General features: G+C 42.0%; 1 protein-coding gene across 1 annotated transcript; it reads right to left on the bottom strand.

The window, feature by feature from the left end:
* Positions 1-10,999: 10,999 nt before the first annotated feature.
* Positions 11,000-109,880, bottom strand: LOC126284359 (CUE domain-containing protein 2). Its single transcript, XM_049983226.1, has 8 exons — positions 109,564-109,880; positions 109,357-109,485; positions 107,083-107,288; positions 101,002-101,198; positions 81,393-81,572; positions 47,225-47,350; positions 33,127-33,307; positions 11,000-21,328 (listed from the first exon to the last, which is right to left on the bottom strand). The coding sequence occupies exons 2-7, from the start codon at positions 109,446-109,448 to the stop codon at positions 33,161-33,163; spliced, it is 948 nt and encodes a 315-aa protein (XP_049839183.1). The 5' UTR covers positions 109,449-109,485; positions 109,564-109,880; the 3' UTR covers positions 11,000-21,328; positions 33,127-33,160.
* Between the last annotated feature and the right edge of the window lie 34,299 nt (positions 109,881-144,179).

Below are 144,179 nucleotides of genomic sequence, written 5' to 3' on the forward strand. Positions count from 1 at the left end.
ATGGTAAGACAGAGATTTAGGAACCAGGTTCTAAATTGTAAGACATTTCCAGGGGCAGATGTGGACTCTGACCACAATTTATTGCTTATGAACTGTAGATTAAAACTGAAGAAACTGCAAAAAGGTGGGAATTTGAGGAGATGGGACCAGGATAAACTGAAAGAACCAGAGGTTGTACAGAGTTTCAGGGAGAGCGTAAGGGAACAAATGGCAGGAATGGGGGAAGGAAATACAGTAGAAGAAGAATGCGTAACTTTGAGAGATGAAATAGCAAAGGCAGCAGAAGATCAAGTAGGTAAAAAGATGAGGGCTAGTAGAAATCCTTGGGTAACAGAAGAAATATTGAATTTAATTGATGAAAGGAGAAAATATAAAAATGCACTACATGAAGCAGGCAAAAAGGAATACAAATGTCTCAAAAATGAGATCGACAGGAAGTACAAAACGGCTAAGCAGGGTTGGCTAGAGGACAAATGTAAGGATGTAGAGGCTTATCTCACTAGGGGTACAGGAAAATTAAAGAGACCTTTGGAGAAAAGAGAACCACTTGTATGAATATCAAGAGCTCAGATGGAAACCCAGTTCTAAGCAAAGAAGGGAACGCAGAAAGGTGGAAGGAGTATATAGAGGGTCTACACAAGAGCAATGTACTTGAGGGCAATATTGTGGAAATGGAAGAAGATGTAGATGAAGATGAATTGGGAGATATGATACTATGTGAAGAGTTTGACAGAGCACTGAAAGACCCAACTTGAAACAAGGCCCCAGGAGTAGACAACATTCCATTAGAATTACTGATAGCTTGGGAGAGCCAGTCCTGACAAAACTCTACCATCTGGTGAGCAAGATGTATGACACAGGTGAAATACCCTCAGACTAGAAAGAAGAATATAATAATTGCAATCCCAAAGAATGATAGGAGTGAAAATTACCAAAATATCAGTTTAATAAGTCACGGCTGCAAAATACTAAATTCTTTACAGACGAATGGAAAAACTGGTAGAAGCTGACCTTGGGGAGGATCAGTTTGGATTCCATAGAAATGCTGGAATACGTAAGACAATACTGACGCTATGAATTATCTTAGAAGATAGATTAAGGAAAGGCAAAATACATTTCTAGCATGTGTAGACTTAGACAAAGCTTTTGACAATGTTATGCTCTCTTTCAAATTTGGAAGGTGGAAGGGTTAAAATACAAGGAGTGAAAGGCTAATTACAATGTTTACAGAAATCAGATGGCAGTTATAAGAGTCAAGGGGCATGAAAGAGCAGTAGTGGTTGTGAAGGGAGTGAAACAGGGTTGTAGCCTCTCCTCAGTGTTATTCAACCTGTAAACTGAACAAACAGTAAAGGAAACAAAAGAAAAATTTGGAGTAGGTATTAAAATCCATGAAGAAAAAATAAAAACTTTAAGATTGGCCAATGACACTGTAATTCTGTTGGAGACAGGAAAGGACCTGAAAGAGTAGTTGAAAGGAATGGACGGTGTCTTGAAAGGAGGATATAAGACGCACATTAACAAAAGCAAAATGAGGATAATGGACTTTATTCAAATTAAATCGGGTGATGCTGAGGGAATTAGATTAGTAAATGAGTTTTGCTGTTTGGGAAGCATAGCAACTGATGATGGTCAAAGTAGAGACAATATAAAATGTAGACTGGCAATGGTAGGAAAAGTGTGTGTGAGGAGAAGAGAAATTTGCTAACATCGAGTATAGATTTAAGAGTTGGAAAGACTTCTGAAAGTATTTGTATAAATTGTAGCCGTGTATGGAAGTGAAACATGGGTGATAACTAGTTTAGGCAAGAAGAGAATAGAAGCTTTTGAAATGTGGTGCTACAGAAGAATCTGAAGATTAGATGGGTAGATCATGTAACTAATGAGGAGGTACTGAACAGAATTGGAGAGAAGAGGAATTTGTATCACAACTTGACTAGAAGAAGGTATCGGTTGGTAAGGCATGTTCTGAGGCATCTGGGGATCACAAATTTAGTATTGGAGGGCAGCGTGGAGGGTAAAAATCGTAGAGGGAGACCAAGAGATGAATACACTAAGCAAACTCAGAAGGATGTAGGTTGCAGTAGTTACTTGGAGACGAAGAAGTTTGCACAGGACAGAGTAGCATGGAGAGCTGTACATCAAACCAGTCTCTGGACCGAAGACCACAACAACATTAATTTTGCGAAATTTTCGTGTCCCTACTTATATTGCACACAAAATAAATAATAATGACATCTTCAATAACACAAAGAATAGAGGTATATGTTTCCAAACTGTGAAATTACTTTGGAGAGTAATCACTGTAATGACTACAACTCACAGAAAAAAGCCTTGTTAGTTGCTCGTGTATCTAATGTGTCCACACCTCACAGTCTAACGTTTGCATCACTGCCTCTAGATTCTTGTGTCCCACATTTGATTCCCAGTTGGGTCTCAGATTTTCTTCATTTGGGGACTGGGTGTTTGTGTTGTCCAAATCATTTCTTCTCATTTTCTTTGACAAGCAAGTTGCTAATGTGGCATCAAATAGAAAGACTTGCACCGGATGGCCAAACAACCCCAGGTGGGATTTCCTGGCTCATTATGCCATGTGATCATTTTTTGTATGTAGTATTTTCTAACACCAGCCATTTAGTGTCTTTTTAATGTGTCCTATTAGTTGAGTTTGTTTTACAGCCAAATAATAAATAAAAACTGATACTTATACTTTCAAAAAGATGCATTTCAATGGTTTTTGTAAGGTCCTGTTTGTGGTCAACCAGAAGGCACATTGGTAAGTACTGACAAGCTTCATAGCAGACTATGGTCAACCAGAAGGCACATTGGTAAGTACTGACAAGCTTCATAGCAGACTAAAGTACCACAATAGTAACTGTTCAGTCACAAACATCCCAGAGATAAGCAAGTTATTCCTACAACTGGCATCTACTGGATTGTGAATGGAGTTAATGATCAAATTCTTTCACGGGATAAGGTAAACACGGAAAGTGCCAAGAGGCTACTGTTACATATACATAAAATAGGTTTGAGTTATTGTCTGTCAGTGAGTCACGAGTGAATGAGAGGGTATTCTGTTCATCAGCAAGCAGTGTATCCCTTTTCAAATACTGGGTGGCCGCAGGGGAAAAAGAATGGGCTGCTAGCTGAAGAAGTTCGATACATAATGAAACAATGCAGGTTGGAATATCACCAATATTAGGAAAATGGGATATTGCTTCTCACCATAAAAATGATTTGCTAAGTTGCAGACAGGCACAGCAGAAAGACTGTTGCACATTTAGCTATTGGCCGAAGCCTTCTTCAGAAAAGAAAAGTGTGCGCTCGCTCTCTCTCTCTCTCTCTCTCTCACTCACTCACTCACTCACTCTCTCTCTCTCTCTCTCTCTCTCTCTCTCTCTCTCTCACACACACACACACACACACACACACACACACACACACCTCACATGCGTGCCATGCCCACCTTTTCCAGCTTGCTTGTGTAGATATCCTTTTTCTTTTCTAAAGAAGGCTTTATGTTTCTCACATTGGAACCCAGAGTGTTTTTTACCAAGGATGTGAGACTATCACTGATACCCTCCTTTACTTGTGGAAACAAATAGCTCCAACTCATGGGATACTTGCATAGGTGCAATATTCATTCTTAGTTGTTGGTTGGTTGGTTGGTTGGTTGGTTTGGAGAGAAAGGGACCAGCATCCCTAGTTGTCTCAAAACAGAAATTTCACTAGTTCTGTGCATGTCTCGTGCACTCTAGAGCTGAAATGTGTAGAGTAGGGTCATCGTGAGGTAACCAGATGCTTACATTTCCCAGAAGGGAGTATGACATCAGATCCCAAACAGATAATGGAGAACAAGAATTAAAATTCTAGAGGTTGACTGCTAAAGGATCAAAGTGAAGTAAGGGAATTCACTTTCACAAGGGAAACAGTCATACTAATGTGGTGGATGAAATACAATGTAGAGATTAATGAAGTCATCAAAAAGACACAGAGCATTCAGAAAAAAATAAGGTAAGTTTTCAAGGAGAAGGAATTTTTATTGCTAAAATACGTCAAATAAGAAGTCAAGCAAACACAGCAAAATTAGTTTCTTTGCTATAGTCTTCTTACATAATCAAATAGCTAAGTGCAAACAGTCCTGGAGGATTGTTTGAACTCATAGAACACCACATGTGGTTTATCATGTGTATGAATATTTTCTGCTGAATCAACTTTGGCTCATCAGTTAAATTTTAGTGATGTAATTGGCATATTTACCAACAAATTAGACTGACTGGTATCCAGTAGTAAACACTGGAGCCTGACACTTGTTGCATTTTATGAGTCTGTTGATCTATTAGGTATGTATATAGCTCTTCTACATTCATTTATAACTCTGAACTGTAGTATGCCATGGTGTACAATATATGAGAAACTGTAAATCACAAAAGCATGCTATGGAATGTAATGGAGGTCCTACATCTCACATGCATTTCCAATGCGCGAGTTGTATACTACGTACATATAGTCATATTGATATTTTGTGTAATAAAAATGAGCTGCTTTTACCAAAATCATTGGTTTGTAGCACTGTGAGGGAAGGCTGAAGGACTTTATAGGTGTACTACAAATGACTTTATCACATGCTCGAGAAATATGCAATGTCAATTTCCAGAAGGGAGGAATGTTGATACGCATCTCATGTAAGCAGTTGAGTAAGTTAATTGCACAGTACCAGTATGTAATACATAAGAGATGTGATTACAAGGTAAGAGATGTTAGTGCAAATTTGGGAACTTAAACAGCAATATTTGCTTCACTAATTGAATAAGAAATAATGACATGCTATGTCATTTACTATACCCTGCACATTCCTTTGCAGAGTGGTATAAAAGGTAAGTTTGAACTTTCCAAGATTCATCAGGATTGTTTGCCAAGTATTTGTTCATCCCCCCCCCCCCCCCCCCCCACTCCCTTCCCTCCTCCTCCTCCCCAGTTATCTTTGTGATTGTACTGCACTGAGAAGTACACACACTAGTGCAGATGCTTGCAACTAGGAAAGGGTGCCATTTGTCAATAACAATGTTCCTATGTATTTGTTGTACTTGCTGCTGACAACATGTTAAATACTTTCTTGTCTGCCCTCTGACTTCAATTGATTATTGCTCAGCCCAGCTCAAGCTTTGTGTCTGGCAGAGTTAGTTATATCGAAGCAGTGATATATTATTGCTTGGTTAACCTATGTAGATTTAGTCACTGTGCACATAATGTATTGAGTGATACAGCAAAACATCACACACACACACACACACACACACACACACACACACGTGCGCGTTGAGTTTACCAATAATAATGCCCAATGAATGAGCTTTACATACTTCCCACTGAAGTGAGTGGAGTTGCCAACAAAATGTCCCTTCACATTCATCAAAGTATATTATTACAAGATATGCCATTGACGATTAATCTGCTTAGCACTTGCGTACATTCATTTCACATCTAGGTGGCTGTGGCATTTTGTTCTCGGAAGCTGATAGCAAATGCGCTGGGTGGATTTCTCCTGTTCCAGATGACTGTATTCTCCCATGAGGTGGAATACAACGTCTGTTCAAAAATTTTTGCAAGATTTGTACTTTTGTGCCAATGGTGTGCTGGAGCAAAATGCGGTTGGAATCCCTGCACATGCCTCTGTTTAATGTGTAACAGCTGGAAGTTCCATTGTTGTTATGTCCACTGCAGCACTGAGTAGAATGTGTTGCACAGTTTGTGAATTTCGAGATGGCAGTCAGAGGAGCAACACATCTGTGTTAAATTTTGTTTAAAACTCAAGAAAGCCTTTACAGAGATACAACAAATGATGCAGGAAGCCTATGGTGATAAGTGCTTAAGCGATACTCGATGTTGTGAATGGTTCACACGATTTAAAAACAGCTGGACGGAAGTTAAAGACTATCCTCATTAAGAACACTCTTCGATGTCTACTGAAGACGCTCGTGCCACGAATGGCAACGAAATTGTGTGTGCCAATTGAACACTGACTGTCCAAGAGACTGCAGGAGAACATAACATTTCAGTTGGAAATCCTGACACAGCCTCTTGGAATACATTGTGTTGCCACCAAGTTCGTCCCACAGCTCATGAGTTAAGACCATTAAGACTTTTGCCTCACAATCTCTGAAGAGCTTTTGGATTGTGCAGATGAGAACAAGATGTTCCTTGAGAGAATTATAATTGGTGATGAGATGTGGGCCTATGATTATGATGTTGAGACCAAGGTTCAATCTTCGCAACGGCTCAGGTAAGGTTTTCCAAGACAAAAAAAAAGGTCGTTGCAGGTCACGTCAAATGTCAAAGACATGCTGATAGTTTTCTTTGACTTTGAGCGATTAGTTCATCATGAATTCATGCCACAGGGATAAACTGTTAATCGCTGGTACTACCAGGACGTGTTGTGACGCCTATGAGAAAATGTGACAAGGAAGCAGCCTTAAATGTGGTGACACAATTCATGTTTGGATCAGAAGAGATTCTCTCTGATTTTGAGTGGTAAAGGCTGCCGGTCCTGCTTGCAAGATGAAAGCAGAGCTGACCATTTGCAGCATATTTGATAGGACTGACTGCGGACCTCTGGTACAGAGCCGAGTGGAGGGTCTGAATCAGAGGCTCAGATGGTTGTGCGACCATGTAGACTGCAGATTACTCAACTTGTGCCAAAGGGTGGTTGGGTTTCAGGTTCTGCTGAATAGGTCAGGTGTCCACTATATGCAGGAGGCAGCTACACGAGTAGCAGGGACTGTGTGGCGTGGACTGGGCTTTTTAGGTTAGAGGGTCTCAGGAAAACAAGAAGGGAAAGCTGGATATAAGCTCAGCCGAAATTTTTGCGAAGAACCTAACGGTGTTCCGAAAAAATAGGCTAAATTCGGTTGGCGGTGGTGTGTTTGTTGCCGTCAGAAGTAGTTTAACTTGTCGCAAAATTGATTTAGATACTTCCTGTGAGTTAGCATGGGTTGAGGTCATTGTTGGGAACAGGAACAAAATAGTAATTGGGTCCTTTTACTCACCTCCCAATTCAGATGATAAATTGCTGAAAGGCTCAAAGAAAACTTGATTTTGATTTCAAACATGTACCCGATTCATACGATAATAGTTGGCGAAAATACATGTTTAATTCCAGAGGTACGCATAAAATATCATCCAAAATTGTGTTAAACGCGTTCTCTGCAAATTATTCTGAGCAGTTAGTTCATGAGCCCACGCGAGTAGTAAATGGTTGTGAAAACACACTTGACCTTTTAGCAACTGATAATCCTGAGTTAATAACGAGCATCAAAACCGATTCAGGGATTCGTGAACACAGGGTTGTCGTAGAGAGATTGAATATTGTAATCACCAAATCCTCGAAAAATAAGCAAAAAATACCCCTATTAAAAAAGCAGATAAAAATTCACTTGACGCCGTCCTGAGAGATCTCCACTCATTCCAAATTAATAATGTAAGTGTAGACCAGATGTGGCTTAAATTCAAAGAAATAATATCGGCAGCAATTGAGAGATTTATACCAAATAAATTAACAAACGACTCAGCTAATCCTCCTTGGTACACAAAACATCTTAGAACACTGTTGCAGAAACAACGAAACAAAAATGCCAAATTTAAACAGATGCAAAATCCCCAAGATTGGTGATCCTTTACAGAAGCTCGAAATGTAGCGTGGAGTTCAATGCGAGACACCTATAACAGTTTCCACGACGCAACTTTGTCTCGAAACCTGGCAGGAAATCCAAAGAGACTCTGGTCATCAGTGAAGGATGTTAGCGGCAAGAAACAATCAATGCCTTCTCTGCGTGATAACAATGGAGATACTATTGAAGACAGTGTTGCCAAAGCAGAGATACTAAACACAGCCTTCCGAAATGCCTTCACAAAAGAAGATGAAGTAAATATTCCATAATTCGAATCGAGAACAGCTGCTAACATGTGTAATGTAGAAGTAAATATCCTCGGAGTAATGAAGCAGCTCAAATCATTTAATAAAAGCAAGTCTTTTCGTCCAGACTGTATACGAATTAGGTTCCTTTCCGAGTATGATGATGCATTAGCTCCATACTTAACAATCATATACAGCTGTTCTCTCGACAAAAGATCCGTACCCAAAGACTGGAAAGTTGCATAGGTCACACCAATGTTCAAGAAAGGTAGTAGGAGTAATCCACTAAATTACAGGCTCATATCGCTAACATCGATATGCAGCAGGATTTTAGAACATATATTGTGCTCGAACATTATGAATTACCTTGAAGGAAACGGTCTTTTGTCACACAGTCAACATGGGTTTAGAAAACATCGCTCCTGTGAAACGCTACTAGCTCTTTATTCACATTAAGTACTGAGTGCTGTTGACAAGGGATTTCAGACCTATTCCATATTTCTGGGAGGCTTTTGACACTGTACCACACAAGCGGCTAATAATGAAATGGTGTGCTTATGGAATATCGGCTCAGCTATGTGGCTGGATGAGCGATTTTCTATCGGAGAGGTCACAGTTCATAGTAATTGATAGAAGTAATTTCAGGCCCCCTATATAAACGGTTTGGAAGACAATCTGAGCAGCCGTCGTGACGCTGTTGTTTATCGACTAATAAAGTCATCAGAAGATCAAAACTGCAAAACGATTTAGGAAAATCTGAATGGTGCGAAAAGTGGCAGTTGACCCTACATAACAAAAAGTGTGAGGTCATCCACATGAGTGCTAAAAGGAACTCATTAAACTTCAGTTACACGATAAATCAGTCTACTGTAAAAGCCGTAAATTCAACTAAATACCTAGGTACTACAATTACGAACAACTTAAATTGGAAAGAACTTATGGAAAATGTTGTGGGGAATGCTAACCGAAGGCTGTGTTTTATTGGCAGGACACTTAGAAAATGTAGCGGACCTACTAAGGAAATTGCCTACACTACAGTTGTTTGTCCTCTTTTAGAATACTGATGTGCGGTGTGGGATCATTACCAGACAGGACTGATGGAGTACCTCTAAAAGTTCAAAGAAAGGCACCATGTTTTGTACTATCGCGAAATATGGAAGAGAGTGTCACAGAAATGATACATGATTTGGGCTGGAAATCATTAAAAGAAAGGCGTTTGTCGTTGCGACGGAATCTTCTCACAAAATTCCAATCACCGACTTTCTCCTCCGAATGCGAAAATATTTTGTTGACGCCGACCTACATAGGGAGGAATGATCACCATGATAAAATAAGGGAAATCAGAGCTCGTACGGAAAGATCTAGGTGTTCATTCTTTCCATGCGCTACTCGAGATTGGAATAATAGAGAAGTGTGGTGGTGGTTCGATGAACCTCTTGATATTAGATTCATAAAACAGGTCCATTCTGTCCAACATTTTTGCCCATAACACCTAGAATAGCTTTTTATCACACTCCCTATCTCTGCAATGTCCTTGTCAGACCCTATGCTCCTTCTGCACCCATTTCTCTACCCTATGGCTCCTACTCCTGTGACTGTTCCCACCATAAGACTTGCCCTATCCACCTTCCTACCACCACTTATACAAGCCCTGTAACTGGCAAAATGTACACTATCCAAGGGAGGGCCACCTGTGAAACCAAACATGTTGCATACTAGCTGTTATGTAAACACTGTTTATTGGTCTTTTACATTGGCATGACTACCACGAAATTATCCATTAGAATGAATGGGCATGGCCAGAACGTGTATACTGGCAACACACACTGTCCTGTTGATGAGTGTGCTCTACAATGTGACAGTCATGGCTTCAGTGCCTGTTTTACCACATGTGCCATCATTTCTGACCTCTGCTGGTAGGAACTTGTGTTACGTGGTGTCTTTGGTTCTCGACATCCATCTGGTCTTAATTTACGGTTAATTTCTTCAGTTTCTGCATTTCTTCACATTAACTATTCCTGTCTTCACTCCCTTTTACGTTTTTATCTCTCATTTCCCGATCTGTCTGTTCCCCTCATGCCACGACTCTATCACATACAATGCACTTAGCTTTCCAGTCTTATCATCTCGTGCACAATGTTTTGGCACTAATCTCTGTCCTACGTGTTACCCTATCTGTCTTACGTATTACCCTATCTTCTTCTTCCAAGCTATCATGTTTTCAAATCTTGTCTGGTGCAGTCCCCTACGATCAGTCTTTCCTTCTCATCCTGTCCTGTGAGTCTTCCCTGACCTGGGGTTCTGAGCAACTTTTCAATTCTCTTCGTTTCATAAACTTTGTCAGTCCTTTTCCTTTGCCCCTCTTCTTTCCCCTTCAACCCTTCTGCCAGGGGGAAAAGCCACTGCCTCCGAAAGCTTGCGAATTTTAATACTTTTATATGTGTGCTCTACTGCCGCTGGTTGGTGTGTACATTTTTTTTATCTATCTTGTTACATTATATTTTCAAAAACTGATTATTTTCGTAGATGTAATTTAACAACTTAGGAGCAAAGAAAATTTAAACATGTTAGTTTCTCTGTACTGTTTGGGACTCCAGTGAAATAAAGCTAGTACACCTGCAAGGAAGAGAGTGACAATACAGAGTGGTTACTGTATTTTTTGTTTTTGTTAGCATGACAAGTGTTAAGAGAACTGAAAATGAATGCAAGGCTCCTATGGTGAGTGCCTGCAACTGGTAAGATGCCATAGATTAATTCTGAAACAACTGCCTCTCAACTTATGGCAGTTATTGGTAATAGTAGTGATGAAGCATGTGCAAACTAAGTATGTGTCTGTGCCAGTAAGTGAACATGCCTCCTATGTCATGTTACTAAGTAATGGCAGGAATTAGATACAGTGTTCTCCAAAAAACAAATATGATTTTTAACTGATTTGTTTTTTCTCTGAGTAACTATTAAAAGGTTCTGTAAAGTGAACTGGTTGTGTTGTAAAACAGAAATGCACATTTTGAAATGAGCCAGCATTTTGCTTCAATTACTGGAAGTAGCAAACAATCATGCATCACAAAAATGTTTACTAAACATAAATAGGTTTTTTTCTGTTTTATTAATTCGACATCTTGATGATACAAATGTACAACATATTACGTAGATTTTCTACTGTCATTCTGTATTTTATTTCTGGGTAACTTCACACTGACACTTAAAAACAACAGTTAAACAGTCAAAACACACATATAACATTACTACTTCTCAGACAGAGATTATCATATGAATTGCTTCCATAGTGACAAATTTCCACATTAATAGCAAATTACTGGCAACAGCTTTTAATGACACTATGACTTCCCAACACTTGTTGATTGTTAGTATGTCAAACAACATATATCTGAGCAATTCTTATAATAATTATCAATGATTTACTATTTTATGAAAGTCATTACATTCTTACAGTTTAAGAACACTCTGGTAACTTCTATACAATCATAAAACACATCTCACTCAAAGTAGCACTCATCTCATAGCAGCTATGAAAAAATCTGAATCTCCCTATGCATTTGGGCACAAAACCTTACTTTCAATTGGCTTCAAAGTTATGACTTAATCATCTGGTGTGCATGTTACATTACCAAATGTTCTGCAAAATACACATATTTGTCTGCAATGCTATCAGAAACATATTTAAGAAAAATAGCTTTCAAAGGCAAACACCATCTCCAGCATCTGTTCGCATAAATATTATGATTCCAGACATTGAATATACTGTAGAGTATGTGTATAAAGAAAAGTATCCAAAAATTAAACAACAATAAAATAACATTTTAAACAACTTCTACAGATCAGGCTGAAGCTGGCAGACACATGCAGTAATGAAACATGGCAAAATAACCCATATAGTACCATCATGCAATTATAATAATAGTAATAATAAAGCCATCCACATACTGAACTTGCATTCTGTCCTGCCAGGCTATTACTTCTTGAAAATCAGAAGAAAGATAGAGTATATATTAATATTCACTAGCAATATATGTAACTAGAGCTATTTGCTGTGGGAGCTCAATACTATTTCATTATTCACTGAGAAGCCAACATGAATTAGTATTACCTGACTGTCGCTTAGTACACCCAGTTGAGCAGCAGAAGACTGGTTTTGTTTTAAGTGATAGAGAGGAGGAGATAAGTTTGGGTTAAGGTGGAATAGGAGGTGACATCAGATAAAGATGGGCACCAAAATAAAGAAAGGGAGATACGAAGTAATTTGTGAAGAGAAAATTAGAAGAAAGAAATCAAAACAACAGATGTCACAAAGCATCAGGGACAGCGAAAGGGGAGAAAACAGATAGATGAATGTAGGTCTTTTATGGTGGGCAACTGCAACTGACAAAAATGACTTGACTTAATTCTGGAACAGCCTGTAGACGAAGTTTCTTTCCATGTATATTTGAGTTCTGACATGTAAAGTATGATATCACATTGCACCCATAGTAAGATTGGTGCTAGTGAGCATATTTCAGTTTTTGAACATGCATCCTCACCAAGAGCCTTAACTGTTGCTGTGCCAACATAAAAAGCTGAACAAAGGTCACAAAAAGGCTAGTACAATTGCTTCACCTCAAGGATAGTATTGAATTTTGCAGCAGAGTTAGTTAAAAGAATATGAACGATATGCACAGAAATGGGTACAGGGGGGATTTAGTGTCTGACTAGGATGATGACACAGGCAACCATGTTTAATGCAGGGTGGGCTCTCATCTTGTACTGTTACAACTCCACTAACTGGGGGTTCTAGGTCATTTTCCTACTTTATCCTTGAAGAGTTCAATTTCCTGCAATCTTTTCCTCCATTTAGTAAATAATTTTCTGTGCATAAAAACCAAATGTTTTACAAAACGTGCATATTTGTCCAAAATGCAATCAGTAATATTGACAATAACACAAAAGTTCAAACAGGACAACCATAAACAATAACTTCTTTTATGAAATACCTCAACTGCACAAGTTACTACTTCATCAATAGTTTAATTATAACTTTTACACCACTTCTATACCAGGAGAAGCAAACATATTAGAATTAGAAAGTGTAAGACATACAGATACCGGAGGAAGTGAAAAGTTTTTCAACAACCAGGATTACGTAATGAAAGAAATTGTGTAGAGAAGTCACAACAGAGACAAAAAAAGCAAGAAGACACTAATAATGATAGAATCTATGATTTAGAGATGGATAAAGCAGAACTTGTTTCATAATTAACAAGCCACTATGGAATTCAACACAGGCATGATACCTATATGCTCTATACTTTCTAACCACCAAGCAGTCAACTATTTTATCTGCAGTACTTCATTATCAGTTAACAATCTCTTTTGCATTTCCCTGAACTTACATTTCTCTCCTGCAGCTTTTATATCTCTTTAGATCAGTATATTTATGTACAGTTGCTGTTAACAATTCTCATAACAAATCTCAAACGGTACTGAACTGTAAAGTTTTAAAACCAAACTTTTCCATGTTATAATAATAAATGGTATACCATCTAACTTCTGTAAATCATTATTTGTGTTTTACACAGAGTTGCAGCATTCATATTTTGTCTTTTTTTTATCCTTCAGGATCCCAGTGTAAAAAATTGAGAAGCAAAGCACTCACTTTATTTTAAATATTTAACTTTTCTCTTCCGCTTGTCTGCAAGTTCCACATTTTTAACACACAGTCAATTTTTTTCATCGTACTGCACATTATTTGCCCTTCTTCCAACGGGTGATCTACATTACAACCTGGCTCTTCAGAGGTCACAAAATGACACACCAGTTGTTGTTAATAATTAAATACTCAAGCACTTATCAGAAGTACCATAATTAATGTTTATCTCCAACACCAGGCAATAAAGTCAAAAAATATGCTACGGGCTGTAAAAGCTGTTGCAAAATAACCACTTATACGAAAACTGTAGAAGTCAGTAACAGCAAAAAGTTTTTGAAATTTCATTGCTTTTGGACTTATCTCTTAGCACCAGATTTGGTAATGGCCGAATGAGAAGCAATGAGACAAGATAACATCTCTATTAACTCTGAATTCTGTAATTTTACACATTCTGTTAAATATTTTATATTCTCTACTTCCCATAGTGCCAAGATATTCAGACAAAGGATAAGTCAAAATGCTTTAAATTTCTTGCATATTCCCGGTGCTACTGATAACTTTACTTCTGCATTTCTCTGGAAAGTTCAAATTTCTCAACTATCTTTATAGGTTCAATCTGTGTTAGCTAGCAATGGGCATTTTTTCAACCTTTCTGCCTCTCATGGCTATATCAATAATGTTTTTAAAATGTTTTAAAATCCCTTCACAGATTTTGAGGACAAGTTCCTTACAGCAAGCCAAGAAAAAAAGGTCTGGTAAACATGGGCTTTGAAAAGCATACCTTAAGAGCTATAAGCACTTGACCATCTTCAGTACTGTGACACACATCTTGTCTATGCTTTCCAAATTTTGAGATGAGGTAGTAAGGATCAAAACAAAGGAAAAAGGTGTCCATTAAACACAGGTTCTAAAATGTATACCTTAATAGCAATGAGCATGTAGTCAATAGAAGAAATGTGTTTCACAGTAGAGGAAAAGAACAAGTGCTCACAATTCTTAAGGTAGAGTCCATGTTTACACAACTTTATTTCTTGTTTTGGTGTAAGGAACCTGTCCCTAAAGTTTGTAAACAGGTATTAGTTAGACCCCGTATTTATGGCCAACTGGATATGAAATTTTCACTGCATTTAATGGAAGAATCTCTATGTTTTGGTTAAGGCCAAAATGAAAAAAAAGAACAAATTCCTTTTAATGAATGTACCAAAACCTGACAGAATGATTTGCAGCAGCAATTGTTACAAAATATTTTGTAAAATTACCCAACAATGGTTCAGTTTTTGTACTAAAAAGTATCAATACCACATAATATAAAGTACTTAAACAAGCTGGCTTGATACTTTCAGGAATCTGAAGATGACAATATGCATGCAACATGTTACAACTATACTCATATGCACATTTACCTTGTTCATAAGTTCTGCATATCAGCTTATTCACTACAAAATCTGATTTATCAAGTGGTTAAGTATGATAAAAATGTACAATGAATCACCACAATTCAGTCTGCTATGTGCAACAACATCAATTAAACATATTGTAACTAACTTCAATAGGCCTATAATGAACTTGAGCACACTACCTTCTACAATAAATAAAAATGAAAAGAGTTTGTTTCCAATTTCTGTGTAATTGGTTTACTTCTGGTCATTTTCAGTAGAATTTATGAATATTTAGATAAGAAACACTTGTACAAAGTCTTCATTATCCTCCTTGAAAATATGCCATAAAATACAAGTGTTGGGATATACAAATTTGCACGAGGTATGAATTACTGATCATTGAAAATCTGCTATTCTACTGCATGTAACAGAGTACAATACAGTTTTCACCAAAGATGAATTTTTCTTGTAACAGATGAGTGACAGAAAAGAAACTATTTTTGAACCTATAGGTCAGAGTCATTTTACTTAATATAAAATATTTACATGCACAATAAATTTTAGAAATAATATTTACAACAACATGCCTGACGTACTCTACAAATTAAATATCAGACACATATATACACTTTCTGGTATCTTATCATCTACATTTCTACCAAATATTAGATTCTTTAAGTTGTTGCTGGGGGGAAAAGTGCACATTTGTGGAACGAATTTCACTGTGAAATTCTAACTCTAGATTTTCTACACAAAATTGAATGGTGATTTGCATAACACTATTTGTAAAGCCTCTAGACAGAAAAATGTAAATGTTTCACACAAAGATATTAAGTCCACATAAAGGATCAATGATTCACACAAGTTTGACTTTGCCAAGACATCAATAACATAGTATCAAACAGCCAGAGTAAATCTGAACACATTTCCTCTAGCAGCATAACAAGTGCCATTATGGCAAATGAACAGACAATTACATTAAATATAGCTCAACACCATATACATTACTGTAACTCTTTAGTAAAAAGTCATTCAGCAATGAATTTTTATTCAGTGAAAATTAGTCCAGATATTATTTACATTCTAAATTGTATAAACTTTTCACAAGAGAGAAGCACTACATAAAATATAATTATGTAGCCACATAATATTCAGTGATTCTCTCCATTATCATCTACCATAACAGGTGAAGGATTTTTTGCTATTTAACATGTAGCATCAGAACAATTTAATGCCACATAAAAAAGCATTTTTAGAGTAATAAACAGCATAATAACTGCAAGTCAGTGTTATGAAAGTATGAGTGGAAAACTTCTATGAAACGTAAATGTCTTTTCTTTCTTAAAATTGCTCTATTCAGTTTTCCCCCATCACCACTGGGGAAATAATCTCTGTGATTCAAACAATCATACTTTCTACCAGCACCACTGTTACAGTGAATTAAGCCAACTACTTGCCACATTAAACATCTTCACACATTCCTATCAAGCAATGTCAAAAGGGCCCAGTGTAAATTTAAAATGAATGACAGTCTCATTTCCAATTAATGTGATGTCAATAAGCAATTTTTTACATTTCAGCCTTAACGACTGTGATAAATATAGTTCATAATATTTAAATTAAAAGAAGTTTCTGACAATTGGAGTTTATACTGTCATTCACTTCATCAGCAGTGACAATGTCTGGCAGAAATATATCAAACGTATTTTCATTTATGTGAGTGAAAAATTTTTTCAGAAATACTGTGGTTAATATGAAATAAAATTTCTTGATGCATACATTGACAACTATTTTAAACCAGCAGTGGATCAGGGATACAGATCTTCAGTAACAAATCAATAGAAAAATTATGAAGTTAATTTGTATGCAGTTAAGACAAACTATTCCAAGTTATGAAAGAAGTATGTGAAGACTGTTACTGGGAGAAAATGTGATGTGAGGGGTAGAAAGAGGCTAAACTCTATTTTGTTGCAGTTCTGTTGCACATGACCATGTGGAATTTATCTCAGCTCTTCATGTTCTTCACTTCAATTGGTGAATGACAGTGGCGGTAACTTTCAGTCAGCTACCTGAGTGTACACTGGACTGCCAAGATCAAACAACAACAGAAGTTATCAAGGTTCACTTTAATGACAATTACATTGCTAGGACATAAAATCAAGAAATTATATTATACTGTATGATTCTCTTTGTCAGTCCAAATTATTGCACCTGGACAGATGGTACCAAAATGCATATGCATTTAGCTAACCAACAGTGATACTGCATGAATGTTGTTAGATGCAAATTATACACACCTGTCCTAGACTCAAACTGTTTTACAGTTTTTGGGGAAAAGAATTAATCTTCTAACAAGAGATTTCCAAATTTTCCTCCGGCCTCACATTAGCTATTTTGCTGTAATTCCCTGCCCACTCATTCCATATCCAGCCTGTGTGTCTATCCCCTATTCCACACCTCACAACCTTTCAGTCATCTACCTATGTCACTTTTTCATCACTCCTATTGCCTTAAGAGGTGCCCCCCCCCCCCCCCCCAAAAAAAAAAAAAAAAAAAAACCTCACACCAGAAACTACTTCTGATAATTACAGTTGATTTCTTCTTTTTTATTACCTGTTTTCAGTTTGTTATGCACCTTATTGTCTAATAATACAAAAGTGAAGAGACATGTTCTTTATCTTATCATTGTGAACAATAAGTTGGTAAACACTTTGCCAATTAGGTTACGGCTGTTTATCTTTGTAACCATTAGCATTAAACTGTTTTTTAAATTCCAAGCAACACCAGTTTCATTATTTTGAAAAGCATGTTTGATCCTGCTGAACCAGACACTAGGCACAATACAAACATGGCAATGTACAACTTTAAATTAAAGAGTACAGAAAAGGCAGTGGATTTACTTGAGGCCAAAACGTCACAGGACATATTATATTGAAGCAATGTGCAAAACGACTGTTCTGATATTTTCAAAGAAAGACTAAGTTTTTCTGCACATTGTTTTCAAATTATTGTACTACTAGCATACAAAATGAAGAAAGATTAGGTTGTAACTTCACACCAACCATGAGGTCATTAGAGACAGGCAGAAACATACAGTATTGCATGTGTTAAATAAAATAGAACTGAAACGAAAAATGACAAACATAATGTAATAAAACAGAAGAACACAAAATTAATGTTAATGGAATTATGTGGAATCAATAATAACTATTCTACAATTAAATTTTAGCAAAAAACAGAATCTGTCACACAGGTACAAGAACGAATGTGTATACTGAACAAACACAACCTCAAAATAGTATTTGTATTGAAGAGTGTCCCTCTGTACAATGGTAGTGCTACAGAATTTCACCAGAAAAGACACAACAGTCGTAGAATGAGTGATGTCAACATTGTAATTTTTCCTCCAAGTCATTTTATATTTTATACTGAACACAATTATACCAAGAGTTCTGTTGAGAAAAAAACAAATAGTGTGGAAACAAACTTACTGGCCTTTGCACTGCTCTCATGTATACAGAACAAAACTGATAACACAAAATTACTCCAATATTTTACTGCTGGTGTGAAATAAAGGATGCAGCACTAAACTTGAGATGGTAGGAAATTGGGGATCACCAATGAGACTGTAATTTCCTCCTTTGTTGCCACCTTTAATTAATAACTGTCATCAAGAAAGAATGTACAACAGAAATAAGATACAGCAATGAAACCAAGGAATCTTTAAGAAGTAATGAACCATGATGATTTGAAATAAACCATTATAAAAAGCTTTGTGAAATCCTGATGCTATAAGATCCTTGCACAGTAGTAGTAGTTTAATGGAACTTTTGAGTGTAGTAGTACAGCCATCCATATATCTGTAGCTGCAGTTACTTATGTTTGTGATTTAAAAGCAAATACTACAAAACAATTAAAATATCAGATTAATATGCCAAACAGATTACTTATGATGAAGATCACAAAGGGAAACAATACTACATTGCTGATCATATATATTGCATTGCTTTATGGGCATCCAACACACACAAACCACTGAAACCACCTGATCCACTCAAATAGAGCTATAAATAAAATGAGGTTGATAATTAAATGATTTGAATGGATTCAGTCATACACCCATCTGTAGATATAACATAATCCTTACAAAACTTCTGAAATGACATTTCACTGTTCTTATTTTTTCATGTAAAAACACTGAAGCATCTCTAGCCACTGAGGAAGACACTGCGAAAAAATATCACACTTGCAGCAGTACATACAAAACTAGCACTAAAATTAAATCACTTGGCACACATAGCACAGATTTACTGGCCTTCTAACGCTACATCTGTAGAAGAATTTACCTGAAGGCAGATTTGTAAGTCACAAATCATAAGCAGTAGAACTGTAAAAGGAAATGTTATCTCAATGCTGTGAAAGAGGGACCTGTAGAAACACTTCTTTGTGTTTACCTCTTACATGCACAAGCAAATAAACTTGTCGCATTGATTATAAATTTGGTCAAATTTAATATTGCACAGTTACCAAATGTGAAAGACAGCTGGCATCATAAAGATTCAGATTATTCTGCATATTTTTTTCTAAGATAATTTTCAAGACACAGTTATTCTTTAAACACAACTAAGGAAATAAGAAAGTATCACAGTACTATTTTAACACCAGTGATTATCCAGTTAGTGCAAGAACTGAAAATACCATAGCATCTTTACAGAATATGAAAAACACACGGAGAAGTGCGGTTATCAAATGAGAAAATGAAAACATTGTTCTTTACATGAGTTTTTACTGTTGACTTCTTGTGTTTCAGAGTAACACTAAAATAAATTTTATCATTCTTGATTTGTGATAACACCAATGAAGCAGAACAATGCACTGAATGAAGTACTTCAACTTCTTAAAACATTTTTAAACGTCAAAACCATTTAAGCATATTCACATATTCTACAATTCTGTAGCTTTCCTTTTTTAAATTAGTAGCTGCTTTATATTCTCAGTCATGAATACTGAGTTTTACAATTGGATAATAGCTATGACACTCACATATGCATAAACTGTAACAAAAAAAATCAAATAAAAAAATTACAAAAAATAATTAGATAAATAAAGTACTTCTATGATCAATAATGGCAAGCTATGACATAAGAAACTTGTAACTGTGACACTAACAAACAAATGATTCTTTCACTCAGTCAAATAAACAATATTAGCACTCAGTCTCTCTCTCTCTCTCTCTCTCTCTCTCTCTCTCTCTCTCTCTCTCTCTCTCTCTCTCTGTCACACACACACACACACACACACACACACACACACACACACACACACACACACACGTAACGAGTGAAAAATGCTCCAGTACAAAGAGTACTCCCATCAATGAAAAAATACAGTCTACCAGAGCATAGGTTAATGTGCCTTAAAAATGAGAAAATATCTGAGTAATTCACAAGACAAATACAAAGAATACTCTGATAATATCATGTTCCATTTTATATGGAACGTCTCTTACTAAACAATTTATGACGTCTTTTTTGTGACATACAATAAAACAATTATAAGAAACACACAACACTTTTTACATGTAACAAAATTCGTATAAATAATTATGCACACAATTATACAAAATGTCTGCACTGCAATGTCAGCAATTACTGCTGTGTCATATGAAAGTTCATGTAACAGAGCAATTCAATACTGGATGACTGGCTGAAAAAAGGTAAATTTCTTGATGCCAGAATACCCTGCAGTGTCCATTATTATTCCTCCAACTATGCGCATGTAGTCTAAATAACTGTATATACAAATAAAATAAGCATAGTGAGGAAACTATCTTCTAAGGAACATTAAATAGGTCTCTAATGCTTGGCATTAGTGGTACAGACTGCAGCAAGAATACTGTTAGACTCTATTACTATTCAGAAATATTAATGAACACTTCAGTGATGGCATCCGACAAAAGCAATGTTCAGTTGCATTCTCACTAAGAAGTAATAATTATAAATACATTCTTGGCAGAGACAGTGCTGTGTCAAAACTTGTACAAGTTATAAAGTGTGGGGAAAATTGTCCAGTCTTTCCAAAATGTCACATTTCAGATCTGTATATTAAAAAGAATATTACAAAATTTCAGAAGAGAAAACAGTTAAAGCTCAAGAATAGTAATGGCACATGAAGTCCATGTGCAAAGTATAACTGCCTTCAAACAGAAAGGAATGCATAAATATTTTCTGTAATATTTTCACTATGTTCAATTTGTAAAACTTCATTCTTCAGATTAGCTGCAAAGATAAATTCTCTTCTTTGAAACAATACCTTTCATTCAAAATCACATCTCTTTGTGCGGCCTCTCTTTTATTTCCCATTCCTCTAGCCAGAAAGATGATGCTAAAATACCTGTAACATTTTAATATTATAAACACATAATAAAAGTGAGCTACCATTATATAGTAAATTGATTACAAGAGTGAAACATCATTATATAATGAACAGATCAGGAAAGTGAATCACCATCATGGAACAAAAATGTAACTGGCATATAATGACTTTAAAAACACATACAAATCAATAAATATGAATGTGACATCCAGAGATACTGAAGTTCAAAATGCAAGATAGGACATGAACTCTAACAAACAAATAGTGCAGAACGCCACATGCAGTCTTATAATTTTTGAAGTCAAATATTAATGACAATCGAAGCATATGTATGACTGTGAAATGCCACTGAAATGACAGGCAGTACAGAAAGAAAGAAAGAAAGATAATAACTCCACAGCCATGGAGAGTGAGTGCTAAATGTCTTCATTCTTTTAAATGTTGCCTGCAATGCATAGAACAGTACACACTTAGTCATAAACTTAGGAACAAGAAGAAATGTAATTGTGGAAAGATGAAAATACCTGGCAAAAAATCAAGTCAATATCTAGTCTCATTATAAAATGACAAATACAGCCTGAAGACTATTAATACATCAGCTGCAATACTTCTTCTCATTATGTACCTTTATGAATTAAATCTTGCAGGCCACATGTGTGAAGTTAATGTGCAGCTGTATCATGTATCTGTGGAGTGGCCAGACTAACCCACGCCTCCTGAGACGGACAGTAGTTTTTCAGTAATTGCTTGGACAACAATCTGAATGATTGACTGATCTGGTATTGTAAAATTAACCAACATCTCAGTAGCCTTCCTGTGCTGGTACTGTGAATGGCTGAAAGCAAGGCAAAACTACAACCCCCCCCCCCCCCCCCCCACCTCCCTCTCCTCTTCCCAAGGCATGCAGCTCTGTACGGGGGTTAATGATGATGGCGTCCTCTTGGCTCTTGGGTAAAGTATTCAGGACGTGAAATACGTCCCCATTCAGATCGCTGGGTGGAGACTACTCAGGAGGATATCCTCAAGAAAAGCAAAACTGACATTATGTGGGTTGGAGAATGGAATGTTAGATTCATTAATCAGGTAAATAGGTTAGAGAATCTGAAAAGGAAAATGGACAGACCGAAGTTCGATATGGTGGGATGAATTGATTGTGAATGGATTATTGTAATCAAGGTAGTCAAGAAACCATCAACCACCACTATAATACAACTTTATATGCTAATAAGGATCTGGGAAGAATGCACGATGAGATAAAAGAACTTATTCAGATAATTAAAGGATATGAAAATTTAACTGTGGCAGGTGACTGAAATTCAGCACTAGAGAAGAAAGAGAACGAAAACCAGTAGGGGAACATGGACTGGGGGAAAGGAATGAAAGAGGGAGGTGTCTTGTAGAATTTTGCAAGCACAGAGCATAATTTAATAATCACTAACACTTGGTGTAATCATCGTGAAAGTAGGTTGTATATGAGGGAAAGTTTTGTGAACCTTTCAGGGTTTCAGATTGATTATATAATAGTAAGACAGAGTCTTCAAAACCTAATTTTAAACTGTAAGCAATTTCCTGGGACAGATGTGGACTCTGAACATAATTTATTAGTTATGAAAGCAGACTAAAACTGAAGACGTAACAAAAAAGTAGGGATCTCAGAACCAGAAATTGTTGAGAGTTTTGGAGGGAGCATTAAGCAACTCTGGACTGAAACAGGGGGAAGGAACGCAACAGGAAACAAACGGGTAGCTCTGAGGGATGAAAATGGTGGCAGCAGAGGATTAGACACGTAAAAAGAGAAGGCCCAGTACAAATCACCGAATAAATCATAAGAAACTGAATCTAGAAAATATAAAAATGCAGGAAATAAAACAGGTGAAATGGAATAAGATTGTCATAATGTGCCAAATGGCTAAGCAGGAATGACTAGAAGACAAATGCAAGGATGTAGAAATAATCATAACTATGGGAAAGATAGATTGCTGCCTATAGGACATTACACAGACCTTTGGAGGAAAGAGAAGCAACTGTATGGATTCCAAAAGCTCAGATGGCAAGCCAATGCTAAGCAAAGAAGGTAAAGCTGAAAGGTGGAAAGAGTATGTCGAGGGTCTACACGAGGAGAACGTACTTAAAAACCACATTATAGGAACAGAAGGTGAAGGTAACAAAGGTGGTATGACAATGTGAAAAGAATTTGGCACAACACTGGAAGACCTAAGTGAAAGCAAGGCCCCTGGAGTAGACAAAATTCTCTCAGAATTACTGAAATCCCTGGGAAAGCCAGTCACAGCAAAAATTATTCCACCTGAGGTGCAATATATATGAGACAGACAAAACACCTTTCAACTTCAAGAATAATGTAATAATTCCAATTCCAAAGAAGGCAGGTGTTGGTAGGTGTGAATACTACCAAACCAGTCATGGTTGCAAAACATTGACACGAATAATGTAGAGGAGAATGGATACACTGGTAGAGGCTGACCTTAGTGAAGATCAGTTTTACTGTTTCCTACATGCAATCTGCCACCGATACAGATTGCTGCCACAGGTTGCTGAATTACAGGCCTGTCGATGCCACATAATTGAGGAAGAAACAGAACAGTCCAGACCGACACCAGCAGCAGGCTGTTGTCACAAGAAACTACGGCAGCCTACACAGCAACCTGCAGTGCCCCTGTCAATGACAAGCGTCTTGTTTACTGCCAATAGGGGGTATGAGAATCACAGCACTACTCGCACTTGCCATGTCACATGCCCACAAAAAGGCTGCACCGTATTCCTCTGCTGCCACAGCATTTATGCTGCTGCACTCACACAGTGAGCCAGTCCAGTTCGAGCCACCGAACCAGAACTAATACAAATGCTGACTCAGGATCGAGCTGTAACTGCCAATCCAGGACCACTGCACCTGCTTCATCCTCCCGAGCAATCAGCTGGCCGACAACAAGCCTTCACCTTGAATGGGATTTTCACTCTGCAGTGGAGTGTGGGCTGATATGAAACTTCCTGGCAGATTAAAACTGTGTGCCCGACCGAGACTCGAACGCGGGACCTTTGCCTTTCGCGGGCAAGTGCTCTACCATCTGAGCTACCGAAGCACGACTCACGCCCGGTACTCACAGCTTTACTTCTGTCAGTATCTCGTCTCCTACCTTCCAAACTTTACAGAAGCTCTCCTGTGAACCTTGCAGAACTGTGCAAAGCTGTGAGTACCGGGCGTGAGTCGTGCTTCGGTTGCTCAGATGGTAGAGCACTTGCCAGGGAAAGGCAAAGGTGCCGAGTTCAAGTCTCGGTCGGGCACACAGTTTTAATCTGCCAGGAAGTTTCATATCAGTGCACACTCCGCTGCAGAGTGAAAATCACATTCTGGGAACCTCCCCCAGGCTGTGGCTAAGCCATGTCTCCGCAATATCCTTTCTCTCAGGAGTACTAGTTCTGCAAGGTTCGCCAGAGAGCTTCTGTAAAGTTTGGAAGGTAGGAGACGGATACTGGCAGAAGTAAAGCTGTGAGTACCGGGTGTGAGTCGTGCTTCGGTAGCTCAGTTGGTAGAGCACTTTCCCGCGAAAGGCAAAGGTCCCGAGTTTGAGTCTCGGTCGGGCACACAGTTTTAATCTGCCAGGAAGTTTCAAGCCTTTACCTTGTCGACTATCGTCTCTGAGGACTCCCAGCTTCTGACTTGGTGCAGAACTACCACATAGACTTTATCAGATGTGTATGCCAGACAGTAGTCCAGCCTGTGGCCTGTCTGCAGACAGCCACACTATCATTCACAGTGATTGTGTTTCCATCAAGACACCTAACTGTCACCAAATAACTACCTGAGAGTAGCTGTGTTACTAAATACCAAAATTCCTGTTGTGCTTTTCAGTATCTAATTCGACAGCAGCCCAGTTAACTATTGCAGTGTGTGTATTTATGCTGTGCCTAATAGAGCCCATAGTGTTACTTGTCTATTTGGATGCTCATTCTTTCTACATGCACCATGGTCTGATCACTTCAAATTTGGGTTTCAAAGTTGTTGATGATGATGATGATGATGATGATGATTGGTTTGTCAGATGCTCAGCTGCATGGTCATCAGTGCCCCTACACATTCCCAATCTGAGCACAATCCAATCTCGCAACTTTTCATGAAAGATGATGGAATAATGAGGACAAAACAAACACCCATTCCCTGGGAAGGGGGGGTGGTTTCAAACAACTATAGGAATAGGCGAGATAATACTTCCCCTATGGCTGACCTTACAAGACAGGCAGAAGAAAGGCAAAGCCTACATTCACTATATATGTAGATTTAGAAAAAGTTTTTGGCAGTGTGGAATGGATTACAGTCTTTGAAATTTTGAATGTAGCAAAGATAAAATACAGGGAGCATATGGTTATTTACAGCTTGTACAGAAACAGACTGCAGTTATGTCAGTTGAAGGACATGAAAGGAAACCAGTGGTTGATGAGGGCTGCAGCCTACACTCGATGTTATTCAATCTGTACACTGAGAAAGTAGTAAAGAAAACTGAGGACAAATTTGGAAATTAAAGTTCAGAAAGAAGAAATAAAAACATAGCAATTTGCCAATGACACTTTAATTTCATATCAAGTACACCAACCACCAACAGTACCTCCACTTCACACACTCCATGTTAAAAAGTCTCCTCCTTATAGTCTAACCACCTCTACATGCCGCACCTGCAGAGGAATGCAGCTATCATCGAAATACGCTGAAAACTTTACCAGAGGCTTTATTAACAGACAATATCCTAATCAACTCATCCATTAACATCTATATCGTGCCATCTCCTCTTCTGACACCAGTAAACCTGTTAACTAGTTGCCAAACAGTACTCCTTTGATCATCCAGTATCAACTTGATCTTGAAAAGCTCAACCACATCCTTCAACACAGCTTCAACAACCTCTCGTTGTGGACTGTGATAAGGGATAGCCTACCCAAAATGCTATCCATATCACCAAAGTTCAGCTGCCCACCCAACCTACACAATATTCATATCCATCCCAATATTGTACCCCACAGGTCATTCCTTTGATGAGCCAGGTGTAAGACCTGTCTCATATACCCATCCACCACTTCCCACCCCAGTGCAATCCCACTCCCAATACCTTAACTCATGTGTCATTTCCTTGTGAACAACTCAGGTGCAACACCTGTCCCCCACCCACTGCCACCTACCACAGTCTAGTCGAAGGCATTTGCTACATATTAAAAGGCAGGCCACTTGTGAAACTACCATGTTATGTAACAGCTGTGCTGCAATTATTGTGGAGCATTCTATGTGGGCATGACATGTAGCTAGCTGTCTACTTGCATGAATGCCAAATGCCAAACTTTGGCAAACAGCAAACTTGGACCTCTAGTTGCCAAGCATGCTGCACACTACAACACATATGCAAACATTCTAAATGCCAAATCTGACATTTGTCAGGGGAATGAAAAAAAACTATGTATCTCTGTTTGTACATAAATGATTTGTATTTAAAAAATTGAGAAGGTTTTTATGATACAATTAAATTACGGTGTTCACTGCATCACCACAAAAAATGAGACAAATTATATATTAAATACTTCATTAGGAACATTCTAAATACCATAACTGACTAGGTCTCAATGAGAATAAGAAAGTTTCTGCAAGTTGATTCATGCAAAGAAGAAAACAGCACTATTTATGTTACAAACTGACAGGTTCATATTCAGATGGCTGTTTACAGTTATATTACATTTGTTGTTGTTTACATTGGTGTTGACTGTGTTTTTTGGAACACCTAATGTAAACAACAACAAATGTAATATAAATATGAACAGCCATCTGAAGATAAACCTGCCAGGATGGAAAAGGTATTGGTGCTACTTGTGTAAATAAAAAGCATTATTAACAGTGGCTGATTGCTGTTTTCTTCTTTGCAAGCATCAACTTTTGTTTTGTACACAATCAAGGTCTCAAAAATGGCAGTTTTTGACAGAAAAGCAGGAAGAAAGTCTTTGTTCCAAGTGCCATTAGTAATGAGGAACTGCGGTTTATTTGTGGTGCTGCACGAACAGAAATATAGCATCAGATTTTTAACTATTAGAACTATAGTCAACAAAAACCATTTCTCATATTTCTTAAATTTCAGAACTCCACAGAGAAGCATATTTGGCACACAGACCATGTACCTTCTACTAAAACATGTTTAAAAGACATTCTCTATGATTTGGCACCTGGAGACTTCCTCTGTGATTTGACACCTGGATTATATGCAACAGAATATTGAGAACACAATGGCATGAAAAATATGTTTTATGGAAAAATGCCAATGTTTTACATTTTCACTTTTCAAATGACATTAACAGCTGCATCATTATGTGGTTGGGAATTGTCTTTCCAGCATATCCTGCACTCTCACAGTATCTCCGACCTAAATTCTGCTAACCTATTTTTCACTGCCTCGTCTTCCCTCACATTCCATAGCATTCCTTGTCTGTCCAGACTGTGTACTGCCTTCTCCCACCACTCTTCCTCCTCCCCCATGTAGGTATATGCTCCCTCCTTCTCCCTCTCCCTCTGTCTTTTCCGCTCCTGCCTTGCACCATCCTGTTACCCCCTCCTTGGCTCATGCATTCTTCCCTAACCCAATAGTGTCTGTTTGGGTACCTGTGCATGAAAAGTGAGGGTTGGAAGCTGGTTAATATTGCATTTTTATAGTAGGAAAGTTCTGCTAGAATGTAAATAATTTAGAAATACAGTAGGCCACTCCTCAAATAACAGAAACATTGAGTCACTGACAGGGAGACAAAAAAGAGAAAGAAAACTTTTGGCTTTTGGAATAAATACTTTCTTGAGGTAGAGTACTAACAAACAGAAGCAAGCAAGTGGACGCGCGATATGCACATGCGAGTACCCCCATACAGTGCTGACTGTATGCGACACAGAGCGGACCCACCAAGTTTTCCTTCTCTTTTGTTTGTGCCTGTCAGTGACTCAACACTTCTGTACAAAAAGTTCAGTGATTGAAAGAGATTCAGTGTTGATTCTACAGTGGTCCATATATCACACAAGAAATCCCGTTAATGCAAAATACGTGCAAAATTTACAGCGTAAAGCCAGTCACTTACATGACGTGTACTGAAGAAAACAACTGCACATGCGACATTCAGTCCTGTAGAAGAAAGCATTGACTGACCAAACATGTGAATTAGTTCAAACACAGTCACAGGGTGTCCACTTTGACAAGTCATGATTCTTTTATTGCATTCTGATTTGAAGAGAATTATGGATAGGATACCAATTTCTCTGAAAACATCTACTGTGGAAGTTTATGTGGTTACAGATGTCAGTATCCTCACAGAATCAACGAAGGCTGGTGTACTATTGTATATGAGCACAAGGCACTCAAGTATGTGACCATAACACATTTATCATTTAACTACTTAAATCACACAAGAACAAAGAAGTTAAGCGCATCAAGCTGGTAAAGTATGTTCACACAGAGGACACAGATCAGACAGTATTCAAAGAAAAGAATATATGCTGTCTAACAAAGCACCCAGATGGCACCGTTAGATGTCAGTGTAACTCTGTACACGTACATACGATCAGTGGGGATGCAAACTATCAGAACTGCAATTCCTTGTGACAAGTAGAGTGGCCACCAGAGTGTGTTAGTGTTATTGTTATTGTTTAGTGATATAATCAGCGCTGGTACGGTATATGAGGGGCACGAACAGTATCAGGTGTCGAGTCACCACTGTGATGATCACGAAGATACCGTGTTACTCGTGTGAGGCGGCACTGTCGGCCAGAGCGGCGAAGGAGCCTCACTGTGGGTCTCCACTTGGCCAGCTATTGTGCAATATCCAGATTTGCAGGGCATTCAGATGTGACAGTGGACTGTACGGGAACACAAGTTAGGCACATTTGTCGTCATGTTTCTAGTCGATCACGTCTGACCGACACAAGTGCTAATTGCTGTGTAATTTATTGAGTACACTGAAACCTCCCATATTTGCACTTGCTGTCTAAGAATAAGTAATGCTTTGTAGTTCCACACACTGGCCAGTGACTAAAGTGCACGTCATTTATGACGGTGCCCGAGTTTAGGTTCATTCTGTGCATCTGACGTCACAGAACACACTCAGCCAATGAACAGAGAAATACGCTTGGACGAGTGTCTTCAGTTTTAGAAACGTTCAATCATAAATGAAGTAATTGAACAATATCGATAGCAGACTTACTTTTACAGAAAGTTTGGAAAAAGCATTTTTTATACCAATTGTTTCATATTCTATTAATTAATTAAACCAAACAAGCAATAAGCCTCCTAATTCAAGCGATAGCAAGGGAAGGTGTTTGTACCATTCTCACTAACAGCTTTTTCGCAATAAAGAACAGCGGTAATTGTTTATTTCCTATTGTACTTCGACGAAATGTGAGTAATTCGTAGTCGTACCAACAGTGTTGGTCAGTATTTTGCGTGATATGTTAAAGTCCTCCGGGAGACATATTGAATGTTGAGCTGCGTTAGCGTAATGGTTAAAGTGTATGGCCGCAAAGTGAAAGGTTCTGAGTTCAAACCTTATACGGTGCTTAATATTTTCTTTATTTAAAAACAATGTCGAAGTGTCTCAATTCATGAATTTTATTTGTTTGAATGTTTTTTTTTTTTTTTAATTTCTAATGGTAACTATACACTATGGACTTTTACCTCTGCAAACTCTTCAAAATTTCGTGCAATGGTTTACTACATCTAATGCTGCACAATAACTGCGTTGAAGTTCGAAACAAAATTAAGTCATTTATGGGGAGAAGGTATCAGTCAAGAAGATGTGTAAAAATCAAATTTTTGGGCCAAATAGTATTTGTGAAATCGAATGATAAATTGTGTCAAAGCAGTCAAAACACCATGTGTCTGCACAGGTGAGCAGTGCAATGATGACAAAATCGCGCACATCGCGGAATGCGGGGTGTATGTCTCTGTAGCAGCAAAAGGGTTAATGCAGCCATGGTGGCTTTACTTCATAAACAGCGCGCTCCCCCCCCCCCCCCCTCCCCCAAACGTAAGTTTGCAAACTACACTATGGTGCTGCTTCTCTTGGCGCGTACAACTGGCAACGCACCAATCTCCCGCTTCTGCGCACGCATGCGCGAACCGCCAAGATAAAAGAATTGAACGATAGTAGTAGCTGAACTAGGGAATTATCCTTATATGTGTAGGCTTTCATTAATACAACATAAACAGATGCATTTGGACTGGTGCCATGATCTGGAAATCTGGACTGCAGATGAAGTGAGTTGCAATGTATTCGGAAATTTTCAATGAACAGCAGTTTCCCACTACCTCAGACAAGTATCGTCAGCAGGTATAGTGACGACCTGGGTAGAGATCCCATTCTTCCACAGTTTTGCAGAAATACAGTGGTATTACACCTGGCATCACGGTCTGGGAATCATCGGGTACAACTTCAGGTCATGGCTGGTGGTGATTGAGGAAACTCTGATGACATAATGGTACACTGGGTCATCCTCTGCCCTCACATTTTGCCTCTGATGTGAGAGTATAGTAGTGCTATTTTTTGACAGGACGATGCTCGTCCAAATATAGCACGTCTCTATGAAGTTGAGGTACCCCTATGGCCGGCAAACTACCTACACCTGTCCCCGATAGAAAATGTGTGGGGCCAGGCCCAGTGCCAGTATCCAGGATATCGAGACCAGTTATGGTCGCTGTGTGCCAAAGTGCCTCAAGAGGCTACTACAGCTATGACACCCGTCACAACTGTATCATTGTGCGCATGCAGGCCAGAGGAAGCACAACATCCTACTGGTAAGTGAGCTTGTAATGCAAAGTTCTTTGTAAATTTGACTCCATTTTGTAATCACTGAATTAATATCATAAACCATCTCTACCCAAAAGTTTCATTTCATTTACTCCTCCTTTTCTGAGCACTTCAAATTTTTTGTCAGGCAATGAACATGAAACAGGGATGTCTGTAACATCTGAATACATTAAATAAACTGTGTACATATAGTAGGCTCCTGTTTTCCACCTGAATGGCCTTCCTGCACACCATTAATCCTGAAAGATTTACCGTGTGGTATTACAGGACAATCAACATAATAATACAGATGCTTTACATGTAGCATATTAACAAAATCCGACATTATTATCCTTTGTAATTGGTGTTTGAAGCCATCATCTTTCTTATTAATGCTAGATAAACTTTCATTCATTTTTACACCACATACTTTTGAAGGACGGCTTCCAAAATGTAGTGTTCTCTGAAAAAGACTTTTAGTCCATTTCACTGTTTCCAGTATAGTGAAAACTATATTTATCCTGTTCAAAGTAATTTATAGACACCAAAATTTTTCATGATTTAAGTTATAACTTGATTCTTTAATTTTTGAAGTGCAATACAATGTCCAGACTGGAGTACTTTTGAAAGTAAGGACATATCAGGATGAAAATTTTACTAGTGGAGGCTTTAAAGTTAACATAATGTAAGAAGAACATACACTAGATTTGTATCTGCAGAGACATGTCATTGCTGTTGAACAACGCTGTCAGCATAAGATACAGAATGGGTCGACGGTGGCTTGACAACAAGTGAGGAACTGAACCCTGCGAGTGGAAATCAAAACTTACTGTGTCATTCAGTCTATGTGTAGGGATGTACACAGGATTAAACAGAACAGACATCTGGTGCAAGTGGCTGATGACCGAGCACACAGAAAAGGCATACGGCTCGAGATGCCACGAGGGGTCTGTGGTTGTTGAACATAGCATTATATCTGCCCCACCTGGCTTACTATCGCCTGCATGTTAACACTTCTATCAGCAGATCAGCCCATGCCACAAGTCATATTTGCCTCCCACGGCAGCTGTCCACACAATTCTGCCACAATAATTACACTAGCTTATCTGCCTGCATCGCGATGTGTGCTGATACTAAATCCCTCTCCCCCGAAAAGTTCACATAACACTGAAAATGGCCTGGCTTTGGCCACCACCTCCTCTGTAGAACCTGGAAGAGTGGCAGAGACCCAGACAGTGGACCAGCCACCAATGCAGACAATGCTGATGCCACCAGAGCGGTAGAAGGGCAAGGAGGTGGAGGCAACAGTCGACCTAGTGGTAATGGCGGATGGGAGGGCAAATCCGATGGCTAGGGGAGAGAGGAGGCACAAGAGGATGGCATGTCGAAGTCCATGGACTCTACATTGTGAGGCACAGGAGCAAGCCAGCCTTACTGGGGCCCTACACCTCAGGTGAAAAGAGGGGGGGGGGGGGATGGGAGAGGAGGGGCGGTGAAGGGTCCAGGGGACAGCAATAGGAAAGCACACTGCTGCAATTGTGAAGCAACATGACATGGGTTGTGAGTAACTAAATCCACTTTCCCTTCTTCCCTTTCTTTCCCCTCTCTCCCCCTGATGAAGGAACATTTGTTCCGAAAGCTAGGAACGTATATTTTTGGTTCTGTTTTTTGTGTATCTATCGGCTGTACTGAGCTGAGGTAAGTACTGGCCAGCCCCTCTATCTCTTTGTTAGTATTTGCAATTGATTACAAAGTCAGTGTGAAGAGAGAGAGAGAGAGAGAGAGAGAGAGAGAGAGAGAGAGAGAGAGAGAGAGAGAGAATGTCTGGAATGCAATGTTCTTCCTAAGCTGTATGGTGAACTGAAAAAAAAAAAAAAACAGCAAGATTATCATAGTCATAACTGTAAAGCTTCTATTGAGGAAATTTTTAACTTTCCACAGTAAATTATTTTACATTCACTTATCCTCAGTTGGATGTTTACCACCCACAACTTAAACATGAATCATACCTTTCTGTGGAGCAAATAAGCTCTAGGAGGAATATCAGTGGAAACGATACTGCCTTGCTGGCTTGATGCTCACATATGTTTTTTTCACATCTTCTTCATCATCTTTTTTAACTTCAGTGAAACGTTCTCCTTTAAGACTGACAATCTTGTTGTCACGATACCTCACCAGCTTCTTAGGCTCCTGTAATCAATGAGAAATACCAACTCCATTAAAACTTTGAACAGAAACATTACACAAATTGATTAACATCTCATGGTTCATGTAGACAGTCATGCAAAATTTTTGAAAAGACGTCATACTCATCACTGACTGTAAAAAATTATTTATTTGCAATATTGCAATTTTGACATTTGGGTCATTATCAAGTGGTATACTGAAGAAGACTGTGCTTTAGCATACTTCAAATCCAAAAGTAATCTGACATGTACACATGTCATCGTTGTATTTGTATATTGAGTCTTTTAACTACAAGAACATGTCAACATACATACGTTGTAGAAATAGCATAGATAACCTATATGGTTACCAAACTTAACAACTTTAATATAGATCACTATTCTTGTACACTCTTTACATGAGAACTAACTCATTGTCATGTAAAGTACAGTCTTTTACTATACACCACTTGGTAATTAGCATAAGGCTGGAAGAAAAGCTGTTATAGTCAATGATGACTATGATGTCTTATAAAAAATTAAGTGGATTGTTCATTAGATTTGGTGTTACTGATTTCTTTATAGGTTCCCCCAGGAGACGTATCATGATTAGACAGAAAGGAGTGAGATGTAGCAAAATGAAATTTTGCATTACAGTAAACAAAGGGGTAAACATACACATCACACACAAAATTCTAGGATTTAGTAAAATGTGAATTTTTTAAAATCTGGTGTGTTTTGAGGAGAGATGAGAGAATAACATCAGAAATAGTGTGCACTAAGACAGTATACAGGAAACTGTCTCTTTTCACTGCAACACCAGAACCAATTTCTGTGAGAGTGATATCCTGAAAACTACACACTCTTCAACGTAAAGTTATACTGTTGAGTCACAGGGTCCCTGACACTTGTACCAATCAAAAATCATTTATAACAGAGACAGCACAATCTATTTGTCATCTTTCTGAAGCCATATGTGAGGAGAGTAGCAACACATGTGGAAAACTGATGTTTCAAGTTTCATAGTATCTTGCACAAACTTAAGAGGAGAAGGCGCGCAAGTTTGATGGCCGTAACTATTGATTTCAACAATTACTCCCTGTTGTCTTCACACTGTTGAAGAAATTGGGGGGCATAGTTGACATTCTACTAATTGTCGTCTTTGTGAGACCCACTGAGGGCACACCTTGTGGCACACCAATTTCTCGGCCAAAATTCTCACATTGAGCTAGCACAAATCTGAAGAACCCAAGCAGACAGTTCACGGTTGGTAAGCCTTTGATCTCAAGGAGTAGTCTCTCGAACTTGTTGACAGCCCCGTTTGTGACTGACGGTCAGGTTGAATTACCCAATACTTTTGCCATAAAGTTCACACAACTAACAGTGGATGTCTATATGTGGAACCCCCTTTTGTTTTAAAGAACGAGATAACTGAATGAATTTCACATTTGGCAGTAGTGGCGATTGGGACTTCCATCATGGGTGGTTGCTATGCAAACAGTGAATGGTGAAAAGAAGCAGGGAAGGTTGGGATCAACAGTAGGGAGCCACCATGCATGGCAGTGTTGCTAGATTTTGTCAGACACCTCGGCTTGTGGATCTACCACTTCACGAACCTTACTATGGATCAACACTCATATTTTACAAGACTGGCATACCTTGTTGTTAAGTTATGATTCATCAGTCTCATTGCAGAGACTGGGGCCCATTTTTAAAGGCCCAGTAGCCAGCATAATCCTTCATGGTGCAGTATGCCACACATTTTTAAATAGGAGAGTCTTGCAGACTCATATACCATGCACCAACAATGAAGTCAAGGTGCAGGAATGCTTTGTAAAACTGATGCATACAGATTCTGTCTGCTTCCCATGTGCTATGGCTACAACATTTTAAAATGTTTTGTTTTTAGGCATTGTGCTTTCAGGTTCATAAGATTTTACACCAATTGCGTTTTCACAGAGGAAATTGAGGACCAGTCTAACCATCCGTGAATCATCTGCTAATATTAAATTTAAGGTATCGATAAGACTATATTTAGCAAAAGGGCAGAACGAAGGGGGCGTTCCACCAATATTTGGGACCCGTCAGTCTGGTCTGGCTCCACAACCACATTGTGGGAGTGGGTTGGCGCACGAGGAAACAATGGGTGAGCCTGGTATGACCAATGCATAGACGGCATAAAACGGTGGACTCCTCTGAGGAGAAGTGGAAGGAAGAGTGCCAAACTGCAGTAGACTCTTTCGTTGTGCAGAGTTTATTACTACGAGCAGTAACACACCAGATATCATTCCATTTTTGGGGAAAGAGAGATTTGATATGGATCCGCATATTCACAGCTGGAATCATGAAAGGCAATGGGAGACAAGTATCTGCTTCTCTAGCCAAATGGTCAGCCAGTTCATTCCCTGGGATGCCCAGATGGCTTTGGACCCAGAGAAAGACAACTGAACAGGCAGCATGCCCAAGGGAAGAGAGAAAGCCTTGGATAGCAGAGACCAAAGGGTGAAGAGAGTAGTATCGGTCAATAGCCTGCAGGCTGCTCATTCACTCTGAACAAATTAAATCACTGTGGAGGGAGGCTTGAGAAACAAAAAGGTGGGCTCTGCAAATGGCTGGAAGTCGTCCTCAGAGCACACTACATGACCCCGGCAATAAATGGTACTCTAAACCAGTAGGAGATATGGAAGCGTATTCCACCTTATCGATTGTCTTAGAGCCATCAGTGTAGAAGATGGCGGCACCCTGGAACTCTGCAAGCATGGCACAAACAAGACACCGGAAAGCCCTAGAAGTCACAGAGATATTAGGACCCTGCAATAGATCAGTCCTAATCCATGGTCTAGGCACCATTCAAGGGGGTTTATGGGAGGAAAGACATGGGAGTGCATTCCAGTGAGTGGAGACGGAGATCCTGACAGGGGGAAATGGGATGCATGCCAATCGGCAATCCCACCCATGGGCAGGTGTTAGGAGGGAGAAATCCCTCGCTGGCAAAGAGCACAGGGTACTCAGGACGGTAACGGAATTGGCGAATGGCAGAATGGCGACTATGTAAGAAACGAGGAGCTGGCTCAGTCATGTGTGTAAAGGGGGAATCCCCGCTCCTGTGAGGAGACCATCAGTATAACATGTGCAAAAGGCACCAAGAGCCAGACGCGCCCCCAATGAAGCAGTTTCAGAGTAGAAGGAGCTGCTGAGTCATAAACCTGGCAACCATAATCTAGTCTGGACAAGCCCAGACCACACTAAAGAGCGGAACAGTCTGCACATCAAGGTGTAAGGGCCAGGAGGCAGAGAGTGTTAAGCTTCTGTATACACATAGTCTTTAGGTGGCAAATGTAGGGCAACCATGTCAGCTTGCTATCAAAAATAAGGCCCAAGAAATGGGACACGTAATACGATGAACCCTTATCTCTGTTGTACACTTCACAAATCTGAAATGTCCGATAAGTGATGACATCACGTAAACTGAAATTATATAGCCCTTTAACTTTATCGACTTTTGGTCCACGTACAAGAGCAACAGTGACCCAGTCGTTACCGTGTTCATTCGTATTCTAGTTAGTGAGAGTGAAATTCAAAACACCAATGGACCATGCGAGATGACTTGAGCACCTACAAAATCCTTGGTAGTAATATAAATGTTGTCTATTGCTTTAAAAAGCAAGCATTTCTATTACTACCAAGGAGTTGGTCACATAATGAAGTTCTGGACTGGGGTGTACTATGGGTCGATGACAAAAATGCATAACCTGTGTTTTGGAGGGAGAAAACTGGAAGCCATGGGAGGTGGCCCATGCAGAGGCCCATTGGATGGCGCCACGGAGCCAGTGGTCAGCTGTTGCTACCAAGTGGGAGCTGCACCAGATGCAAAAATCGTCGATGTAGAACAATGGGGTAACCAGAGGTCCAACAGAGGTCAGAAGCCCATTGATGGCAATGAAAAGGAGTGTGACACTTAGCACAGAACCCTGTAGGATACCGTTCTCCTGAATTCAAGGGTCACTGAGGGAAGTGCCAACTCGAACCTGGAAGAGTCAATGAGATAAAAACTTGTGGATAAAACTCAGAAGTGGACTATGGAAGCCCAGTCATGGAGGGTAACTAAAATGTGATGGCGCCGAGCCATGTCATATCCCTTATGTAGGTGAAAAAAGACTACGACAAGGTGCCGGTGGTGAGTAAAAGCCTGTCGGATGGCTGTTTCCTTTCTGAATAAATGGTCAGTTGGGAATTGTCCTGCTTGGGAGCCACACTGATATGGTAAGAAAAGGCCCACAGACTTGAGTACCCAACATAATATGAAGCTGACCATCCTCTTGAGCAGTTTACAAAGTAAATTCGTCAAGCTAATTGGGTGGTAGCTGTCGAGAGACTCCCCAGGCTCAAGGATGGGGATAACTACACTTTCTCATCATTGTAACAGAAAAGCATCCATGAGCCAAATGTGGCTGAAGACGCTGAGGAGATGTTGCCTTGGGGGAATGTCCAAGTGTTGGACCATCTGGTTGTGGATGAAAAGGGAAGAGCCTGCAAGAATTCCCATTAAGTGATGGGCTCATTATAGGCCTCAGCATGGTGCGGGATGAAACAGATGGGGTCTGTTCAACTCTGCATTTCTGCCAGAGAAAGGTGGTAGGATAGGAAGAGCATGCCGATGCTATCGCAAAATGTGTCATGAGGTGTTCTGTGAGGACCAATGGATCAGTGTACAGAGCACCTTGGAGGTTAAGACCCTAGACAGTTGACTGTTGCTCGCAGCCCAGAAGGCTACTTGCACCAAACTTGAAGAGGAATATGTCCCCAGGAAGGAAACATAGCTCTCCCAGCATTACTTTTTACTCTTCTTAATAAGGTAACACACCTTAGCACAGAGATGCTTAAAAGTGAGGAGTTTGGTCTGTGAAGAGTGTTGCTTAAATCACTGCAGCACCTGTCAGTGGTCCTGCTCAGTGACTGCAACATCCTTTGTCCACCACGGTACCGGTTGACAACGAGGGAGACCTGTGGAAAGGGGGGACAGCAGTGCCAGCAACATGAAGAATAGTGTAACAGTCACCTTGCACAGAAGGTGTTGAAGAGCACAGCAGACATATATAAAGGCCAATTGGACCTGCAAAATGCCCTATGTGGAGGCCCATCTGCCTGGCGGCTGCAGGGCAATACTAGAATCACCGGAAAGTGGTCACTCACAAAGGTTTTCATGGGATGACCAATGTAGGGAAGCCATGAGCGCAGCGGAGGATATCGTGAGACCAATAGCAGAAAACGTGCCATAAGCAGCACTAAAGTGGGTAGGGGAACCATTGTTGAGGAGACAAAAATTGAGGTCCAAGATAAGTTGGTGAATTAGGAGATCTCTACCTGTTGAAGTGACACTCCCACACAGTGGTAGTGGCACTGAAGTCCCCAAGGAGGAGAAACAGGGGCAGGAGTTGCTGAATTAAGGTAGACAGTGCAATTTAAGGAAGAGGCCTACCTGAAAGGAGGTAGGCACTGCACATGGTGATTGCCAGAGTCATTTGGACTTGAATCACTATTGCTTCCAGGATGGTACGTAGTGGGATCCAGTCACTAATGACATCGGAGCGAACCAAAGTGCAGACCCCACCAGATGCTGCCCCGGGCCTGCACTGTTCCGACAGAACACCTGATAACCACAAAATCCTGGAGAGTGGTCATTACAGAAATGTATTTCAAGACAGAATGCAGAGTAGGAGGAGACAAGGCATTGCATTTCCGGTAGGTGATGACAGTATCCATTGCAATTCCACTGGATGATTGTGTGGCGAGAGTCCAGGTTAGACATAAAGAAGCCAAGTGAAGGTCATATCACTCGGTCAGTAGCTGTCACTAATAAGGACGAGGCGACATCCATAAATAAGATGTCAGACTCAGGTTGCGAGGGGGGAGATGGCACATCCAGAGGCACTGGGGAGGGGACCTTGTTTTGGGATTTAGGTTGTTTCTTCTTCTTCTTCTTCTCCTTCTTCTTCTTCTCTGTCAGAGGTGGAGGAGGGTAGGGCACAGAGGAAGTACATGCGCCTGTAAGATTGGGAACTGAAAGAGAGTGGCTATCTTGGGGTGCACAGATGGTTCATCTCTTGGACGAGTGGTGGTAGGAGTCTTCCAGCCTGAGAGGTGCCGGGAAGAGAGGCCCTGAGAAAGAGCCTGATCACTGTCAGGTGTTAAAGAAGGGGGGCACTTCTTCAGCTGGGGAGGGGGAGAGGTTCCCTGATGGGAGGTCGTGGGAACTGCAGAGGAGGGAGAGGGGAGAGAGGGACGGAGCTCGGGCAAGGATGAGTGAAGAGGAGGAGATGAAGTAACAGAGGCAAACGTTGAAGATAGTGATGCTGGTTGGAGTCTCCCATACTTTTGGAGAGCCTCAGCATAAGACAGGCAATCCAGGGACTTGTTATTCTAGGACCTGATGGTCTATCTTGTAAGCCAGGCAGTCTGGTGAGTGAGAGGAGTGACAGTTAGCACAAATGACATACACAGGTGGGGGATCACAGGAGCTTCCCTCATGGAGAGGGTGCCCACAGTCACCACACAGAGCGTCTGCCATACAGCAGGAAGACACGTCTGACATACAGCAGGAAGACATATGCCCAAAAAGCAAGCATAGGTGGAGGGATGTATGGCTCCACATCACATCTGTAGAACACAACCTTGACCTTCTCTGAGAGGGTTGCCCCTCAAAAGCCAGACTGAAGATGCCAGAATTGGTGCAATTGTCTTTGTGACCCTTCTGCACATGTAGAATAAAATGAAAGCCATGCCACTCCAAATTAGCCCGGAGTTCCTCATCAGTTTGGAGGATGAGGTCGCTACGAAAAATCACTCCCTGGACAATATTCAGAGAATTGTGCAAAGTAATAGACACTGGAATGTTTCCAAGACAATCACAAGCATGAAGAGCTGCAGATTGGTCAGCAGAGGAGACTTTGACCCACAGGGAGCCCGACCACATCTTACTAAGAGATTCCACTTCACCAAACTTGTCCTCAATAGTTTTCACAAAAAAATGGTTTTGTGGTGCTGAACGTGTCTCCATCTGTCCTGGTACAGATGAGGTAGTGGGGAAAGTGTTTCATCCCAAGACAGCGAGCCTGGCCCTCCTCCAATGGTGTGGCCAGGGAAGGGAAGGTTTCTGGGTCATATGGAGCAGGATTCAATGATCCTTCACCATTCAAAGAAACGGCCACTTGAGAATGGCCAGATTTTTGCCGCTTGATACCCTTCATGTACCAAGCATCTGCACTGATACCATCCACTCTGACCAGGGGATCTCCTCACGGCACCACCGGCACCACCCAGCCACAGCACGGGGCGTCTGGCACAGTGGCTGTTGCCAGGAGTTCTGATGCTCTGAGAAGATAAGCCACCGCTCCTTGGCATACATGGGGAGTGAACAACTCAGGTATCAGTAGTGTGATCCCTGTGTCGTCATGGAGCTCAGCCATATGGGTACATAACAGACCCACCTCACGGACTGGCTAAACGTGCTGGTGACCTAACAGGGTGGAAGGGGGCTATAGTGAGTAAGGGAGAAGAAAAGGAAGGAGGGGAGAGGTATTCACACCGTAGATGCTAGGGAGGGAGTTCTTCCCCAAATGACTCAGACTAAAAACAGGAAATTTTGAAGTGGAAGTTAAACCTCAGGCGGAGACCTAAACACCAAAATGAGTGAAAGAACAGGCAAAAAGAACAAAATTGCAACCAATATAAGAAATCATGTGGATAGCCCAGCTCGATATAAATCAGAACACTGAGAGAGGGGTAGGAGGGGGCAATGGAGGAGGAGCGACGATAGGGAGGGAGGGCAGGGTGAAGGAAATGCCGCCAGGGAAGGAAAAATTTGTTGCATTAGCTAGCGGGCCCCGTGTGCGCCATGCATGAATTCATGAAAGAACCGTGAGCCCCCTGGGGGAGGGGGCTATTAACAGCTACGGCAAGAATTTAAAACCCACCTCCGAGGGACCAATTCTTCTGTTAAAAGTGATCAGATAGGGGGTCACTGATTTTTTGAAATTCATTGCAAAAAGAAGAAGGTGTCAGAGGATGTTAGGCTGCCAAATGGTATTCCAGATCCTCTCAATGTCAAAAAGTACAAATATTACATGATGCCTGTGTAAGGAAACCTGCTGTATAGCCACTTGTAGGAGGTATACATACCCAAAGGTCAAGTGATACCTCCTGAACCCATAGTGAAAGCAACTAAGAAGCTGTTTCATTCTAAGATACAGAGAAGATAGCAGTTGACTACCTGCTGCAAGACTTTTCTTACACATCTGATGTTGGGAACACTATGATACCTACTCAGGTATATACAGTCTTTTCCAGGTTTTAATAGTGGAATTGTAATAAAATCTGTCCACAAGACAGGAAATGAAGTTAAAAAGTACAAGCAAGATTACTTCATCCTGTGATGTGCCACAACATAAAGTAATGGGACATATTGTGTCCAAGTGATGTGTGACAAGCCACAGAAAATATCAAATCCAGCTCCCACATGGAGAAGGGGTAGTTGTATTGGTGAATGTGAAGTCCTAATTGCCCCTCTGTAGTGTTGAAGAACTGAATCCTGACCTGCAGTAGTAGTCACTCTGACAAAATGCTCCACTTCTGCCTGGACAATGTCTTGAGTTTTCTTTGAGAATTCCATTCTGCATTACAATAGCCACTGGGAACCTCTCACCTCTACTGGAAAGCCTCCTAGTGGTCTCCTATAGAACTGCACTTATAGTGAAATGATTGACGATACTCAGCCATAATCTCTTCTTGCTTCCTCTAATAATCTGATGACATTTTGCCGTTGCTAATGACAAAACTGCAAGTTTCTTTGCAGTCTGTCAACACCTGAAAGTATGCACAGATACTCACCGGACTCTATAGAGTGGCGTTCATATTCACTGCTTCATCAGGATTTAGGCTCCCTTTGTAGCTGGCCTGAAGTCTTTGGAGGGGATGCTTCAGTGGCATTGGTGATTTGTGCTGGTAATATGATCCACCATTCCTGAAGAGTATCACAGTATTCAAACACAACAAAGTGGCTGTAGTGTCCAGTTTGCATTACTGAGCATTCGCTGTGGTCGCTTTCTTTCATCAGGCAGGTGAAGTATGCTGAGAGATCAACAGCAGTGAACGACAGGGTGTTGAAGTGTGTGTCTGACCCTTGTTTCACAGACGTTTATATGGTGACATTACGAGGCTCTTGTGCACTTTACAAACCCCACAAAGGAGGAAGGGATGGGGTAGTTGCATAAGTAGTTTGGTGAGAGCCTCCTATTTAGGCTTCGTGCTGGAGCAGGTAGAGGGAAAGTATTGTTAACCTATCATGTACATGCACTGATATAGCGACTCCTCGTAGGCTGGTAGTGTGGCAGAGCCACTACTCCTTCCATCAATCTAGTATTTTTCACTATGTTGTATCAGTGCAGTGTACCGCTACTATACATATCAAGAACAAAAGGTCCAGTACACACATAAAATGTGAGGTACAAAAACATATCAAACTGTGCTGTTTCCCTCATGATCAACCTATTGTTGCATACCTTTAAAAATGGGTAACAACTAGTTAATCTTTAACTTATTTTTCCAATGCAAACTGTAAAATGTGGACCAGTGACACAGGAACTATGGTAACAAAAGGCATGAAGCAGAGAGAGAATCACAGAGGATGGCCAGCAGGAAAAAAAAAAAAACAACCACGCAACACCAAGGAGGAGTTGTGTGACATAAATGAAAGTTTGTAGATGTATGTCTATATATGAAAGATGATGTCTATTCAAATTTCGTGCCAGTGACATAATAGTGGTAATAATAGCACCACTGTGAAGATGGAAATCAGATTTGCATCAAATACACACTGCAACAGTCATGACAATCAGTTAGCGTTGAGACTGCATGTGCTGAGTTGATGTTCGCCAAGAACGCCTTTAAAATGACAAAGCTACCATTATCAACAACTTACTGAGTTTGAACAAGGTTGTGCAATTGGGGTACGAGAAGCTGGATGTTCCTTTTGCAAATCTGCAGAAAGACTTGGCAGGACTGTAGCTGAGAATGTATAGTCAAAAGAAAACCAGGCTCGTGATGGCCACATGGTGCTACTCAGAGGGAAGCCCATCATGTTCGATGTATGGCTCTGCTACAATGTGCTGCATCTGCAGCAGCAATGTGAGCAGCCACTGGCACCACAGCGACACAACAAACTGTTACAAATTGGTTATTTCTTGGACAGCTACAAGCTATGTGCCCTATAGCATGCTTTCCACTAAACCCAGACCACCACCTATGTGTCTTTAGTGTTGCCAAGCGGAGCTCATTAGAGAGCTCTGATGAAAACTGTTTCTTCCTCAGTGCCAGTGGTGGTCGTGTATTGGTTAGGAGGAGGCCAACTGAGGACCTGCAACCAACATGGCTGCGTGCTAGACATACTGGACCTACACCAGGAGTTATGGTCTGGAGTGCAATTTTGTATGACAGCACGAGCACTCTTGCAGTTATCACATGTGCCCTGATTGCAAAACTATGTGTCAGTCTGGTGATTTGACCTGTTGTGCTGCCATTCACAAATAGCATTCCAAGGCATGTTTTCAACAGGATAAAGCTCACCCACATACAACTGTTGCAACCCAGCAAGTTCTACAGGATGTGAACATGTTCCCTTGGCCTGCTCAACCACCAGACCCATCTCCAATTGATAACATATGCGACATCAAGGGACGACAACTCCACTGTCATCCACAAACAGCATTAAATGTTCCAATATAGACTAATCAAGTACAACAGGCATGAAACTCCATCCCAGAAACTGACATCCGATACCTGCACAACACTATGCATGTAAATTTGCATGTTTGCAGTCACCATTCTGGCAGTTACACCAGTTATTAACGTAATATCATTTCAAATTTGCTATGGTTTATCTCTCACTTATATTAACCAGTGATCTTGCCCTGTTAACCACTTAAATATGTTACCTAGACAAATGTTTCCCTGAAATTTCATTACTCTACTTTTTATTTTTGAGGTTGGGATTTTTTTTCCCCATCAGTGTATGTGCAACTGCTTTCATATAATGCAAGGTTTTTTTTTAAAGTTATAAAAATATCAGAGCTCGAATATCACATCAAAACCAGTACTGAAAGCAAAATCAAAACAATATGAAGTACAATTGGAAGGGAAATGTGAAAGTCTATTAGGGAACAAGATGACCTAGTAATTAAAGATGTCTAAATGTTCCATGACACAAAGCATATAGCAATGTGAAGAATCAGTTCAAAGTACAAAACATTGCAGTACATGTGAACATATTAACCAATTCAAGATAGCCTCAACTTCTTCCAGTGAAATCAGGAAAATAATTCTCTCTCTTAAAAGTAAAAATTCACCTGGGGCTGAAAACATTTCTTCAAAATATTAAAAGAATACTCTTTTGATATAACTACTGTACTCAGCCATATATTTAACCATCATTTTCACAAACTATCTTTCCAGACAGACTAAGGTTGCCTCTGTAAGAACCATCTTCAACAAATGTAGTAGGACAGATATTCATTAAAACTGACTTTTTTCACAATTAACTTCCTCCTCAAATAATTGGAAGAGTTAATATATTTAAGAACATCTGAACATAACTGAAAATATACGATTCTGGGTAGTCAGAATTTTGATTCCAGAAGGGCCTCTGCAGTGAACATACCATTTACCATTTCACTAACAGTGTATTAAAAATTTTGTGATGAAAGCATTAGAAAATTATACTTCCATTCATTTATGTCATATGAAATAATTTCCTGGGGCAATTTCAAACATATAAATAAAATATTAGTTAAACAGAAACAAGCTATAAGGATAATATCAGGAGTCCATACTCAAACTTCATGCAGGCAATTGTTTGAAAAACTGTGTTTACTAACAAAAGCTTTATTTGAAAATAACAACAGCGTGCATAAATACTGTATAACACTACGAACAAAAGTAGTCTCCATTATCTACACCATAACATTACTTTGCACAGAAAGGAGCAAGGTATGCAGTCATAAACATATCTGAGCTCCTCCCCTGTAAATTACACTGAGGTGACAAAGATCATAGGATAGCGATACAAACTTATACAGATGGCAGTAGTATCACATATACAAGGTATACAAGGGTAGTGCATTGGCGTCACAGTCGTTTGTGCTCAGGTGATTCATGTGAAAACATTTTCAATGTGATTATAGTTGCATGATGGAAATTATGAGACTTTGAATCCAGAGTGGCAGTTGGAGTTAGATGCATGGGACATTAATTCAAATTTGGAAATCATTAAGGAATTTAATGTACCGGGATCCACAGTGTGAATAGTGTGCCAAGAATTTAAAATTTCAGTGATTACCTGTCATCACAAACATCACAGTGGCTGACATCCTTCACTTAACAAGCAAGAGCAACAGCATTTGCATAGTTGTCAGTGTTAACAGACAAGCAACACTGTGTCAAATAACCACAGAAATGAGTGTGGTATGTACAGCGAACATATGTTAGCACAGTGCAACAAAATTTGGCATTAAATGGGATACGGTAGCAGATGACCGACATGAGTGACTATGTTAAAAACATGAATCACCTGCAGCCCCTCTCCCAGTGGTTGGACCATAGACAACTGGAAAACCATGGCATAGTCAGATGAGTCCTGATTCCAGATGGTAAGAGCTGATGGTAGGGTTCAAGCATGGTGCAGACCTCATGAAGCCACAGACCTAAGCTGCAAAAAGGGACTGTGCAAGCTGGTGGTTCCATAATGGCATTGGCTGTGTTTACTTGGAATGGAGTGGGTCCTTTGGTCCAACTGAACAGATCACAGGCTGGAAATGGTTATGTTAGCTACTTGGAGACCATTTGCAGCCACTCGAGGACTTCATGTTCTCAAACAATGATGGAATTTTTGTGGACGACAATGCATCATGTCACCAGGCAACAATTGTTTATGACTGGTTTGTACAACATTCTGGACAATTTGAATGAATAATTTGACCACCCAGATCATCTGACATGAACTACATCAAACAGTTATGGGACTTTATCGAGTGATCAGTCCGTGCAATCCTGCACTAGCAGCTCTTTTGTAGTTATGAATGGCTATACAGGCTTTGTGGCTCAGCACTCTGAAGCGGACTTGCTGAGTCCATGTCACGTCGAGTTGCTGCACTACGCCAGGCAAAAAGAGGTCTGTCACGATATTAGCAGATATCTTATTACGTTTGTCACCTCAGTGTAAAGGCGATGCAAATAATGAAAGTTTCAAAAGGAACTGAAATCATTTCTACCTGACAACTGCTCTCACTTCACAGACAAATTTTGAGTAGATAAGTATTTATGAGGTTGAGTTACATTTATAAAAGGTGCTGTAAATTAAGGTTAAAACAAAAAGTTCATTTATGTAAATCGACAGTATCTAACTATGTTTTCACAGTGGAAATGGATCTTATTTGTAAACTTGTGAGCCTATTAACACATTCCTCATCATGACAAGTTAATGTGAATATGATCTACGGGCTTGAGATGAAAATAAAAATACTTGTGAAGAGCAAAAGATAACAAATACTATTATTGTGTTCAAAATTTGATATTAAATTAAAAGTGCACACTGCTCTATCTTCTAGAAAACATGTTAGGATATGAGCATTAAAAAAAGAGCCACTGGCACTATTATAATTTTTTCATTATTTTTTAAAATTTAGTGTCATTAGTTTTTCAGCAAAAATAATGTTCTGTGTAGTAAGATTAATCTTTCAATTACGCAGTTACACAGGCCCTCATAAACCACATTAAAAAAGAAAGCTGAGTTCGTTTATCACAATGGGGACAATGCATGCAAAATCAATTGTCTGCACTCCAGCTGCAGTTATTGTTTTGTGTGTAATTTTGCTTGTGAAAAGCTAATACGTACTGCTTTTGGTCCCACTGGCCTGTGCTCACGAACATCATCATCCTTGTCCACATAGCTATACCTCGCTATTATGCGTGATTTCAGTTCCTGATCATCTACAACAGCTTTCTGGCGCTGAGCTAATGCCTGCAACCAAGTAAGAAAATTTAATTAGAGTTTTAGATGTATCAAAACAAGTCATGATACTGTTAGGTAAACTGCTCATTATATAATGATGGTTGAAATAAGAAAGTTAAGATCAGCTCTCAGATGAAAAAGGATGGATCAGGAATTGACTAAAACCTATTTGAAAGCATTATGTGAGAATTAATCTCAAGTTATTTCAGGATACTGGGTGATGACTTCTTCCAAAGTATAAAGTCTACATCTTAATTACAATCGTAGCCTCACCATTTAGTTATACACTGCATTGTGGGTAAACTCAGAAGTATACTGAATTTTAATTATGCTTTAGCACAATTAAATGAATAGTTTTGTCACCCTATTATGTGTGTTGCACTCAGATGGATGAATTAGAGTACCACACTTTATTAAAATCCTTTACTTTGGGCTGCCGAAGGTTTATTAAGGAGTCTGTTTTCATTAATTTTCAACAGCTGAGATGTGTGTGGATAAAGTGAATATGATACACAGAATGGTGTTCCGAAACTGCAACTGAGTGAATATGATACATAGAATGGTGTACCGAAACTGCAACTGAAGAAGATAACACAAAAAATTTTTAAATATTGTATACCATAGTTTGCAAACAAACGTTTATGAAATTTATGATGCTTTGGTGATTTCAAGAAAAAGAGCCCAATATATTTAAAATGCAGAATTTACTAACAGAAAGCCCTATACAACATGGGTCGCACACCTGTTGAATGCTGATCAAAAGCAATTCAAGAATGGCATTTACTTACTGAAAACTAACGAACAAAATGTATTGACCTGTCATGGGACAAAAAAAGTCCACCTTTCCCTCATAAAGTGATAATCACTGAGTTAACATTAATAGACAGTATGTTGTTGTTATTCATGGCATGTCCAATCAAATCAACCACAATGATAGACAGTTTCCATAATGACTATGCAGCACAGTTTACCACAGAGCATAAGTAATAATATGCTGATGTCTCCTCTATTTACTTGGCCACTAGAACAACAACTGTAAGGAATTTATCAGTTGAATACACAGAAGATGAAATGTAATTTCATTACTTAGGGCACAAATTTGAACACCGAAGATTAAAGCTGAAACACCTGAGACTGCAAATGAAGAAGACATTCAAGACTGAACTTTGGGCAGAAGAATTGAAGTTCAAAATTTGTTTGGGACACATAAGGATCTTTACTGGAAGACTGTTTTCAAAAGGTGTATAAGATCAACAGTGCAAGACATATTCATTTGCTTCTCGACTATTGCTGGCCTGTAATCTCACCAAGTGCTCGAACCTGTGGTCATGACATATTGTGACATCACTTTATGTTTCCCCACACAGTGCTGGCCAGCACACTGACACCATCAACCATATGTGTTTCAAGTTGATGCACTCCTGAATTTGCTTTCTTCTGACTGTCACATCTTTAAACTATTCTAATATACTTTATGAGGTCATAAATTTTTGTTATGAAATAATACTGTACATTTGCAAACATGAGAACAAAGACTCAGCATATTATCTGGCTTGTCAAAATCTTACCTGCTACTAGGTATGTCAATCAGATTTTCAGTGCACATGTGCACTTGACAAAAAAACTGCTGATGTTCTGTAGGATGTATGAAACAATCACAGTTACATAATGTACTGGTCTAGTAAATGGTAGTTTTTGCAATTAGTAACAGCCTTGGCAGAAAATTGTGTTTTCCTTCAATAACTACATGATGGAGCAGGGAAAAACATTTTCATGATTGAATAACTGAAACCTAGTTTTTGTCAACCATACACACACACACACACACACACACACACACACACACAACTCGCACCCACGTCTGCAGTGTCAGGCAACTGAAACCATACTGCATAGTTGCGTTTGCATGAGTGTTTGAAAAAGGCCTTAATGGCTGAAAGTTATTGTGTGAATCTTTTGGTTGTGCCTATCATGACTCAGCACCTCCGCTATATGACAAGTAGCGCCTTTCCATCTCTAATATTGTCACATTCCATCCTGGATTTTCCATTGTTTGAAACCTGGTTTTATTTTTTTGAAATATCTTGCATGCAGTAATAGTATTTCTGAAATCTACATACTTTAACAAGGTTCAGAAAATAATGTCACAGAGGTGAATCTTTCTTTATGGACACAAATTTGGATCCTCTTCTGAAAGTTACATAAGCCTCTCAACAACATTTTATTCAGCACAGCTTCAATTTTATGATGAATGGAAATCTTAAGGTCATCAACTGTGTGAAGCTCGTTCATGAGGTCATCGACTGTGTGGGGCTTGTTCATGTACACTCTTGAACCCAAGGAGCTCCACAGAAAGAAGTCCCAGATTGATAGATGGGGTGAGCATGAGGGATGAGGAACATGACATATCATGAAATGACATGTCCTCAGAATATCTGTTGAACCACTTTCATGGCTGCTCTTGATGTATGAGCTGTGGCACTATGCAGTTGGAACTACTTTTCTCTCAGTTCACTTGATGCCTTTCAAGTACTGTTACGCTACAATTTGAATGTAATGCGCTGATTCACAGTGTCTGCAGTTCCTCCCTCTTCAAAAAAGTAACATCCACCAATCCCTATCTCAGAGAAACTGCAGCACACTGTTATTTTTTAACTGTGGAGAGGTTTTTCATGTAGTTCTTGCGGGTTCCCTGACAGCAAGTATTTACAAATACTGGAAACTCTGCATCTTCTGTAAGATTAGCATCCATTACACCACAAAATTCTCTGCACTGCACAAAATCCACTCCACTTAGCTGCTGCACAACCAATATTTTGTACAGGTGAAATTTGAGATCACCATGTAAAATGCAATGAATCAAATGAAGTGACATACCCAGGGATGCAGCCTGTTGCCACGTGGATCATTTTGAACTGGCAAGAACTGCCGCCCTCACTCTGTCTATGTTTACCAGAGTTTGGGAAGGCCAGGTGGTTTCTTTTTCTCTACAGATCCAGCACTTCTAAATGCCACAACTCACCCAAGTATAGTGGTTTGATCTGGGACCGCATGGAAACATCTTTTAATGTTAAAAGGTGTTGAACCGCGACCACAGAATCATTGTTTTTAAAGAATTTCTCAACTCCAAACACATGATGCTCTACGCTCCAATGCCTCGAAGCAACTGATATTGCATTGTATGAACTTCCCCCCTCCCCCACCAATGATCACTACACATCAAAACATCCACTAGTTGTCGAGTGCTAGTGGTTTACAAACATGTGTTTCCTCCGTTCCTCCCTGTTATTGACAGACAGCTGAAGGAAGAGTTATCTTTATTTTGTCAATGCAGAGGAGATCAAGAGAAAGTTGCAGCATCAGCCTCAAGCACGCTACAGCAACAATTCAAGGGGTATGTGGGCCCACCACTGACATAATTCTGCAGCTAGGAGCTACAACAATACTGGTACAGGACTCTGCAATGCAGTGTTCTACAGTCAGCGGTGGACAAGATTGTCACATGCTGTAGCACAACACATTTCCACAGCCTACTACATGATGGGAATCTACCTCCTACCGTAAGACCCCCAGCCAGAGTGACTGTATATGATACCAGCTCAGTTGTAGCAGTATTCTGTTGGTACCATACATTTATAGAGCCGACGACTTGAATCGGCAAGGGTGCCATTGACACCAACTGCTGCCTCTGTATACTCATAGTGTGATAGCTATAGGCATTTCAGCTGCACCCATCAACCTTCTCTATGGAAGCACTAAATAACAAATAATACTGTTGTTGAGTAAGCATTTTTGAGTCTGCACTAATTGTGGTACTGAAGGTTCCATCTCACAGCATTCCACAAAAGCCACTTTGGAGTAAGTAGTAGCCGTACTGCAAGTCATGTCACACAGCTGCAGCAGTGGTATCCGAAGAGCCAGTACCTACAAGTGACATCTTGGACCAACTATCTGCGACAACCCTTCAGTGTGTTGAGTGAAAATGAAGTGTTTTGCATTTGACAGGGTTACATAAACATTGTATGAATAGGTGGAGCCTGGACATATGCCAGGGAATAACTGTGGCTAGTATTCGAACTACGAGTTGGGAATATGTTGGGAAGATACCACTGCAGAGATGATTCAGACAGTGCAAAGGCAGGCACACAATATGGAGCTGTCCACAAGGTTGGCTGCATTGAGAGACAATAGTCTCAGTACGTCAGTAACCAACCAAAATGCAAGTACCACTAACCTAGTCTCTCCTTTTTCAGATAAGGCAGAAGAGGTCTTGTTAGCATCCATGGAAAATTTGTTGGAGCTGTAATGCTGGGACACTGGGCACAGCAACTGCTTCTACAAAGGAATGTACCAACATCTGAAATTCTGAAGGCGCGCTTATTGCAGTGGTGAAGAACAAAAAACAGCTGCAGGTATTACTATGAATATGTCACAAAAACAGGGAGAGACCACTGAAAACTTTGTGAAGAAGTTTAGGAAGCTAAATTTCAACACATATGAGCTAACAGAAAGACAAGCAGAGGGCAAGATATATTTTTGCAGGAATTGCCATCCAAAGCATCAAGAAAGGTACAGACAGAGTTCTCTAAAAACTTAACTGAAGCCACAAACCATTAGAGGAAATAGGCACAGTGACCCAAATTCACTACTGATGTAGAATTTTCAGGTATGGGTGAACAGGCCACTTATGATGTGAACACTATGAAACATGAAGTAAGAAGGTATGCACCTGATGTTGGGGAAGCCACCTAAACTGTGAGTATGGTCCATTAGATCAAATTACAAGACAAAATACTGCAAGATACATGGAAACAATTGTGGGTGATTATACGAACAAATTTACCAGTAAACATTTTGTGTACAGTGGAGCTGAAAAAGGTATATAAGAAATCAGATAAAGCACAGTGTGTAATACTCGAGTGTGTTCTATGAGTATGGAATTTAGAGAGTGAGCAGGAAGTGTCCATCAGCATAGATACGTTCAGGACCACAAATGTGGAGTTACCCAAGGGATTGATGGTCACCAATTTGAAGATTTAGTTGGGAGACAATTTACGTAAATTAAATTCTGAACATAAGCTTAAGTAAGCCAGCATTGTAGCTTCATTGCAGGAGAAGGTAGTGCACTTAGAAAAAGCAGAGAATATAGCAATGGAATAGTTATTTTTAGAATATGATGATTTGATTAATACCCATGGGTCATTGCCAGCAGCCCTAGAGACACAGCATAAATCCCAACAGAGAATGATTGCCTGTGTAACATAAACTGTACTATATACCAGTGACGGATGAATTTATTTAACAGTAGCTACAAGACTAGGTGATACTGAGGCATCCAGGACTGGGGTAACTGAATTACATTCTCTGTCAGTGTTCCAACTACCTGCCATCATGTCCAAAAATGCGAAATATCCTGTCCACTATCCTCCCCAACTCCCACACTGTGGAATTCCACCACCCACCGAACCTACGCAGTATCCTTGACTGTCCCTACCCCACCCCTTACTGTAGTGCTTGTATCCCTGCAAGAGACTGAGATGTGGGACCTGTCCCATACATTCACTCACTACTACCAACTCCTGTGCTGTAACACACATCAGCTACCCCTAAAGGGAAAGGCCACTGTGAAAGCAGCCATGTGACCTACCAACTAAGCTGCAACAACTTTGCTGCTTTCTACATGGGCATGACAACTAACAAGCTATCCATGAACAAGAGTGCCCCCTGTCAAACTGTGAGCAAGAGACAGCTGGACCATCCAGTTGCTGAACATGTCACCCAACATGATGTACCTCACTTTAATGACTGCTTCATAGCCCACGCCACCTAGATTCTTTCTACTAACACCAGCCTTTCTGAATTGCACAGTTGGGAACTCTCCCTACAATGTATCCTTCATTCCTGTAACCATTGTTGTCTAAACATTGACTAGTCTCTGTCACCCACTTATCTATCCCCTTCCCTGCCCCCACTCTAATACTACACATCATCTATCCTGCCAAAACACCTATAAGTAATTTATCCTCCTCCACTTCTCTCCTCTCACCTACCTCCCAACAGCCTTCAAACTGCTGCAAATTACCAGCCTTATCCTGTCCCCACCGAGTCCTTGCATTTTATACCAGGCAGCACTAGCATTCTTACCCACCCATACCTGCTGTCCTTCCCCGTCTGAAACCCGTGGCTCCTGTTTACTTCCTCCACCCATCCCTGATTGCTGCTCCATCAAGATGAAATTTTGCGTTTTTTTATTGCAGAAGGAGGGCTTTGTGTGAAACCTTAAATATTTTAGCAGTCTTTTTCACTGTGCCTGTTTACAACTCAACACTTCTACATGGTGAGTAGCAATATGGTTTCACTGTACCCCAGACCATGTATCGGCCAAAGAGCAGCAGCAGTATTCTGTTCAAGCACACATCATCAGCACAGTCTGACAGTTCTATGCCACAATTTACAAATGGGAAAACAGTCACATAGTATACTATTTTCATAGTTTTATTAGGTTCTATTTTGGACAGCTGGCTAAGTCAATATAAAGCACTGCTCATTTTCCAATTTGCAAAATTTGTGGTTTTTTTAAATTGTTATTGAAGTGCTGGCAAAAAATGTACAGAATTATGAAATCTGTTACAACTGTTCCATTGCTTATAACTTAAATTAATATCAGTATCTGTGAGAAATAAAAAGTTATAAAAGAAAAAGAGAGGATCATTCATTCATTGTTGGGTCGTTCATGCCCCAAGAGGCACTTGAAGGAATATAGGAGCTGAACTTATACAGTATCTATTTTATTGGATGAAGTACTAAAAAAGAGTGCAATGGTTGTTCCACATTCCAAATTATCAAGCAATAAATATATGCATGCTAAAGCTCCAGCACCTTCTGCAATCCAATCCTACACCTTTCCTTCTTACTTATTGCCTTCACATTTTTCTGATAATGCAAAGGTATCCAACAAACTGCAATGCACAGTTACATTTCTGTCACACAAGCCATTTCACTGCTTATAGTTAGACTGTATTTACTATCTCATTTGTTTTTGGATTATTTTCACCAGTCAAGCACAGGGGTAGTAGCACTGTTAAAGGCCAAAGACAAATTCAGGACAACGGGTTTGAATTCATAGCTGGCCATTCAAATTCATTTTTAGGGTTCTATACCTCACTTGGTAAAAACAGAACACTTATACGATCACCTTGTTGTCTTTCTGTAATACCCCTTCTTTCTTGAAAATGGGTATAGATATCCAGTTGAAATTTAGACCAGGTACAAAGGTCTATCGTCCCTCGGTGGTGGAAAAATTAAAGCTTCTGAGTCAATGCATTAAAAGATATGATCGTTTATGTCACATTTTTTGTTACCGGCAAACTGACTTATCAAAAACTATAGAGTACTTCCTCTTCGTATAGAGTCATGAAGTTTTACAAGATGCAAGTTTTTATCGTACAAGTAGAGGAAAAAAATCCAAAAATTGTTAATTTGTAATTATAGTGCATAATTTTTTTTAATAATTTATTGTCCATATGTCTGTCTGTCTGTACAGATGTTAAAACCTCCTTTCACAGGAATGGGTATAAAAGGTATCGAGTTGAAATTTATGTAATGTACTAGGCTTACTGTCCCTTGGTGATGCCAAACATTTAAGCTTCTGAATCAATGTAGTCAAAAGATACGGTCATATATGCCACACATTTTGACACTTGCAAACTCTCTCATCAAAATCTATAGATGCAACTACATATACGCATTGAGGGCATGTCAAAATCTATAGATGCAACTACATATATGCGTTGAGGGCACGATGGTCAAGTTGGAAGGCATGAGCCTGGAAACAGAGGTTGCGAGATCTATCTTGGTCGGACCACAGATTTTTCAGTCCTTGTTTCAACCTAGGCTTTACATGATGTGAGAAGTCACCAGAAACAGCATGTGGTACAGATTCCACATTGAACTGTACGTCCCTTTTTTCCCCTTGGGTAATGGGCGTTAAGTTAGGTACATACAAGTTGTTGAAGTGGCATTGCGTAGAAAGACTAGCATTGAGTCACAAAAAATCATCACTGTCATAATCATCATCATCCATATACATACATAGGTATGCACGGAACCCTTGGAATGCGAGTCCTGCTCACACTGTACGGATTTTTCCTTCTGTTTGCCTAAACTGTGTAAGGAAGATGTCTACACAATATATTCAATGGAAGATCATTACCAATGACTTTCGTCACTTTTCTCCAGCTGAGGAGCTATTCTGTCTCTAAATGATTCTGAAAACAGTATGTTGACTGCACACAAAAGAGGGACTGTGTTGCCACTTCCTATGTCACTAACTGAACCTCTGATGAATCCTGATTATTTCTTTTCGGTAAATGAGTTACAAACAACAAATTTTGCACGTGATCTGTTTTCTACCACAGCCAACATGGTTTCAGCCAGTGCAAGCAAGATATACCATGAAATGGCATTTTCTTAAATTAAATTCTTATTTTGTATTGCTAACATCGTACAATATTCTTCATTGTGTATGTAAGTCATTTTCCAGCATCATTATCAAGACTTACTTCCAACACTCTCACAATTTCTACCCAATTACTATAGCAAAAATATCCTTACAATGCTCTCTGCACTAGCTTGCATTTTGATCACTTTTCATTGGCACAGATTATTCTTAATTGCATAATGTCCTCATCAAAACAGTCATAGAGCCTCAAATCACTGAAATGTACTGGAGTTAGTACAGCAGAAAGGTTAGTGCTGTTTGCTTAATTTAATGCTAAGGCTCTTGACTTATCTTATGCGAGTCTTATTCCATTTCCGATGATGCTGTTCTCATCTTTTTCATATTTTTAAAGCTTTTCCCTACATTCTAGAATAGTAATAATTAAATGCGGACAGCAATTAAGTTTCAGTTATACTTCTGAAGATTTATCACATAGTTTATTGAAACTGAAACAGTTTAAATCCTGTTCATAATCAATGCAAATGAAATGCAACAGGTCATTTAATGTTGAAGACGTACAGGATAATTAATAATACTTGAATATTATCTTCCAATGATCATGTCAAGATTCTATGAGTAATCCACAAAGATACTAAAACTTTCTAGAGTTTACATCTGAATGACTGACATCAAGGCTTTCTCCACTACATACTACAGCTGACATTATTGTTATTCCTTATAGGATATTGTGGGGTGCACTCAGCCCTTCTGAGGAAAACTGAGGAGCTACTCGATTCAGAAGTAGTGGCTCTGGTCTCGTAAAGTGACATATGGCCTGGAGAGTGGTGTGCTGACCACATGCCCCTCCACATCCGCATCCAGTAACACCTGTGGGCTGAGGATGACATGACAGCTGGTCAGTGTCGTTGGGCCTCCATGTTCTTTTGGGGCAGAGTTTAGTTAAATAGAACAATGAGCACATCCATTAAACACAATAATATGTGGGCAATTTCCACATCATAGATGAGATGGTGTATTCAGTATAAATCATAAGTCAGTTCCAGTAGCAGAATGATAAAATTAATGGTAGCCTTGAAAACTGGGGCCGTAAAAGCTGCTGTTCAACGAGCAATACAGGGTGGCTATGACAAGCGACCCCTTACTTCAACGAGCACTGGAAGAACAATTAACAATGATATGAGAAGCCATAACTTCGTTTCTTTGTTGGTGTTTGATGATAAAAATTGTAATTATTATAGCATACATCATTTTAAAGACCATCATTTGAAGCATTTGAATTTGCAATGACTGTCCATCAACAGTGAAAAAAATCATATATTACAGTCTTACATCTCGTTTCCAGCTGTAAGATAGGGTCTGTGTTGTACTCAACTTAGGTGCACAACCTAAACCCTAACTGCTTATTTGAAGCCAAAAATGTACCTCCATGTCAGAATATTCCATGTAACATAGAAATAAAGAATTATAGGGGACAGCCAGAAAGTTCTGTACTGCTAATAACATTAGCTATGCCACCCTTCACAGTTGACTACACATTTAATTTGGTTGCAGATCCTTGCAGGGAAAAGACAGAGCATGTGTTAGCATGCTATTGTTGGAATTTTTGTTCTCATAATAGAGGAGAGAGAGAGGCATGCTTAATTTGCTTATAACATCATCTCAAACAAAGTGGAATATCGGTCTGAAGTGGTTTCTTAGGGTGCTGCGATGTGTCACATTGCAGAGCCTAAAACATATAATCTCTCTTACAAGTTGATTGTGTGTTTTATATAGATTATTATTTTATTATTATTATTATTATTAACTTTATTGGTCACATTGGACCACTTGAGTCATTCCACATTCAGATTTTCTTTGAAACTTGTATTGTTTGGTTTTCGTAATCTGCCCAATACCATTTCATTCTTTCCAATCATAATTTTATCAGGTCTATTAAAACCTCTTTAGGCATTCTATGTGTAACTCCTGCTGAAATTTTGTGATTCTTGAGAAGAGTAATCATTTTATCTTAGTTCTCTGCAGTTGTTATCTGGAGTCCAACTGCTATAAGATCTTGCTGAATTTCTTGGATCCTTTGACCTTTTGACTTCTTTCTAAGATTTTTTATCACAACTTGTTGAAAAATGCTGTTTCCTTGCATCCACAACAAAATATGAAAGAAGTAAGAGTTTTTTTTTCCCTAGCTATGCCGATGATGGGGTCAATGCCCTGATAAACAGTATGAGTGGAGAAGTTTTTCTGGACTCCTTTTGCATGGTATTTTTTATTTAGGCAAGTTCTGATGATTCTTCTTTCAGTTTTGTGGAGCTGATCAATTCTTCTTTAATTTTTATTTTTGAACAGGGCTTTGAAAGTATAATTGACTTCCGGGAGAGTTACAGTTTTATAGTGCTACATTTTAGTGTCCATTCACAAGCAGTTTTCATTATGTGTTGACCAGCTTAGAACTTTTTTCATTTTGTTGGTTTTATATTATGCTTAAAGATTTCTCCAAATTATTTAAATAGTAAAACTTCCTTAATTTTTCAATTGTTTATAAAGTTTTTGCCTACACACAGGTGTTTCATGGCTATACTCTCAGTTTTCTCGAAGGATGCTTGTAACCCTATTTTCAAGGAGATTGTTTTGGAGACTAGTGATCTGGGCACAAATTTCTTCCACGCCATGATCTGAGAGAGCTAAATTAATCATCCACAAACCCCATACATTTATTGTTTGATCCTTGTTGCTTTAGGGAACAAAACAGCTGAGGTCAAAAGAGCCTATGTAGTAATTTAAAATGGCCAATTACAGAATGAAGTTCAAGTCAACAACTACTAAGAGCCTAATCGACTGGAGTATAGGGGTAGCTAAAAACAATCACTTCCCTTTGGAGGAGGATGCTCAAATGACTGAAAATTAAATTTCCTTCACTGCATTACTAAGATGAATAAAAAGTAAATGCGATCTACAGCTAGTGTTGTCTCAGCTAAAATGTATGACAATTCAGATGACAAACATACATTAAAATGTATGCTCTACAGCATTGAATCAGAAAATAGCATAATGTCAATGGCTGATTGCAGTAAGCACAGAGTCGTGCAGGGTCTCCACTTAACACTGAAACGAAAGTGCCAATATGCAGCCAAGTGAAAAATATCTCCTTGCAACGAGAAGGCCAAGAGGAAATTGTCCTTGCAATTGAGAGGTATTTAACCTTTGAGCGGGCGTGCCGTTTTTCATAATGCGAGCGGGCGCACGGAGCACTTTGTATACATGTATAGACTAGCTTCATTTATGTTGGCAAGGTGAGTCATGTATGATCAAAATCACAGTTTAATCTTAGTTTATTTAAACAACAAGAAAATAGACTTACATAATATGAGCCACACCACTGTTTTATTAAACAATAATGAAATAAATTTTCAGTGCAACACCCTGTTGCAAAAGTGAGGTGTTACAGAGACAGTAATGACCTAATCAAAGCATTAAGCAGTGCAGTGGCATCAGATCCCATCCAGCTGCTTATTCGATCACTAATTATCTCATAGACAACTGCCTCAATGTGGCATTAGACTGCTAGCTCATAATCAGGGTCTCGCTTTGTATTTTATATTACTGCTGCCCACTTGGACGTATGACAACACAAATTATCATTGTGTTACCTGAAGCAGTAATGAAGGAATAGGTATGGATCTGCAGTTGTAAAACAAAAATAGAACAGTGCAAAATCATTTTACTTTTTGTTGGCGCACTTTATACACAGGCACACCTGCTTCAGGGATAATTTCCTGAAGTTTGTTCCCATTTAGAGAAACCCAATGTTTATGCCAGAGCAACACAGAAATCATCTGAAGTGACAGAACAGCTAAAAGGCCTAAGCAGTTTAACAGCAGCCTTGACAGCTTCATTCCCCAACACTCTGATGTGACCAGGGACCTGCATGAAAGTCACATTGGCTCCATCAATCAGCAAGTGGAGGCATTCATGGATTCATTCTACTAAGGATTGGTATGTGTAGCCATACAGATGCTCTGGAGACACTAAGTAAATCAGAACATAATACAAAAATTGAGAATCCTGTGTCATCAGATGTACTGGTTGGCCTGATAGAAGGTGGAAAGCTCTGCAGTAAAAAATCGAGCACTGTTCTAGAAGCTGGTATCTAAAATGCCACCACGCCAGCTGACCACTGACCATGCGTTCCATCATCTAGTTGACACTGCTGGTGAGAGAAATTGGATGGCAGGTGGATAGAAGATGTTTGTCATTACCAGGCTTGAGTAAGGGGATTACAGTGGCTTCACCCCAACATCTGGGAAATGTGCTGTCAGTCCATATGCAATTATATGTACAAAGGAGGAAGTGCTTGCCATCAAGAGATAGGTGCTGCAATATCTGAATGTGAATATTGTCTGGCCCTGGATTGGAGTATTGTACTGAGGTGAGACCATGTTTGAGCTCCCTTATAGTAAAAATGGTATTGTAGCATTTGTGATTCTGAGAGGGGAAAATATATCTCCCAAGCCATTGCCGCTCATTTCCGAGGTAGGATGGTAATGGGCAGGACTCAAGATCTCTGCAAACTATCAACCTAGGATGTTGGAAATATCAATAGGGTGCACAATGATGTCATCTGCAACAGCCACGCCAGGAATTAGGAGATGTACGTTGTTTCCAGAAATCTGACATGTTAGCCCAAACAACAGAAATGGGAATAAAATGAGTAAAAGAAATCCAACTAGCTTTTTCGCTGTCTCTGATATGCGATTACAATTCCTCAGTCCACCAGGGTACTGAGACATGTCGTGGTAGGGAGGACGTTCGGGGTATGGGACATTTTGTGACAGTACAGATAACATTTGTAAGGTACCCTACCTGATCCTCACTGCTGTGGAAATGTTGTTCATCAAATGTTGCCAGTAAAGAGTAGAAACCCCAGTCAGCTTTAGAAATCTGCCAGGTGGTCTTCTCCACAGATGAGGGTGGACCACTCTAGATGGTGGGTAAGCTGTGTGTTACAGGATGAGAGATCCAGGTGCAAGAAATTATGTGTGAACTCTGAAAGAAAGTTGGCTTCACCAGCATTAACACAACTGTGAATAATCTGGTTGAGAATATCTGCCAGACAATGCATTTCAGGCAGGTTCTCAGAGAGTCCCGAAAGGGATTGGGGCTGAGTAGCAAAAAGAGTTGAGGGGGCCGAGCAGTAAGCTGCAATATGTCTGGCCTGATAAGATCAGATGACGTAGGAAGGGGGGGGGGGGGTGTGTATGTAGACGTTACAAAGAGAAAATGTACAACTGGGGAGAAAAAAACAGACAGCATCGGTTTGTACCTGGGTGTTCAACATATGGTCCAGCTATAGATGTCATCCTGAAAGAGCATTATGATTCCCCCGTGGGCTGGAGTGCCTTCCTCGGAAGGAAGGTTGAAACGTATTGGAAGGAACTGTAAAGAGGTCAAAGTAGTCTTGAGCACATAGTTTTATTCCTTGGATGCATAAAACAATTGAGCTTTGCAATCACAAAAGCAACTGTAAGTCTGCCCTGTGTGATCTGATGCCATGAGTGTTCCATTGGAGAACAGTCGCATCAGATAACAGAAACATTTCTTATAAGAGGTGATTACTCCCATGGTTGTCAAATGCCAGATTTTGGCTGCATACTAATACTGGGTTCTAAGGCTGGAAAATCCTGTTCCATTATTTCTTCAGATGTACTATTAACCTCCCTGTGTTGGTCCTCCGAGTCCTGGCTGGAGAATTTGTTGATGATTTGCAGTGGTGAAATGGAAGTCAATCAGACAGAGGTATCACTGCTGTAGAAGATCTCAGAGTTGGAGAAGGGGAAGAACATTTGTCTTTGTTTGACCTCTTACTGATGATGATGATGACCCATAATCCGAGGAGCGTAGGGGACAATGCGGGAGACCCGCACCTCTGTACTAGGTAAGGTCCTAGTGGAGGTGGTTTGCCATTGCCTTCCTCTGACCGTAATGGGGGTGAATGATTATGATGAAGACGACAACAACACCTAGTAATCTTGAGGCAGGAAAAATCCCTGAACCCACTGAGAATCGAAGCCCGTGCGCGGGATGCAAGAACGCTACCGCAAGACCACGAGCTGCGGACGACCTCTTACTACCTTTCCATTTTGTCAGACATGGACCCAGATGTTTGCTGACTTGAGGCGGGCAAAAAGTCATCGTGGGATTATTCCTTTTTAAATTTGGGCGGGGGTACTATGCGATTTCACAACTTCAGCACTGAACTGGAGGTCACAGGTCTATGTGGCCATATCTTTGGTGGCTCATAATGGTACTGTAATTGCCAGATTGTGTTATGCAAGGCTTTAATCCAGTTAACATTTTGCAACCACCACTGAGGGGCACCTTTCCTTTCACTTGGATCCCCTGAATAGTTTGCTCATCAAGGTACACAGGGCATTCGCAATATGAAGTGGCGTAGGTGTCACTGTAGTTGATGTAGTGGGGAAAAGGAGAGGAGTGTGATACCACAAGGTAGTAGCGTGCAACTGGAATATACACCATGCCTTTGGCCTCATTCCATTTCTGTTTACTATACAGAGGTTGCATTGATGGTGTTGAGTGCCCATCACATGCAGAACATATACTCACAAAAGAGTTGAGTCCCCTAGGGTGGGGGGCGAAACCCCAAGCAGACTGATAAAACAACTTCATGCAGAAAAGCCAAAATTTGCATAAAATGAGATTTCAACCAGAGATTTCTAAAACATGGTCACAGTCAATTCTGCCAACTAACCTGCTGAGTTACCTACGTATCACAGTAAGTAATCAAAAATACATGTAGTTCTCACAACTGTTCTGTTCATCACCATCTCAGACGCCTTTCTTGGTTCAAAATACTAAGACTCTGATAGCATGTTTTCTGGTGCATTTCTAGAGTGTACCCTCATGTTGGTTGCCCATAAGGTGTAACTCGTTCAATTGCACATATCACATTCTCTATAATTCCAAGTAGCACTTTAGCCTCAGAAATGTGACTGGCTCTTGATTAACAGAATCTTAAATAGCACATTTTGATGCTCGCAGTACTCTTCTCCACATCCCAGGAGCAGTATTGCAAGAAAAATGGCATTAATTTTCCAGAGATTTCATGGACAGCTTTACTGGGTCATCATACATAGCTGCATGTGCTGCACTGTTGCTCTGGACGATTAACTAATAACACTCAACTAGTACATTACTCAAACCACATCATACTTACATTTACTTTCCACATTTTTTATATGTGAACATATTCTTTGCATGTACTATGAATTTTATATGTTTAATTTATGACACGAGTTCTATATTTCATTATATTTGACAAACACCATCCTGAGTTCTTATTAGTTTTGTAATTTTCCTTTCATTTATAAAAACTATTGTAGTAGTCTTTATGTAGTTGTAGTATATATGAAAAAAAGCGTTTGCACCAGAGTCCATTTCAGTAAAATTTTACTGGGTGTGTGACTATGTTCTGACATAGTTAAAATGTTGTTAGCAAGAGAGAGTTGTCTTTCAAAATATTTCAATATAATCACCAAACTATGAGCAGTCCAAGATGAAACAGCAATACTATGAAAAGGATAGTTATTTCTCGTAGTAAAGAGGAGATACTTAGCTGCACACAGTCACAACGAAAATACTGTTATACATTTAAACCTTTGGCCAAGAGATCTTCTTCCAAAATAGAAAACAACCAATGTCTCTGGCCACTGTTGCAATCCACAGTCCAGCCATAGTGGCTGGAGACAAAGATCATGTACGTGTGAATTGTGCTTGTGTGAAAGCGTGCGTTTCCTATTTTGAAAGTAATTCTTTTGAACAAAAGCTTAAATGTACAGCAGTCTTTTTGTTGTGCCTGTCTGTTACTCTATATGATAAGTAGCAACCTATCCTTTTTGTCATACTGCTGTCAATTGAATAATAAGATTTTTTGAATTTCGTAATCTGTTTTACATGTCTACACACTTTCGTGCAATGTTTGGTTAAGTGTTCATTAATGGGGCATAGTTTTTAGTCCTCATTATCATCTCCATATTATTCCGGTGAGTTGGGTAGCATGTTCATAAAAAATTTGCCTCCATTTCGATCTATCTTGATATACTACTTGTCTTGACAATGTTCCGCAGTTTTCTCCTCTAGTCTCCAGGTCTTCTTTAATCTTATCCAGCCATCTTGTTCTGGGTCATCCTATTGGTCTTTTCCCCCTCCGCATTTCTACAGAAGTATTGTTCTGCCAGGCTGTTATCCTTCAACACCTTTACATGTCAAAACCACTTGATGCATGCAGTACTCAGTCTCTCAGTGACTGACAGATCCACTTGCATTCCTCCTCTGACGTCTTCATTCCTAATTTGCTCTCTGCTAGTATTCTGCAAGGTTGACCACAGAAACTTCATTTTGCATGTCCATACGTTCAAATATGACTTCTTAATTACACAGCATTCTAACAGCAATCAGCAGAGGCACATTTTAAAAAGTATATCATGCTTGATTCTCATTGGAATTCCCTTGTCTCACACACACAAGGTTCTGCAATTGATAAAAAAATTTTCATGAAAGCAATGGAATCATACTCAACTGTTGACTTGCTAGATATAAGACACTATAAATTATAAGACCAAATACAACTTTTATAATCTCACCAGTATGTTAAGTCGGGTGTATTTATTACTAAAGTATATGTGGTTGTTGCAATGATATTATTGCAAAGCAGATCTGGTGAATACTTGTCAAATGTAGGTGAACTCCACATGGATTAACTGCTGCCATCATGAATATGCAATTGTACTCATTAAATCATGTTTTATAATTTGACTTTGAATGTTTGTAACTTAAAAACTGTCATTTTATAAATACTTTACACACACACACACACACACACACACACACACACACACACACACACACACACACACACACTACTGACCATTAAAATTGCTACACCAAGAAGAAATGCAGATGATAAATGGGTATTCATTGGACAAATATATTTTACTAGAACTGACATGTGATTACATTTTCACGCAATTTGGGTGCACAGGTCCTGAGAAATAAGTACCCAGAACAACCACCTCTGGCCATAATAACGGCCTTGATACACCTGGGCAATGGCGTGTACAGGTACAGCTGCCCATGCCGCTTCAACACGGTATGACAGTTCATCAAGAGTAGTGACTGGCATATTGTTACGAGCCAGTTGCTGAGCCACCATTGACCAGACGTTTTCAATTGCTGAGAGACCTGGAGAATGTGCTGGCCAGGGTGGCGGTCAAACATTCTCTGTATCCAGAAAGGCCCGTACAGGACCTGCAACATGCAGTCGTGCGTTATCCTGCTGAAATGTAGGGTTTCACAGGGATCAAATCAAGGGTAGAGCCACGGGTTGTAACACAACTGAAATGTAACGTCCACTGTTCAAAGTGCCGTCAATGCGAACAAGAGGTGACCGAGATGTGTAACCAATGGCACCCCAAACCATCATGCTGGGCGATACGCCAGTATGGCGATTTGGAATACATGCTTCCAATGTGCGTACACTGCGATGTCGCCAAACATGGATGCGACCATCATGATGCTGTAAACAGAACCTCGATTCACTCGAAAAAATGACGTTTTGCCATTCGTGCACCCAGGTTCGTCGTTGAGTACATCATCACAGGTGCTCCTGTCTCTGATGCAGTGCCAAGGGTAACCGCAGCCATGGTCTCCAAGATGATATTCCATGTTGCTGCAAACGTCATCAAACTGTTCGTGCAGATGGTCGTTGTCTTGCAAACATCCCCATCTGTTGACTCAGGGATGAGACGTGACTGCACGATCCGTTACCACCACGTGGATAAGATGCCTGTCATCTCGACTGCTAGTGATATGAGGCCGTTGGGATCCAGCACGGTGTTCCGTATTACCCTCCTGAACCCACCGATTCCATATTCTGCTAACAGTCATTGGAACTCTACCAACGCGAGCAGCATGTCGCGATACGATAAACCACAATAGCGATAGGCTACAATCCGACCTTTATCAAAGTCAGAAACGTGATGGTACGCATTTCTCCTCCTTACACGAGGCATCACAACGTTTCACCAGGCAACGCTGGTCAACTGCTGTTTGTGTATGAGAAATTGGTTGGAAACTTTCCTCATGTCAGCATGTTGAACGTGTTGCCACCGGCACCAACCTTGTGTGAATGCTCTGAAAAGCTAATCATTTGCATATCACACCATCTTCTTCCTGTCGGTTAAATGGTTAAATTTCGCGTCTGTAGCACATCATCTACGTGGTGTAGCAATTTTAATGGCCAGTAGTATATATATATATAACTTTTGTCGTAATCTTCCATTTACACGAACCTGGTGTAATTCAGGTTCTGCAAAAACTCCTGTGATTTGTGTTGCCTTGATGCATTTTTAGCATCAGAGGTACATCTTTATTTCAAGTTACAATTCGCTTTTGCAGCGTGGTTATGAAAAATGCTATACAATATTAAGTTTTAAGTGGAGAGAGAGAGTGTAAATACAATATGCACTCTTCATATCCCATTTTAACAACCTCACCACACTCAATGAGAAATATCGAGTACAAATATAAATTGAATGTTAATAAAAAGATAAAATGAGAAAAAGAACTAAAATTTCAAGGAATTGGGTTGGACTGAGGGCTGTGGGGGTTGCAGCACTGATGGAGAGGGAGAATTGAAGAGGAGAGAATGCAGAATGAATGAAGTAGGGAGGCATGAGAACAGGAATGGGAGTGAGTGTGGGATGTGCATAAAGAAGCATGCTGTTTCAAAATTTAGCAAAATTTTTTGTGTTGTTCACGTGCCTGTCAACAGCATGATGTCTCGACTGCACAGTCAATTGTTACTTTTACTCCTTCCAATACTTACCTTAAATACAATATACAAAATTCTGAACTTTTAATTAATTTTGTACTTGCTGTGATGTCATAACTGAAAATAAACAACTGTGAAATATCACCGTGAGAGGATATTCCCAGCAATGAAATCTCAATCCGGTGGAAATGAATTACTTTTATTCAACATCATCTCCTCACTATTCTTTATTCAACATCAGCAAAACTGAACACTTTCATCTAATGTAGAAGATGGTTATGGATTGTAAATAGCAGTTAAGATAAAAACAAATAAAAGTTCCAGATGTTGAATAATGAGACACTGATGTACACAAAATGGTGGTTCCACTGCAATGAATCTATACTAGGTAACCTGAAAACTGTGTCATTCCTTTTTTGCATTAAGCTACTGGGTTTATTTTTTTGCATGGGAGTACAAACCACCTAACATTTGAAAGAACATGACAGATTCACAATCACAATATGTGGATAAACTCAACAAAGTTGCTCTTTCAAAATTGGCTACACTGTAGTGGTGCAACAGAAAATTTTTTCAGCAGTCACACATAGGCTAGTGGTGGTGGTGGTGGTGGTTGTGTGTGTGTGTGTGTGTGTGTGTGTGTGTGTGTGTGTGTGCTGACACACACACACACACACACACACACACACACACACACACACACACACACACAAAGCAGAATTCACAACTGAAACAGTTTGAAAATCTAAACTGTTTATTGATTTACTCAGGTACTGTTAACAGTTTCTTCCATCAGAAATCTTATTCTCTTGTCAATATACATTTCAATGGAGTGATTGCGACAAGAATATCATTTACATTCCTATTTTTTGGCAGTTCAGCCTGAATCTAAATTCTTACATCACTAAACTACTGTGACTGTACTTTCAGAAGTTGAAACAGACTTGTCTGCTGGCTATTTTTTTGCTGCAGCACTAGCACAGATGAGGAGAAGATGTTTCACATTTCTCGAATATTAGAACCAGCATGGACTGAAAGTATAACAACAGAACTGGCCATGGTCTTATTGAAGGAACCACCCGAACATTATTGTGTCACGTAAGGCTTGACTGACAGTACTCTTGAAAGGCAGTAGGGAGGAGATCGTCCCACCAGAAAGTGCCTAACGTGTGCCATTCACATTACACAACACTGTGCTCAGGGCCATTATTAAGCAATGTAAACTACTGTTTTGACCTGATGAAATCACTTACTACAGCTACCCGTGTTGTCAAGCAAAGGTAAACCAATATTCTTCATGCAGTTCAGTAGAATTTAGTGTTCTCCAGTTGGGAATGGGTCTATCACCAAGACTTCAAGGATCATTACAAGATATGAATATGAGCATATTCTCACTTCATGGAGTAAAAAGAAAACAAAGTTGCACCCCAAAGTTAGTATTCCACAGAAATGTCATTTGAACATTCTACTGCTATTGTGAGACAAAAAACATCAAAAATCTACCTGACAATGGGCACCTCCTATATCACCATCACATGATGTGAGCAACATACAAGTTATGGCTTGCAGGTACCCACAGCGAGAATGCAAAGTAACTTCATCTGCCAGTTTGGGGACAACTGGGATAGCTGTAATGACAGAGAGAATAAGAAACCATCCCCACACAACCAATTTGAACTCTAGGCATCCATTACAAATGACAGTACAAACCCTCAGCACCGTGGTTCACAAAGATTGTGAGCAAGCAAACATCTGAAATGGTACAGAAACCAATGGATTCTCTCTGCTGAGAGGTGTTAGGATTTGTCTGACACCTGACGAGACAGCTATGTTCCAATGCACGATTCAGCCAAGCGGCCCATGGGTTCAGCAAGGGGATGTGACAGTTATTTTCTGGTGCAGTTAAATAATAATAATAATAATAATAATAATAATAATAATAATGAATTACAGCTGGAGGCAATGTTTACACACTAATCCCCCTTATCAGCTAGAAACTACATCCCTGTAATGCATTTTGAGCCAAGGTGACAGTTGATACCTTGGTTATGCACTAGTTTTATTGATAGTGACACTATACCTTGTTTTACAAGTTATAAGTTTTGGTGAGTGACCAACTTAAAAAATATCAGATGCCTCTCATCACTGTGCAGTAGCAGGACAGCACCCTCAAGCTTACTGCCCAGCCCTACAGTCAAAATTTTGTTGATGAGTTTGTCTTTTAAGATGATAATGCATGATCATATTACACCCACAGCATGAATATCTTATTCCAGAAGGTAAGAACTGAACAACTTACACTTTATATTTACACGACTACTACACAATTCGCAACTGCCTGGGACAGGTTTCATGGAACTAGCTTCAAGCTACTTCTCTACTGCTCCACTTCCAAACTCTGCACAGGAAAAATGAATGCTTAAAACTTTCTGTCCATGTTCCGAATTCCCATCTGGAGGAGACTGCTGGTGATTGAAATTTTATGATGAGATCCCATAAAAATGAAAAACATTGATATTTTAATGATTGCCACCCAATTTTGTATATTATGTCTTTGCTACGCTCTCAAAATGAACTGCCCTCTTCGAATGTTTTTATGTCCTCCGCCAAACCTAACTGGTGAAGATACCACACTGCACAGCAGTACTTGACAAGGGGTTGAACAAACATGGTTTAGGTAGTCTCTTTAGCAGATCTGCTGCATCTTCTAAGTCTTTTGCCATTGCCTTCTCCACATTATCTATGTGATTGTTCTAAATTAAGTAATTTGTAATTGTAATTCCTGGGTATTTAGTTGAACTGGCAGCCTTCAGGATTTGTGTGATTTATCACGTGATCGAAATTTAATGGATTCCTTTTAGTAATCCTGTGGATGACTCCATATTTTTCATCATTTAGAGTCAATTGCCATTTTTTTGCACCCAACACTATCTTGTCTGAATCATTTTGCAAATAGTTTTAAACTTCTGATAACTTAACTAGAAGTAAACAAACAGCATCTGCAAACAATCTAAGAGGGCTACTCAGATCGTCTCTTAAATCATCTATATAGACTAGAAAGCGTAGAGGGCCTAAACACTTCCTTGAAGAAAACCAAATATCACTTCTGTTTTACTAGATGACTACAATTCATAGGCAATGAGACAAGACAGCATTTGTCAGGAACAGTGCCAAAAGGCTTCTGGAAATCTACAAATGGAATCACTCTGAGGTCCACTGTTGATAGCAGAGTTGTGTTTTACCAGAACAATATTTTCTGAATCTGTGCTGTCTGTGTCAGTAGCTAGTTTTCTTCAAGTCTAATATTTGTACATAGATATGTTCCAAAATCCTACTGCAAAGTATTGTCACGGGTATGTGTTTGTAATTCAGAGGGTTACTTTCATTTCCTTTCTTGTGTATTGGTGTGACCTATGCAACTTTCAACTCTTTAGATGCAGGTCTTTCTTCACTGAGTGAGCAGTTTTATGATTTCTAAATATAGAGCTAATGTATCAGCATACTGTGAAAAGGACCTAACTGGCATAAAATCTGTCCAGAAGACTTGTCTGTATTATGTGATACAAATTGCTTTGCTGCACTGAGGATACTGGCATCCAAGTTTCTAATGTTTGCAGCTGTTTTTGATTTGACTTCTGGTATGTCCTGCAGTATCTGCTGTAATTAACAAGATCGAGCATGCTTGGGACAAGTTTAAACTTGCTGAGTGTAGAGCAATATAGTAGAAGTATGTGGTACTGAATGCTACTCAGCAGGAGATTTTGATTCGGCAGATAGACAATTTTGGTTATCACTTTGTTTTTATTTTACACTCAAGTTAATTTGAAAAGGCTAATTCCTTCATACCCAGCTCCCTTTCAGTCTAAGCCTGCACACATTCACCAATTGCACGTGGTGTAAAACCTTTTTTTGAACAGTGTATATAATTATAAAATTAACATACAACAGATCATTTAGAAGAATCTGTTAAGTAGGTATTTGTGATGGCCCACAATCCTGTCAGCACACAATTTTGAGTAGCATTTCAAACATCTGAATTTCTGACCCCTGAATGGCACAAACTTCAATGATACTTAACATAACTTCCACATATTTAAGTGATGTAGTGCTAAATCATATGTTTGACACTCCTTTTAAAACTGCCAGTTCATAAGAGTCAACTTTAAACTGGCGTTTCAGGCAACTAGTAGTTGAAGAAGTTGTACGACATCAAGTAACACAGAAATGTTATGGTTTGGTTGAATGTGAATGTGCATCATCTGCAGAAGTGTAACACTTTAACTTCTCAGTTATGCACTTCTTTTCTACTCTCGGCTGCTAGGTCAGCGCATTTTATAGTCAGCACTAATAAATTTATTTCCTTGTCTTTAACACCAGAGGTGTGGAATTTGTGGTCTCACATCTTTTACAGCCATATAGGCTAAAAAATCTATTATACAAATCACTTAGTTTTATTTCTACAGTTAATTCTTAAATCACTTCTCAAATAAATGATACAAAAATGTAAAAAGAAATACAGTTTGGTATCAATTTTTTATTCTGAAGTAATTTCATGGAATTACATAAAAAATTCATTATTTAAATGACTACATTAATGTTTGCTTGGGCAAATGTTTATAGAACTTTAAAAACAGTCTGTCACATATAAATCAATAATGCCAAATGATAGACTTTTCACTTCATATGCAGCACACTGAAGTGACAGAGAACCAAGCACTCAACTGAAAGACTGCTGGAATATCACCATGGTTTGGTATCCAGGCGATCACCACATTACTTCAAACAACTTATCACTACGCTCCAGTTGCAGCAGAAAGGTGGTATATCTTGATTGAATCACAGCACACACACAAATGATTTCATCATCAAACACATGGATCACATTAGCAGTATTCTTTAGTTCCACAGCAAAATTTTACAACAACTTTAATTATCTACCACAATCACATTGCTATGACTGTTTTCAACAGAAATGTATATTCCAGATACTGAGACATTATCTGGAGAAGAAGTTTCTGCCAAAGCTGTTTCAAGCACTAAACAAAATAGTTGACTGTGACCAATACATAAAGTTACTGAACATAAACTGACAGGCACTGTTGCTCTTCCTTCCTATGGCAAATACAGCTACCATCAATGTTCGTATCTCAGCAATTAGCAAAACTTTTTCAAAATACCACTGTATGCATGTTACATTCGTTTGATTACCATCTAAGGTTCACTAATAGAAACAAATCATATGACATATAAAAAATTGCTGGCGGTTTCATTTCAACTTGTCAAAGTTTTTGTACTGAGATCTTCAGCTAACATTTGTTTAATAATTTTTCTGACTTTTTGTCAGCACAAGTGACTGTAATTGTCAAAGACTAACCCTCTATTTCTGGTGGCAGAATGCAGCAGCAATGAAGGGTAAATGTTTGACAATGTCAGCCATTTGAGCTGGCAAAAAGTCAGAAAATCACTAAACACATGTCAGCTGACACTAAGCAAATGTCAGCTGAAGAGCCAAGTTGAAAATCAACAGGCAACATATCTATATGACAAGTGGTCACTATGTTTAATTGGGTGCTCTGACTCCAAATGTCTAATACATGAACGAAGTATTGCATTTACCTAAATAGGCGAGGGGTTTCAGATTTCAAATGGCACAAAAGAAAAAAAAGAGGCTTCTTTCTCATAATACTGAGAGAGATGTGAGGTAAGGAACCTAATTTGTGCAGAACTTGGCACAAGATCTTGTATCCCCGGTAGCTGAGTGATCAGCGCGACAGAATGTCAATCCTAAGCACACGGGTTCGATTCGCGGCTGGGTCGGAGATTTTCTCCGCTCAGGGACTGGGTGTTGTGTTGTCTTAATCATCATCATTTCATCCCCATCGACGCACAAGTCGCCGAAGTGGCGTCAGATCGAAAGACTTGTACCGGGGAACAGTCTACCCAACAGGAGGCCCTAGTCACACAACACTTACTTACCTGGTAAGCAATGCTTCTGCCGCAAGAGAAATAAAATTCATCATTCTAATGCCCAAAGCAAGAAAACAAACACATTAAGAAGTCAATTTAAAAAAAAATATAAAAATGTCTGACTAATCACCTCAGAGGACAAGCCTTTAGGGCGCATTGGTAATAACAGTACCAAAAAAGTCATTAAATGGCAGTAAGCTGTGTAGGTTTTGTTGCAACTATCGGTATTTGAACCAATAGATACTCGCAGATGGCTACCCCATACCAATGTAACAGAGGCCTTAGATAATCTAGGCCATTGTTGTTATTTCACAACTATGTACCTACAAAGTGGTAATCATCAATGAGAAGTAGCAGTGGAAGATTAGCTACAAACCACATTCAGCTACAAACCATCTGACCATTATCTGTACCATCATATGCAATTTGGATTAAAATCGCAGCTATCAGATGGAGTATTACGAGGACTGCAACAAAAATGATGCGTGGTTTACTTAGACAACATCACTGCATTCCCAAGGACGGCCAGGAGCATGTAATACATTTATCTGATGTTTCTGATAATTTACATGCAGCACAAAAAGCACTCAGCTTGGAAAACTGGCATTTCGTATTACACGCATATTATTGGCCAGGAGGATGTATATGCTGAGCCATGATTTGTTGAAATCATGAGAACCTGCCCAAAGTCTATTATGGAAAAAGAATTGCAATTGTATTTAGTCTTAGCTAATTTTCATAGAAAATTCATTATATAATTCAGTGAAATCTCAATACCCCTCACACCATATCAACATAAGGAGCAAAATTTTGATTATCTCTGGACTGCGGAACAGAGTTTGTTAAGTCGGGTCACATCTTAAGCCAGAAGGTAGGCGGAAGTGAACATCTGATAGCATATGCTTGAAGACAATAAGGCAGAAAGAAATTATTCAACCACAGGAAAGAAAATGCTAGCACTAATATACGACATCACTTATTTCTGCTTTTATCTTAAGGGATGATACTGCAAGGTAATAACTGATCTTGTGGCACTGAAATGATTACTGGGACAAAAAGAAGCAAGTGACAAAAAGAAGCAAGTAATTTAACAAAGACTAAATGAATTTGATTTTGAAGTTGTATATAGACTGGGAAAATCACATAGGATTGCAGAATGACTAAGCAGGAAAATACATGCCATGGAATGTGCTGGTGTAGACACACAAGAATGGCAGAAAGCACAAGGTGTTGACCCAAATTGTCAGCATTTTTCAAAGCAACCGTAATTCAGCAGTGTAGACAGATTACTGTGCAAACAGCCTCGCCACTGTGGTAACACTGGTTTCTGTCAGTGTTACCACTGCAGTAAGGCTGTTGGCACAGCACACCATCTACACTGCTGAATGGTGGTTGCTTCGTTCCTGTCAGATCGACGAAGTTAAGCGCTGTCGAGCTTGGATAGCGCATGGTTAGGTGACCATTCACGTCTCCCGAGTGCTATTGGCAACCAAGACAAACTCAGCCTTTGTGAGGCTAACTGAGGACCTACCTGGCTGTGAGGTAGTGGCTCCGGTCTCTAAAACTGACAATGGATTGGAGTGCAAAGTACTGACTCCATGTCCCTGCCGCCGTTGGATAAGCAGCTGCAGCAGCAAGTCGTATACTCCTAGCTCACTCATTTGTTACATAGTTTAATTCTTAATTTCTTTGTGTGTTTTCGGTACCTGCATTGTTTAATTCATAAATTTCGGGCGTATTATAGTACTTGAGAGTTGTAGCATCGCGTTTTAGTACCTGAATAGTGTAAAATCGCGTAGTCTCCTTCCGCCGCCAAGCAGTGTGCCAGCATTGCTCAAGTAGCAGCATTACTGCATTTACTAGGCAGTCTTGTATTTTAATAACAGTTTAAATTTTATGTCGAATTGTTTGTGCTCTCTGTAGATTAATTTAGACCTTCTTTGCACAACAGTTTCTTTAGCATGGACAGGGACTGCAACTGCTGTGTTCGGATGCAGACTGAGTTGGCATCCCTTCGTTTCCAGCTTTAGGCAGTGTTGGCTTCGGTCACACAGCTTGAGGCTGTTGCCAATGGGCATCACTGTGGGGGTCCGGATGGGGGTTTGTCGGGGACGGCCAGCTCGTCTCACGCATCCCCCGATCGGACTATGACTGTGGCTGCCCAAGATACTGCCCACATTGAGGCTGATCCCTCACCTGTGGTAGAGTGGGAGGTCGTCTCGAGGTGTGGCAGGGGGCGAAAGACATTCCGGAGGGCTGAACGGAGGGCCTCTCCAGTTTGTCTGACAAACCGGTTTCAGGCTCTGTCTCTGGCTGATACTGATGTTCGGCCGGAGATGTCTGCTTGTCCTGTTCCAGAGGTAGCCCCTCAGTCTGCAAGATCCGGGCAGTCGCAGAGGGTGGGCTTACTGGTAGTTGGGAGCTCCAATGTCAGGCGTGTAATGGGGCCCCTTAGGGATATGGCAGCAATAGAGGGGAAGAAAACCAATGTGCACTCCGTGTGCATACCGGGGGGAGTCGTTCCAGATGTGGGAAGGGTCCTTCGGGTTGCCATGAAGGGTATAGGGTGCACCCATCTGCAGGTGGTCGCTCATGTCAGCACCAATTATGTGTGTCGCTATGGATCGGAGGAAATCCTCTCTGGCTTTCGGCAGCTATCTGATTTGGTGAAGACTGCCAGTCTCGCTAGCAGGATGAAAGCAGAGCTCACCATCTGCAGCATCGTCGACAGGACTGACTGCGGACCTTTGGTACAGAGCCGAGTGGAGGGTCTGAATCAGAGGCTGAGACGGTTCTGCGACCGTGTGGGCTGCAGATTCCTTGACTTGCGCCATAGGGTGGTGGGGTTTCGGGTTCCGCTGGATAGGTCAGGAGTCCACTACACGCAGCAAGCGGCTACACAGGAAGCAGGGGATGTGTGGCGTGGACTCGGCAGTTTTTTAGGTTAGATGGCCTCGGGCAAGTACAGAAAGGGCAACAGCCTCAAAGGGTGCGGGACAAAGTCAGGACATGCGGGGACCAAGCAGCAATTGGTATTGTAATTGTAAACTGTCGAAGCTGCATTGGTAAAGTACCGGAACTTCAAGCGCTGATAGAAAGCACCGAAGCTGAAATCGTTATAGGTACAGAAAGCTGGCTGAAGCCAGAGATAAATTCAGCCAAAATTTTTACAAAGGCACAGACGGTGTTTAGAAAGGATAGATTGCATGCAACTGGTGGTGGCGTGTTTGTTGCTGTTAGTAGTAGATTATCCTGTAGTGAAGTAGAAGCGGATAGTTCCTGTGAAATATTATGGGTGGAGGTTACACTCAACAACCGAGCTAGGTTAATAATTGGCTCCTTTTACCGACCTCCCGACTCAGCAGCATTAGTGGCAGAACAGCTGCGAGAAAATTTGGAATACATTTCACATAAATTTTCTCAGCATATTATAGTCTTAGGTGGAGAATTCAATTTACCAGATATAGACTGGGACACTCAGATGTTTAGGACGGGTGGTAGGGACAGAGCATCGAGTGACATTATACTGAGTGACTATCTGAAAATTACCTCGAGCAATGAAACACAGAACCGACTTGTGGAGATAACATCTTGGACCTACTGATAACAAACAGACCCGAACTTTTCGATTCTGTAAGTGCAGAACAGGGAATCAGTGATCATAAGGCCGTTTGCAGCATCCCTGAATATGGAAGTTAATAGGAATATAAAAAAAAGGGAGGAAGGTTTATCTGTTTAGCAAGAGTAATAGAAGGCAGATTTCAGACTACCTAACAGATCAAAATGAAAATTTCTGTTCCGACGCTGACAATGGTGGTTCGTGGAAAAAGTTTAAGGCAATTGTAAAATGCGTTGTAGACAGGTACGTGCCGAGTAAAACTGTGAGGGATGGGAAAACCCACCATGGTTCAACAACAAAGTCAGGAAACTACAGAGGAAGCAAAGAGAGCTTCACTGCAAGTTTAAACACAGACAAAGCCTCTCAGACAAACAGAACCTAAACTATGTCAAAGTTAGGGCTACGAGTGAAGCATTCAGTGAATTCGAAAGTAAAATTCTATGTACCGACTTGTCAAAAATCCTAGGAAATTCTGCTCTTACGTTAAATCAGTAAGTGACTCGAAACAGCATGTCCAGACACTCCGGGATGATGATGGCTTTGAAACAGAAGATGACACGCGTAAAGCTGAAATACTTAACACCTTTTTCCAAAGCTGTTTCACAGAGGAAGACCGCACTGCAGTTCCTTCTCTAAATCCTCGCACAAACGAAAAAATGACTGACATTGAAATAAGTGTCCAAGGAATAGAAAAGCAACTGAAATCACTCAACAGAGGAAAGTCCACTGGACCTGACGGAATACCAATTTGATTCTACACAGAGTACGCGAAAGAACTTGCCCCCCTTCTAACAGCCGTGTACCGCAAGTCTCTAGAGGAACGGAAGGTTCCAAATGATTGGAAAAGAGCACAGGTAGTTCCAGTCTTCAAAAAGGGTCGTCGAGCAGATGTGCAAAACTATAGACCTATATCGCTGACGTCTATCTGTTGTAGAATTGTAGAACATGTTTTTTGCTGGAGTATCATGTCGTTTTTGGAAACCCAGAATCTACTCTGTAGGAATCAACATGGATTCCGGAAACAGCGATCGTGTGAGACCCAACTCGCTTTATCTGTTCATGAGACTCAGGAATTATTAGATACAGGCTCCCAGGTAGATGCTATTTTCCTAGACTTCCGGAAGGTGTTCGATACAGTTCCGCACTGTCGCCTGATAAACAAAGTAAGAGCCTAAGGAATACCAGACCAGCTGTGTGGCTGGATTGAAGAGTTTTTAGCAAACAAAACACAGCATATTGTTATCAATGGAGAGACGTCTACAGACGTTAAAGTAACCTCTGCCGTGCCACAGGGGAGTGTTATGGGAGCATTGGTTTTCACAATATATATAAATGACCTAGTAGATAGTGTCGGAAGTTCCATGCGGCTTGTCGCGGATGATGCTATAGTATACAGAGAAGTTGCAGCATTAGAAAATTGTAGCAAAATGCAGGAAGATCTGCAGCGGATAGACACTTGGTGTAGGGAGTGGCAACTGACCCTTAACATAGACAAATGCAATGTATTGCAAATACATAGAAAGAAGGATCCTTTATTGTATGATTATATGATAGTGGAACAAACACTGGTAGCAGTTACTTCTGTAAAATATACGGGACTATGCGTACGGAACGATTTGAAGTGGAATGATCATATAAAATTAACTGTTGGTAAGGTGCATACCAGGTTGAGATTCATTGGGAGAGTCCTCAGAAAATGTAGTCCATCAACAAAGGAGGTGGCTTACAAGACACTCGTTCGACCTATACTTGAGTATTGCTCATCAGTGTGGGATCCGTACCAGATCGGGATGACAGAGGAGATAGAGAAGATCCAAAGAAGAGTGGCGCGTTTCGTCACAGGGTTATTTGGTAACCGTGATAGCGTTACGGAGATGTTTAGCAAACTCAAGTGGCAGACTCTGCAAGAGAGGCGCTCTGCATCGCGGTGTAGCTTGCTCGCCAGGTTTCGAGAGGGCTCGTTTCTGGATGAGGTATCGAATATACTGCTTCCCCCTACTTATACCTCCCGAGGAGATCACGAATGTAAAATTAGAGAGATTCGAGCGCGCACGGGGGCTTTCAGGCGGTCGTTCTTCCCGCGAACCATACGCGACTGGAATAGAAAAGGGAGGTAATGACAGTGGCACGTAAAGTGCCCTCCGCCACACACCGCTGGGTGGCTTGGGAGTATGAATGTAGATGTAGATATCTGCCCCAGTGACACCTATCGGTTGAGAATGGCATGGCTAATGGTTGGTACCATTGGGCATTCCAAGGCCTGTTCGGATGGAGTTGAGTTTAGTTTGCTTTAGTGCAGTTTAGTTTAGACTGAGTGCTGTATTGAAAGCCAAGATGTGATTTGCGACTAGTGGTACCAGCAAAAATATGAAATGAATTGTTGATGCAGGCTCAGGATTCAGTTGTACCTGGACAGTGACTGCCAGTCACAGAATGCTGAGACACACAAAAAGGATGTCACGCGTAATGCAAAAAATTGTATTCCATGTGCACAAAGAGTGGGCTTTGCCCATAAACAAAATTACATTACAGAAATTACCAGAGGCAAATAGATCGTATCAAATGACTGACTTGGACATATTCAGATCCTTCACTCAAACACCAACAGAGAACTTTTACATACTAACGATAATTGATTATTTTTCGTGTTTCATGTTCATGATCATCATACCAAACCAGCAGGCAGAATCTGTGGCAGAAGCAATGGTTACTCAATGGATAATGAAGTTTTTGAGATAGTGATAACGGGCTGAGCCAAAAAATTTATTTCAGATGTAATAATGCAGTTGTGTCACTTATTATGCACTATAAAGCTTATGACAAGTATATTACAATCATAGGCAGATGGATGGAATGATACAGCCCACAGGGAAACAGGAAAATTGTGAGTTACAACATCAATACCCACCATAACAAGGTAAGTCCTTCTCCCTTATGGATTAGTGGTGCATAACTCCAAAGTCCACGAGGGTACAGGCTTGTACCAGTATGAGGTGGTTTTCAGTCAAAAGACGCCCTTTCCTTTTGAGCTATCAAAGTCAATCCAGAAAAAGATATGTTGACAGTTAGAAACTTTTTAAAAAGGTTAAAAAATATTTGGCACCTTGTTAAAAAGATGAACACTTAGGCCTTGGAAAGACAGTAACGTACTCATAATAAAGAGGCAACGTTACCAAAGTATCACGTGAAATGATGGGTGATGCCAACCAATCCATGTGCACCAAAAGACAAGTCTAAAAAGTCTGATACACATTCCTAAGTAGTAGAAATGACATCACCTGCTAATGTTAAATTAGAATTACCAGTGCGAACCACAGTAGTGCATATATGGTGTGTTCATTCACTTAAAGGAACCCCAAATGCAGTGCCTCCACTGCTGCACCACCTTTCGAAGGGGCAAAGAGAGAAGCAGAAGGGTCAATGGAAAAAAGGAAAAGAAAGGTAAGATCACGCAAATATCATTAATTTGCCGGGTGTAGAGTTGAGTGTTACACCCTCCAAAATATAGCAGAAGTAAAGGTGTGAGAATAGGTTGAGAGTCATGCTTACATAGCTCTGTCAGTAGAGCATTCGCCCACAAAAGGCACAGGTTCACATCTCGATCCAGCACAGTTCCAATCTGCCAAGAAGTTTAATATCCATGCACAGTCCACTGCAGAGAGAAAATATTCTGGAAACATACTCCAAGTGGTGGCAACACCAGATCTCCACAATATCCTTTCTTCGACGAGTGCTAGTCCTGCAAGTATTACGGGACAGCTTCTGTGAAGTTTGGAACATGGGAGATGAGGTACTGGCAGAAGTAAAACTGTGAGAATGGGCCACGACTGATGCTTGGGTAGTTGAGTCAGTAGAGCACTTGCTTGCGAATGATACATATCCTGACTTGAGTCTCGGTCTGACACACAGCTTTAATCTGCCAGAAAGTTTTATACAGTACACATTCTGTTGCAGAGTGAAAATCTCATTTTGAAAACTATCACTTACATATAGACTTTATTTTAGAAGCAGATACATGGGGCACACTGGTATCATGCTGAGAGGGGGACTGATGACCTTAAATGTTTTGTCTCCTTAAATCCATAACCAACAGTTTAATTCCAAGGCTTTATTCTAAAGACAAAATTTGGCTAATCCATTAAAAGCTGAAATTGAGAATGTAAGGTAAAAAAAAAATCAATTTTTTGAACCAAATGACCTTAAAAGAGTACCAAATAATAAGGGCTGTTATGTGGAATAAAGCACGAGAATCTATAAATACTAATTTTCAAATTTTTACGCAGAAAGGAGCTTTCGAAATGTGGTGTTACAGAAGAATGCTGAAGATAAGGTGGATAAATCACGTAACTAATGAGGAGGTATTGAATAGGATTGGGGAGAAGAGAAGTTTGTGGCACAACTTGACTAGAAGAAGGGATCGGTTGGTAGGACATGTTTTGAGGCATCAAGGGATCACAAATTTAGCATTGGAGGGAAGTGTGGAAGGTAAAAATCGTAGAGGGAGACCAAGAGATGAATATACTAAGCAGATTCAGAAGGATGTAGGCTGCAGTAGGTACTGGCAGATGAAGAAGCTTGCACAGGATAGAGTAGCATGGAGAGCTGCATCAAACCAGTCTCAGGACTGAAGAAGAAGAAGAAGAAGAAGAAGAAGAAGAAGAAGACGACGACGACGACGACGACGACGACATGCAGAAAGGAAATGTTCAAAAAAGGTGAAACTGTCTCCAGAAACTGATCTAGCTTTTCTTTATTTACGTGAAAATATTTTTAGAGAGGTGCAACAGATCACAGCTCTTCCAATACTGCGCTGTCTCCCCTCTGCCCTGTGCAGCCAGCCACACTTGACAAAGCTCTGCATGTACCTGGAAAACAAGCAACACAACTAGCACTCAGTGCTCTAGGAAGAACTGTAATCAGGTGGCCACTGGTCGCTTCTGCTTCACCTGCTGAAATGTCAATCATAAAATTATTTTAATCAAAGTATTAACTGGGTCAACTGATACCACAGCGGCCATGTAAATCGGGAACAACTTGAAAATAGCCGATGGCTAGTACGAACAACAGTGTCACCAATATTCACCTAAAGAAATAGTACACTACAGCTGCTATCAAAACTGAAGCTAGACTATTCCTAGGTCAGTCTCCAGAAGCAACTTACAGTCATAGCCGGAGAGTGGCTGGTGAGGCTCTGGCCCGCCTCTTGGCGGTGCAGTACCAACTGAGCAGCACGGCCGACATCACCCTCGGCAATGGCCAAGCAGTGACGCACCTCGATAGTACAAGCGCTGGGGAACATCTCCTGTAGGAGTTGCACTTGAGCTGCGTCGTACTGTGGCTCCTGCAATAAATGAAGATAAACTTACAATTCCAACACACTGAGGCATGAACATAAATCATATTAAACAACGCAATCTTAAACAATTTTGCTGCAATCATTGATTTCATTTCGGGTATAAGACAGGTTTCAAACTAAACGTACATTACTGATAGAAGTAGGACTACATGTTTGAGTTGTTTTATTCTCATTAAGACATCCTGCACATGTTCCTGGGTACAATTTCTGCTCTTGTAATTGGCCCTGTATATACCTGCACATGCATACAGAAACTGGGCTTCATAAAATAAAATCGAAGAAGCAACACACCATCCACACACTTAAAAAATTCATCTGACACAGCAAAAAGAGTGAAACTGTATCAACTTTGTTACTCTAATGGAGTTTCACTGTATAATGACATATTCACTTTGCTATGTCACAAGTTTAAAAGAATTACTTCATTTCCAAAACAATTACCATGGTGTTCACAATTCCAGTACCACAATTCACCAATTTGATTTCACAATGAGTGTAATTAATGAGAACCACAAACAATCATTCAGAACTTGGAACATTAGACACATTTATCTGACCTTTCTATTGCCGGTATTTGTATCCCTGAGGATTTTTCTTATATGGGCAACACATCATAGTACAAGGTGTGTTTCAATCACAATGTATTGCCTCCTAATGTTGCAGATATCATTAGAAGCTATAAATAGTCAGATATTAATTTCAAACACAAACCAGCTCAGATGTTTGTATGTATCTACACAACGGTTGGGTCGTGATATCATCAGACCACTGCCTAAGAGTGTGGAGTCACACCGATGTGTGTTACAGAGCTTGTAGTGGTGTAGTGGGGGAGAGATGTGCTACCTACTTTGTTTTGCACTTGTCTAGTTTCAGGCCTTTTTTTCTGTTAAAGTTGTTTTTATGCTTTTGAATTTCTATGACTTCTCTGTAATGCCTGGATCTCAATAAAATTATATCAGAGAAACAAATTTGGTGGTTCCTTGGTCCCAGAATACGATCAACTACTGCTGATTCGCCCATGTTGCCCAGATAGAAATTACTCTTGTGTTCCTTAAGCTAGATGTTATTACTTCTTTCTGTAGTTTCTATGTACATCTGACTGCATATGCAAGGAACTTTTTACACTCCTGGTGCAGCAGCTGGTGAGTGCAGGTACTTAGCAGCATTCAAATGTTACCATACCTTTCTTGCTGGTTTAAACGCTATATCAATACTGTGTTCCTCTTAGCACTTTGCTAATACAATTTGTAGCTTTTTTATGAACAGGAGGAAAACTGTGTTAAAGTTCTTCCTTCAAGTACTGTGGCCCACAAATTCTTTTCGTCTGGCCTACCTAAAATTTAATCACTACTCTTTTATACGCGTGATGGTAACTGGGATGTTAGGAAAGGTATCCATCCATGTGAATGGGCTTTCTGCAAACTGTGTGCTCTAAAGTTCCATCAGGTAATACTATGTACCTGTGCAGCTAAAAATGAAATTTGGCTTGTTTCCCTTTTTGCATATGAACTTTAAATTAGAATCAATATCATTCACAAAATTAAGAAATTCTGAGTTTTTTCCCTCCATGTGACAATATGACAAAAGTATCATCACTACACCAAAACCAAAAGGAGTGTTTTTGTGAAATCTAGAACTTTCTCAGGAGACAGACTGTTACATGAAATTTCAGGTGAACTGTATGAGGTGCAACTTGCTGCCACATTATTTAAGTGCAGACTTGTTGGTGCATGAGTAGTAATCCTGGTTGTCACCGTACACGCATTGCTTGCACTTAAGTCTTCAGCTGCAAGTCAGCACGATACTTCGAGCATCCTCCCTGATGAAAGCTCATCTTATTGATATCATATTAATTTTCTTCACAGGGTAAAATTGCACGACAACACTAGCGTAGTGACAAGTCTGCACAAAACCACTGCACATTTTTTCGCTCCCATGACATTTGAAAAGTATTCCATATACCGGTAATGTGTTATATATAAATTTTAATTATTTATGCAGTAGCAAGTATCTAATGTTAAATTACAAAGTGGTTATTTTATGTTTCCTTGTTGCAAAGATCGAGTATGCGCTGACAGTATTACTTCATTTGGTACGCATCAAGTCTTCAGCAGGTCAACAGCCATCTACTGCAACAGCCCAAGGCTATACAAAATCTAATGCAGTGTTATTAGTAAATACATGAATATCTACGAATCACTGAATATCACTGTTATAATTAGTTAAATTATGCCCACAATATAGGACACACATACATATATTTACTTTAAGTTTTTAAATACACTCCTGGAAATGGAAAAAAGAACACATTGACACTGGTGTGTCAGACCCACCATACTTGCTCCGGACACTGCGAGAGGGCTGTACAAGCAATGATCACACGCACAGCACAGCGGACACACCAGGAACCGCGGTGTTGGCCGTCGAATGGCGCTAGCTGCGCAGCATTTGTGCACCGCCGCGGTGTCAGCCAGTTTGCCGTGGCATACGGAGCTCCATCGCAGTCTTTAACACTGGTAGCATGCCGCGACAGCGTGGACGAGAACCGTATGTGCAGTTGACGGACTTTGAGCGAGGGCGTATAGTGGGCATGCGGGAGGCCGGGTGGACGTACCGCCGAATTGCTCAACACGTGGGGCGTGAGGTCTCCACAGTACATCGATGTTGTCGCCAGTGGTCGGCGGAAGGTGCACGTGCCCGTCGACCTGGGACCGGACCGCAGCGACGCACGGATGCACGCCAAGACCGTAGGATCCTACGCAGTGCCGTAGGGGACCGCACCGCCACTTCCCAGCAAATTAGGGACACTGTTGCTCCTGGGGTATCGGCGAGGACCATTCGCAACCGTCTCCATGAAGCTGAGCTACGGTCCTGCACACCGTTAGGCCGTCTTCCGCTCACGCCCCAACATCGTGCAGCCCGCCTCCAGTGGTGTCGCGACAGGCGTGAATGGAGGGACGAATGGAGACGTGTCGTCTTCAGTGATGAGAGTCGCTTCTGCCTTGGTGCCAATGATGGTCGTATGCGTGTTTGGTGCCGTGCAGGTGAGCGCCACAATCAGGACTGCATACGACCGAGGCACACAGGGCCAACACCCGGCATCATGGTGTGGGGAGCGATCTCCTACACTGGCCTACACCTCTGGTGATCGTCGAGGGGACACTGAATAGTGCACGGTACATCCAAACCGTCATCGAACCCATCGTTCTACCATTCCTAGACCGGCAAGGGAACTTGCTGTTCCAACAGGACAATGCACGTCCGCATGTATCCCGTGCCACCCAACGTGCTCTAGAAGGTGTAAGTCAACTACCCTGGCCAGCAAGATCTCCGGATCTGTCCCCCATTGAGCATGTTTGGGACTGGATGAAGCGTCGTCTCATGCGGTCTGCACGTCCAGCACGAACGCTGGTTTAACTGAGGCGCCAGGTGGAAAGGGCATGGCAAGCCGTTCCACAGGACTACATCCAGCATCTCTACGATCGTCTCCATGGGAGAATAGCACCCTGCGTTGCTGCGAAAGGTGGATATACACTGTACTAGTGCCGACATTGTGCATGCTCTGTTGCCTGTGTCTATGTGCCTGTGGTTCTGTCAGTGTGATCATGTGATGAATCTGACCCCAGGAATGTGTCAATAAAGTTTCCCCTTCCTGGGACAATGAATTCACGGTGTTCTTATTTCAATTTCCAGGAGTGTACAAGGCACTATGATGTAATCTGTGTCATTTAATAACCCACACTGACATCATTTTGAAGATAAAAAAGCAATAATTGAGTTTGCATATTTTATTATTCTTACATGAAGAAATTTATTTTGTGATGTCTTATGAAAGTTTCATCTATATACTGAATGAAGTATTTATATTGCGAGCAGTACAAAAAAGGGCCCAAAACAGTGATATCCTTTTTTTTAAATGAGTTTAGAGGCAAGATTTATACAAAAATATGTACCCATTTTCAAGATATACTTTGTACATTTGGCTTCATTTAACAGATAAAATAACTAATTACAAAATACTGTCTTTAGTAGTAAACATTAAAATGATCATGCAACAATTGTGATATTCAATTATAAAGTGTATAATGAACCACTTTGATACCATGTATACTATTAATCCTTGCATAGGTTACAATTATCTCAGCTACTTCATTAAAAGAATTCATATGATTTTGTATACAATCTATTACATTTCAAGCTAAAATGTATAAAAAAAGAAATAAATGTGTGACAATTGATATTTACTGACAGTTAAAATTACTCTTCTTTTAAAAATATTTGAAATTACAAAATTTCCGGTATACTTAAAATTCATATCATTAATTGTACAATCTAACTCTAATGACTAAATTTATTTCTGGATTTATTTATAAAATAATTCTCCTGTCGAGAAAGTTTGTAAACTCTTTTACTTTTATAAACTCTCTGAGTACTGTGAATACTGCAGGAGGTAAGGAGTGGTGGGCAAGCATCTGATGGAAGTAGATGTTTTCTAGGTTTGTCACCAACAATGTCAATATGTAGTTTTTTTTTTATTTTTTTTAATGTGGAAAACGTAAAAACGGTGTGATGTTGTAACATGTGAAAAAGGATAAAAGTCAAGAACAATACATGCAAATCTCCATCAGTTATTTAGTCAACAAGAACCTACAAAATCGAAATTTCAGCTGCAAGAATGTACCCCTACACAAGACTTTGAGCCATTGACAACAACAACGAGACAATAAAGATAAGTAAAAAGTTATTCTTTTGTATATCTTACGCCTCTCGAAGGTTTCAAAATTTGTGCAAGGAATAAGAATTTTAATGGTAATGTGTGGGAGGGTAAGATTACAAGTGAAATATAGCGAACAAACCAAATCCTTGTATTCTGGTGGTCATGAGCTGCTGCGCATTGCTTCACTGATTTGGTGACATTTTCATAGTGTTGCCCAACAGTTGGCAGTACTTGCACGTGGTGAAAAAGTTGAACATTCACAAATGTGTACCTTAGGTTTCCATGGGGAAAAAGATACTTCTGTTGCAACTAAGACAGTAAAATTGGATGTAAACAATTATAACCAGAGGGCTGAAAGGGTTAAAAAGATGTGGAGGTCTACAAGCACATGCAAAGAGGAGTGGGTAAGTCATTCAATAACCAAAGAGAGCTTAGAGATAAGCAATTCATTCGGTTGAGTACTAGATACAATTTTTATCCATAACTCACTGATCTTGATAACAATCTCCCCACACCTCCTCAGTTTCAATTTTTTGACATTATTTGCATAGTTTTATCAGCCTCTCCTTCCCCTATACCTTTTACTTTGAACTTCCTGTTCACCTACCACCCCCCCTCCCCCCCCCCCCCCTCCCCCCTCCAAATCACACTCCTGTATATGTACTGTTGTTATGTTGGCACTGCATGTAGCATAGAGGAGGTCAGTCCTGTGCTTCCAGCCACCATTCCTTACAGAGTTAAGAAGACAGATCAGTATTGTTCTTTTCTTTCAGTGTTTTGAGCATGTGTGAGTGAAATGGTTTCGAGTCAAAAGAAAGTGGATGTTTCGATGGTCAACAAGTTGGAAGCACTCAACAGAACAAACAAAGGAGAATTGCTGAAAAACATCAGGAGATATTGTAGGGACATCAACTGTGTTGCGCTGGAAGAAGAACCAAAAAGAAATTTCAGATTTATGCTTAAAAATAAACTTACAGGCTACTTATGAAAATAAACATGAGTACAATACAGTGTCTGTACAGTTCAAGTGCCAAAAGAGTGTGTCTTTTTAGTGCCAAAAGGAAAGGTTTGAATATTGTAGCACATATTAGAGTTTTCATGTTTAGTAGAATATGTTCGGATTACCTAGATTTTTGGTAATCTGGATTACACCTGGTCCCACCTAGACACAATAAGTGATGTTCTTGTGTATTGGATTAAAGAGTCTCAACAGGATAACAGCACGACATGGATGTATGAATAAGCATTGTTGCCATCCCCTAATACTGAAGCCCTTCAATCCAAATTCTCATAACTGCACAGTACATATGAGAGTTGTTACCATGGCTGTGGATGGTTGATTAACTGTGCGCTGCTGTAGAGAGCCCAAGCTACATATCAACATAGTTGGGACAAACACGAAAGGGAAATTGTGGCCAAAAATTGTCAACAGATAGTTTCTGGCTAGGTTGGTTGGGTGTGGGATTGAAGGGACCAGACTGCTAAGGTCATCGGTCCCTTGTTCCACGATAAAATCACACGAAATAAAAACTGTCAGTCATTAAAAACGGAGAACTGAGACAAGGGACGACACAATACAAGAAAGACAGACAAAGACCAGACAAACGGAACTAAAATCACACCGAGTGTGAAGGTGGTTGGCCGACCATGAAAATAAGGAAAAGCCAATCACCAAATGACATTAAAACCCACAGTTTAAAACAACAGGCCAAAGGCCCAAGTCAATACAGGAAATAAAAGGACAAACACTCAAATCATACGATAAAAACCCCCTGCCCGAATAAAACTCAACACGAGGTCCGCCATAGCAACGTCATCACATAAAAGGGCAGGGAGGGTATCAGGCAGCGCAAACGTCTGCCTGAGTCCTGTTAAAAGCGGGCAGTCCACCAAAATGTGGACCACCGTCAGAGCTGCCCCGCAGCGACATAGCGGTGGGTCCTCCCGGCGCAACAAATGGCCGTGCGTCAGCCACGTGTGGCCAACGCGCAGCCGGCAGAGGACGACAGAGTCCTTCCGAGAGGCCCGCATGGAGGAGCGCCACACACTGGTCGTCTCCTTCACCGCCCGAAGTTTGTTGGGCGTGGGCAGGGTGCGCCACTCGTCACCCCAGGCACCAAGCACTTTCTGGCGCAAAAGCGACAGGAGATCACACTCCATAAGGCCGAGTTCCAGAGTCGGTGAACTCACTGCCTGTTTAGCCAGCGTGTCAACCCGCTCATTGCCTGGGATGCCGACATGACCTGGGGTCCAAACAAAGACCACGGAGCGGCCGCAACGGGCAAGAGCATGGAGCGACTCGTGGATGGCCATCACCAGACGGGAACGAGGAAAGCACTGGTCAAGAGCTCGTAAACCACTCAGGGAGTCACTACAGATGACAAAGGACTCACCTGAGCGGGAGCGGATATACTCTAGGGCGCGATAGATGGCAACCAACTCGGCAGTGTATACACTGTTCCCGGGTGCCAGCGACCGTTGCTCACAATGATCCTCTAGAGTAAGAGCGTAACCAGTGCGACCAGAGACCATCGAACCGTCGGTATAGGCCACGGCAGATCCGGGAAACTCGGCAAGGAGAGAAACAAAGCGGCGGCGGAGGGCCGGAGGAGGGACCGAGTCTTTCGGACCCTGTGCCAAATCCAGCCGAATGCATGGTCGGCGCACACACCACGGGGGCAGACGGAGATTGGCCCGGAAAACAGGCGGGAGAGGAAAAAACTCAATCCCACACAGTAGAGCCCGGATGCGAACCGCGATCGTACACCCTGACCAGGGCCGCTTGTCTGGAAGATGGACGATCGAGTTCGGGAACAGGAGACGGTAGTTGGGATGCCCTGGCAAGCTACAAACGTGGGCAGCATAAGCGGCCAGAAGTCGGTCGCGCCGGATCCGCAAAGGAGGAACACCAGCCTCCACAAGTAAGCTGTCAACAGGGCTTGTCCGAAATGCTCCTGTGGCGAGTCGGATCCCGCAGTGATGGATGGGATCCAGCAATTGCAACGCTGATGGCGATGCCGAACCATAAGCCACACACCCATAGTCAAGGCGGGACTGGATCAGCGCTTGATACAGCCAGAGAAGGGTGGACCGATCGGCACCCCATCCGGTGTGGCTAAGGCAACGGAGAGCGTTTAAATGCCGCCAGCATGTTCGTTTAAGCTGCCTAACATGAGGCAGCCAAGTCAACCGGGCATCAAATACCAGTCCCAAGAACCGATGCGTCTCTACCACAGCAAGAGGTTCACCGTCAAGGTAAAGGCGTGGTTCAGGGTGAACCGTGTGACGCCGGCAGAAATGCACAACGCAGGTCTTAGCGGCCGAAAACTGGAAGCCATGCGCTACAGCCCACGACTGCGCCTTGCGGATAGCGCCCTGCAGCTGGCGCTCAGCAACTGCAATGCCAGCGTAGCTGTAGTAGAGGCAGAAGTCGTCTGCGTACAACGAAGCTGCGACAGACGATCCCACCGCCTCAGCGAGCCCATTGATCGCAATTAAAAACAGGGAGACACTGAGGACAGACCCCTGTGGGACCCCGTTCTCCTGGACCCAGGAGGAACTATGGGACGCAGCAACTTGCACGCGGAAGGAACGAGACGACAGAAAATTCTGAATAAAAATCGGGAGCGGGCCCCTAAGACCCCACCCATGAAGTGTGGCCAGGATGTGATATCGCCAAGTCGTATCGTACGCCTTCCGCATGTCGAAGAAGACGGCAACCAGATGTTGGCGGCGTGCAAAGGCTGTACGGACGGCAGACTCTAGGGAGACCAGATTATCGACGGCAGAGCGGCCTTTACGGAACCCACCCTGAGACGGAGCCAGAAGGCCTCGAGACTCGAGGAGCCAACTCAACAGCCGGCTCACCATACGTTCTAGCAACTTGCAAAGAACGTTGGTCAGGCTTATGGGGCGGTAGCTGTCCACCTCCAGCGGGTTCTTGCCAGGTTTCAACACGGGGAGGACGATGCTTTCTCGCCATTGAGACGGGAACACACCCTCAACCCAGATGCGGTTGAATACATCTAGGAGGCGTCGCTGGCAATTCACAGAGAGGTGTTTCAGCATCTGGCTGTGGATGCGGTCTGGCCCAGGAGCCGTATCAGAGCAAGCAGATAGGGCACTCTGGAATTCCCAGTCGCTGAAAGGAGCATTGTACGACTCCGCGTGGCACTTGTGAAAGGAAAGCCTCCAACTTTCCAACCGCTCTTTCCGGGAGCGGAAGGCCAGAGGGTAATTCGTAGATGCGGAACACTGAGCAAAATGCACTGCTAACCGGTCCGCAATCGTGTCGGAGTCAGTACACACCACTCCATTCAGCGAAAGCCCAGGGACAGAGACAGGCGGCCGATAGCCATGGAGTCGCCTAATCTTAGCCCAAACCTGCGATGCAGAGGTACGGACGCCAATGGTGGAAACATACCGTTCCCAGCACTCCTGCTTCCGTTGGCGAATAAGGCGGCGGGCATGGGCACGGAGCTGTTTAAAAACGATGAGGTTCTCCAAGGACGGGTGCCGCTTATGGCGTTGAAGAGCCCGCCGGCGATCTCTAATCGCCTCTGCGATCTCGGGCGCCCACCAAGGCACAGTCCTCCGCCGAGGGGACCCGGATGAACAGGGAATCGCAGATGCCGCCGCAGAAACGATGCCGGTGGTGACCGACTGAACCACCGCATCAATGGTGTCATGGGAAGGAGGTGCGATAGTGGCGAGAGAGGAGAACAAGCCCCAATCAGCCTTATTCAAAGCCCATCTGGAGGGGCGTTCAGAAGAGTGACAGAAAGATGGGGAAATGGTCACTACCACATAAGTCGTCATGGACACTCCAGTGGATGGATGGTGAAAGTCCGGGGCTGCAGATAGAAAGGTCGATGGCCGAAAATGTGCCATGGACGACGCTGAAGTGTGTCGGCTCTCCCGTGTTTAAGAGGCAGAGGTCAAGCTGCGAGAGAAGAGTCTCGACATCTCTACCCCGGCCAGTAATCGCGGCGCTACCCCACAGGGGGTTATGGGCATTAAAGTCGCCCAGTAACACAAAAGGAGGAGGCAGTTGTGCTATCAATGCAGCCAACACATGACGCGAGACATCACCATCTGGCGGAAGATACAAACTGCAGACAGTAATAGGCTGAGGCGTCCACATCCTTACAGCGACAGCCTCTAAAGGTGTGTGAAGAGGTACACATTCGCTGTAGACAGAGTTAAGGATGTAGACGCAGACTCCACCAGATACCCTCTCATAAGCTGCCCGGTTCTTGTAATAACCCCGATACCCACGTAGGGCAGGGGTCTGCATTGCCGGAAACCAAGTTTCCTGTAGGGCAATGCAGAGGAAAGGGTGACTGCTGATGAGTTGGCGAAGCTCAGCAAGGTGGTGGAAAAAAGCGCTGCAGTTCCACTGGAGTATCACTTTGTCCATGTCCGAAAAAGGCGTGAAGGGGCCGAGGAGGCAGATCACGCCACTGGGTCACCTGCTGCCACCGATGGAGGACCAGTACAATCTGCTTCCATGGTGTCCGAGGGTCCAGCGAGATCCAGGTCCTCAGGTCCTCAGCGGACGCCCGGATCTCCACCTTATCCTCGGACGCAGAGCCTGTAGGGAGCAGTGGGGTGGATGCCACCGCGTGGTCCTTGGCCTTAGAGGTCTTCTTCTTCGTCTTGTCTCTCTGGTCGTTGGGTTTCATTGGCTGGGAGGGCTCCAGCGAGTCAGTCTCCGGGACGGAGGAGGAGCGGGAAGCCCTGCGACCAGCCGCTGGTCTGCTTTTCTTCCATTGGCTGACGTCACCCTTCCCAGAGGCGGAAACCTGGGAAGGAAGGGACCCAAGGGAACCTTTCCGTGCTATTCGAGCCAGGGAAATTTGAGGCTTCCCCAGCTTAGAAGTGGGGACTGATGTTCCCGATGGTTGGGGGGTTGCTGCTCCTGAGGCAGGTAGTGCAGGAGCAGCAGGGAGTGAAGTGCCCCCCACCATCAAGGGGGCAGGTGTAGCATTCCGGCTCTGAGAGGTGGCAGTCTGAGGGAGAGCTAATGGGGCCATAACAGTAGTAGCCGCGGCGTAAGAGGCAGTCATTCGAACAGGATGGAGGCGTTCGAACTTCTGCCTGGCCTCAGTGTATGTCAGGCGGTCCAGGGTCTTATACTCCATGATTTTGCACTCTTTCTGGAAGATCCTGCAGTCCGGCGAGCTAGGCGAGTGGTGCTCTCCGCAGTTTACACAGATGGGAGGCGGAGCACATGGAGTATTGGGATGTGATGGGCGTCCACAATCTCGAGATGTGAGGCTGGAAGTACAGCGGGAAGACATATGCCCGAACTTCCAGCACTTAAAGCACCGCATCGGGGGAGGGATATATGGCTTGACGTCACAACGATAGACCATCACCTTGACCTTCTCAGGTAAAGTATCACCCTCGAAGGCCAAGATGAAGGCACCGGTGGCAACCTGCTTATCCCTTGGACCACGATGTACGCGCCAGACGAAGTGAACACCTCGCCGCTCTAAATTGACGCGAAGCTCGTCATCGGGTTGCAATAGAAGGTCCCGATGGAATATTATGCCCTGGACCATATTAAGACTCTTATGGGGCGTGATTGTAACCGGAACATCCCCCAGCTTGTTACAATCGAGTAACCGGCGGGACTGGGCGGAGGACGCCGATTTGATCAAAACCGAGCCCGAGCGCATTTTGGACAAGCCCTCCACCTCCCCGAACTTGTCCTCTAAGTGCTCGACGAAGAACTGAGGCTTCATGGATGTAAAGGATTCACCATCAGCTCTCGTACACACCAGGTAGCGGGGCGAGTATGGTTCGCTGGCATCCTTAGTCTTTCGTTCCTCCCATGGTGTAGCCAGGGAGGGGAACGATTTGGGGTCATATGTAGTTGCGTTGTATTGAGCCCTGGAACGCTAAGACTGCTGGCGGCTGGCCGCCAGCAAGAGATGATGTACCACGCTTCATTGCGGGTAATCCGCCCTGATGCCACCTACTCCGACCAAGGGCCCTCCCCACGGGCGCCACCCAGCCTCAGCAACGACCACCTGGCAGGATGGCCATTGCCGGGAGTCCCAATGCCCCAAGGAGATAGGCATCTACTCCTTGGCATACGTGGGGAGTTAACGGCGCTGGCATCAGCAGAGCGATCCCTGTGTAGTCGGGGGGCTACAACCAACAGGGTACATGGCGGCCCCACCACAACGGACTGGCTACCGTGCTGGATTTCAGGTGATGTAGTCCAATATCGTCATTGGCGCATAAAACGACACAGCATAGCAGACTGCAATAAACTGCACCCAAGAACAAATCCACGCCCAAGAGATGGTAGGTGAGCGGGACTGCTAAGCGATGACGACAAACCTGGCTAGAGATGGTAATGCATGATGGACACATCGCTCCTTGTAAGGCGCCCTTCCCCAATCGGCTCGCTCTTCGGAAAATTTAGAAGGATGGAGGTCAAACCCGTCTCATATTACTTTAATTGTGTATTGGGATATTTTGATCACAGGAAAATCTGAGGATAGTACTGTGTACCAAAACTAGTAGACAGTGGGCAGAATAAACAAACTGCGACTGTAGATTGAAGCAAATATTTTTTCCCCCTGAAAATTTCAGAGTCAAATGGTGAGAAATGCTTGTGGGGCAGGAAAAGAGCACAGTTGTTAATTCAGAAAGTGGAGTTCTTTTTTTTCCTGTGGGCCACCAAAGATGTAGCTTTCAAGAATACTGTTATAAAGCACAACACACTAGAAAGTATTGCATCAGATTTTGAGACAAAATATGAAAAAATTCATAAACTGCTGACAAGAAATTAATAAATTATTTCCTGAAAACTTATATACACATACCTCTGCATCCATTTCTTAACTTTTTTTTTTTTTTTTTTTTTTTTTTTTTTTTTTTTTTTTTTTTTTTTTTTTTTTTTGTCAAGGTTCACGATTCTGTGGAAACAGTTCTGCAAGCTCTTGTAGCAAGTTCCAGAGACTAATAAGAAACTAAAAAAAGTAACCTTGCTGTCCTTATGCAAATATGTCAGCAAGTACAGTCCTCGCAGGATACTGTGATACTGTGGCCAATGCGTAGTGACCAATTTTCATCCAAAGTGCTGGGTGAGTTCATTCGTTTGTTCAGAAGGGCAGGCTGACAATGTCTGAAGCCTTTTGGGCAGTCGGTTATGACAGAATCGAGGCACACACCCTGCAATCTTTCTCAATTAATTTTACAGAAACTATTCAGTAAAAAATCATTTTTGCTTTACTTATAGCTTTATACATCAAGTTCAAGATGGCATACCCAGCATTTTGTTAATGGCCATAGTTATTGTGATATTTACATGGAAGTAAGACACTGCACAAAATTCGAATAAAGTTTGCGATAAAAAATGAAGGTCACTACAATTTTACGTTTGGTGCATGCTACATAATATGTTGCAGCATATGAAATTTAGGTAACATATTGAATCTTTAGACTTGGGTGGCAGTCTCAATCTGTACCAAACTCGAGAAAATTGACGTGACGTAGCACAAATGCAAAAGCGGGAGGCAGGGGAGACCATTTGTGATTTATCAGTTAAAATTCTGTGTCTACTGGTGCAAACAGTTTGACCATGTACATGTTTTACCACAATGGCAAGGAGTCAATAAATGACAGGCTTCCTCAATCTTAGCTCATCTTTCACTGAGACAAGGAGTTCTCTATATTGGTTGGCTTGCAGGCAAAATACACTTTAGATATTATATCTTTTCAAAAGCTGTCCTACCTTTTAAGATACTCTGCAGCACGTGGTAGGAGAAACACTGAGCTACATGCACAACCTCGGATGTATCGCTCACATAGGGATTGTGATGACAAAATTAGCATAATTACAGATGCACACAGGCATTCATTCAAACAATAATTCTTCCTGCATTCCATACATGAATGGAACAGGAAGAAACCCTAATAACTGGTACAATGGGACATACCCTCCGCCATGCACTTCACTGTGGTTTGCTGAGAATGGATGTAGATGCAGGTATATCTTCTACTGGTTCTGCTGAAGGTCCAAGCTCGAAGGTTCAACAGTTCTGTTTGTGTAGCCATTTATCTTGAATATGAGCTTAAGGTGTTCCAGCTCTTGTGGCAAGCTCTTTGAATCTCCCTCTTTGCCAATGTTTGCAAGACCCTTGTGCATTGGTACAGGGAAGGACAGCTAAAATGTAATGTAGATACTAATCCACGGGCATCAGCTTTCGATAAACAGTATATCCCGAAGTCCTATCGCTCTTCTTGTGGGCAGTGAGTCTGGCAGTAAAAGGACAAAGGTTTTTCAGCACATCATATTATAACTAACTCTTCTTCAGAAGTGAAAGCATCTTCCACTTTATTCATTCAGTAGGACCATTCTGCAACTTCAATATGTCAAGCTTTTAAGTAAATAATCCATTTCGCCCACATAATCCTGTGAAAGAAGAACCATTGTGTTGCCTTTGTCCGCTGGTATGATAAATGAAACTGGATCTTCTCTAATGAACCAGATTGTTGCCATTCTGGCAGTGGAGATATTACTTGAGCCCGGAGCCTGATGTAACAGAAGGGAGACCTTTTGCCCGATATCTTCTGCTTGGTCCTCAGGAAAGCTGGATAGTACATGCTCCACTGAGAAAATAAATTCTTGGCTGGGAAGACTCCCCAGTATAGGAGTAAAATTTACACTTTTCTCCAAAACTGACAGCATGGCATTGCCTATTTCTGTACTCATGAGGCTAATTATGGTCTACCAGATGGAAGGCCTCTGCCAATTATCCGACTCCTCCACCTATAAACTTTGCCAGAGTGACCCCATGCCCGAAGTACAAAACCTCCAATCCATGCTTAAAGCATTAGTCCCTTCCCAGTATATTTCCCCCGAGTCCATTTCCCTCCACACCCCTACGACACCCCGCACTCCCACCTTCTACATGCCCCAAAATCTACAAGCACAACACTCCTGGATGACCCATTATGGATAGTTATTGTGCCCCCATTGAAAGAATTTTGGTCCTCACTGATCAATATCTCCAACCAATTTCCCATAATCTAGCCTCCCATGACAAAGGCACCAACAACTACCTTCACCAACGCTCCACCATCTCCACCCCACTAAGTTACACTACATGAAACTTTAAGATATTCAAATGTATTAACAGCCATCAACATTTTTCTTAATCACACTTTAGCCACATAGCTTTTATTTCAAAAATCATGTACAGTCACAGCCTCTGCAGTGTTGTGCTCTGATCATCGTGTAGTGAAACACGGTCGTGGAATACGGTTAAAAAGTGCCGAGAAATAAGCTGTTCCGAATGTTTTTTATAAATTTACAGAGATAATTGGCTTTGAAGTTTTCCCAGGGTTGTATATAATGCAGTGGATAAACAAACCCACACTGAACGTGTAGCGCAGTTGGTAGCGTAATGGAATGCAAACCAAATGTGGTTATTCATGCGTTGGCTAAAATCTCCCCATTATCATTTTTTTCCTTCTCATTCAATTTGAAATACCTACATCTCATAAGTATAAAACTCATCATCATTTTTTATGAATAATGCACGTCTTCTTGTTTCTAATTACATATTGGACATGAAATTCCTGTTTCCATTTCAAATACAAATTCTTAATTATCAATGTTTTATGAAAGACTGTTCACAAAAGTTGTTTAAATTAAGAAAACATAACAATTTAATTTTTCAGGGCACAAATGGAAAACCAAATCCTCTTTATTTGGACTATGTCCATCATGTATACCAGAGGTAAATAGGTATCATAGAAAGATGACAAACAACCATTTTCACAGCATCGAGCACATTATCACACAAATGATGAATTTTTACATTTGCTACCCAACAGAGCTGATCTGGAGCCAAGCTGTGGGATTTGGCCCGAGAAGTAACAAGGCTGTTAAGCTTTCAGATGTACTGGAACTAAAGCACGCAGCTTTTTCACACGTCACTGCCGAACGCTAGCGGGATGTACAATGGATCGTCAAAAGAAGAAGAGAAAATGCTGCGCCTCGGCGTCTTCGTGGAGTCTGGTGTTGATAGGCTCGTTATCAACGTAGCAGGTGACACTTCCAGAACTGCAATGTATTTCTCGAGTTTGGATAAGGAAGGAGCTAAGAGATTACCAGGCAACTGACTGTAAGTAATACCTACAGTGGCTTCAATATTTAACTATACAGTGAAATCCTTCAACTCTCTTATGTTACTCACAGTTTATGCAGAAAAATTATCCTGTGGTTAAGTCGGAAATTTACATCATACTTGTTTTTAATTACGATAGTACATTAGCTAAAACGATAACATGTAGCAGTTATTGTCTAGTCATCTGAGGAGTGTATTCTGGGAATTTGCAGTGTATTACTACATTCTGCTTAAAAATTATACGACATTCGAAGCTGTACTGCTCCTCTGCTCACCTCTTTTTATGTATGAACTGCAGCTGGACACATCACTGCAGGCTAGCTGTACCAGCTGACTGGTCAGGGCTGTCCAAGGTAAATGCGCCGGTAAAGCCGATGTCCCATATTAACGCTAAGTCAATGGGCGTGTAACACACAGCACAAAATGTATCCTTATATCATACTCAACAGTCGCACATGAAACGGAAATCTAAAGAGGTTCCAGCAAATGCAGAAGAATACATAGTGCAATGCTTACATCAGATTTATTCTTATGATGAACGGATTATATATACCATTACATTGACCTTCTCGGACAGCATATCCTCTCAAATGCCAGGATGAAAGTGCCAGTGTCTACATGATGGCCCTTGGGGCCTCTCTGGACATGCCGGATAAAATGAACACCATGTTGTTCCAGATTAGCCCCAGGTTCGTCATCAGTCTGGAGGAGAAGATTCTTATGGAAAATTACAACTGTGTCATATTGAATGTCCGCCCTGGTACCACCCACTCCAAACAGGGACTCACCTGGCTGTACCACCCAGCCATAGCAATGGCCACCTGACAGGACAGTCATTGCCAGTAGTTCCAATGCCCTGATAAGATGGGCAACCACTTGTGGTGATAAGATGGGCAACCACTTGTGGGCTTGAGGTGTTCACAGTGCAGGTACCAGCAGTGCAATCCCCATGGTGTCAGGGGGCGCAGCCAGATGGGTACATAATAGCCCCACTACCTGGACTGGCTACAGAGTTGGTAACCTAGGGAGGAGGCAAAAAGGCTGTGGTGGGGCGGGAGGGGAAGGAAGAAAAGGAAGAGGGAGAGAGGAGGAGTAGGGGAGAGGAAGCCATGCCTAAGATGCTAGGGAGGGAGTTGTTCCCCATCTGGCTCATACCAGAGGTTTCAAATTTAGAGATGGAGATCAAATCCATGAGGAGGACCAAAAAAGAAAAGCCAAAAAGAGGAGCAGAATCAAACAAACCAAACTAACCACACAAAGGCAGGGGCAAAGTGAAAGGAATAAAGAAAAACAGATAGGAAAAGGAAGGGGAAGATAAAGCACCCTGGAAGGGAATAAAGGCTGCAATAGCTCAGGGACCCATGCATGTCACACATATACCCAGGAAATAGCTGTGTGCCCCCTGGGGGGCATTTTGGCCCAAGATGCTGGAGTTGGTGGTCATGTGTGCATGAGGTGTGCTTGATAGTGTGCTCAAATGGTTGTGTGTGTGTGTGTGTGTGTGTGTGTGTGTGTGTGTGTGTTGTACTCATGGAAGGACGTGGCCAAAAGCTTTATGTAGTGTCTTAATTGTGCCTGTCTGCAATTAACATGTCTTCTCTATGCCAAGTAGTTATCTGTCTTTTTTTACATTGTTAATCTTCCTAATTAAAGGCTGGCCTTTACACACAAACAAAAATATTCTTGTTGGGTCTGCAGTCAGATCATGCAATCATCGGAACACAATACTCCCAAAATTGACCTGGCCACCATCTTCAGGTGCAAGTACTGTATGCTATTCTAACCAGAACTGATTCAGACCAAAAACTACGATATGCTTACGATGTGGTCACACAAAATAGGTCCAAGTCATTCCATGAATCATATTAATTGTCTTCATTCCAGCATAAAGTTCAAAATGGAGGTAAAAAGGGGTGGAAAACTTACATTAATACATGTATTTGTCTACAGGAAGGACAACTGGGCTCTTGGACACAGTATTTGCATAAGCCTACACATGCAGATTGGTATTTAAACACACTGAGCAGTTATTCACTGTACCAATGCACAGAGCTCCTGCAGACATTGGCAAAGAGTGCTTACACTTTCTCAGATGCACAAAGCTTGAAACAAGAGCTGGAATGCCTTAAGCTCATGTTCGGGCAGAAAGGCTACACCGACAAACAGACCCATTTTGCCTTCAAGTTTGGACCTTTGCTGAAAGCAGTCAGTGACGCATGTAGATCAGTAGCTTTCCTACCACATGGTGGGGCACATATTTTCAGAGGTAGGATGGAATTTTAGAAGACATAATACCTAAAGTGTCTATATTATACACCTAGTTAAGGAAACTCCCTCGCCATTTTGGTAAAAACATCTATGGACAAACCTTTTTACGAAATTTCAGTCACCAACTTTCTCTTCCGAATGCGAAAATATTTTGTTGAGCCCAACCTACATAGGTAGGAATGATCATCAAAATAAAATAAGAGAAATCAGAACTCGTTTTTCCCGCTCGCTGTTCGGGAGTGGAATAGTAGAGTGATAGTATGATTGTGGTTCGATGAACCCTCTGCCAAGCACTTAAATGTGAATTGCAGAGTAGTCTTGTAGATGTAGATGTATTCGCATCAATAGACACACAATCTTATAAAAAACTAAAACTAAACTCCTCCCGAACAGGCCATGAAGGCCCATAGATACAGACCATTAGCCATGCCATTCTCAACTGATAAAACACAAATGATTTCCTGTGTCTCACTTTATAGAATGTGTTTGAAAAGAATACATTGAAATTAGACTATCGGACAACATTATAAATATAGATGAGTTACCCATTAAGTTATATTTCGAACCCTGTTCTATCTGATATTGCTTAGGCCGGCAGAATATACCAACAGTCATACTCCATAGAGATTCACCTTTTCTGCCAGCTTTCACACTGGTAGCACTGTAACTTTCCTTGTGCTACAGGGCAGGAGACACGATTTCTGGCACATGCACTGTTAACCTTCTGTGGCGTATAAAAGGGCTGTCATCTACGGTATCGATCAGTTCTGATGAGATTAGCATAGGCCTATAGTCTTCTCACCTCAAGATGGCTGCCAGATGGAACGTGGAAATATTGCATTGAGATAACTGCACGATCCAGCTGCATATCTGACAGGAACTCATCATGTAATATGCTTGGAAAATCTGTGTAGTCACATCAGATTACAATACCAGAAATGTCAATGAGTATATTGAACAACTGGGACCCTTTCAGAGTGGCCGATCTAGCTGTCCGGCAGAGACAAGCCACAAGGATATCAAACTAGAGGATGCCCAATATTATGGTGGGAACAGCACTTGTCACAGAACAAGATAACATCATATTTATGTAAAAAAAAAAAGTTCTAGAAGAAGAAACAAAACTGATTTACTATCAATTCAAACACATGCTCTCAGAATCAAGCTCAGATATGTAGTACACAATGTGCTTAATTTGAGAAGAAACTGAATAGTATGTCCCTGCGGTACCCCCTACAGTCACATGAATTACATGGAAGGATAATATGTAGATTACCTCCTGTCCCAAATAATAGTCCCCACTGCTGTCTGAGCTTCCATCGCTGTTTTCAGAAAGCTGGTGTACACGTTTTGTGGTGTCACCACTGCCACCACCACTGCTCTCACTGTCACCATGGTTACGAGTAGGTACAAGCGTCTGAAGAGTTAGCACAGGTATATCCTTTGCAAAGGAATCGCTGCTGTTGCACTCATCTGTGGACAAAAATGTCACTAAATATTACACACTTACACACAAGTGGTGCTACTTTTTACTCTTACAATGTAATGTCCCAATTAAATACGTTAACAGTTTTATGAAATTTTAAACTTATTTCATTCCAATTTACTTTTTTTCTATAAATGTGCTGTGCAGTCACTTTCATAACTTTGCTGAAATCTACTGGACAATGTGGAGTGAGCCATCCAAAAACCTTAAATGAGTCGCCTAAAATAATTTACCACCAAATCATACTCATAAGCTCAAAGTCAAACCTAGCAAGAAAATACTCAAAGTGCTTCATGACATACAACACTCATCCATATCTGTCTTGTCAATCTGTTGTTTACTACAATAATGAATTGCACAATGCATAAAATAAATTTTTTTCTTCTATTTCAAAGATAAGTTGTTGGCCCATTTCCCAGTTCGTTTGAAACGTAATTCAAGTGTCATCCTTTTGATGTCAGGTCACATTTTTACTTGGCAGTATCTAATCTCTTCTGTCACTGTTGTGTTTACATCTAGCTGTCATATATGCACTCTGCACTCTTTCTCTTAGTGTTGGTCCAAGAAGTGATGTCACAAACCTCATCTCAGCTGCTTCAATTCTTTGTTCATCTCCTTATCTTACGATCCAGTTTGGCACTATCATAAATGACATTTTATCCACCACATTCTTAGTGTTATCTTTTCCTCTATAGTTCTACCAAGATACTTGCTTGTATAACCATTTATAACATTATATCTCTGTATATTCTGAACCATGTCTGGATTAGTTTTGTATATTGATATTTCTGCCTTGAAATGTTTTAATGAATTTACCTATGTTTCTCTTCCATTGCCATTACTTTTGTTTTAGTTACACATACAACCATTTGATAAGTTGGTAAAACATTTTTCAATTTAAACACAATGGTGAGAACCATGTACGCCCTGGGCAATGCAATACTCCATTAGAAGTATAGCACATGGAAGAGGGTGAAAGTCAAGTTCCCAGTGCATTACCTGGGGCTTTTCAGCTCAGGGAGAAAATCCACACACAAAAAAATCTTGCAAATATAATGCAACATATCACTTTCTTTCGGAAGAATGATGTTTTCCACAACATGTAGTACCTAACCGATGAATGATGATCGCGACAGTTTAAGGTCGTTTTATTAGTTAAGCAATGTTCGACCATACATTGTTTGGAAGTTTTTGTTATTGTTTGTGGCTGTACACTGGTATGGACATACGCCCTGCATCTTGGAGTTGGACTGATGATGGCAGTTTTACTATACATTGTAGTACTTGCTGGCTTATCAGTTATTTCATGCTGCTGCATTCCAGCCTGATGAACTGGAGTGTGCTGTCTAGGAAATAGCACCATGACAATGAAGAGGACGTCACAGGAAACAAGAAAGAATCTCGTCAGCTATCAAATATATCCGTTCAGTTGTAATATCTGAAATTGTACATCTGATATAAAGAGTTTATTGTAGTGTTACTGGTAAACAAATATTAATAAGGAAAGTTACTGCAACTGATGTCAACAATAGACATCACATTAATTAAAGCAATGTCACACTCCTTTACAAAATTGCATATAATGTTAAGTAAAATGCTTCCAGTGAGTACTGCAGGATTTTGGTAACAAAGTACGAGCTATTCCAAGATGGGCAGTCATGAAGAAATAACAAGGTCACTGAAGTAATAGTCTTAAGTCAATAGCCCAAGCAAAATAGCCAGCTACATCCAGTGGGAATACTGTACAGGTCAGGAGACCTTAACATGGTAGACCCACCACCTCAGTACCCGAACGTGAAACAAGTGTCATCCTGTTGGGAAGGGGGGCACAATTCGCTTGAAAACCCAAAGGATACAAACAGATAGATGCATCTGACGACAACATGGGCAATAGTGAATGGACAAAATGAAATACATATAATGACACTGCAACAACTGCTTGCCCACATGAGACAGTGATCTTAGAAATCACAGATACTGTTTATTGAAAATTATTTCTCTGAAGTGCTCAAATTCAAAACAATCAATGACAAAAATAATCTATTATGACAGGTGACAGCCATGCAATCTTTAAGATAAATGGATAGGAACTGGAAAATGGTGACCCCCTTTCAAATTGGCCATTGACTTTAACAACTGATGAGGCAGCATTCAGGAATGAGACTATAAGAATAAGAATATCCAACAACCAAATTTCAATTAAATTCAAATGAAATACAGCCTATAAGATTCAAATGTATACCAATGTACGTAGAGACATGAGTAGCCTATGAGGGAGAGAAATGGTTTCCACAAAATAAAAGAAGAGAGAGTACCATAATTTGAAAGAGCCACCAAGTGATCTAAACCAAACCACTGCCATGTGGAATCAAGATTACAGTTGACTTAACTCTGGATCAATAAGAACAGTCACAGAAAAATGTTGTAAACAGATTTACAAACTGCATTCAATAAGTAATCCAACACTTTTTTTTCTGGAAGCAGGTTGGTTTTTATCAGGACTCCAACACATCATAGTATTACCCACTCTTTTGGTTACAAAAACCTATTTTTCAACATAACCTCCATTCCACGTGACAGCCTTACTGGGAGGGCCTCAACACCACTCTACAGACCAACATTGGAGCCAACATCTTACTGCATCAATAACCACCCCATCATCCCCACAATGCTTCCTGCAGAAAGCACCCTTCATTGGGCCACACAGATGGAAGCTGGAGCACTGAGATTAGGCTGTAGAGTAGATGAGGAAGAACAGTCCAATGAAGTTTTGCGAGCTCCTCTTGGGTGCACAGACTTGTGTGAGATAATGTGTTGTCATGAAGAAGGAGAAGTTCATTTGTATTTTTGTGAGGAACATGCTGAATTCATTTCTTCAATGTTGTGGAGAGCAGAACAATTCACTTGAGAGTTGATCGTTGCATCAAGAGGGAGGACATTAAACAGAATAATCCCTTCAGAGGCTGAGAAGACCATCACCGTAACTCTGCTGGTTGAGGGTGTCTTTCAACATTTTCTTTAGAGGAAAGATGGTGTCGTGCCACTCCACGGATTGCAGTTTTTTTTTGTTTCTAGTTTGAAGTGATGAACCCATCATATATGATGATGTCCAATGTCTGGCTATCTTAGAAGGATGAAATAGTCACATTGAGTATGAAGTTTTACCTGGTACTTCTATTTAAGTTGGTGTCTATGAGGTAACCGAGTTAGCTCAGCATCAAAAACTTGTCCTAGAAAGCAATATGTCTCTAATCCAATAAGAAACTCGTTATGATGTAGATTTGGGTAAACTAACTATGGCGCGTATTTTAGAAGTATTTTGAGTGCACGGATGGTTGGCATAGATGAGGCTTTTCTTATGGTGCCCTGTAATACTAAGGTTTCAAGAAGTGTGGTAGATGCAAGTCATCAACATACAGTACGGACACTGTTAGACTGCAGACCTCACAGCCTCTTGCTTGGAAAATGGTTACACTCTAAATGGAGCCCAGGATTTAAAACTGTCAGAAGCATCTTTTTTTAAACTCAGACAGACCACTGACATAAAATTTTTGAATAAAAACTGGGAGAGAATCTTGAAAGATCTATCAGTGTAGAGCAGTAAGAATATGATGCCACTATGTGTATCACAGGCTCTTTACAGGTAGAAAAAATGGCTACCAGGTGTTGGCCATTATGATACCAGATTCCTAAGACACAGGTAGACTTGCCTTGTCAGAAATCCATAACATAATTTGGACAGCAGTCCACCTTTGAAGTCCAGATCAGCTCACTACTCATTTGAGACACTTGAACCATTTGCAAAAAGTGCTTGTAAGAGAATTGAGGCGATAGCTGTCCACTTGATGGTTCTTTCCCAGTTTTAAAATAGGGAAAAACAATGCTGTCATTTCACTGAGCAGTCATCAGGGAGAGGAGAGGGGTTGGGGGTGGGGAGGGAAGGGTACTCATCCTCTTGCCAAAAGTGGTTAAGAACTGCAAGAATACAACATTTGTATTCTAAGAGTAAATGATAAAGCATCTACTTACGTATGCAATCAGGGTCTGGCTCGTTCTTGGGGAACAGTGCCAAGGCTTTGAGGTGCTCACAGTTGAGAATCAAGGACAGATAATCTCCTCTCATCTTCTCTGGATATGGAAGGCAGGATGGTACTTGTCAGATTTTGGGGCTTGGTCAAATTGTGTTGCTAGTTACTCAGCAAGTATAATGGGGTCAGATTATATGGCACCGTACTGATAGATGCTCAGGATACTAGAGGATAATTGGTGCCCATAAATACCGTGTATGTTACTTGAGAGGAGGAATTGAATCCAAATAGTGATTACAAATTTTCCCAACACTCCTCCTTTTGACAGGACAGATGAGTCTTGAGAGTGATAAATGTATTCTTGATACATGTTGTTTATGTTGCTCGAGCCCCTACCAGTGTTTTTATAATTATTTTGTTGGTCCACTATGGAACAGGTTTCTGGCTCTGAGCAAGACTGAACATCAGTAAAAATTGTAGAGGGAGACCAAGGCTTGAATACAGTAAGCAAGTTCAAGTGGATGCAGCTTGTAGAAGCTTGTACAGGACAGATTAGCATGGAGAGCTGCATCAAATAAGTGTTTGGAATGAAGACCACAACATAGAGCCTTGACAGAACGACTGGTTAAAAATCTTTAATTACTCCAATTTTGCCTTTGTGGGTCCTACACAAGGAATAAGTAGGAGATTGTAGTATATCCCTCACTAGTTTATCTGTGTATGAACTTATGTAATCATTCCTTTCAGTATACCCACAAAATGTTACAACCTGGTATTTGTATGAGCTGACTGATACCAGTTGGGACTCACTGATATTGTAGTCATTAGGAACTGTATTTTTGTATTATATAAAATGCACAATTTTACATTTATGAGCATCTAAAGTAGGTTGCCAGTTTTTGCATCACTTTGAAATCCTACAAAGATCTGACTGCATAACTATGCAGTTTTTCTCAGAACAGTGCTTTGTCAGAGACAAAAGTATCATCTGCAAATGATTAGAGTTGCTACCAGGTCACTACCATGCAATATGAACACCAAGGATTCCAAAACATTTCCCAGGGCAATGCTCAAATTTATTTCTACATCTGTTGATAACTCTTCATCCAAAATAACATGCTGCATCCTCCCTACCAATAAATCCTCCACCCAGTCACAAATTTCTTTTGATACCTCACATTATCCACACTTTCCTTAATAAGTATTGTGATACTTGGTCAAATGCTTTTCAGAAGTCAAGAAATACTGAATATACCTGATTGTCATGATCCACAGCTTTCAGGATGTCATGCATAAAATAATGACTCACAGGTGACTACTTTCTTCATAAAATTACAAAAGGAAAAGAGGCTATCACTCATTCTTAGATGATTGAACAAATGTGACCCCTACTATTTCAAATAACAAATATCTTTTCCAGTCTCACATTGGCTAATGTGCACTGAGCTCGCAACTGATGGTGGCAGCTACCACATCAATCTAACAAGCACGGAAGCTAGTGTGAATGTATCTAGTATTTCTGTTTATTTCCTTCCCAATGCATGTCATAATATATCTATCAAACACTAAATATAATAGATCTACAAATGGTTGGCTTGGGCATTTCCAAGTTCACCTCCTTATCCTTATCCAGAGGGTGTCCAAAACAAACAAAATCTTTGTAGTATAAAACAACCAACTCTTTCTGACAAAACAAAATTGGAGGTTATAACCATTAAGAATGGTACATCAAAATATGCACAAACTTTATGCTATACATATCACACAATTCCATACACTTTTTCAAAATTCATAAGGGGAGCATACCCTACATCTAATACATGCATAAATCAGTGTCAATTACCCTTTCTCTTCTTTTGGCTTAATGTTGCCTCCAACTCGAACATCCACTGACAGACATCTGTGTGATGTATTGTGGAAAATTCGGGGAAATACGCTGCCATCATCTCACAAAAACCTTCAACATCAAAAGCTTCTTCCACACTTGCTTCTGTGCCGAGGTCTTCAAGTATGCTTACTACATATCTCAAAACAATCTCATCAATAGAACTGCGGTATAAAAAAAATCTCATTATTAACAAGTACTTTTAAAGGATTGTATTGCACATAAAATTTATCTTACCTCCTATACAGTAAATTATCTTCTAAAGGAACAGAACAATTGGAAATACATAGCTTTGCTTACAATGGCTCATTTACTGTTCACTCTGGAAATGGTACTGGAGATATGAGGACTATAGATAATGTCTACATAGTGCATCACCTTCATGAGACTGACAGACTTTCTATTAGTATGCTACACTAACACTTAATAGAAATTTCAGCCAGCAAAAGAGTGTACATGACCGGGGAAAAAAAAAATCTCTTCCCAGGCAATGCCCCATTACTTCAGAAAGAGTATCACAGTCTTTCACAAAATATTTTGTGAAAAATCTAATACATTTATATGCCTCAGATGAGAAGATATTTCACTGATCAAGCACTAGTAATGCTGCTACATGGATGATATTAAATGTGGTTCTGAGGAAATTCGTTTACAGTGAAAGGTAATAGATGAAATAAAGGAAGACACCAAAACAGAATACTGCCAGATTAGGTCCAAAAATAAAAATAATTCATAATAAATGAATTCTTGTTTTAACTGTAGCATTGTAGCAAACAAAGATAAAGACTACACTGGTAACAACAACTTATACCTTCAGGTGTAAGTTTCAAACAACAAAAAATGACAAAAAATATGAAGGATAATTACTTTTGTTACAAATGTATTTTAGGGTGATTATTACTGTTATTATGGTATTGACATTACTGAATGAATCATTCGGTATGCAAATTGTAAGAGCTGCATCAGAATCTGGTTCCTGCAACAGGTATTTCCTGTCATTAAAATATAATGTGTTTCACAGTGGCTCAGATGGTACATGATTCAGTTCCCTGTGTATGTGATAATCTCCATACATGGAATAGGACCTACGATGGGCCTTTTCAATCACTCTTGCAATCGCATGCTCAAACGATACCCTCACAAGATAAAAATGTATATTACTAGATGGCACCCGTTTAAATCGGAGAGTATGCTACTGACTACCTTGAAAAACAACTTTTGGGGTGGGCTATATTCTAGAAAACAAGATATATGCAACAAGGGTTTCTCATTTACTACTGAAAACTACACCCTGTTCAATGATTGTGTTTAAATGCAAGCACAAAGAGCATTGCATAGGGTTATAGTAGCATGCTGTTGGCAACAGATAAGGGGGGGAAAAAAGGCTGAGTGGCTTACAAAATGCAACAAATTTGCACTACAAGAAGGTATGGTAGGAAACCTGATTCCAATAGATTTGGTTTAATGAATGCACTGCTGTATTTCCTACTATTGATTTTGGAGTTATGCTGATGCTAATTACTTCAACTTCTCTTTTATATAGGCCTACAGTACTCAACACAATCAATAAAACTTAGAAAAATAGTCAGATACTACTCATACCATCTATCTTGAGGCAGATTACGGCATAGTCAATCAATATAGATTCTTGTATTAGATTTCACCAACTTCCTGCAGTTACATTGTGATACTCAGCTGATATGCTCTTTCTGCTCCTTTAATGTGGTGATAGTTATGATCATTCTAAGTAGGCGTAAACATTCCTTTGTACCTTAACAAAGTTCTTCTCACTCTTTTTCCCATAACGTTCTAACTCTTTTGTGATCAGTATAACAAAATGGGCTATTTGGTGCGCCTATATTTCGTCACTACAGTCTCTCTTACCTTACCTACTACACTGAAACATCAAACTACTGACCGAAAACAGATTAGCACTCACACTTAATTACCAATGTTAATCATAAAAAAAGTCTGCATCATTCAAAAGACTGGCATCTATGTAATTTTTATGGAAAATTAAGCCTTGTAACAAATAAAAATATGAATCCACACGGCTTACAACAATAATAATGGTAGGATAAGTTTGTCGATTCAAGCTACGAAACGATTATATGAGATGTAAACTTCCTACTTGTTTTAATGCCTTTCTCAGACCGCTTATCCAGCAGCGATAAATAATTTTTTCCGCAGCAAAATCGTTAACACTATTTAACATTATTGCATTATGAATACCTCAACTGAGCACTTGGTATGTGCTTCCTCAGGAACTTAAAAAGGGATTCTTTAACAAGATCTTCTTGCTCTGCAATCGTCGGACGATTCATGCTATCTGTATGAATTCAGTGCCTGGGGTCGTAGTACCTAAAATTGTTTACACCCGTAAGGTTATGCCAGAAACAATAGATCTTCAACTCAATCGCAGACAGTATCCAAACACACCTTCGCTCCACAAGCTCCTCAAATATACGTACAAATTCAACAATAAAAAGCTTCCGGCGTCTCCTTATTTAACACAAGCGAACTGACTTACAACGGGGGTAAACAACAACTCGCTGACAATGACAGACGACAGTTGCTACATCTGTGAGGAAGAACTGGCACTAGACTCAAAGTAGCAATCAATCAATACATTCATATTATTGAAATAAACTTCTTGTTATTTATGGAATTCGCGCGAACTCATGAAAAGAACTTTAGTTCAGTTATGGGAATATACTTATGCAAATACAGTTTCTTGCTTATGTTATTGCTAGGGTCAACGTCCACGAAGAAAGCTCCGAACAAGACGAAAACAATTATCAGCGATTAACCAGAAAGACCTACAAAGCAATATTGGAAGACACTATATTCACTACAAAATAAGATAATGAAGGTGTGTATTAAACAATACTAATTCTATATAACAACGCAATGACTCCGAAATAAATGCAAAAATAGGCTAATATTGTAACATTTTGGTCGTATAATTCTCCAGTCGACATTTCCTATAATAACACGTATTCTCCGGACCGGAACTCAAACCCAACCCCAGCCCTTCGTGGGGAATGGTCACACCGCAGAGCTAGCCTAAATTAAAGGAGAAATGATGAAGAAGAATCACGTTGAAATGTACATAGCTGGTAGTGGTTATTCAGATATGATCACACAGGATAGACTAGCGTGGAGATCTGCATTATTAAAGTCCTCAGACTGAAGACGACAACAAAAACAAGTTTCAGAATAGCGCACATCCAGCTGTGTAGTGAAATGTTGTATTCCGCTAAAAACGGTAGCACGTAACCATATTAACATCAGACTGTGTAATGCAAATATAAAATCACTTGTTCCACATCATTACATTCATAAGTGATTGAGCCAGAGAGACAATCTTCGCCTGCTGGGCAGCTAACAGTGTGCTGCCCACTGTCAGGGGGAAGCAAGTGCAAAAGGGATTGGTGTTGTAGCGCAATTTGGGAAAAAAATGCCTTTCGTCTGGGAGCCACAATAATATCTGGATCACTCCGACGACTGACAGAAAAGGTCTTAAAAATCAGCCTTGTTCACGAAGTTTTGACAGAAATTACAGCCGGCAGCATTGTTCCCAGAACTTAATGAGACGCTCTGGTTCTATGCCAGGTGGAATGCTTGAACCAGAGACTTAGGAGGTTTTGTTACAAGCTGGGCTGTGACTTCCCAGATTTGCGCCATAGGGTTGGGAATCGAAGAGCAGTAACTCAGAGGTGCAATACATATCAAAGGTACCCAGAGGGATACCTATGAGTGGAATGCTAAGCGATTTCTTAACTTAGAAGACTCTCCATTCAATCTAGATAATGTTGGTTGCCGGAGTACTAGTGTAAAATCAAAAAATATCGACCCATGTATGGAACAATAAGAATACTAGTGACCAGCTGCTAAAGCACTCGCAACAAATTCTCTGAATCAAATCAGAGGGCTCATACGATATTAAGTGAAGAAAGTTGAAAAAAACCTGTTACTGACTGCGGGGGTAGAATCTAACTATGCATCGAAAGATAAGGTAATGGGAAATGGAGGCGTATTTTTTGCAGTAGACAAGAAAATGAAAGAAACTGCATGCAAGATTGTTTGGACAAGATTCAATATCAAGGATGAGCAAGAACTTATAACTGAGTCCTTCTGAAGACAACCAGACAACACCAGATAGAACCAAAAACTTTAAGAAAACTTCAGATAACTATTATGTATGTTACCCACGGAAAAATATTGAGGAACCAACGAGAGGGCAACGTTCTACAAGTCGGGGCATGGAATGTCAGAAGATTGAATGTTGTAGGGAAGTAAGAAAATCTGAAAAGAGATGCTACTGCATGTGTTACAAAACGCCACTGTTTCCTGCACATGTACCCCTACATCAATATGGGATATGATCAACATGCACACGTACACAGGCCGCACAATGGATTGGCATACTCTGGATCAGGTGGTTGACCAGTTTCTGGGGTATAGCGTCCCATTCTGGCACCAGTGCTGCCTGTCGGAGCTCCTGAAGTGTTGTAGGGGTTTGAATACGTGCAGCGATACGTCAACCGAGAGCATCCCAGACGTTCTCAGTGGGGTTTACGTCTGGAAAATAGGCAGGCCACTCCAATCGCCTGATATCTTCTGTTTCAAGGTACTCCTCCACGACGGCAGCTCGGTGGCGCCGTGCATTATCATCCATCATGAGGAAGGTGGGTCCCACTGCATCCCTGAGAAGGTGGACATACTGGTGCAAAATGACGTGTCGATACATCTGACGCGTTACAGTTCCTCTGTCAAAGTCATGCAGGATTGTATGTGCACCAATCATAATCCCCACCCCACACCATCAAACCACGACCTCCATACAGGTTCCTTTCACGGACATTAAGGGGCTGGTATCTGGTTCCTGGTTCACGCCAGATGAAAACCCGGCGAGAATCACTGCTCAGACTATACCTGGACTCGTCCATGAACATAAACTGGGACCATTGTTCCAATGACCATGTACTGTGTTCTTGACACCAGGCTTTACGGGCTCTCCTGTGACCAGGGGTCAGGAGAATGCACCTTGCAGGTCTTCGGACGAACAACCCATGTCTGTTCAGTTGCCTGTAGACTGTGTGTCTGGAGACAACTGTTCCAGTGGCTGCGGTAAGTTCCCGAGCAAGGCTACCTGCAGTACTCCATGACCATCGGTCTTCTTGTGGTGTTGTACACTGTGGACGTCCCGTACTATAGCGCCTGGACACGTTTCCTGTCTGCTGGAATCGTTTCCATAATCTTGAGATCACACTTTGTGGCACACGGAGGGCCCGTGCTAAGACCTGCTGTGTTTGACCAGCCTCCAGTCGCCCTAGAATTCTACCCTTGATAACGTCATCAATATGTGTTCTTTTAGCCATTTTCAACACACAGTCACAATTAGCACGCCAGACAACGTCTCGCACGCTTACTCGCTGCACCGTACTCAGACATGCACCAACACACCTCTGCGTATGTGGACTGCTGCCAGCGCCACCGTGCGACGACCACAGGTCAAATGCGCCGCATCGTCAAATCCCGAGTTGAGTTAAACCCGCAACCCACCCACAAGAGAGTTGTTTCACCATGTATCTGCATTATCCTTAATTTATGAGCATGAGTGTAGTACAACAGGAGTAGAATTCGTTATGAATAGGAAGGTAGGGCAGAGAGTGAGTTGCTGCGAACAGAAGCGAAAGCAAACCATCACTGACAACGAGAGTTCAGGTGTGCATGCTGACATCAGAAGCCGAAAATGAAGAGATAAAGAATTTGAGGACACAGAATGTGTAACACAGTACGTAAAGGTAGATGAAAAATCTAACAGTCATCTGGGATTAGAATGCAGTTGTAAGGGAAGGAGTAGAAGAAAGTATTACAGGAGAATATGGGCTTGGAACTAGGAATAAAGAGGAGAAAGACTAACTGAATTCTCCAGTAATAGCGAATACTCTGCTCAAGAACCACAAGAGGAGGAAGTATAGTTGGAAAAGGCTAGGAGACATGGGAAGATTTCAGTTCGATTACATCATGGTCAGGCAGAGATTCTGAAATCAGATGTTGGATTGTAAGGTGTACCCAGGAGCAGATATAGACTCAGATCACAATTTAGTAGTGATGAAGAGAAGGCTGAGATTTAAGAGATTAGTCAGGACGAATCAACATGCAAAGAAGCGGAATATGTAAGTACTAAGGAACGAGGAGACATGCTTGAAGTTCTCTAAGGCTATAGATACTGCGATAAGGAATAGCGCAGAAGGCAGTTGAAGAGGAATGGACATCTCTAAAGAGAGCATTCACAGAAGTTAAAGAAAAATATAGGTTCAAAGAAGGTAACTGAGAAGTAACCATGGGTAAAAGAAGAAATACTTTAGTTGATTGATTAAAGAAGGAAATACAAAAATAATCACGGAAATTCAGGAATACAGAATGAGGAATGCAATAAACAGGAAGTGGAGGGAAACTAAGGCGGAAAGGCTGCACGAAAAGTGTGAAGAAACTAAAACAGAAATGATAGTCGGAACGACTGATTCAACATATAAAGAAGTCAAAACAACTTTCTGTGAAATTAAAAGCAAGGGTGGTAACATTTAGGTTAGGTTAGGTTAGGTTAGGTTAGATAAGAGTGCACCGGGAATTCCACTGTTAAATGCAGAGGAGAGAGCGGATAAGTGGAAAAATTACGCCGTTGAAGGCCTCGTTGAGGACAAAGATTTGTCTGATGTGGCAGAAGAAGAAACAGGCGTCGATAAAGAAGAGATACAGGATCCAATGTTAGAATTTAGAAGTGCTTTGGAATAACTAGAAATGCTTCGGATAATGCATAAATAATATTCCATCAGAATTTCTAAAATCATTGAGGGAAATGGCAACAAAACGACTGTTCACGTTGGTGTGTAGAATGTATGGGTCTGACGATATACCATCCGACTTTCGGAAAAACATGATCCACACAATTCCGAAGACTGCAAGAGCTGACACGGGCGAGAATTAGCAGACAATCCGCTTAGCGGCTCACACATCAAGATGATGACAAGAATAGTACGTAGAATAATGGAAAAGAATGGAAAAGAAAAATGAGGATGTGTTAGATTGATTGACTGATTTGCGGAAGGGGAACAAACAGTGAGATCATCGGTCCCATCGGATTAGGGAAGGATTGGGAAAGAAGTCGGCCGTGTCATTTCAAAGGAACCATCCAGGCATTTGCCTGAAGCGATTTAGGAAAATCAGGGGAGACCGAAATCAGGATGGTTGGACGCGGTTTTGAACCGTCGTCCTCCTAAATGCAACTCCAATATGCCAACGATTGCGCCTCCTCGCTTGGTATGTGTTAGATGGTCAGTTTGGCTTTAGGAAAGGTAAAGGCAGCAGAGGTTTTTAAAACACAACGCTAGACATCGTGTACGATTTTCGTCGCTTGTGATAATTTAATCATTTGTTCATTCGGAACTCATTTTCATTCTTAGAGAGTCAGATATTTTGGAAGAATTGTTCTTCGTTCTGGACAGTTTTTGAGTATCGTTTGTAGGTATGGTTTTATCTATTCCTATGAATATGGAAGACTTGAAGCAACATTCGTCAATAGTACGGAATACAAATTTTCCAGTCGCCACTTTTTTTCGCCTTCACTCGCACCGGTATTACTACGATATTTTTCACTCGGTACTAGCATTATCGAAGGCGAAAAGACCGACAAATGAAAAATTAGTATCCCATACTTCAGTTCGCCTACATAGGTCAACTGAAGTACCAGATACTAGTACTAGCAAACTGTACCTCAGTTGAAATACGAAGACAGTATCCTGTTCTTCAGTTGACCTGTATAGGCCAACTGAAGTACGGGATACAAATCCTGTGTCTGTTGCTATTGCCGGCCGCCGTGGCCGAGCGGTTCTAGGCACTTCAGTCCGGAACCGCGCGACTGCTACGGTCGCAGGTTCGAATCCTGCCTCGGGCATGGATGTGTGTGATGTCATTAGGTTAGTTAGGTTTAAGTAGTTCTAAGTTCTAGGGGACTGATGACCTCAGATGTTAAGTCCCATAGTGCTCAGAACCATTTGAACCAATCTGTTGCTATTTTTCGTCTGCACTAATAATAGTATCCTGTTCTTCAGTTGACCTATTTGGTTCAACTGAAGTGCATGACACAAATTTTACGCATGTCGAGTTTTCCCCTTCGTCAACACTAGTATCCTATTCTTCAGCTGACCTATACAGGTCAACTAAAGTATGGGATACAAATTTTACTGTTGTAGGTTCCTTCGCCGTCGCTAGTACTATCACGATAACTCTGAGTTGATACTATTAGTGTTGGAGATGAAAAAAAAAAAATGTTTCCCATCTTCACTGGTATTAGTATCCTATTCCGTTGACCTATATAGGCCAGTAAAGTATGGGATACAAATTTTACGTACGTCGTTCTTTTCGCCTTCGCTAGTACTAGTATCAGTTGAAGAATAGGATACGATTAGTAAAGGATGCGAAAAAAGGAACACCTGTAAAATTTGTATCCCATACATCAGTTGATCTTCACAGGTCAACTGAACAACAGGATACTAGCGCTGACGAAAGCGAAAAAGTCGACATACATTAAATTTGTATTCCATACTGCAGTTGACCTATACAGATCAACTGAAGTTCGGGAAACAATTCGTACATGTCAACTGAGGTATTCCATGCGAACGTTACTTCAGTCCTCTTTTTTCCTTTCTTTTTCGCACCACTATCCCATTCTGCAATTGAGCTATATAGGTTAACTGAAGAATAGGATACAAGGACTCAAAGAAGCGATATACTTAACAATATGTTCGAAATACGAATTTACGTGTTGTATGTTTACTATCCGTTTTCTCGGTACTGATTTCCATTGTCTTTCAAAAATGGTCTGTGCTGTTAAATCTCTGCAATACATCGTCTCTGGTAACTTCTGACGTCATTGGTCAGTGATGGATTGGATCCCTTTATTCAGTAGTCCCTATTTGTCGACCTGGAAAAAGCATTCGACAATGTCAAATGGTGCAAGAAGTTCGCAATTCTGAGGAAAATAGGGGTGTGCTATAGGGAGAGGTGGGTAATATACATGTGCAAGAGCCAAGAGGGAGCAATAAGAATGGAAGGCCAGAACGAAGTGCTTGGATTAAAAATGGTGTAAGATAGGGATGCAGTAATTCGCATTTACTAATCAGTCTATACATCGAAGAAGCAATGATGGAAATAAAATAAAGGCTCAATAGTGAAAGTAAAATTTAAAGGATGGAAATAAATTAAAGGTTCAACAGTGGAATTAAAATTTAAGGCGAAACGATATCAATAATAAGATTCGGTGACGACAATGCTATCCTCAGTGAAAGTGAGAAAGAATTGCAGGATCTGCTGAATGGAATGAGTAGTCTAATGAGTACAGAATATGAATGAAATTTTCACTCTGCAGTGGAGTGTGCGCTGGTTTTGAAACTTCCTGGCAGATTAAAATTGTGTGCTGGACCGAGGCTCGAACTCGGGATCTTTGCCTTTCGCGGACAAGTGCTCTACCAACTGCGGTACCCAAGCACGACTGACGACTCGTCCTCACAGTTTTACTTCCGCCAGTACCTCTGCGGTACCCAAGCACGACTGACGACTCGTCCTCACAGTTTTACTTCCGCCAGTACCTCGTCTCCTATCTTCCAAACTTCACAGAAGTTCTCCTGCAAAACTGCAGGACTAGCACTCTCGAAAGAAAGGATATTGCGAGACATTGCTTAGCCGCAGCCTATGGGGACGTTTCCGGAATGAACTTTTCACTCTGCAGCGGAGTGTGCGCTGGATTTGAAACTTCCTGGCGGGCACTTGCCCGCGAAAGGCAAAGATCCCGAGTTCGAGTCCCCGTCCAGCACACAATTTTAATCTGCAAGGAAGTTTCAGGACAGAATATGGATTGAGAGTAAACTGAAGAAAGACGGTGCTCACGAAGTAGGCGAAATTACGGAATTCTGCTACCTTGGCAGCAAAATAACACATGACTGCCAGAGCAAAGAGGACATCAAAAGAGACTAGCACTGGCAAAAAGGGCATTCCTGGCCAAGAGAAGCGTACTTGTATCAAACATAAGTCTTAATTTGAGGAAGAAATTTCTGAGAATGTACGTTTTGAGCGTAGCATTGTAAAGTAGTGAAACATCGACTGTGGGAAAACCGGAAAGAAGAGAATCGAAGCGTTTGGTGGACTAATATAGTAAGGAATGAGGAGGTTCTGCATAGAAACACAGAGGAAAGGAATATATGGAAAACACTGACAAGAAGAAGGGACCATGATGATAGGACATATGTTGTATCACCAGGGAATAATCTCCATGGTACTAGAGGGAGCCGCAGGGGGTAAAAGCTGTAGCGGATTGGAATATATCCAGCAAATAATTGAGGATGTAGATTGCAAGTGCTGCTCTGAGACGGAGGGCTTGACACAGGAGAGGAATTCGTCACAGGCTGCATCAGACCAGTCAGAAGACTGATGACTGAGACAAGATATCCTTTGAAACAGTACTGAAGGCTTTCAGCAAAAACTAGTGAGATAGCTCAGAAGCCCACTCATAATGAAAATAAAGATAGACACATCCTACTTGAGAATTTCCACATTGAAACTGCTAGTGGTGATTATAAGACAGTTGCAGCAACTATGATTACCAAAGTACAAAAGACAGCTAAAACAAGTAGAGAGATTTATTTGTTCAGTAAACTAGAGAAGTTAGGAGTCATGTCATACCTTACGGGGAACTCTTTACAACTACCTCTGGGCAGAACGTGGTAGAAAGACTATGACTCAGGTTTAAAATAGTAATTGATGATGTACTGGCTAGACATGTACCATATGTTTCCTTTCCATGGAGTCATCTATGTACTGAGTTTTATATACTACACTATTACTTATAAGAGTCAGTCAAATGCAAACCGAACACCTGTCGCAACAGGACCATTGAATGGTTTCGTTCAAAAGTAATCACCAAGCACGTTACGACATTTATCTCATTGAGAAACGAGACACTCAGTTCCTGTTTTGTAGAATGGTGTCAGGCACTGTCGGATGCCCAGCCACATCCACTCTTGCACTTCCTCGTGAGATTGAAACCGGCATCCATGTACATCTTTGTTCACGCCGCAGAGAAGTGAAACTCACATACTGAGAGATCCAGGATGTACGGAGGATGTTGCAGTGTGTCCCAAACAAACTGCTGAAGCAAAGTCTACATCCTAGTAGCATTGTGAGGGGTTAGGCATTGTCATGCAATTCCAAATTGCGTGCTATATCCTTAAATTATCTGTGGAAGAGTTGGACTGATGTGTGTGCTCGCAGTATCGTTATTGGAAACAATAAACTGACCTATCGGGAATTTGGCTTGTCGATTGGAAGTGGTGCTTTATAAAGTGATAATTGGAATTTAAAAGTTTGTTACGATTTTATACTATCACTGTTGTGTAATTCCCGACTATTAAAGGTCTGCTAAGTTTATTTTATCCAGCACTATAGAATTCCTAAGTTTGTTCTCTCCACTACATCAGGACGAAGAAGAAGGAGCAAAAGGTCCGCCACATGATAGGATAGTAACAAAAGAAACACCAGTACAAGACAGAGTGCGCTGCAGTGTGTTGAGAAGCATTATAACAGTCCTAGTAGTTGCCCTGGCTGGATGCCTGAACACCCATACATACAACACACTCACCTCCAAGATGACCACGCGCAGCACGCCCGTCCCCTTGTACACAGCCAGCGCAAACGCTCAGAGGCCATAGAAAACAGGTGCTACGGCTACAGAAGCAGTCCTGGACGTGTGTGTTTGCCAGAGTGCACCATCCCAGCCATGGAGGGCACCCGAGGATGACTGGAGTGGTAGTAATTCGGATGTTATCAATACGTCCACCACCAACAATCAGCACTATTTTTCCACAGAGAATACATACAACATATGCGATCACAGAGATAGCGCAATGCATGCTGAGTATTAGTTCACTATTGAGCTATCCAGATGGCGCTGCCACAGGGCTTTTCCCCACGACTGTGGGGGGAGAACCGACTAACCAGCCAACCAGAACTCTACTTTGCACCTGCCACTCACGAAAGCCTTAACCCGCAAATGTCAATTCGTTCCCGTCACTGGCTACCTCCGCCACGCACCCAGAAAACCGGCAGTCATCCTACGAAACCGACCACATACTTATCACTGTAATTACAGTTAAATACTACGATTACAATCCCAGTCTGTTGACATTCGACAATGATCGATGTATAGAAAGTACCTCCTCATGACTGCTGTAGCACTGGAACGAATCTCTTGTTGAAATATTAATATCTATATCCTCCTTATGACCGGACGTAATTTCCCATGCAAAATATTTCAAGCCTTCTATAACTATCGATGTGATCAAATCGCAAATTTCAATGTCATATGTATACCTCCCTTAAGACCGGACAGAGTCATTTTCTTTGCACATGTCAGAAAACTGACCACGGTAACTTTGCACAACACATGCTTTACAAGCCTGCCAATCACTACGAATCTATTACACATCCCCTGCTAATTATAACACCTCGGCAGTAACTGAATGCTGGTGGTACAAAACAACACTGAGCGAAATTCCGCGCTGGATAAAAATGCCTCATTTGTGTTTGTTGCGGGTGGTGCACCCAACGAATACACGAGACATAATCGTCTGGTACGCGACCCTCTATTAAAAACACCGAGCGCAGTAACTATGTTACTGTCACAATTCATAAAAAGTGGTCCTGCTTCTATACAGGGTGAAAAGTATTTAAACCGACAAACTCTGGAAGGTTGTAGGGGACATCAAAACAAACATTTTTCCCTAATGTCATTTTTTCCTATGAGGATTATTTAAACCGGTGGAGGCCGCATTACGCCCTTTAGTTGTTAGAGGCCTATTATGATCTTCAGATGTTAAAGGGCGTATTACGCTCTTCAGTTATAAGCAACTGCTGTCCACCAGTGTGCCGGCCGGTGTGGCCGAGCGGTTCTAGGCGCTTCAGTCTGGAACCGCGCGGCCACCACGGTCGCAGGTTCGAATCCTGCCTTGGGCATGGATGTGTGTGCTATCCTTAGGTTAGTTAGGTTTAAGTAGTTCTAAGTTCTAGGGGACTGATGACCTCAGATGTTAAGTCCCATAGTGCTCAGAGCCATTTGAACCTGTCCACCAGTGTAGTAGTGTATTGTGTCTGCTTGCTAATTGAGCGATACACTTGGAGTTATTACACTGATATGGTTGTGTCCGTACTACGTAGCACACCACAACGGACGAACTGCACAGCCGGTTTATCAACAACAGTATCCTAATCGCCGTGTCCCGCATCATTTAGCAGATTACCTGGACAGAGACCCCGTCGCACGGTAAGAACGCTGCAATTTGAGGAAGCTGTCTTGCAGCTTGTGGAGCGGGAGCCTTCAATCAGCTCTCGTGCGATTGCACGTTAACATGGGGACGAATCAGACGAATGTGAGAACAGTCCTTCGAGAGCAATTGTTACGTCCATTTCACTTACAGCATGTCCACAATCTGGAACCAATTGATTATCCACCCAGAGCACAATTTTCAAAAAATGGTTCAAATGGCTCTGAGCACTATGGGACTCAACTGCTGTGGTCATAAGTCCCCTAGAACTTAGAACTACTTAAACCTAACTAACCTAAGGACATCACACACATCCATGCCCGAGGCAGGATTCGAACCTGAGACCGTAGCAGTCGCGCGGTTCCGGACTGAGCGCCTAGAACCGCTAAACCACCGCGGCCGGCCACAATTTTCGCAGTGGTACCTGGAACAGTGTGAAATGCATCCTACATTTCCATCATCTGTGTTGTTTACCGATGAAGCATCGTTCGGGCGTGATGGAGTCTTAAACATGCACAGTTCGCATGTTTGGAGTGAGGATGGCCCACATGCCACAGTTACCAGCGCTCATCAAGTGCGGTTCTTCGTTAATGTGTGGGTCGGTGATGTTGGGGAGTGTTTAATTGGGCCATATCTGCTACCTAGGCCATTAAATGGCAGGCAATATTACAATTTTCTCGACAGAGCATTGAAAGAGTTGCTGGAAGACGTCCAGCTCCCTACAAGACAACGTATGTGGTTCCAACAAGTCGGGGCGCCGGCACATTTCAGTCGTCGTGTACGTCGATTCCCGGACCGACGGGTCCCAGAAACGTGGATTGGCAGAAGTGGTCCTGTACCATGGCCTGCTCGATCCCCAGATATGTCCCCTCTGGACTTTTAGTGTGGGGAGAGATGCGCAACCTTGTTTACGCAGCTCCTGTTGCATCGGAAGAGGATCTGGTTGCCCGGATACTAGCAGCAGCAGGAACAATTCGGGATACTCCTGGGGTTTTTGTCCGTGTCAGACAGAACATGATCCGACTGTGTAACCTTTGTTTACGTGTCAATGGAGGCATTTTTGAAAATCTATTGTAATTCAAATTGGGCTGTGTTAATGTGTTGTTTCTTGGTCATAAAAAATGGAACAGTGTTTGTTGGTTTAGTTAATTTGCCGTCAGAGAAATCTTTCTCAACCGGTTTAAATACTCCTCGTAGGAAAACATTATATTAAAGAAAAATATTTATTTTGATGACCCGTACAACCAGCCAGAGTTTGTCGGTTTAAATACTTTTCACCCTGTAGATACATACAAGTATCGTAAACGATATCCATTTTAAAAACCATACATGTTTTTTAAATTGAGGTATGATATTGCTTCCGAATGGATTGGTCCTCCACACAGATAGCATGACACTGAATACAGCCGGCCGCGGTGGCCGTGCGGTTCTAGGCGCTGCAGTCCGGAACCGCGGGACTGCTACGGTCGCAGGTTCGAATCCTGCCTCGGGCATGGATGTGTGTGATGTCCTTAGGTTAGTTAGGTTTAAGTAGTTCTAAGTTCTAGGGGACTGATGACCTCAGATGATAAGTCCCATAGTGCTCAGAGCCATTTGAACTGAATACAGATAGTGATCTCGGAGAGTATATTAACAGAGTGAAAGTGCAGGTGCACGTCACCAGCGGAGCAACCTCGTAATAAAATCACTCTTTAGGAAGTTATTCGGTTAAGGAACGTGATATTAAGCTGATATGTGCAACTGTCGCTGCTAGATACGCTACTGGCCATTAAAATTGCTACACCACGAAGATGACGTGCTACAGACGCGAAATTTAACCGACAGGAAGAAGATGCTGTGATACGCAAATGATTAGCTTTTCAGAGCATTCACACAACGATGGCGCCGGTGGCGACACCTACAATGTGCTGACATGAGAAAGGTTTCCAACCGATTTCTCATACAGAAACAGCAGATGACCGGCGTATCCTGGTGAAACGTTGTTGTGATGCTTCGTGTAAGGAGGATAAAGGTCGGATTGTAGCCTATCGTGATTGCGGTTTATCGTATCGCGACATTGCTGCTCGCGTTGGTCGAGATCCTATGACTGTTAGCAGAATATGGAATCGGTGGTTTCAGGAGGGTAATACGGAACGCCGTGCAGGATCACAAGGGCCTCATATCACAAGCAGTCGATATGACAAGCATCTTATCCGCATGGCTGTAACGGATCGTGCAGCCACGTCTCGATCCCTGAGTCAACAGATGGGGACGTTTGCAAGACAACAACCATCTGCACGAACAGTTCGACGACGTTTGCAGCAGCATGGACTATCAGCTTGGAGACCATGGCTGCGGTTGCCCTTGACGCTGTATCACATGCAGGAGCGCCTGCAATGGTGTACTCAACGACGAACCTGGGTGCACGAACGGCAAAACGTCATTTTTTTGGATGAATCCAGGTTCTGTTTACAGCATCATGATGATTGCATCCGTGTTTGGCGACATTACGGTGAACGCACATTCAAAGCGTGTATTCGTCATCGCCATACTGGCGTTATCACCCGGCGTGATGGTATGGGATGCCATTGGTTACACGTCTCGGTCACCTCTTGTTACCATTGACGGCACTTTCTACAGTGGACGCTACATTTCAGATGTGTTACGACCCGTGGCTCTACCCTTGATTTGATCCCTGTGAAACCCTACATTTCAGCAGGATAATGCACGACTGCATGTTGCAGATCCTGTACGGGCCTTTCTGGATACAGAAAATGTTCGACTGCTGCCCTGGCCAGCACAGTCTCCAGATCTCTCACCAACTAAAACGTCTGGTCAATGGTGGCCGAGCAACTGGCTCTTCACAATACACCAGTCACTACTCTTGATGAACTTTGGTATCGTGTTGAAGCTGCATGGGCAGCTGTACCTGTACACATCATGCACTGTTTGACTCAATGTCAAGGCGTATCAAGGCTGTTGTTACAGCCAGAGGTGGTTGTTCTGGGTACTGATTTCTCAGGATCTATGGACCAAAATTGCGTGGAAATGTAATCACATGTCAGTTACTCTATAATACATTTGTCCAATGAATACCCATTTATCATCTGCATTTCTTCTTGATGTAGCAATTTTAATGGCCAGTAGTGTACTTCCCACGTTAACAAACAGTATATGTAATGCACTCTATCTCAGTACCGTGTAAACAGTGTAACAGAGATTCTGCGATATGTCCATGGGGCTATAGGCGAGGGAGGATGATTCTTGATTGTGAATGGTCACATACAGTAGCTGGTATTTTCTGCTTGGGCCGCTGGGGCATGGGCAGAATATTTCAGAAAAAACTGTGAGAAAATCGTAGAGGAAACTGTGGACATCTCTTGAATTTCAGGACAACCTAGTTGAAAATGAAAATCTACTACAAATGATACAGACAATACCTGGATGTGAAGGAGCTACGTTGATGCTGTGTTTCAAGACCAAGAAGAAGTGGACTGCTGTGACGGAACTGACAATGAGCCTGTAAGCGGCAAAGGAGAGCTACGTTATTTGGAGGAACAGCCCACTGCTACACCTGCTGATTTGATGTTTATGAGACGATGATGCAACTGTGCGTCATATAACAGACTGTCTTCATTACACCAAAAAACAACGCTTTTATTATCTAAAAATTAGGGGTAAAATGTCTGCTGTATTTTAGTAAGTTTGATACCTTTTCTTTCATTGTTATGCATTGTTTAAACCTAATGTTTTCTCGCCAGTTTTTTCTAATACATGTTTACTGTACTGTGTAAATTAAAATAGTGTGTATGTACAGCAGTTTACTGCACAGTTTTCCATACTTAGACTAACATTTTTCATGTTCAGATTAAGCTAACATTCAGATTATTGGGGTTCGGATTAATGGGAGTTTGCTGTACTGACAATGATTTGAATTTCGTGTCGTGAGATCGTTTCTCTCCAGCACAAAGTGAGTCTTTCTCCCACCAATTTTTTTCTGGGAGGGTTGGGGAGGGGGGAGGGAGTGGGCGAGGGGTGGAGGTGGGATGTTCTGTGGTTGTGGCATTGTGTACTAGCTCAGTCGATCCCTGCATAGCCGGCCAGTTTGGCCATGCGGTTCTAGGCTCTTCAGTCTGGAACCGCGTGACTGCTATGGTAGCAGTTTCGAATCATGCCTTGGGCATGGATGTGTGTGATTTCCTTAGGTTAGTTAGGTTTAAGTAGTTCTAACTTCTGGACTGATGACCACAGATGTTAAGTCCCATAGTGCTCAGAGCCATTTGATCCCTGCATATCAAGGTGAGCACGCAGATGAACGTTTTCCAACAAGACAACACCTCCAATCTGCAGCTGAAAAAGAATTTTATAAATAAACAGTACATCATTTGCTATGTAATTGACATTGATTTCAATTTTGTATCACGGGATCCCTTCTCTCCGGAACAGACTGAGTCCTTTCCTCACCGATTTCCAGAAGGGGACAGAAGAGGGAATGAGGAATAGGAGGGGAGAGCTGGGTGGCTTCCCAGAATGAGATGGGTTAATTAATTTATCTATTAAATTATGTATAAAATGAATGTGATATCAAAAGTGTGCTTATATCGGTGAGGTGGAGGGTAGAGTGTTTGGGTATTTCTCAGACGGCTGGGGGAGGCGGAAGGGGAGGGATGGTGGGGTTTCTTAGAAGGACAGATTGTCCCCAGAGGGTCATAAATTAACCCACAGGGAGTCGCAAACCACTTAGCAGAAGAATAGGTTAAGGGGAGGGGGGTCAAAAATCATTCATGCTTGCCACTGAATGAATACTAGCCTCTGAATATATGCAACCAACACTAACAAAGCGCCCCAGTACCAGCTGTACCCTACTACACAAACCACATACATCTACAAGAAGAGTGTCAGTATCACAAATAATCCAAAAACCAACCATCTAATATCACTGATATCCATGTATTTCATAGTTGTAGAACGTATTGGAACTCGAACGTAATGGAGTATCTTGAACAGAGTGACCTTCACACTGACAAGCAATAATTTTAAAACATCGATTCTGCAAATTCCAACTTGCGCTTTTCTAGCATGATATATTGATAGCCATGTATCAAGATAATCAGGCGGATGCAGTATTTCTTGACTTCAAAAAAGCATTTGACTCGTTACCACACCAACGTCTATTAACAAAGGTACGATGATATGGGGTATCGAATGAACTTTATGATCTGTGAACGAGGATTTATTAGATTTTATCTTGGATGAAAAATCATCGATAGAAGTGGAAATAACTTCAGATATATTCCACTGAGGTTTATTCAAGTTTTATATTAATGAGCTAACACACAATGGTAATAGTAGCCTCTGGTGCACTGTGGCCTTGGGGGCTCGTGATGCGCTTTTCTTTTCTCCCTCCCTTAAAACTGACATTCTGTGTGCTGCCTGCGCCCATCATCTCCTCCCCATCTCGAGATGCTGAATGCCAATGGCAGAGAGTGAAAAATCATAGGAAAGGGGGAAAAGAGATAAAAGTGCCACGCCAGCCTCCAACTGATCAGTTCATCAGGGCACCTGATGACGGCGACTTAGTTATTTGCTGAAATATTGTGTCCCTTGAACACTGACATCCGTCTGTTCACCTGTGAAGTATTTCATCATAAAGTGACGCTGGGAGAGGCTGAAGAATCACAACCTGCAAAAGGTTACAGCCAGATATTTGTATGAGTTGACTAATTAAAACTGTGACTAATTCATGTTGTAGGTATGTGTTTTCTGTATTTTGTTTAGAGCATAATTTTACATTTTTGTAAATGAAAAGTAAGCTTCCAGTCCCTACAGCACTTTGAAATCGTATCAAGATCTGCCTGAATAACTTTGTAGCTTTCTTCATATAGCACTTCATCATACACTATGCAGTCACATTAATGCGACCACCTGTCAAAAGGCTGAAGAACCATCTGTTGCAGCACAGGGCAGTGCCAAACATACAGGAAGACAGCCAGTAAGGCTCTAGAAGGTACTGACAGGGATGTGGAGCCATGCCGACTCCAATGCCGTGGCCAGATGTGGTACGTTTCTCGGTCGAGGATTCATGGCGCGAATTGTCCAATCGAGGTGGTCCCAGAGATTCTCGTTTGGGCTTAAATACGGGAAGTTTGGTGGCCAGGGGCATACAGTTCACTCATCATGGTACTCTTCGAATCATGCACATACACTGTGAGCTGTATGACGTATTGAATCGTCTTGTTGGTAGATCCCATCGTGTTGAGGAAAAACAAGGTGCATGTCGGGGTAGACATGATCCCCAGGGACGATGCATTGTGTCTTCCAGAACGAGACCACCGAGGGAACGTCTTCTCCCCTGGATCCTTCCGACAGTTGCTTTCAGACGTTATTGCCAATGGCCACCTGTTTGATGGAGTGTAAAATGTGATTCGGCTGAAAAGGCAAATTTCGCAATTCAGTGGAAGTCCACTTGCGACATCGGCGTACCAGTTCCAGCGTTCATCGCCGATGAACAGCAGTCAGCATGGGTGCATGAACCAGACACCTGCTGTGGACACCCGTACACAGCAACATTCGCTGAATGGTCGTTGAGGAGACGCAGTTGATAACCCTTTTGTTGATGTGGGTGGTCAGTTGCTCAGCTCTGCAGCTGTCGTTCACCCGTATCATAGCCTGTGGGGCACCACAGTTGCCTTGGCGCCAGTTTTGGATTGCACTATTTTGCCTTCCATGGTAACTTTAACGAAGGCGACACACAAACAGTTTACGGACATATCCGTTTCGGAAATGCTACCATCTTTGGCCCCAAAGCTAATGACTATGAAGTTTTGGACGCCAGATAAAGCGCTCCATTTCCACACTGCGACAACGACTGCACTGTTTTATCTATCCCCTCTGAGAGCCTTTAAGTGCCACCGACTGCTAGTGTTGCCACCTTCCATTTGCCTGTGGCTGTCGCACGTTAAGCCGAACACAAGTTGTGACCACATTAACGTGATTGGACCATGTACATAAACGAATCATCTGCAAAAATTCTGAGCTTACTACACTCCTGGAAATGGAAAAAAGAACACATTGACACCGGTGTGTCAGACCCACCATACTTGCTCCGGACACTGCGAGAGGACTGTACAAGCAATGATCACACGCACGGCACAGCGGACACACCAGGAACCGCGGTGTTGGCCGTCGAATGGCGCTAGCTGCGCAGCATTTGTGCATCGCCGCCGTCAGTGTCAGCCAGTTTGCCGTGGCATGGAGCTCCATCGCAGTCTTTAACACTGGTAGCATGCCGCGACAGCGTGGACGTGAACCGTATGTGCAGTTGACGGACTTTGAGCGAGGGCTTATAGTGGGCATGCGGGAGGCCGGGTGGACGTACCACCGAATTGCTCAACACGTGGGGCGTGAGGTCTCCACAGTACATCGATGTTGTCGCCAGTGGTCGGCGGAAGGTGCACGTGCCCGTCGACATGGGACCGGACCGCAGTGACGCACGGATGCACGCCAAGACCGTAGGATCCTACGCAGTGCCGTAGGGGACCGCACCGCCACTTCCCAGCAAATCAGGGACACTGTTGCTCCTGGGGTATCGGCGAGGACCATTCGCAACCGTCTCCATGAAGCTGGGCAACGGTCCCGCACACCGTTAGGCCGTCTTCCGCTCACGCCCCAACATCGTGCAGCCCGCCTCCAGTGGTGTCGCGACAGGCGTGAATGGAGGGACGAATGGAGACGTGTCTTCAGCGATGAGAGTCACACAATCAGGACTGCATACGACCGAGGCACACAGCGCCAACAACCGGCATCATGGTGTGGGGAGCAATCTCCTACACTGGCCGTACACCTTTGGTGATCGTCGAGGGGACACTGAATAGTGCACGCTACATCCAAACCGTCATCGAACCCATCGTTCTACCATTCCTAGACCGGCAAGGGAACTTGCTGTTCCAACAGGACAATGCACGTCCGCATGTATCCCGTGCCACCCAACGTGCTCTAGAAGGTGTAAGTCAACTACCCTGGCCAGCAAGATCTCCGGATCTGTCCCCCATTGAGCATGTTTGGGACTGGATGAAGCGTCGTCTCACGCGGTCTGCACGTCCAGCACGAACGCTGGTCCAACTGAGGCGCCAGGTGGAAATGGCATGGCAAGCCGTTCCACAGGACTACATCCAGCATCTCTACGATCGTCTTCATGGGAGAATAGCAGCCTGCATTGCTGCGAAAGGTGGATATACACTGTACTAGTGCCGACATTGTGTATGCTCTGTTGCCTGTGTCTATGTGCCTGTGGTTCTGTCAGTGTGATCATGTGATGTATCTGACCCCAGGAATGTGTCAATAAAGTTTCCCCTTCCTGGGACAATGAATCCACGGTGTTCTTATTTCAATTTCCAGGAGTGTATTACTATTGTCTGTTAGGTCATTATAAAACATGATTAAACCTTAGTGCAACACATCTGAAGTTTTATCCACTTATGTCGATGATTTTCCAGTAAAATCTACGATATTCTCGGTTCGGATCATAAAGTTGGCGGCAGCTCTATTATACTCTGGGAAACATTCACGTGTGTGTCCATGGGTCCAATGGAGCTTGTGTGGGGTTTCAAAAGAGCCAAGTAGTATCGTACACTGGTTGCTGATCATGTACACGACTTCATGACGATCATGTTTCCTGAGGCAGTGACATTTTTCAACAAGATAATGCTCCATGTCACAAGTCCTGTGCTAGTCCTACAACTCGCCACATCTGAACCCGATCGAACACATCTGGGATGTGATGGAACATTGCAGCAGAGCTCATCATGTCCCTCCGCGGAATTTACGGCAAGTAGATGACTTGTATGCGTCGATGTGGTGCCGCTCCCTCCAGCGACCTACCAAGGTCTCATTGCTTCAGTGCCACAACGCATCGCTGCTATTACCCATGCCAAAGGTGCACAGACCGGCTATAGATAGGTGGTCATAATGGTTGTTTGTTAGTTGTAGTGATGTTTAAGGGTCATCAGTCCCCCATTCCAAAAACAGGCGAGACTAAAATTTACGGAACAGGTAAAACCCCAAGAGGGAGGAGACTCCCCCCCCCCCCCAGTCACTGAAAAAACACAAATGTGGCAGCGAACACTAGAGACAATACGAGTACAGGTGAACACTGGAGAAGCAATGGTGGCAGCAGAAGTGAAAGCCGGCCAGTCAGCCCTGTTGAGAGCCTAGCGGGGCAGGCGCCCAGAAGAATGACACTGGGGCAGTGACAAATAGATGGGAAAATGGTCACTACCACACAGGTCAGGATGCACTCTCCAGTGGAGGGATGGGACAAATCCGGGGTTGCAAAGAGAGAGATTGATGGCCGAGAACGAGCCATGGGCCATACTGAAATGCGTGTGAGCACCGGTGTTCAAGAGGCTAAGGTCGAGCTGAGCCAACACATGCTCCACGGCACGACCACGGTTATCGGAGACAGTCCCACCCCACAGAGGGTTGTGGGCATTGAAATCGCCCAGAAGCAGCAATGGGGGCGGGAGTTGAGCCAGCAGCGCAGCCAAAACATGTCGGGGGAGCTCCCCATCCAGAGGAATGTAAACAGAGCAGCCGGCGAGAGCTCAACCCTGACAGCGACTGCCTCTGAAGGAGTCAGAAGGGGTACTGGTGAGCTACAGATAGAGTGGTGAACAAAGAGGCAAACTCCACCTGACGCTCATTGACAGGCAGCACGGTTCTTATAGTATCCCCGATAACCGTGAAGGGTGGGGGTCTGCATTGCTGGAAGAGTAATGCACAGAACAGGGGAAACACTCAGAAGCATCCGGAGCTCAGGCAGGTGGCGGAAATAATCGCCGCAATTCCACTGGAGAATGGAAGCAGGAAAGGACTGGGAGGGCGTGAAGGTGATTAAGAGGCAGACGGCGCCTGCAGACGGCGCCTCAGAGCCAATGGCCGCCACCGGGGGAGAGTCAGCTGCGTCCAAAGGAAAGGCCCCCTTGGGTTCCATGAGGGCGAGATCCGCGACAGAGGCGAGGATCTCCACCTCATCCCTGGAGCCAGAACTATTGACAGCAGGTGGTACTGAAACCGCCGGAATGTCCTTCTTCTTGGACACGTTCTGTTCCTTCTTCTTGCTTCTGTCCTTAGGTTTATAGGGCTGGGAGAGCTTCCCTGAAGGAGCGCCGGAGGCTGACGATGATGCAGGTGGTGGAACCTTCAGCCACTGGCTGACATCCGGCTGGGTAGGAGAAGAAACGGAGGAAGGGAGAGCCCTGAGAGACCCGTTCTGCGAGAGAGGAACCGGCAGAGGCAACGCCAGCGGTGAAGGAGGGGGAGGGATGGAGCCCCCCAGTTTTGGAGCAGATGTCACTCCCGAAGTAAGTGTGGGGGGAGCGACAGAAGAGGGTTTGCCCCCAACAGCGAAGGGGGCAACAGAGGAAGGTTTGCCCCCAGACACTAGGGGGCAGACAGAGATGCACGGCCCCGAGGGCCCACTGAAGGTGGCACAGATGAGGCGACAACTGTCGCCCGCCAAGGCGACGATGACGTGGCTGCAGCATAAGATGTTCGAAGCGGAACAGGATACAACCTTTCAAATTTCAGTTTTGCCTCGCGATAAGTAAGCCGGTCCAAGGTCTTACATTCCATTATCTTCCGCTCCTTATGAAGAATGGGGCAATCTGGCGAGCAAGGAGAGTGGTGCTCCCCACAGTTGACACATACAGGCGGAGGCGCAGATGGAGAATCGGGATGAGAGGGGCGTCCGCAATCTCGACATGTGGCGCTAAACGGGCAACGGGAGGACATATGTCCAAACTTCCAGCACTGGAAGCACTGCATCAGGGGAGGGACGTATGGCTTGACGTCACAATGGTAAACCATTACCTTGCCCTTCTCGGGCAATACAGCACCCTCGAAGGCCAAGATAAAGGCACCGGTGGCCACCCTGTTAGTCTTGGGTCCTCTATGTACACGACGGACAAAATCCACACCACGTCGTTCCAAGCTGGCTCTCAGCTCGTCGTCGGATTGTAACAATAGGTCACGATGGTAAATAATTCCCTGGACCATATTTAAGCTGCTGTGGGGAGTGACGGCAACAGGGATGTCACCCAGCTTATCACACAAGAGCAACGTCCATGACTGGGCTGGGGAGGACGTCTTGAGGAGGATGGACCCATTCCTCACTTTAGACAACCCCGCAACTTCCCCAAACTTATCCTCCAGGTGTTCCACAAAAAACTGAGGCTTCATTGTAAGAAAGGAGTCACCATCAGTCCTGCTGCAGACAAGGTATTGTGGTACGTAAGGCTCCCGCTTGGCACTAGATCTGCGTCCCTCCCATGGCGCAGCCAACGAGGGGAACGACAGAGGGTTATATTGCGCAGCATCAAATTCAATTCTGCCTCGCTTAGAGACGCTGGTGGCCGGGCGACCACCAGCTTGGTGTGATTTATTGCACTTCATTGCGCCATATCCGCCCAGATGCCACCTACTCCGAACGAGGGCTCTCCCCAAGGGCGCCACCCAGCCAAAGCAACAGGTACCTGGCCGATATCCCATTGCCCGGAGTCCTCGTGCCCCAGACAAGATGGGCACATACTCCTTGGCATGCATGGGGAGGAAACAGCTCTGGCATCTGTAGTGCGACCCCTGCGTGGTCAGGGGGCTACGATCAAGAGGGTACATGACGACCCCACCACAACGGACTGGCTACTGTGCTGGATTTTAGGTGCTGAAAAGGACCACAGTTGTCGTGGGCGCTAAGAAGGGAATCGAGCACAAGACGAGAAGGAGGCAACCCAGAAGACGTTGAGTGTAAATCCTGTCACACAACAAGAGGTAGAATGCAAGATGGTGGTGCATGATGGAGCAATATGAAAACACCATGTAAGGTGTCCTTCCCCAAATGGCACGCACTAACAACAGAAATTTGGAATAATGGAGGTCAAACCCAAGAGGGGACCATCACATAAGGCCGAAACGTTTGAGACTCCTTTTAGTCACCTCTTATGACAGGCAGGAATACCGCGGGCCTATTCTAACCCCCGAACCCGCAGGGGGAGGTCATAATGTTCTGGCTGATCAGTGTATTCTTTGCCAGATACGAAACGAATTTACTTTTCCTTTACATTAGTTTTAGAACAACTCTTTTTTATGAAACGTCATTTTATTTTATTTACGGAGATTTACCATTGTGACACTAAAAAAATACGTTCTAAACGCATGGCACACTCCTGAAATCGTCTTTAATCAGGACTTTGAGATATGACTTTCAGCTCAACATCTGCATTAGTGTCCAAAATTGAACCGCTATTTCCCAGTCTTGTGTCTTATTCACCGTATAATCATACAAACTGTCGACAGATGAATAAAACGTTCTCGGTTTTCCAGCAGCGCCAATTCGAATAAAATCCTCGAGCTTTCGATGGCCATCTCCACCATCGTCGTCAGGAGGTCACTGACTGCCGGGGCTTTTACGGTCTCTCGCTTACATAGGCATGATGACATCATCAGCAGCCAATCAGATCGATCCAAGGTAGCGCCGCGCGTACGTCGACCCGGGCAGCTAGCGGCGCTGTTGCCCGTGGCAGCACCGGTGACGTCAGGTGGCGCCAGGGGCAGGCGCCACATTTGAAACTGCCGCTCCCACGTCACGCATCTGTCTCTGCTTTCTTTCGATGTCTAAAGCCCATCCCCACGCCCTGCTGAGTGTGTATCCCTGGTCTTTGTTGAAATTGTTGTTTAAGCGAATCTTGGCCGCTTACTTTATAAAGGAGTCCCAATATGTAGATGCATGAGCCAACACTTTTGTAGTTCCAAACCGTATTTTATGCCCGTCTAGGCAATGCTCCGGTATGGCCGACTTGTCAAGCTGCCTTTGTTTTATATGGCGCTTGTGCTCTGTACAACGCTCCGCAACCGTGCGAATTGTCTGTCCAATGTACACTCCTGGAAATTGAAATAAGAACACCGTGAATTCATTGTCCCAGGAAGAGGAAACTTTATTGACACATTCCTGGGGTCAGATACATCACATGATCACACTGACAGAACCACAGGCACATAGACACAAGCAACAGAGCATGCACAATGTCGGCACTAGTACAGTGTATATCCACCTTTCGCAGCAATGCAGGCTGCTATTCTCCCATGGAGACGATCGTAGAGATGCTGGATGTAGTCCTGTGGAACGGCTTGCCATGCCATTTCCACCTGGCTCCTCAGTTGGACCAGCGTTCGTGCTGGACGTGCAGACCGCGTGAGACGACGCTTCATCCAGTCCCAAACGTGCTCAATGGGGGACAGATCCGGAGATCTTGCTGGCCAGGGTAGTTGACATACACCTTCTAGAGCACGTTGGGTGGCACGGGATACATGCGGACGTGCATTGTCCTGTTGGAACAGCAAGTTGCCTTGCCGGTCTAGGAATGGTAGAACGATGGGTTCGATGACGGTTTGGATGTACCGTGCACTATTCAGTGTCCCCTCGACGATCACCAGAGGTATACGGCCAGTGTAGGAGATCGCTCCCCACACCATGATGCCGGGTGTTGGCCCTGTGTGCCTCGGTCGTATGCAGTTCTGACTGTGGCGCTCACCTGGACGGCGCCAAACACGCATACGACCATCATTGGCACCAAGGCAGAAGCTACTCTCATCGATGAAGACGACACGTCTCCATTCGTCCCTCCATTCACGCCTATCGCGACACCACTGGAGGCGGGCTGCACGATGCTGGGGCGTGAGCGGAAGACGGCCTAACGGTGTGCGGGACCGTAGCCCAGCTTCATGGAGACGGTTGCGAATGGTCCTCGCCGATTCCCCAGGAGCAACAGTGTCCCTAATTTGCTGGGAAGTGGCGGTGCGGTCCCCTACGGCACTGCGTAGGATCCTACGGTCTTGGCGTGCATCCGTGCGTCGCTGCGGTCCGGTCCCAGGTCGACGGGCACGTGCATCTTCCGCCGACCACTGGCGACAACATCGATGTACTGTGGAGACCTCACGCCCCACGTGTTGAGCAATTCGGCGGTACGTCCACCCGGCCTCCCGCATGCCCACTATACGCCCTCGCTCAAAGTCCGTCAACTGCACATACGGTTCACGTCCACGCTGTCGCGGCATGCTACCAGTGTTAAAGACTGCGATGGAGCTCCGTATGCCACGGCAAACTGGCTGACACTGACGGCGGCGGTGCACAAATGCTGCGCAGCTAGCGCCATTCGACGGCCAACACCGCGGTTCCTGGCGTGTCCGCTGTGCCGTGCATGTGATCATTGCTTGTACAGCCCTCTCGCAGTGTCCGGAGCAAGTATGGTGGGTCTGACACACCGGTGTCAATGTGTTCTTTTTTCCATTTCCAGGAGTGTATATACTGCCACATTCACCGGGTACACCATACACACCGGACACTCGAAGAGCAATGACGTCTTTAACAGGGCGGAACATATCTCGTATCTTCGGGGAGGGCCGGAACACTGGTTCTGCAGCAGACGTCCTAACTTACTGCTAGTTGCTCCACAGTTGAGAAACCATCAATTCAGTTTTCAGCAAATAATTCGCGGTGATTTGACTTCAGTTTAACTCTCAAGTCATATTACAAATAAAATCCTGTTTTCATTCGAAACTCGTGACTCGATTTGTTTGACATTTATTTAGCTATTATATGTCTAAAGTTTGTTGTAAGCCTCCCTTGGTCATGGACAGCAATAGAGGTGAACTACTTGTTTCTAAATCGTGAGTAAGATTTTGCTGCAATAATTGCAGTTGGTATGTGAAGGCGAAAAAGTCTTCCAATCGTCTTATGACACTTCGCTGATAAATAGGTTACAAGTGTGCTGCAATATTACGAACACGATCAAGCGTCTTTTCCGAAATTTCTGCACAATTGCATAGATGGATGTCAGATTGAAAAAACTACTCTATATCCCAACGGTAAACTCACTCAGAGTTAATACTGAAACACTTTGATGACTCTGGACGTCCAGCAGCATTAATAAACGCGTTAGCAGATTTTATTTAAATGACTGGTGATGTTAATCGTTAGGAACCACCGAGTTTTTGGTTGGTTCACTCATTTTGCAGCATTACAACCATGAATTATGCTAAGGAGAGACACATATCTGGCAGTGTTAACAATGCAGGAAGATTTTGAAGATTGAGAGCTTTTGTTGGCTGCATTCTCATCATTGGTTGCTTACATAGAGTTCTTGCACCATGAGTAGTGGAACAAAGCCGTTTATGGTGCGATTTAGATATAAAATCAGTTACACAAATTAATTAATTGATCAATTAATTACCCACTCCTGATGACGTCATGTGCTTTCCCCAGCTGGCATATGGGTCCCCTCAGAGAATTCGCAGCCCCCTCCCCTTTTGTGACATAATACAAGATCACGGCCTGCGAGAAAATGGCGGGAAATTCAAATTGGTTCGTAGGAACATGAAATTGTGTGTGTTCACTAGGACGTCTGGGGACCAACTGACCTGGTTCACAACACCACTACCTGAGGGCGCTGTTGGCCTCCACCATTCTCCTCTCTTCCCCCATATGGACGTTGGAGGGAAAAGGACTCAATCTGTGCTGGGCTATCAGACAGCACAGATGTAAGTTTGTGTTATTTTGAACACAATGCAGTATATTATTTATTTAAACAGTTTCAATTGAAGTTGACTGAGCACTGGACAATAGTTCCATCCAGTTTTGTCAATAACTGCTAGATGTGGAGTGGATATTTTCACTATTAGTCTAGCACTGGAGAGATGGTCCAGCCAATCTAGCCAATAGTCCTATATGGTAAATAATGATAGGACAGCAAGATATCACTCAAGTACAGGGAAGTAACCTACAAATGAATAGCTGCTGCTGGGATTGGGAATAATAATATTAGAAAAGCACCCCACTCTCTGCTTGCACCTTTTTTTTCTTTATTGTAGTTTTAAAACCTGTACAACAGTCAGGCTGTCAGCAGCATTCTATGCTGCTCTTCAGCCAGAGGATACAAGATGAGAAAAAACAGAAAGATTACACATAGGTTACAGAACGGTGGGCAAGAAAACAGTTGACACAGAAAGGCAAACACGGAGCCGTTCACACTCGACGATAGTCCACACTTGAAACTGTTGACACGACGCACAAACACAGTATACAGCGATGGCAAAGGTGAACGATGGAGTGCGATGGTGAGCACTGAACACTAAACATGATGGCACACACGAGACACTGATGGCAAAGATCTCCGGCGCGCGAAAGTCCACGTAGCATGTGCGAGTCTGGGGACCTGCCAGGAGGGGAACAAGGGCGGGGGGAGGGGTGGAGAGGGGAGAACAAAGACACCAATGGCTGAGGAGATGGGAGGAGGAGTAGAGGGACAGGGGAGGGGAAGCCCGGGGGAGGAGTGGGGAGAAAGGGATGAGGGAGGGAGGATGCCCAAAGTAACAGAGACAGGAAGAGGGAAGGAGGATCAAAGTTGGTAGGAGGGGTGTATGGAGGGAAGGAGAACATCATCAGGGAGGGGGAGCTGGCGGAAGCCACCTTGGGAGAGGGTAAGGAGGGTAGAGAGATGGAGACCGGGTGGGACGTGGGAATACAGGCGCGGCAGCGGGCAGGGGCGGGAGAGGATGGGCGAGACAAGTGGGTGAGGAGGATTGAGTTTGCGTGAGGTGTACTGGATCCGTATCCTCTCAAGGAAAAGGAGGAGGTGGGGGAATGGAATGAGATCGTACAGGAGTCGCATAGGGGAGGGAAGACGGATGCGATAGGCGAGGCGGAGAGCATGGGGTTCAAGGATTTGGAGGGATTTGTAAAAGGTAGTGGGGGCGGAGATCCATGCTGGATGGGCGTAACAAAGGATATGGCGGATGAGGGACTTATAGGTGTGGAGTATGGTGGAGGGGTCCAGACCTCACGTACGACCGGAAAGGAGCTTGAGGAGATGGAGACAGGAGCGTGCCTTGGCTTGGATGATGTGGGGGAGGGCGATAGGACGGCCATAGATGGTGAGATAGAAATCAAGGAGGCGGAAGGAAGGGGTGGTTTTGCCTACAATGATCGCCTGGGTTTTGGAGGGATTGACCTTGAGCGACCACTGGTTGCACCAATCGGAGAACCGGTCAAGATGGGATTGGAGAAGGTGTTGGGAGCGCTGCAGGGTGGGGGCAAGGGCAAGGAAGGCGGTGTCATCGGCAAACTGGAGAAGGTGGATGGGGGGTGACGGCGGCGGCATGTCCGCCGTATACAAAAGGTATAGAAGGGGGGAGAGGACGCAGCCTTGGGGCACACCGGCGGAGGGAAAAAAGGTGTAGGAATCTGTGTTATGGATGGTGACGTAGGAAGGACGGCGGGAGAGAAAGGAGCCGATCAGACAGACGTAATTAATGGGAAGGGCGAAGGTTTGGTGCTTGAAGAGGAGACCGGAATGCCATACGCGGTCATAAGCACGTTCGAGGTCCAGGGTTAGGAAGATTGCAGAGCGACGGGAATTAAGCTGTTCAGAAAGGAGATGAGTGAGGTGAAGGAGAAGGTTGTCGGAAGAGAAGGATGGCCGAAAGCCACACTGGGTGATGGGAAGGAGGCGGTGCTGACGGAGATGCTGATGGATGCGGCAGGTGAGGATAGATTCCAGGACCTTGCTGATGACCGAGGTAAGGCTGATGGGACGGTAGGAGGAGATGGCGGATGGCGGTTTACCAGGTTTAAGGAACATCAGGATACGTGAGGTTTTCCACAGGTCAGGGTAGTAACCGGTGGACAGGACTACATTGTAGAGCCTGGCCAGGGTGGAGAGGAAAGAGACAGGAGCTTCACGAAGGTGACACGATTATGACCAGGAGCGGTGTTGCGTTTTGTGCGGAGTGTAGCAAAGAGATCCTGTGTAGTGATAGGGGCATTGAGTTCTGTGTGTGCAATGTTGTCCAAGTACTGGAAACCAGGCGCTAGGGGAGGGACAGAGGTGTCAGTTTGATCGCAGACATCCGGGAAGAGGGAGTAATCGAACTGGGGATCGTCAGGGATGGAAAATACATCGGAGAGGTAGGAGGCAAAGTGATTGGCCTTACTAAGGGTGTCAGGGAATGGGTGATCATTATGGAGGAGAGGATAGTAGGGGGAGGGTTTAGTTCCAGTAAGGCGACGGAAGGCTGACCAGAACTTCGACGAGTTGATAGGTAAGGTAGCACTGCTTGCACCTGTAACGGCCTGTCCTATATACAGAACAACTTTATCAACTTCATCTGAGAGCCAAATACACTTATACCTATTTATGAGTCGCAAGTCGCATTCTAAACAGAAAAATGGGAAATATATCACAACATATTTTTTACAAATGTAGTGCACTTTATCTTACCTGAACATGGTGTCTCAGCACGAAAAAAAAGAACAACTTACCAGTGACCTCCAATCCGGTCCAGCACCATCCAACAGGTGTATTGTGTATCTGAAGAGCCAGCCAGCCAGCCAGCCAGGGAGCTGCTGTTTACCAGGGCTCCAGCTAATCCTCTACTTCCAACCGCCCCAACAACTCCCACTGTCAGCTGTGTTACAATGCAACCGAACCCGGGCTAACTGCAGTCCCATTCTTGAAATTGAAGTCTCAGTATGAAAAATCTGAAACAGGGATGTTCTATTTTGTCTATACACCTCAAATGTTTCACGAAAAATGTAGATTTCTTCCATTTAGAGGAGTTATTTCTGAAGATAGGACCATACATGCATTTTCACATCACTAAAGATAATGTTACTTGTTCTCAAAATACTGTACAGCACTATGGCATAGGCTATATTTCTTGTAAGTATTCTCTAACATCTTTTCTTATCTGTTGCGTCCTGCATCACTGGATTGGAATATTAAGCGCATTTTTGCTTCATGATGGAGTGCTAAGAGCATGAACTATCTCTATCAGAGGATGCCTCCTCGTTTGTGAACTCTCTCTTAAAGTAAACAGATGCTTCACCATGTACAAAGTCTCTAAGGTAACAGCACAGAGAAGTTATAAATATCAGGGTAACATTACATATCACTTTATAAATTCGCACTGTCTAAGTTCCGTTAAAGATCTACCTGCAACAAAGAAACGCTTGATTAACACTTCAACTCTCCAGTCATATGTGTGGCACTCTCACACTTGCATCCACCCGCACAGAGGCACGTCATTTATATCAAATTCATAGACAGATTAATTAATTTGATTATATGAGTCCCGTTGCATAGTCAGTAATTTTTTTTTTCCTGCAGTAGAATTACACTCGCCAGGTAAGCGTTACAGGCGCTTCTGTGTGAACTCTGGAGGTTTCCCGAAAGCTATGAAAATGCTTACTCTGATACCAAAACAGGTGGTCACCATCGTAAAATTGCTGAAGATGTCCAGTGAACACTGAATGTGGCACAGTAGGCTATTTCTCGCGATACACCCCCTGTCACAGATATACAGAAAACAGAACAAACGCACTACAACTTTAGAACATATTGTTGGAAGTGACTGGAAGCATTCGAGTGAGTGATCGCCACATGTGCTCCATTTCAGTACACAGATGGCATTTGTTTTCGTTATATTATCGATGTATCGGAAGAGAGGGATGTGGTAACAACATATCAAGTTCTCTACTGGATGCTGTTAGCAGAGTTTTTATAGTTTGTAGTTTTTCTCTGTTTGATGTTAGAAAGTAACGAGGATAGAGAGAATGTTTGTGTGACAGACGCGAAAGCAGGCCCAGATCTAGGGGAGGCCAAACTGGGGTATCCACCTCAGGTGGGAATTTCAGGGAGCGCCGAATTCATATTCTTGAAGAAAAAAGCCTTGTTTCACAAAGTGTCTAGCATCTAGCGCACATTGGTGTATCGATTATTCATATGATTTTGAAACACATCCCTTCTGGTCTTAGAAAGTTTTTGAAAACATTGTATGTTGATTTCTGAACGAATCACAAGGTGATTTTTGAATCTGTGTATAATGGACATGATGTCTCTGTCAGGGAATCCCCATCGCACCAAGAAATAAAAAAACGTTTCGAAAGCCAAAAGGAGATGGAGCATAATGAGCTGAGCTGAATAAACCTGAATAGGTGAATGTCAATTGCTGTTTGTTTATGTGGTTGACTGTGTGTGTGAGAATGATAAACATTATTATAATTATTGGTAAAATCCATAGATTCAGACTACCAGAGTGGAAATAAACAACTAACAGGAATAACAGGTAAGAAAGATTACAATTATCTTCTTGGCATATCCAAGAAAATGAAATTTTGATAAAAAAAGTTGCCAGATCGCTACACTACTAAGGGCGAGTAGTACAGTCCCCAGTTAACAGCCGCTTAAGTTCTATTCTCAGAATAGTATTAGGCAATTACAGTTTTGATTTTTTGTGTAGCAAAACGTCTGATGAACTTTGATGATGTAATACAGTCTTTCTCAGAAAGGAAAGCACACCGTGTAAAGCTGTAGCAGAACTAGAGAGCATAAAATGCTCGGACCTAAGGATTGCAGAAATGTGTACTACCTTGCTTGTCTCTTTACTGGTTCCATGTTTCCTATATTTAATTTTATGTCATACAAAAGAGAAAGTTATTAGCTAAAAGGCAAGAAACAGTGCCAGTTTTCTGAAGAGTTCTTATTCTCCCAGTCACAAAGAATCCCACCCACTATTAATAGTGATTTTTTTTTAAGGGAGGGTAATATGCAAACAGACCGAATGGGAGCAGGAGAGGCAGCAAAGGACAATTTAATATCCACTGTCCTGAAATAGGTTTGATCGTTTCGATTACAAAATATATACGTTTGAAACCCACAGAGTAACGTACAGTGACATGCGACAGATGAAAGATGTGTGAAGAGCCGTGACACTGCATTGCACTTTGGCACATTTATACCAAATAAAATGTCTTACATTATCTCGAACATATGTATTTTATATATCAAGCTCTTGAAAAATCTGCTCTACAAGATGAACATATTTTTGAAAACTTGATTTTCTTTTAAATTTTTGACGTCCTATCTGGAACACTCGATGGATGGGTGGGGGGGGGGAGGGGCACACTCTCAAGTTTTTGACGCAGTTCGGAAATATCATAGATCTGGATCTGCATGAATGCACTAGCTTAGTAATTAGAATGAATAGTAGTTGTAAACAGTAAGAATGATTACTAGCGTAGTAATCATTGCAATACTATATAGGAGATTAAGTCAAGTGCAGAAGGGATGTATTGTCCGCCCCCAGTAGCTGAGTGGTCAGCCCGACAGACCTTCAGTCCTAAGAGCCCGGGTTCGATTCCCAACTGGGTTGGAGATTTTCTCCGGTCAGGAACTGGTGTTTGTGTTGTCCTGATCATCATCATTTCATACCCATCGACGCGCAAGTCGCTGAAGGTGCGTCAAATCGAAAAACTTGCACCAGGCGGGCGGTTTACCCGACGGGAGGCCCTCGGCACGCGCCATTATTATTATTTATAGTCAGTCATTTGCTGCCGATGAATTGTAGGTGTTCTGCTTTTGAACTTTTTTGTGCAGACCTTGTATACTTTGCTGGTTATTAATTCCCTCTTGTACGTTAGTGCGCTATTTTTCTCGTTGTGATAGTTCTCTACCTTACAGTCTTCTAGCTAATGGAACAGTGCTGTCGGAACGTGATGGGATTTCGAGATAATTATCAGGGGTCTATAACTTGGCTGGGGTGGATGGATTCAAATGATATATATGGAACACAGGAAGATTCGTGAGAATACGGCAGATGATTGTGAAACGTCCCCTTTGAACAATTATACAAGATTGTGCTTAAACTGACACAATAAATTTAGCGCAACGCAATCTGACTCAAAAATCCTTACAAAAAAAAAAAAATGGCCCTGACTAACATTAACCTATACGTTTCACAAATCGCTTACCTCACAAAAATCTTGGTTACTCGAACTACTGCAATACAGCGAGCGCCACTACTGCCAGCTAAATAAAAGATTCAAACTACTGAAGGCGCTAACTACTGACAGGCATAGTTAGCAAATGAAAGATTTTGACAGAGAACAAATAATGTATTTATCTTTATAGTGTTCAAAAGCCATTATCTATATCTCAGTTCATGACATCCAGTCTTACAAATTTCCAAACTCCGCCATTTCTCTCCTCACATCCACCACTGCTGGCGGCTCGCCTCCAACTGCGCAACGCTACGCGCTGTTCACATCCAGCAGCCCAACACTACAATGGCAGGCAACAATGCAAACTAGCCACAGACTGCACACAGCACAGCCAATGACTTTTATACAGAGCGCTACGTGGCGTTACCAATAAGAAAACCTAAACAGTCTACTTACAATCGATTCTGTGACGACTGGGGGAGTTGAGAGGTGAGCTCTATACCGTTTCTTCTAAGTCTTGTGGGCAAACGTGTTACAAACTGTCATATACATCTCACGAAGTGACTGCAGTGAAAATTAGGGGCTAATATGAAGGTTTCTGCAGAGAGACAATCAGAAACTGAGGTTCCGTCTTTTGTTTTCTCGAGAAATAAGAGACAGCATCCTTTCCTGAGTTTTGTGTGCCTATAAATGGATGGACTGACATATTAATAGGTAAACTAAATTTATATCTATACGCTTACTTCGCAAGCCATTGTACGGTATGTGGTGGACGGTACTCTGTACCGTTACCAGACATTCCCTTTCCTATTCTAGTCCTAACAGAACGTAAGTGTTATACTTTTATATGCAAAATTGGATCCTGACCAAAGTGAATTCGACTTACGCGGTTACCGCTTGGTCCCACCTATCGCGTAAGTCAGGAGTGTTACTGTATACATGTATCTCTCAATAAATTAGAACCCTTTCCTTTTCAAGATGTGGTATCAACCCTATAAAATATTCAGTATTTACGAAAGGTACTCAAAGTTTTAATTATTACCTCGAAGAAATAAAGTTACATATTTATTTACGTATTTTTGTTTCCGGATACACGTCTGCGTTCCTCGTACATATTGTAATCCCCGCGTCACAGTACCACAACACGCCTCTAGTTGAGGCGAAATAAAATGCCGGAAGTCTTTGATGAAGTGCAGCATCTCGCGGTAATTCGCTTCCTGCATTTGCAAGGGAACGACGGTACAAGAATCCGCGCTGAGTTTATGCAGGCTAACGGAACAGCTCACCGTCATAAGGCGGCGCCGACGCTTACAGTGTGGTTAGACAAGTCTGAATGATGAAGAGGGAAGTTTTTCTTTTAGGTCTCTCGTGGTGTCACGCTAACAGTGTAAGCGACAAACCGTTGCAGGATCACTCTACGGAAATATCATCACTAGGATACAGGAGACTGTCAAGACGAAGCGCCACGAGAATTTATCCAGTGGGGTGTCTTAGTTCTGCAACAACGCCCTAGTCCATTCCGCACAGGACGCAAGATACTCATACTGCTGCTTTAGGCTATCAAATTTTGCCTTACCCACCATACTCCCTTAACGTGTCGCCCAATAACTTCCTCCCCTTTCCTCGGATGAAGGAACCATTGTGTGGTAGTCTTTGATAGAATGATGACGAGATTATCTTCGATTTGTAACGTTTACTGAACAGCCAAAACGTAGTCGTCTGCAACAAATGTTTTCGTCAAGTCATCTACCGTTCGGAAAAACATGTCGCACTGCCAGGTGAATGTGTAGAGAATGGTTAACATTTTCACCCCATTGCATGGTCACAGTTTTCTTTTTTTCTAGGTGATAAAATTATATGGCCAA

Source organism: Schistocerca gregaria, chromosome 8 (assembly GCF_023897955.1).
Source record: "Schistocerca gregaria isolate iqSchGreg1 chromosome 8, iqSchGreg1.2, whole genome shotgun sequence".
Taxonomy (NCBI): domain Eukaryota; kingdom Metazoa; phylum Arthropoda; class Insecta; order Orthoptera; family Acrididae; genus Schistocerca; species Schistocerca gregaria.

What these genes read in the sequence shown, in the direction of transcription:
- LOC126284359 (XM_049983226.1), bottom strand. Translation starts at nt 109,448, where the DNA reads ATGAATCGTCCGACGATTGCAGAGCAAGAAGATCTTGTTAAAGAATCC. An exon ending in ACTATTATTTGGGACAGGAG is followed by an intron (nt 81,573 to 101,001) that starts GTAATCTACATA and finishes CATTTATTGCAG; the next exon opens with GAGCCACAGTACGACGCAGC. An exon ending in GCCACTCTCCGGCTATGACT is followed by an intron (nt 47,351 to 81,392) that starts GTAAGTTGCTTC and finishes ACTTGGTTGCAG; the next exon opens with GCATTAGCTCAGCGCCAGAA.